The 121,896-nt window shown below is 33.8% G+C and overlaps 1 protein-coding gene across 3 annotated transcripts; it reads left to right on the top strand.

Annotated features, from left to right (window-relative positions):
* The first annotated feature begins 4,781 nt into the window (after positions 1-4,781).
* LOC123692641 (GATA-binding factor C-like) lies at positions 4,782-82,235 on the top strand. Of its 3 annotated transcripts, none has more exons than XM_045637409.1 (8): positions 4,782-5,122; positions 12,431-12,806; positions 33,632-34,006; positions 44,469-44,620; positions 65,033-65,167; positions 80,057-80,267; positions 80,522-80,661; positions 81,110-82,235. In XM_045637409.1, the coding sequence occupies exons 2-8, from the start codon at positions 12,563-12,565 to the stop codon at positions 81,134-81,136; spliced, it is 1,284 nt and encodes a 427-aa protein (XP_045493365.1). In that variant the 5' UTR covers positions 4,782-5,122; positions 12,431-12,562; the 3' UTR covers positions 81,137-82,235. The 3 variants fall into 3 exon arrangements, with proteins under 3 accessions (XP_045493365.1, XP_045493364.1, XP_045493363.1); XM_045637408.1 differs by having other exon boundaries at positions 33,632-34,162; positions 44,469-44,614; XM_045637407.1 differs by having other exon boundaries at positions 33,632-34,162.
* Positions 82,236-121,896: the final 39,661 nt, after the last annotated feature.

Raw genomic sequence — 121,896 nt, 5'->3', positions numbered from 1 at the left:
TAAAGCTTCAGTAGATAGGGGTGCAATAATTTTGACAATGACTAGCAGCCTTACCCGGGCGAGGCGTAGGCGCGGGGCGCGGGTAGCGGGGGGCAATCTGCGCACTAAATCACGCTACGAATAAAATTTATGGCGCCGAGATAAAAACTCGCAGCTTTTCTCTTTTACGTTCCTTCCCCCGTCCGTCCCGCGCGCCTCCCCTCCCGCGGAAAATCCATAGGGATTTTTCCAAGTGTTCCAGCGACGGCGTGTGTGGGGTCGAAACGATTTTGTTTTATGCTTATTGCCGGCTTGCGATGTTTTGTTTTCTAAGTTGCAAGATAAGGGATTGCTGGCGAGATTGTGTTCTTAGTCGGACTAGACCGAGGAGGTTTTCTGGTCGCGTTCTCGCTCATGTTAACATCTTATGAGTTAAGGGAGCGTACCCTTTACTTAGAAGTAGTTCGTAGCTACATATATATAGTACAATAATATTAAGTTTTTAAGTTTATAGATTTTAAAAAGATGATCCTAGTAGGTAGCAATTTGATAGCAACGTTCAAACAAACTTAGAACATTCTTAGACATACTAAACAAAACATGTCTGGGGATTAATGTTTTTCATTTAATAATGTTTCTCGTTCTTCGTTTTTGCATGTTATCTATACATACTATAAAATTAAGCAAAAATATTGAAAAGGTAATATTTTTGAATTTGACCTTTGCATTAAGACTTATAACTGGATATGCAGCTGCAGGCTTAGCGTCCTAAGCCGTATTTCTAAAACTACGGATTTAGACCACAGCAAAAAGCATCACATTCACGTCATTCCGATTGTCTTACTTATCAGTACTCAATCAGTGTTTACATTATTACAACGGCCTGATCTCCGTCAAAATAATGTCCCTATTAGACAACAAAACGTTTTCAAAGGAACTACAACAAAAAATGACAAAAATATCTACGCCAAGCGCAGAGATTACTCGAGAGCAAGGCCATCTGTGGATATTGAGACTATCTCACACGAGACGAGAGTTTATCAGCCGATCTCGGTACGATTTTGTGAAGAAAAAGCGAAAGAAAAGGCTCCCATTTATAGCTGAAGAACCATAGAGTACAGCGCGCACGCCACAATCGCATTAGGTCGGCGGCTGTCGAACGCGATGATGATTTGAATTTCCATTGTTTATGGTGGCAGACATGTGTCAAAGTTCGATCGGAATTTAAATTCGGCTCCTTTGTTGTGTGTTTTTTTGTGGAGTTGTAAACACGGCGCAGTGATGTTCCAATTTGGTTTGGGAGGTTGTATCTATGACTTTCTTGTTACTTTGGTAATACTTTTGACGTCGATATTCCGGATGAATAATTACGAATCATCCTCGTAAGGCCCCCGTTTCTTACTACATACTTGTGTTTTTATTTCAAACAAGATTCGTGTTAAATCCAGTTAGATGTCAGATACATTTCCTGCAGTCGGAACTTCAAAGCGAGCTAGCATCTGGTAAATTACCAAACTCGAAGCATGAGCGAGGGCACGACACAAAGCAGCGACCATTTTGTTCCGACACTTTTCAAAATTGGAACGTGACGGTTGCAAGCGCTGTCGACCAGAGACAATGATATGAAAAGGAAAAATGTAAACGGCCCTACGTTAAGCATAAGCATCGCTCAGTGCTATTTTATATGTGCCTCGTCGCACGTAGGCAATTATGACGTGTTCTGATTTTATTGTCAAGCGCATGAGGGTCGAGAGTGGCGTGTGTTTGAATAGACTGTTTTGCTGTTTTGGTATTCAGAGATGTTAATTTAAAAGTGCGTTCTTGAACCCTTTCAGAGGCATTGTATCTTTGTGTGCTTTGTACAGAGATGGTTTATCAGCGTCGCGGGGTACATAAGTACTGTTTTTTCATTCAGTAATGCTTTTACATTTCAAAGGGGTTAAATGTTATTCAGACTGGCTGCCCGCTTAGAAAACGTGTGGGTGTTTGGGGGATTGGAAAATACCTATTTAGTTTTGTTTGAGTGAACACACTGAATTTGGTTTGCGCTAATGTTCTTTATGTAGATAATGTGGTTAACATCCGTAACATAGAGGAAATTTAAAGTGTACCTAGTTAGTCAATTTAAATCCCTATGATCTTATTAAAGTACTACTGGGCATATAAAGAAGAATATAGTTGATTATAACTGGATTAAGTCAATAGGTATTGTCGCGTATTGGTATAACTTTTCTTGTGTCTCGTGTTAATATGTATAAGTATAAAAATAGCGGTCCGCCCCGGCTTCGCCCGTGGTACATATTTACCTTTTCTCTACATAAGAACCATCCTCGTACTTCAAGGAATATAATAAAAAAAGAATTATCGAAATCGGTCCACCCGTTCTCGAGTTATGCGCTTACCAACACATTTTGCGATTCATTTTTATATATAAGAAGATTATGTAGGTACAATAAAAACGAGCAGTTTCTTATGAAACGTATAATTTGTGTAAAAATATTTAAAAAAAATCCAAGCAATAGCGCAGACTAGCGGAGATTCACTTGATGGTAGGTGATCCGTGATAGTCGCCGCCGCGGGCCGCTGCCATTCGCAGATGTAGAAAAATTGCGCTCGTATTGCCGGCTAAAACTTTCGATTGTAAATATTTTCTATAATTATCGGATCGCAAGCTTTGATGATCTATAATAAAATGAATCAAACATAAATATTATGTAGAGTACCTATCTAATTTTACTTTGGAACTGAGTCAATTTAGATAGGTACCAAAATAAAAAAATTATCTACATTTAACAAGATAAATTCCTTAGGTATATATCTACCTATAGAGGCAACTTATTGAATAACACATGAGCTCGATAGGTTTTATAGGCAGAGTTAAAAAAGTAGAGCTTTGATAAAATAACCTCTGCAAAGTGCTAGTCGAGTCAAGTAAATTTATTGGTGTATTTTATATTAATTTAAAACAATACTTAAAAATAATTTAATAGAAGACGCAATACTCGTACTGACTCGTATTTTTACTATAAATATCTAATCATTTTCATTCATTTTGTCAATTAGGTAATAATAATTATTGTATGCTATGTAGTTATAGTAAAAACATGAATGTTCCTTAATTCTGATCTTAATATCTTTGTATGTACCATGTTTTTATGCAATAAATGATTTATTTATTTATTTATTTATAATATACCTACATAGGTATTATGACAGTATTTTACCTATCCTTACACATCCTACACTTATTGTAAATTAACTTTTGAATTTTTTACTTTGAACAAATTCTATAGGTACCTATCTATGTTGCGTCATTTTCTTAAATACCTATTAGTCCAAGATCCCAGAGCCGTAAGACACAACTTATTTTCTAAAGCATATAAGTTTAGGTTCACAGTAGTCGCTAGTGTACTTTTTAATATCTGAATGTATGTGGAGCTCACGGCTCTGGGATCTTACTCTATATTAATTTTAGATATCTCTATAGAGTAGGTAAATAGCTAGATAAAACTACTTACCTTATTAAAATTATCAAAATCAACATAAATTAAGTTTGGTATTATAGCTACGTAACTAATATGTATATATATGTATTTAAGGTCAGATAATTCACCCTTTTTTTTAATGAAATAAAGATTTTAACTAGGTACATAAATATACCTAGGTAGGTAGATATTTTTCCCGACACGAAATTAAAATTCTGGGATAGATAAACATGAGATTTATTCAAATTGGTAGCATAGGTATTAAAATTATATTTTATTATCTAGGTAGGTATATTTAAGTTTTAAATTACATGCTTTTATACTTTAGGTACGTAACTACCTAATTCTAAAGAACGTTTATAGAAAAACATACCTATTAAATTAAAACCCCACTTACAAAAATAACATCAAATACCCTTTATTTTTAAAACAAATAAAATATCTCTACATAACATACCTATCTAATAAATTAATTGTTAAATAATATAGGATATCTACTTTTAAATTTCGGTATTTTTGCAATAATAGCCTATCTTATCTATAGGTACGAAATAAAATTATACTTAAATTTATTCAATAACATAAAAAAAGCATATTAAAATATTTCTATTGAAATATAATTATAGATAGAACCATTAGGTAAATCTACAATAAAAATTTTATACCTAATATGACTTAGGTACCTATTTAAAGCTTATCCAATAATTATCTGTATAGACAATTATTGGATTATAACTTTCTTATTTTAACCCGTTAAGTAGGTATTTACTAGATACATATTATGTACCTAGAGTTGAGATACATAAAATATATTGTAGAGCTAATAAATAGATATATATTTGTGTAATGCAATACAATTTCAATTAATATAACGTTCTATATGATTTAATACATTTCGATTGAAGTTTATTTATTTATATTATGACGTAAGTATAATGAAATGAAATGAAATTTATTTGTATAGAACAACAAGTTAAAAACAACATGAAAGTTCTATAAAAGTAAAGCCAGGTGAAGTGTAAACATTTGAAAACATACATTCGTACAACATTAATTACACAATTATAACATTAGTGAATTATGGGCGATCAATCTCAACAAATTGCAATTGTAGAGTCAAATAATATGTGAAATGCAAAAAACGCCATCGCACTCCCGCCATCCATCAAAGCGCGAAAGCGACTGACGCTGCGCACACAGCGACAATCTCCCGCCCAAAAAGAGAAAAAGAAAATTTAAAAGTGTACACTCCCATCGGCCCGCCTTCGCCGGCCGCCTGTGAGCCGCAGCCAATCCTGAGCGGCTGCGCTCAAGCGTCGCTCGCCGCCGCCGACTCGCTCCGAGCGACTCCGACTCGCGCTCACAACAAAAAATCATACGACTGGTTTAGTGTCGGGTTGCGTCCCATCGATGCCGCTTCGCGTATCGCGCTCACTCGAATAACGGCACGCCTGCGCAATATGGACTAAATATCATCCAAAACATCGTTCACATCTCATTCCTAAATTAATTTACACTAGTGACCTGTGATATTGTATGAAAATGAACCTGCGGACGGAATGGAGCGCATTTCAGTGTTGTTTATCAGGCCAGCGTTATTTGTGATTAGTGATAGTGATCGACAATTAAGTGATACCCAGCTGATAGGGACATTTTAGGTATGTATTATAGTATTTATAGAATTCAATACAAACGGTATTTAGATTAGATTATACTATCTAGAGCTGGTAGAGATTGACAAGAAAAATAAAATCTCTACCCACTTAATAAATTGATACAAAGTTTATTAAAAGTGGTCAAAGTAGAGCAGTAAAAATTTTGTAATTTATATTAAATGATAATCAATAATATGTAAATGAATATTACAATAAAAGTAGAGTCGAAACAAGCAATAAATCTAAGGTAGAGCTACATACATTTATTGCTCTATTAGACATATTTTCTTATATGAATACTAAATACTACTAAATACAACACCATACCGGGTAAAGTAATAAAAAAATATTTTAATTATATAAATATCATAAAAAAAACATCATTATTATTAATGAAAATGATCATAAAATGATTTTACATTGCAAATTGTGGTAAATATCTCTATCCGACGGCACTTTAACGGTAGCATGTAAACAAACAGAATATTCATATTAATGTTACTCACATAAAAGCTAATTTATTTTCTATATAAATAAATTATTGAAATTATTTGATATCTTAATAGTCAGTTTAATTCCGTACATAATACCTACATATAAAGTTACCTATAGATAGGTACATGTGACTACTCATACCTATCATTTTGAATATTTCACATTGAATTTTAAAATGCTTAAATTTATTTTTAAAATTTAAATAGATTAATTAAATACATCATAGATAACCACCCAGTGTGTTTAACACTATGGGTGTTGTTTATAATATTTATCAAAAAAATTATTAAAAATTAAAATTTATATGTTTTTACTTTTTATCAACCTACAAGGTAGCTAGAGCAAGCTAAATATAAAATAACGATCATTAATTATTGGAAATAATAAAAACAAAAAAGGTACTTACAATGTAAATATATTACCTATCAGATAATTAATAATCTTAAAGTACTTATAGGAAAAATAAAATAATGAATTCATACCTAGACCTATAAATGCATAAATTGTCCAGTAAAAATTATAATTTATTGGAAATGAATATGTTTACGTAATTAAACAAAAATGATAATTTTATTGATTTGTTTTTTATTGTTTTTTTATTTTGTAGAACTTATAAAAATAAACAGGAATTACAGCTTCAGGTTCAGGCAATCATTTAAAATGTATCTAATCATAGCTAGATCAAATATATTCACACAGTATTTTAATTTACTAGGTAGGTAGGTAGGTATATGTGAGAAAAACTAAAATTTATTATACAATGACATTTACAATGTAGGTAGGTAATACATTAGCTGATGATTTTTTAACATTAATGTGCTAAATCTAATGAATAGAATATTAATAGATAGATTTATTTCTTGTTATATATTTTAATGAAAATAAGACAGATTTTATCGTTAGTAGATAATAATATTTAAATGAATTAAGATAAACATCTTGAGCTGAAGTTAAATAATATTTTTATGAATTCTAATGTTGTCAACACGTTATTGCTTATTTTCATAATTTATATGAATTGCATAAGCATCGCTAACATTTTTGGTATCTTTTCTTTATCTGAATAACTATTGATACATAGTAACAACGCAGTAGGTTTAAAAAACTTGCAATGCAAAAAATATAATGTGTAGGATTTAATGTAATGTAATGTAGGTAATAACAGTCTGAATTTCATTTGTAACACAGCACCCAAATAATATATTTTTTTACTTATGGTAATAGGTTTTTTAAGATATCATTGAGATGTTTTATAACAACATACCTATCAATATAATAATATGAAACACATGTAACAACAAAGATTATTGAACCTAAAAAAGCGTGTATGTAATGCATCGTTCGTGTACAGAGCAGGTTTGTAAACAAAAACTTATGTATTCCGACTATAATACGAATAAATACGAAAGCACAAATCAATGTCAATGTCGGATCACTGTTTTCGCTCTGAAGCCCTGCGTTTTCGGACGTTACGATTGGCCGCCATGACAGTTCGCGTTCGAAATTTGAATGCGGCCGATGCGCAAACGACGATTAGCATTCGATAAGATTACACATGTGTGCGTTACGTGTGTTGAGATTTCCGCTGGAGATACTTATGTAGTGGATATCCTGTAGGCTATTCTCAAATAATAGACTCATACATAAATATCTCCTCCATCGAACGTTACAATTTAAGAGGTAGGTATGTTGATAAAGCCATGAAAGGTGTAGGCAAAAAGCGCATACCTCGGTACATAGTTAACGGTGAAGTTACAATAAAAATACATTTAATTAGGTACCCTTTCTGCATTGTAACCTTGCCTTGGCTAGAACGTTTTACGAGTTCGCGCCTGCAGCAAATTATGATATTTATAGGTAACCTATTGCTATCTAAATGTTATAATGCTTCTGGCTGTTAAATGAGTTGAGCTAAACTGCGAAATATACACCTAAAATCATTTAATACTAAGCGATCAAATGTCGTACGAATCTATAAAAATAAGAAGGTATGATTATAATGGAGCCATGACAATAACATTTTATTTTCATATTATAAATTACAAAGGGATTCATTATCATATTTAATTTTATTCTTGTACCTACCTACGAAAATAACATAGGAAAGTATGCATCTATACCCATGCAAAAATAAAATAATATTATAAATCTTTAAATGTCAATAAAAATTAGGTTTTTGTCAACGTTGTATGTATTAATAATAAAATTTATAGGGTAATAATTTGGTTCATTTAAATAACGACTATTGACCGCCCGCGGTTGTACATGTACTAATTAATTGTTTATTAGTGTTATGACAGCACACAGCTTCCGATCTTCAAAGAAAACCTACCTATAAGAAACAAAAACGACATGATTTTTAACATAATTTGTTTTTTAGGAGAGTTTGAAGGAAGAATCTTGGGAAGAATAGTGACTTATTCTAGCCATACTAAAAATAGGTTATCCTTTTAAGTAAATAACTGATCCTTAAGACTAAAGGGGTTATTATACGAGTCAGTAGTTACATATTTTTTAAAAACATACCTTCAGTTTTTATAAATATGTGTTTGAAATAAAAAACCTATAATCTACTAGTGGTCCGCCCCGGCTTCGCCCGTGGTACCTACATGTTTACGTTTTTTTTCATAAAAACTATCCTATCTCTCAAGTTGGATCGAACTGCACATGGTGTGCGAATTTTATTATAATCGGTTAAGTAGTTTAGGAGTCCATTGAAGACAAACATTGTGACACGAGATTTATATAGAGTTGTATAAAACACTTATAAATATTTATATACCTTACCAAATAATTGCATTTTTTAAATTAGGTAATTGTAATTACATTCCAATTTGTAAAAATATTACGGTAACTACTTAACTCCAAAATTTATTACAATCTTGAATCTTACACAAATAAGATGCAATATTTACGTATTAGTGTTTTTGTGGTCTCATGGTCCATTTTGGTCGATTTAAGATTGTGGTAATCTTTATAGCTCTGTCAAACTGTTGTACACATGGGCCTAACAGGTCCAATCAATTTATTTAATTGGACACTCGATAATAAGCGGGCCCTTTGATAATGCTCCTATTAATTACTATTTGTTTGAACACTTTTTGACTGATGAACAGAAATATTTTTAAGAGTGAAGAGTTAATTTTTGAAAACGGTAGCAAAGGTATGATGGAACGGATGTTTTTATTATTTTTAATATTTTAAATTAATGCATTAGAATTTAGAATAATTCTAGTATTATCGAAGACTTTTTATATAATCTATATTTTCTGATAAGTAATTAGTTTATGTTATTTAAAGATATGTATTAGGTAAAGAAAATCCTCATTTATCCTTTCGCTTTTCTTTAAAATGTAGATAGAGCAGAGCGCAAATGTTACATTTTTTTTTTAATTTTTCGTTTATTTCTAATTGATTAAATGCACAAAAAATGATTTGCTTCAACAGTTAATAAATACAATATGAAAATAAATAAAGATGTGGCAATGTGATATGAAACCTTATCAGAGATATGGAGTTATGTTCTGTGATTTATAGCATAAATGTTCTTGATAGTGTTCAATTTGAGATTACGCTTATCTATCGTGTTTGTTAATTTTTTTTGGAACTTTATAGTTGAGTAATTTTTGTTGGCTAAAGTATTTTTAATTGTAGGTATATATTATGAGAAGTAATTTAATGAACCTACATATAGGTAGGTAGGTATCTACTGTTGCATTTTGACTGAGTTTTCAATCTAAGTATAATTTTATTTATTTTCTTTAAAGAAGTTTAATTTAGTGTTTTTGAAGAAAAGTAGAGTAGCTTAAAGTTTTAATTTATTTATAAAACACGGATATGTCGTAAAATAGGTAATCCAATATACTTACAAAATTAAAAAATTGAGGAAAATTTTTATTTTAGCCGTATTAAGTTTAAATTACCGAATATTTTATAGATTTATATACATATTCTAGTGAATTTAACACCCCCAAATCCGTGTCATAAATATTTATTCGTCTGGTTTTCACAGTACCTAATCAAAGATTTTTATTGTAGGTATATATCTGCAATTTTCTTGTTCATTAGTTATTTTATATTCTTGACATTTAAACAGAGCAATAATATGTTCGGGCGGTATTTTAAGATTTCTGAATACATTTTTGGCTGCAAAATGTAGGTTATATTTAGAATAAACCGGTAACGGTAAGATTAGCTATTAGCTAGAAAACTGAAACTGATTGTTATCAGAGCTCTTTCTATCCTTGTTTAATATCTATATACTATCTATACTAATATTATAAAGAGGAAAGGTTTGTATATAGATATGTATGGTTTTCGCGCATAAACAACTGAACCGATTATAATGAAATTTAGCACACATATAGAGGGTATCTGAGATTAACACATAGGATAGGTTTTATCCCCGAAATCCCACGGGAACAGGAACAATGCGGGTTTTCCTTTGAAAACGCGGGCGAAGACGCGGGCGAAAAGCTAGTTAATAATAAATAAATTAGCTATTTACACTTTCAGTTAGTGAATTAATGAAATAACACGTTCCCAACGTCTTATCATTTGTTATCGATATTATGAGGAAATCACACAAAATGGACGCAAATTGCGATAAATATGTGATTTCTTTTATTTTATCTTTAATCCTTTTTTCAGTCGATGGTCAGATAGCGGCTTTAGCGGTTGTGATAGAAAGAAGGGCTTAGTATCATCGGTTATGCCTGTATTAGTGGAGATTTCATCTTATCAGCGTAATTGGTAAGAGTTGGAATTATTATTGGCCTTGTGTTGAGATGCCGTTGCTTTGTGATTGATAGAATAGGTTGTAATATAAAAGTAATATAAGGGTTGCATAATAATTATATAATGGGTACTTAGTGTACACATATAAGTAGGTAGGGTTTTGGTTAGATTTTTAAATGTTTCTTAGTATGAATCTTCTTATTCTTTAAATACATAATATCTAATTCAAGCTGAAGCTGTAGAAAAACGTGCTATTACTTTAATTATGAACTTCTATAAGAGACATTTACAATAGGTATTTAAGCATTTTTTAAAACCTAGGACGTTATACCTTGTACCTTACTCCTATTTTTTGTTCTTAACAAGCTAATGCGTTGTTGAAGCCAAAATATTATTTATTTAGATGTTTTTTTTATAATTACATTTTTTAATAATGAAGTGCATTGACAATTACTAGCATTAAAAGAAAATCCTACTTCTGCCTGTGCTCTATATGTTTTATAACCTAAACGCCCACGTTTTTTTAATCTATAATAAGAATTATAGATAAAAAATAATGCATATCAATATTTAGAGGGGAGAAACTACTAAAAACTAAACCTACTGTAAACTAAATCAGCGCGTGATCACAGATTATACTATCTTATTGACACAAGTTAGTCAAATCCAGAGTTATCAATGATGCCGCTGTATTGACATTTGACATGCATTACGCATTTTGATTTAAAAAGTAAACCCTTGATAAGATTTTGTCTATGGTGTTTTTAATTTTGGAACATTTTTTGGATGTAGGTAAATTGTCTATGGCATTTTTTTCTTTTATAATTTAAACGTGCTGAGATCCATATATGTAATATAAACATGTGAGTGACTGATATATTTTGGCTTTTTTGTGGAGTTTCTCTCTACCATTTACATGTTACTCTACCTATGTTTGATTTGACTCTACTACTACGTTCATATTATGTTATTATTTGTATACAGTACCTACCTACCTATACCGATATAACAAGAGTATATTTTTACCAGATAATATTTAAAGAAATCACTCGTGTAGCGGAATTTCTTAGTGCTTTAATATGAATTATAATAACCATAATATTATAATCCAATTCTCAAATATCTCTGCTAATAATCAGACATGGGTATATAATTTTTATTCGATGTATTGAAAGTAAAATTGTAATGTATCACACCCAATAGTAATTAAGACATTGATAATGGTGAAACGATTTTATCTATGAGAACTGACATAATCTTATCATAATACAAATTAATTATTAATACGTAAGTGCTTATACGAGCATTAGTAATCACTGCATTAATACATTACATATTTATTGCTTATATTTTACGCACAATTGATATTGTGGGACAAAATGTGCCAAGCAGATTATTTCTTCAATTCAAGATAGAAAAAAGTACCTATATTTTACGTATTTATAGTGCAAGTTGTGTTACGATTTGGTAAGACTATTAATATTTACTTCTTAGATTTTTAAACAGCTACTGTTTTATATAGGTACGTATATTATTGTATATATCACCATAATAAATCATCAAATGAAGCAAATTCTTGGAGCATGTAAGTCAGTCCGATACATGCATAAATAAATAATTTATTCCCGACGCGTCCAAGACACCTCCATACTACAAGTTTCTTATATAGATTTAGACAAACTTGGCGTTTTCTATACATTCATGTCTTACACAAAATGTGAATGTCCACTTTGTTTATTAAATTCCTCTGAAAGATTTCGACATGCGGGTCGGTAGCGGCTTTAGTAATATTGCCGTCATCTAGATGCAGTATAGATAGGTATCTTCAGTTGGCTTAGCGGTAATAAAAATCACGACTCAGTTGGCTAACAACGCTTAATGCCCGGTAACTTATCGCTCGTATCGAGTGTTATTTGCGGTATATCAGTTAATCAAATTGGAAGCGCGTCGATATCGCGGACGTCTTTCGATAGCGCACCGGTTTATCTTAATTGATTGTCTCTTTTTGACATAATACCGATTTATTTAATCGTTTCATTTGCTTTGATGTGCGAATTACCGCTGCCCTTATTGTTTCAGATACGTGCGGCATGAGGCGGATCGATCCGGGACGGTTAACAATCAGCCGTTCGGGATAGAACGTTATATCGTATAGACTGAATTGAGATGATAGGAGTGCGGACTCATAGTGCGTGTGTATAAAAGCGATGCATGGTTTGTGAGATCGGATCAGCGGTCATGGACATGAGCGGTGAGGGTGGCGGAGCGGGGGCGGGCGCGTTGCAGCAGCGGTGGTACGACAGCCGCGTGAACGGCAGCCCGGCGGCCGGCGACGTCTCCGACACCAATGGGGACGGCTTCTTCCACTCGCCGCTTGAGGGCGGCCACCACAGCCGCGCCCGCTACTACCATCAGCAAATGCATGCCCCATATTCTACTGCTGTTGGATCTCATGGTGAGTTAAACATTTTTACTATATAACTTTTCTTGTTCTTAATCTTTTCTAATAGATAGATACCTACACTATATTATGTGTATTAGATGCTATCCTTGACCTTTATCATTAGACGTTAGAGACAAGTCTTTTCAGTCGTTATATTGTAGCCAAGGAAGTTATGCGAAGTTTGGCATTTAAAGTCGAAATGACTGTTATGTGTGTGTAATTTATAAGTATTAATTAAATTTACGAATGCTAAATATTTCGAAGATTCGCAATCGTAAATCACGACAATTTAAATTAAGTACGGAAAAGTTAGCAGAACCGAGAGCCGTGATAATTAAATATGTTAAGCGGGTAGTAATTCCGTGAGACTGTCAGTATTTAAAGCAAAACGCGGACGGTAGGCAGCCCCGAATCTTATCGCGCATCAGACGATATCTCTCCAAAACTCCACAATTAATTCAACAGAGCCGGGCCAGTCAAAATCGCCATTCTGTAAGGTGACAGCTTAGGTAAACACGATCTAAAATGGGCCTCGGACCGTAAAAGAAAAAAATCATTCCATACTTTTTGTTTTTGCTTTTTAAGGTTTAAATTTTATGGTCGCTATAAAGATTTTCGTGGGGACAGGTGGCTCTGTTTTATAATTTAACTACTCGTGGAAACGCACACAAAATTTAATATTGAAGCTCGTCCTTAAAGGCTAGATTGGCGTGCGGCGGACGTTTTTTAATTTATTAAGCGGTGCGTCGGTAGTGATGTGACACTCAAGAAACTGTGTCAGTTCTCGGAATCGGAACTGGGAATCGATTTCGTCGCGTTCACAGCAGTTATGTACTGTAGTTTATGTGTGTCCCATCCCTGTACGATTTTAGCCTGTTTGTAAACGAACTCTCATATCGTGTTATGTTCTCAGTCACGATGCGGCTTCTTGATGCTTTGATTATATCTAAATCTGGTAAATTCATTTGTCGACACACGGCAGTGGACGGCCAGATTAGCCACTAAAATTACTTAAAACATTGATTGTCATTTTATTTTATCATCGTACAATCAATGTTTGAAGCAATGAAATAAGGTGATTTGCTCAAAAATTATATTTGTTTATTTTATGTTACACAAGTTTGTTGTATGTTAATTTATCTTGTTCTTTATTATAATAACGTGCTTAAAAGTTAAATGAAAATAACGTTTGAGTAAATAAATGTTACTTAGGAATTTTCTTTGTACTCAAAAATGTTTAAAGAAGAAAAAAATGTATTGCATTTGAAATAACAAGGAGCAAAATATGTCTTTGCGTCTATAATAAGGTCATAGACCATACCTCACGTTTTTATCAGCGCACATGTCTTAGGAGAACGCAGAAGATATTTTTAGAGACTGTAACTCAAAAATTACATTAAATGTATAGTTTTCATCAACAATTTTACGAGGCAACCGCGCACTTGACCCCGACTGTCGCATAATTGTACTTATTTATTTTCATAAACTAAATGACATTTATTTTCATACAACATTTACCAACCCGCCAAACGACTACATCTTTACAGCAAAATTGCGGTTATGTTTTTTTATTTATTACCATTTAGAGCTTTTTACGTGGTAAAGATAGAAGAAAGATAATGTCGAATTTTTACTTGACAGATGGATTATCTTTACCTACAATTATTTCAAGTGATACCTACTACTTACTTAATTTAATATTTTATTTCGTTGGTTATTTTTAATGGTTTTATTTGCGTTTTGGGTGCAACTTGGGAGTAAGGCGCTTAAGTATAGTTAGGTATTTACCTACGTCAATAGTGCGAAATAAAAGCTCCAGGGGTAGTAGTATGTAGGTATGTACCTATAAATACGATAGAATTTAATTCGTGGAAAGAAGGCAACAACGATTTGTCTTACACAATGTACAGGTTGTTTCATTCATCAAGTCCCTTAACTCAAACAGGCCATTAAATAGCTAAAAGTGTATAAAACATAATCCTCAACCGACAACTAGAGTGTTTTTCGTTTTTTAAGGCTCTCGAGGTAGTAATGCAGTGTAATGTGATACCCGCCCGGCGATTTGACGCACCCGCTATAATTTATTTGATGCTGACACGATTGATGATATGGACGAAATTATTTATTTTATAACACCTCTGTTTCATTACCATATATCGAATTTTTGAAGTACGAAAAGCAATTTGTGCTTCAACCGCTTATTTCAGAAGATATGGTATGCGACGAGATTATGTTTCGATAAGGTCCCCAATAGATCACTATCTAATTGATTTTACACATGTTCTAGCCAATTTAAATAGAGTTATGACGCTTGGCAACCAATGTTGACATTTGCATGATTTTAAACTTTCTACGATGACCAATTTGTAGCGTGTTTTAAATTGCTAATGTATTAAAATGTAACTGTACCTATAATAGAGGATATATAGCCATCGTGGAATGTAGTACTAGGCTTAATGTCGGAGATACAGATACGTATGTGATGTACAAAACAATGAATTTGGTAGGCAATGCTTAGACCAGACACGGGCGTATTGTCATGTCGACGTTAGTGTGAAATGTGTAGGGCTTATAGGGTTTGAGTTTACGCGGTTCTGGGTTGTTAGTATAAATCTTACGGGTTTTTGTACCTATTTATGAAATAAAAGTTACAATTTATTAATAAAATTAACAATTAACAATTAAGTAATTTGTAATAAAATTTACAATTTAGTACAAACTATATATTACATATCGTCGTATATTGGTCCTAAAATACTTTATAATTTATAATCAATCATAAATGTACCTACCAATGAACCAAATTTTTATATGAATGAAGGTACCTAGGTACCTACACTTCTTAAAAATAATAGGTTCCTACCTAAGTTAGTTCGTGTAGTTACGAATAAAATCCAAAGAGCAAATATTTATATTATACAATTCATATTCTTTGATTGTGAACAGTGTAAGAATGAAGATGTGAAGCTTAAAAACAAGAAAGTATTAGGAATTAAAGCTGCATAAAATAGGCACAGAAATTCCGTCCCGTTAACTAAGCAATAAAATTAAAAAATATAAAGAAACGTAGATATCGTGTGTCCGGGAAAGTTAAATAAAACAAACATTGAAATTAATCTGTATCGGCGAATGATCGTCCATTTCACACATTTTGAAACAATAACGTCAAAGGTATTTGAGCTTTATAATTATGGCATAAAGACTGTAAGTCCCATGTAGCTATATAATATATATTAAATATCTATGTTAAAATTATGTTAACAACGTAATTTTATTATAAAGTCCCAAATGGCATAGCGACAAAGAAATGTAATATAAAGTTGCATTAGTGCATTATCCTAAAACGATGTCTTTAGATTTTATGTTACACAAACAGTAGAATAGTTAGTTATTTAGGTACAATAATAGAGTAGGCTAGAGTAGGTATGCTACAGAATTTTATGAACCATTTTTTATTTGTCATCAAATAATGAATTAATGACATGTTCACATTTAATTTACTTACTTTTTCGTCTCTATTAAAGCATTTTCCAATTACGCTTGCAAAATCTGCACTTAAAGTTGGGATGTAACAACTTCCCTATATGTAGGTACCTACCTAGGGAGGATATGTTGATAGGTAGGAACTTAAACGACTAGCTTTTCCATTCATGAAATATCAACTTTACCGTTTTTAATTTCCCGTCTCTTCATGTCATTCCTGGGTCAATTAGCACTGAAGCCATCACACTTTTATTTGTGTCTGGCTTTAAAGTGTTTGAAGTTTCAATTTTAATTAATATTCACCTTCGTTTTCTGCCAAAATCGTTAGTCACTTGGCATTTTTGGAGTCGCAAACATTTGTTGTTTTAACAAAGAAATGCCAGTTATGTTTAAGTGGCGTTTCTCGAATTTAAATGTATTATTTTGAGTGCCGTACGCCTGTTTTACAATCAAGTAGAAATCAAGAAGCGGAACTGTTCTAAAGTTTATTATTGCGCGTTGTAATAGTTGTTTAATGTACATGGCTTTGCAATTTAGAAAATGTTATTGTTATTAGAAGAAAGGTAGGTCGGTTAGTTTGCACTGAAAAATATACATATAAAGTTTATTCTTAAAACGATCCTAACATTGATTTAAGTGCTCATTAAGTTCTATTCAAATGAAAAGAAAACTCATGCAAGATTTTCCGATGCATCCAGACAATACAACTGCAACAGCCAATCGTCAAAACCGCCAACAATGTAACGATATATAAAAACGTATTCTAACGCAATACGAATTGTGCGTAGCGTTGCGTGCGTAAAAAACGTTGCGTTCAGATTGGCGCAATTAGTGCCGCGGGGCGGGGCCAGCGCGCGCGCAACGACATGTCCTCCTCACGCACACTACCGCAGCCGACGCTAAATAATGATGCCATGAAACTTTAATTATTTCCCCCGAACCAGACGCATTCCAAGCGAAACCTATGGGAACACTCGATCGCTATTCTAATCCCCATATCGACTTTATCTATTCGTAAACGCTACAAGTTTTTGCGGAGATAACGCGCGAATTAAATTCGCGTTATGATTTACAAAACATGGTGGCTAATTGTTTCGTAGATAACTTAACGCTAATTGAAATAGAAAGTCTGTGGTGTTATCGTGTTAAAATGTTGATTTTATCAAATTACATTAACTACGTTCTTGAATCAACTTTTTTTAGTGCATAATGACATATTTTATTGTCGGACGTTGAATTGTTTTGTTTCTTCCTTATTACTCTGTAATTTATTTTTTACTTTATTCTTTCAACAATGAAAATGAATTATAAAAAACACTTTGTTGCTTGATAAATTAAAACAAATCAATATTTGTTTGTAAAAGTTTTACTTATGAATAAGTTACCCAAACAGAAACAAACTGCCCTAACATTTTATTTTTAGCTCTTGTTATAAATTTAAAAACATTTTGAAATTTGAACTATTTTGTGCACAATAGGTTATTGAACGAAATATGAGGCTATACAAATATATAAGTAAATTAAAAGCGATATGTTCAGGAGCCGTGGGCGGCGGACTGGAAGCTTACTGCTAAACTTTCCAGACGATATTCTGTTCAGTTCACAAACCGAATGTATGGCGTATGTTTACTTTATAGAACGATTTTTTTGGAATGATAATACAGTTTTAGTCATTTTTTTTGAGAAATAAAGTTATTCCAAACTTTTGAAAAGCTTATAATTTTTGGTAGAGCATCATATACTGGATTTTTTATTGATACTTATTTTTATTTCTTTTTTGACGCTGTGTAGATATTTTTTGTTCAAGAATCGTAAGCCTTGTTAGTTTTTTAAGAAGTAAGAACGTAAAGGATACATATTCGAAAAGGGTTGGGACGTCATCTGAAGTTGCATCGCATTTAATCAGTCAAAAGTTTTGTACTAAGCTGTCGATTTAATTTATCCCTCATCAATATTCATAGCTTACATTTGTTATATACAAAACCGCTTCGAGCAAACGCAAACAAATGGAATTCACGTATGAAAAACATCAGTATATTCGATGTAACATCGAATGATAAATATTAAAGACCAAAATGAGGAATGAAATAATTTTTTGCACATAACCGTCTCAGATTAGACCGCGAGTTAGCATTTTAAAGGCTTTAATAAAAAACGGAAAGTCGCAGAAGCTTCACGATTAATTAAGTCAGTCCGTTATTCATCAGAGCGGGCGTTTATTGGCCGTCACAATTCATTTAACAGGCATTTGCTTGTTCAATATGACGCAATTGTAAATATATATTCGATAAAAATTAAGAAAGATAGTCTAGTAACAATTTTAATAGTAAACCCAGATAGAGAATTTTTGCTACACTTTGGAAAATTTACAAATAATTTTTTATCATAAAATTTTAATATGCCTATTAGCTTGCAAATGGTGAATCATATCGTACTATGTTGCTTGTGAGCTTACGATTTACTAGGAAAATATGGTTTTTATCTATTATATTGAAGATAAATATAAATAACAACATTAAAATAGAAAAATCATTATCATTCTAATCGCGAATCTGATAATTATTTGTGTTTTATTTGTATAATTCTATTTTTTTATTACCTATTCAAATTTTATGTTTATGTACCTATAGGTAGAGGTACTTACGATTTAAATTTTCGTTGGATTTTGGTATTTTAATAAAATATGGCCTATATTTCTCAATTAAATAAATATATATTTAATGAGATATATAAGCTGTAATTTATTCAAGCTAAAGGAACATTAAAAATGAACTATTAATTTTAGATTATTCTGAAGTGCAATAAATTCGTTTAAAGGTTAAAATTTAAAGAAAAATAAAACTTCTTAAGATTATCATTATACCTACATAGATAATTTTTTGCACATCCTTGACTAATACTGAAAATACTGTCATATTGATAACTAGCTTCCGCCCGCGACTCCGTCCGCGCGGATGTCGGTCTTCGCGTGGATGGTTTATTTCTCCATTTTGAGTAACTCTGAGTTCTGACAATGACATCTTATAAATTCTATTGGACCCAAATACGGCTAGGCCTATAATAATAGGTACGCAGCGTGTGTTCGCGGTTCTACAGAACAACGTGTATGGATAAAACTGAAAAATTAAGATTAATTTTTTCTACGTATTTTTCCAGGATAAAAAGTATCCTATTTTACGCCCAGGATAATAAGGTATAATTATACCAAGTTTCATCGAAATCGAACCGTTAGTTTTCACGTGATGCCTTCACATACAGACAGACAGACAGACAGACAGACAGACAGACAAAATTTTTTTTAATCACATATTTGGGTTTGGTATCGATCCAGTAACACCCCCTGCTATTTATTTTTTCAATATTTTCAATGTACAGAATTGACCCTTCTACAGATTTATTATATGTATAGATAATAAGTAGGCACTTGTGTTACCTAATCTTAGTATCTGTTTGATAAAGATTTTGTTTTCCGTCGGAGTTTTGGCGCAGATATATTTTGCTTTACACCTTCACACTCATTTCAATGTCGATCAATATCTAAATAGATAAGTACATGGCTTCTATCAATGAATTTATATCTACCCTAGCTTTCAACACGCGGCTTCGCCCGCGTTTCCAAAGAAATACCCGCATAGTTCCCAGTCTCGTGAGATTTCCGGGATAAAACCAAACCTATGAGTTAATCCAAGTTATCTTCTATACATGTGATAATTTTCATTATACTTAATATGTTTTGTAGTATTTGCGTAAAAGAGTAATGAACACACACACATCCTCACAAACTTTTGCATTTATAATATTAGTAGGATTAGGAGTAGGATTTTTAGTACCTAGGTAAATAATAGATACATTATACAGTTATAAAACAGAACACAAGGCCAAAATATTGAACTGTCATGGCTCGCATGTCCCATCAATGTAAACTACACTAGTTTTTAATAGAAAAATCGATTAGTTGCAAACAAATAGCTGGAATAGAAAACTGTGTTCACTTTAATTGGGCCCGCTGTTGAAAGTTTCCGATCGATATTGCTTCTAAGCACGGTACTAACCTAAATACGTTAGTTTTGTAGTTTGGTTTGTTTGTGAAAAACAGTGTTTGTTGTGGTTTGCCATGAAAGTCGGTCATAGTATAATGTACGAAAAGAAAGCAGCCCCGTGTGTCCCCTTTATATTCTGAACCGTGAAGCTTTTCATATCTTATCTAGGTAGGTTCCTTTACGTCCTAGAAGATCTTTGCTTCAATAACAAATTAAATTGAAAAAAAAAAATGGATTTAAAAAACATCTGTTCTACGAAAAACAACCATTTCAATGAATGAATATGAATGGCAAACTAAAATGAATAATCTATGCTTTACTCGTTTGATTGTCTTTTTTATTGTAAGCGGAACTTCCTGTTTATCTATGTAATCAGATTTTTCATGCTTATATTGGAATATTCGATATAAACAGACCGTGTAAGAATCGATCAAGAGAGCCACAAAAACTTTAATCAATATTAGCTCTCCGACCCCTCTTATTAAAAGGTAATTAACAAAGTTGCTTACGTCATGACAATATGCTTAATACACAACTCGCGAGTGAGTTTTTCTAATCCGTAATTATTGGGGTAAAAACGGACCCCAGCGCTCGGTTCGTTGAACAATCACCGGTCACTAAGACCTAAATGTATGCAAGCTTGTATATCTTTCGCGTGATTAACTTTGATTGATTGCATCCAAATAATGACGACTCACATTTGAATCACTAAGACTGTAATAATCAGAGACAAAACATATGCACTGTAAATAAGAAGAAGAGAGATAGCAATCGCATAAATTCCAGATGAGTTTTAGCAAATGCGACACGATGCAATCCGATGGTAAAAGTTGGTGTTGCCGACTTTATAGAACGCGAAAGAAAAAATATAGCACAATTTTATTATGCCAAAGGATCCGGTTCGGTGAGTGAGCGGTAACCTTTAAGTTTATAGCCGTAAGGTTCACGTTTTGTGTTACGTAATAAAGCGACGGGAACAACGCTGTCGGGGATTCGTTATCGATAACACTTTTAAATAAACAATATCGGGAATTAAGGATTTAATTAATAACATGAGAAGGTTTTATAAGATTGATAGTTGTGTTTACATTGTTATTTATCGGGTCCCTTCGTCCAATTTGGAGGCTGTTGCGGGTCCCGCTTGTTTCCGGTCGATTGCCGCGCTGAAGGTGATTCGCCGAGAGCTTGATGGATGAAGGTAGAGAAGGCATGCGGCCGACCCGACTCAATTCGTGTATTCATTTACCAAATTAATTCTACATCTCCTCGAGTCACCGTAGACACATATTGCGATGAATTAAGAGTCGAATTTCGATTGACTAAAAAGCTTCAGGCTCGGATATGTTTGTAAATGACTTAGTGTGGATGAGTCGGTGGTTATGTCACGATTTGTCATTGCCATGCGGTTTGGGATGAACTTTAAGCAGAAGCAATGATAAAAATGTCATGTTAATGAACTGAACGACTGAACTGAACTAACTGAGCAACTAGGTATCTAGTTGCGAATGAATAGAATTTTATTCGTACTGACTAGGTACATCTCAAGAGGAAAAACGTAACGTCAAAATTCTTTAAATATAATTACGATGTGAGCTTAATGCACTGAAAATATTTAAATTCTAAATAAAACATATAAGTGCTGGCGAACAATGCTCGGCATTTTAAGCATTCAGCGAGTGTACTGTGTCTCGCACCTTGCAGAAATCGCTCAGGCAAGAATCAAGATTAATGTTTTCATTACGCCATAATTTCTAGTTTAAAACATTTAGGGCAGAGGGCGTTAGCGTCGCACGAGTCGGTTCCGCCTGGAAGGCTATTTTCGCAGCACATTACTGAGGATGAATGATTTCCTGGCGAGCCATGATTTATATTCCGTTGTTACGTAGCTACCAGCTAGACTCTACGTAAACTCATTACCGACCGCTTGTAAAGAATGGAGGTGTCCATTCGTAGCTTTGTATAGAAACTATCGCATTTGTCTTTCTTTGTTAAGTTCGCCACGCGATCGCACTTCCACCGTGTATCGATTTACGTAAGCTCTATTGAGGGAATGATTAAAACGTTCGTTCGTGATATTTTATATTTGCAAATGGGATTTTCTTATGATTAAGCGTTATAATCAATTATATTCTCTTATCATGCATACGCAACCACAATGGTTGCGCGTAATAGCAATCAGGATACACTTTTAAATCCGCTTAAAATATTAAAAAGATAATAAAGGTAAGTAATTAAGGAACTAATTATATTCATTCACAATTAATAATTGTATTATTCCACTGAGGTAGGTATTGTTTAAATGTTCTCCATATTCCATGCTTACAAAACCAAGATAAACACGATGTATGTACAAGCACAGATAATATAATACTGTTACAAGGATCGATTGTTATTCCAGTGTTTGTTATAGATAATTTTTAGTGGTGATAATCTGTGGTTTGCGAACGCGTGCCCTCTCAATCACTATCATCAAGACCCTTGCTACGGGTGCATTTACTCTTACTGCTTGTCTCGAGTTTGTTTTCTAAATAACAGATAGGTAATTTTAGTATGAAATTACTTTAAAAATCCGAAAGTTTGCCTCTTTAACGCCGTTTAGGTTTATTTATATTTTATATAGGTACACATTAGCCAATTTTATGTCCTTTTGTTTCGTGTGAATTTTAATAAAAAAAATTATCCATACGTCTAGTGACGTCATTTGCATAATTCAATAATCCTCATTTAGTACGTATTGTGATATTGGAAATGATCTCTAAATAGCGCCAACAATGGCTGTAACATTGATTAATTTGCTGAGTAAGATATAATGTAACTCGATTTATCTATATCAATTACGTTTATGGAATTGTATTTAATTGTACCGCCGCAATCGCTTTTAAACGTAATTAATATAGATGACAAATTTTCTAGAAATGTAGTATTGACTGATTATAACACGCAAAATGTAACAATATGCAGCCTTTAAAACCTTGTACCTAATAAATACATTTTACATTTACGTAAAAATCGTATGACTGTTTTAAATTTATTTTAAATCAGATGGCGTAAGTAAACTGTGTTCTCGTTGATGTTTCTAAACACGTAATAAATATATATGGTAATTACTAATTACTGTAATAAGATAAGATATATTATAAGTTAATTTTAATACATGAAATCGTTAATTTGCATAACCAGTAAGGCGGTAACTATGATAGCTGTACGGAATTCGAGCAACAGTTAGTGCATTTTAATTTAGCCCGTTCACTGGTCTATTTATGAAATTGTAGCATATTGTCATTCAGCCGGGTACGTTGGTCGCGTATTTTTCTCGATACCGTAATGCGCAAGTCACGAGCGGTTATGTAATCGGGCTGCTGACCGGCGCCGTCATTATAGGCATTATTATAGGAACACCGGCCCTCTCGCCCGGCCATTGTCAAGATTGTGGGGTCAGAGAGACCCCGCGAACGTTAACCGACTACGTAATTTCGCTATTCCTATAACCTTATAAATCGTAGCTTGTAAAACAATTACTTGCTCGTTGAAAAGCCAAGATCACGTTTAATGATAGAAATCGTGATCGAGCTACGGTTATTAATTATGGAAATGATTATGACGACTCATATTCCACTCATGTCGTGCCTAATATTATATACTCCGATATTGTTATCATTGAAATCATATGGCAAGTGCCAAGGCTATGTTTTGTGACGAACGACGTTTGTTCTAAGGTCCCTCTTTGACGTGCGAATGCTACCTAGTAGCTGGAATAATAAATGTGCGTTGCAAAGATCAGGGTTTAGTCATGTTTTGTCTTCATTAGTTCCTGCGCTGCATAGACTGCATATTTTCAATCCGCATACCTGTTCTAATTTTAAACTTGTAACAAATGTAATGCTGTATAATTTAAATTAAAATAGAATTGTATCAGTGTTAAGCTACCAGCTCATCAAACCGTGGTCTGTCGTAGCAAGTGTAGTGGAAATTTTCTAGAGGCTGCGCGCACGCCGCCGGCATAGCAAGGAGCGGTGTGTTTGATGTGAATCATTAGCAGGGCTGTCACCTAATGACACGCTTGTATTTAGAGCATGGCTGATTATTTAGTTTTTAGCTACTAAGGTTTATGGCCCTTGATATTGTCTGAAATGAGGTAATGAAAGAAATGTTTTAACGTTTCATTTTCGATTAAAAGTTTTCCTGTTATTATGAATAGTTGACGTAAAATATACGTTCTTTTATATACGCTGGTTAATAAAAACGGTTACGGTACGGTATAAAAATGGTTTTGTAACATACAAGATTGCTAGGCTTGCTTATTTTTAAACGACCTGTCTGTCAAGAAACTCCATATTAAGAAAATTAAAAAGGTAGTTCTTTTGCAGCTGGCAGCCCTAATCACAAATGTACCGTGACATATCCGACTGCTCTGTGCTCGATAGATTTTTACGGATCTATTAACATGGTTGCCATCGCCGAACATTTTATTTGTAACATTAGCTGACTAACCGATTCTTTTCGTGGTTAAACACCGTTGTCTTTGAACTGACCACATTATAGTCGGATCATTAATGCGGAATGTAAATCCGAGCTCTATGAGTACACGGATTAAATTATAATTTAAATATAGCAATGATAAAAAATATGGAATATATTATCTATATACTAGGACAGAAATATATGCTTTGCCATACCTACAGGATACAAAAAGGACACGCTTAGAAACATAAACTCATAATAAAGTCCCAATAGTCCACTTAAACAATATTAATTTAACCTGTCGAATACCAGCTAAAACAAAATGCCGGCTACTTCCTTCCTTACTCGGAAACGAAAGAAAGCCATCGACAACGCATCGAACAATGAAAAATTTATTAAAATGCAATAACAATAAAATTCGTGTCCGGACATTAGTGATGTTAAGTTATTCTCCAAACGCCACTTAATGAGAAGTGATGGGTTCGTAAGAAAATAAAAATACAATGTCCCACCCCGGGTTTGGAACCGTCAGGCATTCATATGCAGGGCGCAAGTCTTGAAATTACATGCCTTGTATGCAAAGAAATACCACGGTGCAGCCGAATGTGTTGTCAAATTATCTAGCTTCGTGGTTAGTTTTTGGATTAGCGTAATAATTATATCTAATGCTTTATTGCATAATAACTCAATCTCATATCAATTAGCGTAATTTAAGGTTGTACATAATTCAAGTATCACACAGTGACATTAATAAAACATAATGATATTTAATGCGAATCGTAGAAATAAGTTGGAATTCAAAGTTTACAAGGAGGTTTTCTGTGTACCATAAATAACCATGCAGGTCTATTTAATAAGGTCATATTGTAAGCAAACGCGACATCGAATCGTATGGAACCTGTTTCTCGCCAATACAAAACAATCGCCACGCGGCCGCTGTTAGACCGTTCACAATTCATATTTATTAAGCACTGGTTATAGTTTTTATGGGAAGTTTATAAACGTTCTGATATGAGGCCATAAATCTCGGCGAGACACCCACGACGAGTTCGCTCTAATCCGAGATGGCTTAACGGCTGCTGTTTCGATAATTATATTGACGTGCTGGTTTGGTTACTCGAAGGATGTAAATCTACTACTTTTATTGTCATTACTCTATAAAAATAAAGATACGGTGAGCTAATGAAATTTATAGTAGGTATGTTTATACGTAGGTACGCTACTTACCTTTAATCTTTGAAGATTGTAACAGCTTGAACTTATAAAAATTTGAATCGCTATTTTGGCAACACTGAGCTTTTAAGTGTCATGCAATTTTTACCGCAGACAAAGTTTTATGTTTATTTTATGCTCAGCATTATTTTATTCTTTTATGACACTTTTACATCGATTCGTGCAGGTATATATTTTGTATGTATGAACTAGGTATGAACAGTGTCACCAAATCGATTATTACTAATTGTCCAAAGAATTCCAAATCACACCAGTCCGTTTAGCTCGTTGTTATTCCTCGTGTAGCCTCTCACGGTACAGTAGCTCGATAATAAGAAATGTAATATAAAAGTATTATAATCCAATCAGAGTGACGTGAGGTGACCGCCCGGGCTCACGATTTACCATTCGGGACGCGGATGGCTGGTCGTAAAACATTTTTTGGACGAACACTTATAAGAATTAGAAGGACATTGTATTGAATCGGCGCATAATGATTACGTAAATGTAAATGATAGCATCATGTGTGGCATGATGAATGCGGTGCTGCGTACTCTAGTAGGTAGTGGAAAATGCATTTCAAATGTTTTAGGTTACTTTATGCATTAGCAAATTATATTGTGTTGCTACCTAGATACAATCGAAAAAATAATGTGTTTCAATATAAAAATTGTGTCTATTTATACATATCGTTATGGTAGTATAAAAATTAGTATGATTATGTAAAACAGAATTTGACCATGAAATAGAACATTTAAATTAATCAAATTAAATACCTAGGGGGGACTTGTTTGTCAAAATCTGAAAACAATATCATTATGTTATCTTTAACATCGTCACCTTGGAGCCGACACATTATGTATACTTGATATTTACAAGATTATCAACATATTATGTGGGAATATTTTGTAATAAATTGAACACATTTATCAAAAAAAAAATCATCACCAATGTCTCAAATTGCATATTCCCACGCTGTAAACGTCTCATTTAAATAAATTATTCATATATATCGATTCGGAAACTGCTTTTATGAGTCGTCAATTTTGTACCTACTCCAAATATGGGCGGTCGGTTGGTTTGCATGCGAAACTAGCTGCAACTCGAATGGCATAATAAAAACGATTACATAACAATTTAGATGTATCGTATGCAATATATCGGTGGTTTAGGATCACATGTTTATAGTGGGTATCTTAAACACTCGATACGACGATCAATAAATTAAAATTAATTCGGCGTGCGAACGGCAAGATCCGATACGCGATATTGACGCCTACATTTATCATTCGCTAACACGTCGGACATTTCACAGGGATTCGGCTGTGGCAAAGTAATGTCTAAAACTAAGGACATAAGGACGACACGGGTTTCGATTATTGAGCACGTAATGATGGTGTGAGAACAAAGGATAACACGCCTAAACTCGATGTAGCTAAGGGATATGTTGCCGTGTGAGTTTATTAAGGCTGTTGATACGCGCGCCGGTACGCAGCTTGCATGCGGATAGGGTCGTACGATCAGCAAGCAAAGTCGACCATCAAACTACTTATATTAGTTTAATCTGAAGTATATGACAAAAACATTTCTATAAGTCAATCATTTCCAATATTAGAATGATATAACTCAAACACATAAACGAAACCCCAGGGATACTTCTATTTGATTAAAATTATAGGACTTTTTTGCTAGCTGTACTCGCAAATATATTGCGGTAGACTAAACGACGCTTTTGTGGCCTTGACGCCTACAACTCTCACCTTTCATTGCGGACAGTAAAGTATGAACTATGAAGTCCAAGTAGACACGTGTAACATGTTAAGCCATCGTTAGGACGTAAACGAGCTTCTACTATTCTTTTTGTATTTATATGTATATTCTATTTCAAATAGTGGTCGAGGGATTTGTGATTTAAAATGTTTTTGTATTCATTGGAAAATTCGTTAAAAAAGCTTATTGAGATAACTTTTTAAAAATGCATTATTGATTTGTGTGATTGTGTCTGATTGAAAATTTTTACCAAAAACCGTTACAAAAGTGGCGTCTCTGTAACAACACTTGCAATGCCCCGCGGCTCGGTCTGATAAGCATCTCTAGTTGCATCTGCCGAGCGGACACAGGCAGGGGTTGGGGTTCAATTCCGGTGCTTTGTTTGCTGTGAGAACCCGCTTTGATTGGTTTATGATTTGATTTCGTATTTACTTGTTTTGTTTGCTTAGATACTTTTCGCGGGATTATTTATTGGCGGAGTTTAAATGGATTTAAGCGTGCGATTCTGAATATGTAGTGCGTTGAGGTTTATACAGTTTGTTTAAAGAATACTCTAATGAAATAAAGCTTCGATTTTATGTAAGAATTAAATACCCAAATCATTCTACAATTGAAACTTTTACTGAAAAAAAAAAAACATGCAGAATAATAAAAAAAAAACAGCCTTCAATTTGGAAACTTTACATTAGAATGACGCCAAAATAGTAGCATAGCGAAATCATTTAACCCGGTACATTACGCACGGTTTTATTGAAACGTCGCTTTGATGGTACGTGGTGGGGGCAGGTAGGGCATGTGGCTAGATGGTGCGATAAGGGAAATTATTCATACACGCTATCGCTCGATCTGCTATTGTAAGGGGTGGCTCCCGTTGGCGCGGCCGCTGTCAAAACGTTGTTGTGTACGCGGCCTAATATTGTGCTATTCGTTATTTTCCGTGACTATGAGTGAATTAATTTTTAGTTATATTAGAGGCAGATTTTAGTAATCTCGATTGACTTTTGATGTATAAAATCGGATTTCAATCGCGATTATAATGTAAATTTGCTTATTGATACACGTTTGGGTAGTAAGCACATTTCATTAAATCAATTGCAAATTAAGTTGAACTCTGTACTGTAAAAATTACAAATTGTTTGATCATAATATAAAACAAAACTTTCATTACATCCGAGAAGCATCCGACGGAGACTTTTCATACCAGTTTTAAAGCCCCAATAAGAGCCCATCAAATCAATCCGTCCGATCAATATTGTAAACACACAATCACTAATGAATTTCGTGTGCCCACTTACCTCATGCTAGACACTACGGGTGCACGTTGATAACAATCTGGGACTTATCTCTCTGATCAACACCTGGGCAGGATCGATGCGGGCAAGGGTTAAAAAACTAGTTAAATTTGAGCTCCACTCTCATAATATATCGCTCGCTGGTTATATAAATTCTATAGTTTTCATGTTTACGACCTCATTAGATGTTCGTATAACCTACTTAGATATTTACTTTGATTTCTTATCTGATTCTCGTTAGGATTGTCCTTGTGAAAATGTAGCTACGGTGCATCTACGTTATTTAAATTTATTTTAATTATTTAAATGCTAGGATTTTTGAAAGAATGTTACGTCGTATAATTTCCTTAAAAATAGAGATGTGATTGTCTTGAAATCTTTTCAAGTGACAATGTTTTTGTATACGTATACTTTAATAACTAGCCGTAGAGATGGTTTCACGCTGGTAGTCGAAAGCGGCAATTTGTATTGTAAGCATGAACATTGAACATAGGTATATGAAGCGATTGAAAACTGTTAACATTTTCGAAGCCAATAATTAGCGGCCCGTAGCGCACCGCATGTTATTCCATTGTACACAACTCACAAGGGATGTACCCTACGAATAGTGAGCCAATAGTCACACAGTTATTAAAACACCCTTGCAAATGTACATATGTTCGAATTCTTTAAATAATTATCGTGAAATTGAAAGGGGAGTTAACTTACCTAAATTGTATTGGTACATATGGTTTCTATCAGCGTGTTTTATTGGTCTTTTGATTAATGCCGTTTCGCTGAATCATTGAATTGTTGGGCTTATACGATTATGTATGTGAATGATATTGTTTTATGCGTTTTTGGGTGTGTGAAATTATTTATTTAAAATTTAATATGTAGTAGATTCAGGACAAAGAACAGTATGTTGCAGCAATTTTATTTATTCGTTAGATTTACTTAAAAAATAAAAACATGTGGTATAATAAGAAAGGCAAATTTAAATACATATTAACAATTACGTAGGTAGGTACGTTCTTAATGAATAAATATCAGAATAGAAACTCAGAGATGAGAGAGATTTACACTTTCAGATAATTTAAAAAAACGTAAACAAATCACTACACTATATAATTATACTGACAGAGTAATTGTTAAATTAACAAAATTTCCATACAACCGGCTATTTTAATTAGTGATGCAACGGAACTGGCATAACGGAAGCAGAAACGGAAACAGATGTCAAAAGTAAATCTTAACGGAAGCGAAAACGGAAACGGAAGCGGAAACAGAAGCGTTAACACTATGAAAAAAAAGCACAATTGTACATTTAAAACTTTTTTTATTAAATTTGTATTTTAATTTTTAGTAATCAAAATTAAATAGCGGCAGGTTATATTTAATAAAAAGTAGCTTGGCCGCTTTTTCACCTTTCAGCCTATTTCGGTGCTCTTCATAAATTAAACCAGCTCCGCTAAATAATTGCTCGCTGGCTACACTGCTGGGGGGAGCTGATAGGTATTGGCGAACTATTGGCAAAATATGGGGGTATTTATGCGCATTTCCATTCCACCACATAAGGGGATCCTCATGAAGAGGTAGTCTTTTTTCTTTCTTGTACTCCCGAAGGTGTGACTGTATCTTTAAAAGTAAATTGTCACCATCGTCAGCTGTAGAAGAGTCCCCCTCCTGGTCTTCATTTACACTTAACATCGATTCCAATATTTGCAATGATGCTGATGATTTGGAAGTAGAAGGCTGCACTGCAATGTCTTCAATTGCAATTTGAGTTCGGCTTCTTTTGGGGGAAGGTTCGCAGTCATCATTTTGGATGGAATTGGATTGTCTGGTTCTAATAGTGTTAATCGTCATATTAAGTACTTTAGATTCAACCTGCTCTGCAATGACGCTGGTGAAAAAATGCGATTTGTATCGCGGATCCAAATACGTCGCAATAGTGTATTTGTCGTCTTCGACTAAGTTTCCAAATCTTACACTTGAATTCAATTCATCGCGTAATTTTGTAATAAAATTTATGAATTGTTCTGAAGTAGTTACTGTCTCTTCTTGTTGTAATGTCCTCAGAACAACTTGAACTAACGGTATGACCGATGAAATGCTACTACTAGAACTACTTAGATTTTTAGTTACTTCTTCAAATGGCTGCATTAATTGCACAAATTTTTTAATATTCATCCAGTCTTCGGGGGATATCATTGCGATTGGATTTGCGCTTAGGTACAAGACAAGCGAATCTTTAAGTTTTGAAAACCTTTCCATCATGTAGAATGTGCTGTTCCATCTGAAATCAAATAAAATCAAATCAATTTTACTTGCTAGAAATATGATCAATAAATAGATGGTCACAGAAAATAAAATGTTAGATATTTCACCTAATGATGGCTTGCAAAAATTTATACAAAATAAAATGTCAAAATATTAGTTCTTTTCAAAATATAAATCCAAATTCAATTACCTAATCTTAAAAATATATTTATTTATAAGTACAATCAAAAAACTCCTATAACTCATAAAAACATTTGCTTATTAGTAATTTATACTAGGTATTAATAGGTATTTATATTTACCTTGTAGGACAATCCTGAATGACAGAAAGAGGAGACTGATTAAGGCGTTCCTTTTGAATTTTTGTAAGCTCTGCCTGTGCGACCAAGGAATGATTGAAATGGGTGGCAATTTTTTTCAATTTAGCAATAAGTTGTAGGAGCCACTCTTGAGATTCAACACCTGCTCGTATGCACAGCTGAATTTGGTGTATTGCGCAACTGATATCTTCAAAGCCTGACAACTGCATTGCTCTAACCATGTTGGATCCACGATCACGAACCATGCAGTGAACTTTTTGGCGATCAATGCCCCATTCTTCAAGAATCGTTTGAAACTTTGTTGATATTATGGTGCCCGTATGACGGTCATCCATGACTTCACATTTCAAAATTATAGTCTTTTTGCGAAAATCTTTTGAGATCCCATGAGCAGTTAAACTAAGCAATGAAACAGCAGAATGAAGTTCCGACCATATGTCGCTTGTAAAAGATAACTTGTCAAATTCTTCAAGTAAATCTTTGGTTTTCTTTGCTAACTTATTGTACAAATTGTCGCACACGTAGGAAGAAAAAAAATCACGGCCTCTTAACTTGTACTTTGGAAGAGCAGCTTGCATTACTCTACGAAATCCTGTACCTTCAACAAAATGAAAGGGTAAGTTTTGGAGGGCGATCATTTCAGCAATCGTACGATCCATTTCTTGAGATTTGTGATGCGATGAATCCCAATAATCCTTTACTTGTAGACTTTGTTGTAATGTTAATTGTCTTTTAGCGTTTTCGGCTGGAGTTAACGTAACCTACAATTACAACAACATAAATTGGTTACGATTACTTCACGAAATAAAACACGTATCCATACTAATATTCGACCACTAGGCCACGCACGACCTCACTAAATCAAAGTTGGTAAAGTAAGTAATAAATAAATAAATATTAACTGACCATTTGTTTTTTCGTTTCCGATGAAAGTTTGACAGCATCATTTAACTTCTCAAACTCTGCAAACCGTTCGGCATGAATTGATTTTAGGTGACTCTTTAAAGCTGTAGTTGTGCGGCCTTTTCGCGAATACACTTTTCCACAAAGTTTGCATTTGGCACTCGAGTCGTCGATTTCATCAAAATAGTTCCAAATGGGACTTGTTTTTGGTTTCATAATTGCACTCTTATTGCACTAAATACAACTAGGTATCAAGCAAACAATAACAGAATAAAAAACAACTGAAAATGTCACTAGGTACTCAAAGTCACTGGGCGCGGAGATGCGGTTAGTGAACTAAAAAGTAAAAACAATAATTAAATAAACGAACGAACTCGTTGTGACTACGTTTGTCGTTTGTTAATTGTTTACCCCGCGCCCCTCCCTCCCAAAATATGCGGAAGGGATTCGGCAATTATCGGCAGCACGCGCGCCTGGACACTCGACGCTCGTGTCATTCGTCCACGCGCGGCCCACGCAACCTTGACGCAACCGCCCGCGCCGTGCCGACGTAGCGTCTGTCTCCTCATCGCTTTCTCCCCGCTTCCGTTCAGAGTTCTGTTATAAAGTTTGCGGAACCAGAAGCAGAAACGGAAGTGAAAAAACATGCGGAACTTCTGCAGTTGCGGAAGCGGAAGCAGAGTTCTGTTGCAACACTAATTTTAATTGCCCTTTGTTGCCACAGTTCGGAAAACTCCAGCCTTTGTTTTTACCGCGTCGTGACTTGACATATTGTGTACGAATTATCAAATAGCCATTATATTTATTTTTAATATAACGTTAATTCTAAACAATGAAGATGTCATGTGAAATAGTTCTATTATTAAGAAAATTTTATCTATACCATCTTAATAAAGTAATTAGGCTATTCATTTAGGCTTGCGATAGTCTGACGTCTGTTTACTATACAATATTTTTAAACGAATTAAATTTACTTTTTGCTTTCTTTTGGTTCTGTAGTTCATTCTCGTGTCGAATGCAGATACACGTGCGAGTTTATTTAAAAATAGACATCACAAGTGGTTTATTAATTAACGCAACTGTTTTCTTTCTAGGTCGAACGTTAAGTAGTGGTAGTGGTCAAGTGTGCAGGCCGCACTTCCACACGCCTTTGCATCCGTGGCTCGACTCCAAAGCGCTCGGCAGCGGCGCGTGGGGCAGCGGCTTCCAGCAGGACGGCGCGCCGGCGGACAAGCCCCTCTCCCCCGCGCAGCACCCGCACCCCCATCCCCTGTTCTCCTTCCCCCCGACCCCTCCCAAAGACTCCACGCCCGACTCGGTGGCGGCCGCCGCGCTCGGCCAGCAGGACTACCAGGCGGCCGTCGCGCACGCCACCGCCATGAGCGTCGCCTTCATGCAGCAGCAGCAAGAGCTGCCGTTGTGCGGCGACGTCAAACCGATGATGGGCGCGCCGTCGAAACAACGCGAAGGTGCGCAATCTGACTCGTGTCCTCAAGAGAGTCAGCCCTCTGGAGAATACAACGCGCAATACAACGCCGCCGGCGGCGACTACTACAACTACCAGGGGAAGGGATATAGCGCGCAGCAGCAAAAACCGCGTCCGAACAAGACGCGAACGAGCGCCGGTGAGTTCGCGCGAACGTCTACTGCACTCGCTCGCTCGCACTCACACCGAACGCTTATCCGATCATTCAGACCAATAATCTTATCACTATCAAGTGACAATCGACAAATTCAACCAATTCTATAATTTAGACAATATTTAACTAACTTTTTAAACCAATCGATCCGAGGAAACATTTTAATCATGAAAGTAGTTAGCTTGAGTCACAAATTCGTGACATGAAAGCGTTTCTAATAACTGAGACAGTTTAACAGTACAATATGGCTGTCAAGCTATAACAAGATCTGTCTAAATTAAAACCGGTAACGATCCGATATTGATAACTTCGTCTGGTCTAGATAATGATTTGATAAGCGTGTACTTGCACCGGGATAATCACGTGTTCACTTACATTCACTGGTGTTCTGGTGTCCCAATAACGCTTTACTAAAACGGTGGCGGCTAACTCATCATAGTTTTATTGGTGTTGGTGTTACTAATACAATTTGAAATAATACTTTAAATTACCGAATAACATTTTTCAGTTATGAAACAGACTTCTTCCCTTCGCTCGATAAAAGATTTTTATATTGGAAAAGCAAACTTTATTTGATGACATTACACGACGTGAATTAAATTAAATGTACAGACATTAAAATAAATACATATTTTTATCTTAGATACATAATTTAATGTCGCTAATGGACGGCAATATTGTAAGGGTTTTTAACAATACAGGCTATTTCGAATAGCAATAGAATTATACTAATCGGAAAGTAACGACCTAGCTCAAGACCTTAACGTCTAATTGATTAACGATTACGTCCGATACAATAATACAATATTTGCATTCATTACGGTAATAACCTAGCATTCAGATAAATAAATAGTGTTACATAAAATCGGTGAGTAAAAGCAATTAATTACGGTTTAATCTGTGGAACATTTTTGGTATATTTATTCGTCAGCTCATTGTTTAAGTGACATGTGAACAAGCTTCTAAGCAAGTTAAGTTTCACATTACCTAATTGCTGGGTGCTATTGTTTCTCGTGGGTTGCTTTTAATTTTCGGAACGATTTTTGAAATTATGCTGTGACGAAAGTATGTCAATCTTGTTTACTTAACGCTATTTCTATTGTAGATAATTTTCGGGTCGTAGGAAAAACACCGCACTTATTTATTTAAATGAAATTCATACCCTTTCTTATTGTTGTTTAAAGATTGAAAAAGTAGATTTTCGTTATTGTGTATAGAATTAATTTACAATAATTAATATTAATGGACTTCCCATTTACCCATACTTTTAATTAAACCTTAGTTAAAAGCTCAGTAGTAGAATTACAATACATAGCGAAATGCAAACACCCAAAAAGCAATATTTAAGACATTTGTCAGATTCGGAAAATGTTAAATGCAAAATCCAGGTTAATGAGTTTGAAATACAATTAAATAAAATTTTCAATTTGGCAATACAATAATTAAATCTTTAATATTATATATTGTTTCTCTGACCTTTAATGTTAATGCGACCATTGTTCCTAACAATTGTATGTGTAGTTTTCGTAATCAAGACCCCACAGTAATATGACGAATACCCTGTGTTACTGCGAATTACTCAACATTATTGTTCAACAAGAGCGCTTTATTTTATACATAAATATGTAATTATAACTCTCATAAAGCTTTGACAATGGTCGGGAACAAAAGGCAGTACTTATTGTCTCTTATAATGGTCGGAATATAACGGACGTTGATATTAAATAGAATTATGTTTATTGGATATTTAATATTGATCGTAATTTTGCTACTTTCATATAGCTTACGTTAATACAGCAATATTTATGTATGCGAGCTTTTAAACACGATTATTTGTAGGTTGAACGGAACGTTAAAGTTTGATATGAAAAACTAACTTATAGAGTTTAAAATCGTAAAATCTCTACTATAGATATAAATTCACACTTTCGCAATATCGTTATTAAATATTAAGTATAAGGGTCAATCAATTTTTAAAGGTCCCGATCATAATTTCCTCGTATTTTTTTTTTTACTTAATTTTCAGTATTTTACTATTTCATTTAGAAGATAATTCTTCGTAGATTAAGATTATATAAGCAGCAGTGATGTTGATTAAATACATTTGTGGATTTAACTTCACGAACCGATCTATTCACGGGAAATAATGTCCTTTGGACAACTTACACAATAGTACTTTTTTAAATGTTAAATTCCCTTAAGAATTAAAACAAATTCTTCTAATATTAAATAATAAATAATATTTTGATATTTGTTCTATTTACACCCAAAATACGAAATATTTTTATTAAAATTGAAACGAATGATGTCTTTTGAACAACCAAATAATGTTTCATATATAAAAAAGTTTCAGTAAAGCGGAAATAGTGATATTTTTTACAAAAAAACTATTAAGGCGAGGTTGTTACGTATCGTATTATTGATTTTACTTAATTAAAATGAACTGATTCTCGATAAAACTGAATGAATGAAGTATAATGTGATTTTCATATGGGGACATCTTAGTTGTAGTAGTAGCGTCTTGATTTTTGAAATATTAAAATTACAATTAAACTAGACATAAAATCGCGTAATAAAAATGTGTTCCCGAAACAGCCGAGTAATAAACAAAACATGAACTATTTAACTGTTAAAGTATAAGTTTTATATAATTATTGTCCTAGGGACAACCAAATTGTCCATGGTACAACCACTTTGGTTGACCAAGTGACTGGTTGTCCGCGGGACATTTTTTAAATTTTGAGCCGCCAAGCAAATACTATTGTTATTTTATATATTAATCTCAGCTCACACTAAAATATAGACGAAAGCGCATCTCGTGTAGTATAATTGATAACAATGCATCAAGTACTTACGTTTTAATCACAGTTGTCTGACGGACTGACAAAAAAGCCACCCCACACTCACCAACAACGCTCGGACGACTGTTGCCGTGATTTTATACAAATCAAAGTGGCGTTTGAGCCCGACAGTTAATTATTGTGTTTAGCTTGTTGTTTAGGAATCTACCGCGCCATATGTGTTTTGGTTTCATAACTAAATTACGGTTGTCTGTGAGACCTGTGTCATGTAGGTGATTTATGGGGACAAAAGTAAAATGCCTGAAAATCGTATTATATCCAATAAAAAAAAAATGGTTTGTATGTTTGGATGTCAATAATTATGTACTGAAACAAGGAGTGTATTTGGTATTTATGGTCGTGATAGTATGTGTTCGTGATGCGAAGTTTGTTAATGCATTGTGGCATGGGGACAAATGTGATAGTACTGGAAAATTGCATTTAGTCCCTCGACAACCATGAAACAACGCACAAATTAATAAAACAAGTAAAATATTGTTCGCAATAATGCTAGAAAATATTAAAAGGAATATAATTAAAACGAATTTAACTCTTTATGATTTCATGTTTATTAATTATCCTTCAGGGACATGATCCGTACACGTCGGACCAATAAAAGTTGATCGACCCATAAATATCCCACGGGGAGCGGATCTAATAGTTAGCGGAATTTCTCAAGGCAGTAATTGGCATCGTATTGAAAAAAGTCGCTCGTTAATTGTTGAAGAAAAACTGAACTATGAGGCAGGTTGTCAAAGCGTCATTAGATAAGGTGTGATAATAAGCACTGGCGGAAACGCAATGTTTTTATTTACTGTATTGACAATATTTATGAATGTTATATATGAGCTGTTCGAGTTAATTGTTTTATAAATAACACTTTTACAATAAGTGTTTAAAACTGATTTTCAAGTTTGTCGGAACGTATTTTTATCTGAAAGCTTTGCAGAAACAAACATAATTTAATCTTAATTAGCAATAAATATATAAATAACTTTAAAAAGTACAACAATAAATTATTTAACAACTACAATGTCAACCCAACAGCCCGTGTTCGTAACTCGTTGTAAAGTGTACAAAAAGTTCCACTAGGGGAGGTAATTGGAAATTGCCTCTCAATTTATTTATTTAATCGATAACTACTCTTTGCGATTATTTCATTTACTAAACGCTTAAAAAGTGGCTTTATATTTTTCATTGCAGCGTTGGTGGTACAAATGTGAAGGAATTATCTGAAAATCGAATAATAATACGGATTGAGGTTTCATAAATATTTTATGACTCTATAATTAACATTGCATTTCCATGTTTTTGCATACAAACTGTAAACTAGACCTTTTTGCTATGAAATTTAAATCCAATTGCAAACATTTTGACAATATTATAGCGGATAGGTACCTACTAATAATGTTTGTTTTTTTGCAAAGAACTTTATTGATATAAAAAAAAACAAAGCTCATTTCAAACTGTATAAATTTTTGTAATGGAATATTTATATTGTATTAAAAATTTTCAAAAACCCACGTTGGACCAACTTACATACCTACTCATAAATAAATAAAAAATAATAAGCAAAAAATGTGAACATTATTGTTTTCGTTTATTTTAATTAAAATAAAAATCCCACTAATAAGCTTAACACGGCCGGCAGCTTTTTACGCATAGATTAACGCGTTTTTTCTTTTAATTTTGAATGGGAAAATTCGAGAAATACTGTGTTATATACTAGATATTTACCCCGACTTCGCCCGGTTTAACCCGAAATAAAACAAGATAGCTTTCTAATGATAGAGCGGTGTTTAAAATCTATAAATTATTTATGGAGTTAAACCATAATATAAAAAAAACAAAATCCTTCATAACATTTAGAGGTAGAATAGTTGTATCAGTCTTTGTTTATTTTTCCGATAGGTATCGATAAAGTTTACTTAGAATTCCGAAGCCGACCTCAGGCTCGGTTCAAGGAGAACGTTCACCAAAGCCTTATCGCAGGATGTGGTGGTCTATTGCAGGTAGACTTGGCAATGACCCTGTCAGAATATATTGATATTTTATTGAATCTATAGTCAATAATCATAACTTGACAAACCAATGTACTTCATCAAGGCTTCAGTTTGGAATGTGAAAAAAAGGATCGGATGTCGGTAAATTGGTTAAAAATTTTACAATAATGCTCTATAATATTGTTTCGTATATTGTGCCCTGAATAGTGTAAAAGCGTTAGCCATAGATAACATGTTAACCAACATGATAACCATAGATAGATACATATTTTGTTTGAAATTTTAAAAAGAAAGAAAATTCATATTTAATTTTTTAATTTAATACGATGTAAATTCTACGAATAACGAACTTAATTAAGTTACCATGTCGGATTTGATTTAGTTTTTTAGTATGACTTGCTTAATAATAATTTAGTTAAGTACCTGTATATGCTCGGCATACTTAGACACATAAAAGTGTGTATAATATTATAGTGTCCTTTAATGAATTCGCCAACAATAGAACAGTAGTTCATCAGCGTCCGTGACCCGTTACCGAAATCAATAGCATTCATATACAGTTGCTGTAATTTATTAAAGATTTAAAAGCGTTAGTTTCATCTGAATCCGTTTGTTTAGCACGAGGTCACTTCGCACAATGGAATGGGCTACATCCGGGCACCGTACATTATCATAATATTGCTTCCATACTAAGGAATATTTTCACCTATGAATACAACCTACTTGTATCTAATTTATGCTGGGCATTACTGGATTGTTTACGCGATTACTGTTTGATATTGTGGTGAAATAAGATTAGAGAGATTATCCAAATAAAGGTTTGTTAACGTATTGGTAATAGAGACGTGATTTTTTGTATGCAATTATCTATTATATAGGTCTGTATTTACTATAAAGCTGTGTAGTACCTAGATAATGATTATGGAAATTACAATAACATATTATTAGTGAGCATGTTGCTACCGTGACATAGAAATAAGGTTAAAAATATATCAATAGGTACCTACAACGAGTAATATAATAAATAATACATCCAATTCATATTATGCTACTTTTTAATGTGTAACATATGAACAACTTAGTACCTACAATAAAAGATAAATGAAGTGAATTATAACTGCTTGAATCCAATACTATCAGTGATATTTGTAGAGTAAAGCAAATTGTACGAGTGTACTTTCTAAAACAATGCTTACGTTCACTAAAATGGCATTTAATTTAATCTACAATTCCAATGTTTCGACAGTAATTCAAATGCAATGTATCTCACGGAACTTAATGCACTTTTGAATGTTATGGCTTTAAACACAAGGCCCTATGAGTCATAATCGGCCAGACCATATCTTTTGAGAATTATAATATGCAGGGACATTTCTATTCAGCTCACGTAATGTTGCTAAGATGTTTCGAAGAAAGTTGCGCAACCAATTAGCGAACTCACCGACTAGGTACCAGATTCCAAACTAATATCTAAAAAATGCATTCGAAATCAACCACTGTCTCAAAGACATAAATGTCATATTAGTATGCAGCAATTTTAATATTTCTCATGTACATCCGCGCGCTACGGGCTGGCGGGCAGCAGGAATGAAGTGGTACTTATAATTGTAGAGCTATATCACTTTTTGTAGAAAACAATACTTTTTATGTTAGTGTTAAGAGCTATTTTGTAGTAGCTACATTTCTTTATCATAATTTCATTCAAAGAAATTATACAAAATGAACTTTATGTTATTCTGTAACGTAATAAAAAAAAAAAATGTTAGGGCCTTTAATTTCATACTTTGTATGAACCTACTATGTTCGCTAGCAAAGTGTCGGTTAATAAAAAATTCATCAAAACCACAACAAGTCGTTAAAGTTCAGTAAAAGTGAATTTGAAGTACATATTCCTAACAATCAGTCCTGCAGAAAAATCCTAACAAACAACAATAAATCTTCATTCGCAGGTTTCGATGCGTGACTCTAAGCCATATATAAGAGTCGATTTAGAAATTTGGAAATGTTCATTACACCATTGTTTTTAGCCTATTCACGTTTGGTAACCGGGCGTTAATGAATATTTTTGTAGCCGAGTATTGTGTACAGCGAGCGTCACGGTCTGCTGCCAACATTGTGGGATACAATTGCACTAACATTTGCATATGACTTCGACGGAAATTCATTGAATACTTTAATTAAAAAATTTAAATAAACATCTATGTTCAAATTTGTATACAACAGTTATATGCGGTGAAAACAGCAAATAGATTCCTGCCGTGTGTAATATGTGTGAGGCTTATTGAGCCCTTGTACGTATAATTACAGGGAGTTCATTGCAACTGTTCGTTGCTCCGCCGTCAAACGTAATTATCTGACCGCATGCTAATAACCAATGCAAATATGAATGGCCGCCCGCCAGTGCAGGCGCCGTGAAAAATGACTTCATTCCTTCACATAACATCGCACATCGCTCCTACTCTACATTATTATAATCGAAATTCACCTTCGATTTGTATCATAGCGTTAAATACCGACCGGTGAAAACCACGATCGAGATTGGCTTCCAGTTTCTATTTGCATACTTACATATAATTAAGGCGTAATAACAGCCTCTGTGGCGCAACAAAGAATAAGTTTTAAGCAATAAATTAATGGTTTGTATGCAAAATAGCCTCCGTTACGTGTTGATGGGCCGCTGCGCCGAGAGAGCGTCACGGTACACGAGAGAGAATTAGTCCTCCGTTTCCCATAGCTGCTTTAGTTCGTTCCACAGTTACATTGAAGTTTCGATCGGCGTGGAAGTGTTGGGGTTACACCTCTCGAGGATAACATTGTCAGTCAAATACGTGAATTCGATGGAGATCTGTTTTCCCCACGCATGAGGGGCGTGTGAAAAGTTTTGCGCTCTCGACGGGGCAGGAGTAGTCGCTGGAGAGTCTCGAAATATAAAAACCGCCCACTCGGCTACGTAAATATGGCAGATGAAAATCTTTTATCGCGGTCACGTAGCACCGCCGCGTCACGACCGCACGTCACTCCGGGCAATAAAGAGCGAGCCGCATTCTAATTTTGAACAAACACTGGAATTTTTCGCTCAAACTTCTGCAGCCTTTTAGGATAGGTTTATCTCAAACTGGACAGGCACCGTTACGTGCGCGGTGATATCTTTATTTCATGTCGAAATCACGTTCGGAGAGTTGAGCCGGTAGATCATTCGATAGCCGAAATATGAGGCATAGTTTTATCTTTTATACTACGATGCGTACGTTTACCCGCTCTGTTTTATTATGGAGTAATTAATCAAAACGCTAGTTTCTACGTTTAATAATACATGTGATTTCGGCTTAGAATAGGGGCAGGCGGCTGTAAATCTTGCGCTCGCCGCCGGCTGCTTCGACTTTCACAAACGTTTTACCAATATAGATGTTACTATTGAACGTAATCAATGTCTACGCGGGACAGTCTCATGATAACCCACGCTCCGTCTAATATCCTGTTATTTTTTTCTAATAATCACTATTGATATTTATTTATTAGAAACCTTGTAGCAAATTACAGGTTTTACCGGAGCAATATTAAAAAATAAAAGGGTTAATCCAAAAAGTGAGTTGTCGGTTCGATCGCAATAAGTTTTCGATAAGGCCCGGGAGATTTAATTGCCGGTTGTGATCTGGTTTTATATACAAAAAAAGATGAATGGCCCGAGTGCCTAAAGCATCGGGAACATTTTGTTTTTATCGGGATATTTTTTCTATGAGACATTGGGTCACTTTCACCTTCGATCGAAATCCTCGCGCGGCCATCATTATTTATTCAGCGCATCGTTGCGTATATCTGGGAACTCGGATAATCAGATCGAGATATGTGTTATTATGATATAGATATCTACCGATACACTCCGCAGATATTATCAGTAGGGCAATAAACTCGGTATATAAGACAGAATGTGGCCACTTTGCGAGCAGCAAAAAAGGTTCATTTGTTTATTCAATTCGAGCACTGAGAGCATAAATAAAAACCTCTAATTCAAATCGGTACTTAAAAAATATAAGTAATGGCACTAATTAAAGCAAAATTCTGTCAAATAAACCGCACTTTTAATAAGCTTGTAAGGTGGTATGCTATATTATCAAAGCATATTTTATCCAAAAATATTGTTCGAGATAAGGTTGGCCGAATGAATTAAACGGGTGTATTTTGTGGGAACTTTTTAAAAGGATACGAAGGTGTAACGAGATGAGATTTTATATTCGACCTCGGTAAATCATCGATATTGTAATCGAGTTTAGAGAGAAATTGTGGGCGGCGCGCGTGCATCCCATATGTGAGTGAACGCATCCTTCTTAACAACTTTTAGTAGCAAGTAATTACTCACCTTTTTCGAATTCCCAATAAACAGTCGCGAATTACGTTACATGTGATACCGAGTAATTGAATAAGTATTCTTCCAGAGGGCGGCTCGTCTTGAGGGTTTATAAACAATCTTTTCTTATTGGCATGCTTTGACAATAATCTTTCTTTTACAAAAGTATTTCGCCTTTATAATAACCATAGATTTTATTAAGCGTAGATTGCAAGTTTCTGTTCATATTTATGGTTGAGATGTGGTGCTTCGTAGAAATTGTTTTAAACGCGATTATAATACAATTACAAAGCGTATTAGCATGTGTATAGTAATTTAAACTTGTTCTGCTCTGATTCCATTTATTGCTCATAGCATTTTTTTGCAACAACATTTTTTCTATCTTACGTAGTAAAAATATTTGTATAGACAATAGTTACTTTTTATTTACGCAGTAATTACCCATTCAGTTTTGTAATAATTTACCTTTATCTGTTTAATATTTATTTAATTGTTGCATCATTCTGGAGTTATTATTATAATAAAAAATAAACATAAAATTTGTAAAGCCTTACTTTGCATGACCAGTAATAATATAATATCGTTAGGTATATCTAAATTTTCCTTGCGTGTAAAAAAATCTTGATGTATTTCAACGAGCGAAACTTGTCTTGCTTTCTCTTGTTAATTAATATAAAAAATTTATGGTAGTTATTATTATTAATTGGGGAGTTAATGGTTTGTAGTGTTTTGTGTTGCATGCTTAAGTAAATAGTTAAATTTGATTGGTGATTGTTTCTGAATGTGATTTTTCTCTCATCTTCCCCAGCCTGCCAGGAGACAGGTAATCAAATCATCCTTTTGCTAACTAATACATTAAAATATATCTCAACTAATTTAAAACGATTTATAATCCAGTATCCATATTCCTCTACCTATATTACTTCAAATCAAATCTCGTTCTTTACATTTTATATTTTGAACTTCATTAAACTTCCTTATATTAAATTAATCATATTGATAATAAAACATATTAATTAACTCGCTTATAAATTCAGTATTTTTCAATAATCCGATCGAACATTGCTATCTATACAACAACACTCACACATAATTTTCCACAGAGGGTCGAGAATGCGTGAACTGCGGCGCGACCAGCACGCCGCTCTGGAGACGCGACGGCACCGGCCACTACCTCTGCAATGCCTGTGGGCTCTACTACAAGATGAACGGACAGAACCGACCCCTCATCAAGCCTAAACGAAGATTGGTGAGTGTAAGAATCCGACCAATTTTGTTTTTTGTGTTCTAGCGTAGCGCGTAGGGCTGAAACCTTATCTGAAAACAATTATAAATGTTTTAGCGTCGCGTATAATTTGCTCAGAAGATCATTTGAATTCAGTTTTAATGTTTCATCAACATCACATCGAACAGAATATTAAAATTTAGGACACCCTTTAAACAGTCCATAAAACTCGTACTTTATTGAACCAAGCATTAAAGAATATAAGCTTAATATCCAAGACAAGCAGAATGGGTGTTGTTTACAGTTAAGGGGCAGCAATAAAAAGGCGGGGCATGCATATGAGCACGACATGACATTAAGCGCTCCCACAAATTGGCCCCTTAAGAAACCTGAGCGTTTCGACGAAAGACCACAGCGTCCCAAAACTAGCTTCTCTATGACCGCCATAAATCTTCCACTTAACGTTTAATCTAAGGCCGGGGACGCATAAAACTGAAACAATGCGACATTTTCGTCGAGACGTCACGTCGGAGCGGCATGTTCGCCTAACGAGTGGCCCGTGCCGGCAATTGTACAATTTACCATAATACCCTTACTGCGAACATAAACTAACTCGCATTTCTAGTCTTTTGTTAGCTAAATTACGTAACGTCCAAACATGATATAATCGGACTTGCAACGGATGTAAAACGACTTTACTCACTCTTTTCGTACCGAACGTTGATTTACATAAAGTTTTTGTAAAATATTTTAGTTTGCCGCTCGGCCGTGTCATGGTTTTTAAACCCGGATGTGTTAGTACGTAGTTTTAATAAAAGTCACTGTACTGTGGCATGATACCGTTAATGCAGTGGTTCAGGAGATTGAATTCTCACTTTTATTTTCGTTGTGGGAAATTATGAGACAATGCGTTCGTTTGTGCATACTGAGGAACACGCTTTTAAAATAATAATTTAGGTACTAGAAGGTTCAGGAAAGTAATTTAAAATAATTGCTCTTACATTAAGCACTATACCTTTCATGTAATTTTGCGCTTTAATAAAACGAATTGCGAGACAAAAGTTTCTACTTAAAACTTAGTTAGAATGCATAATTTATAAAAAAGTTGCACAATTTCGTAAAAAGCAAAAGTAGGGCACAGTAATTAAGGTAATCCATTAAGACACTGAGACCTTCTTCAAAATAAAGTGAATAATTGGACAGTAAATTAAAGAACTGCACAACAATGAATTACGGAATAAGTTCTGTTTTTTAAATATACCTATTATAATTTATAAAAATATTTAAATCACCGAAACGCACTTGACACTAATAAGAAATATGAATTGTAAGACAATATATTATGTAGGTATAATATGTTAGAACTTTGTTGTGCTATTATTTAAATTGCCTAATATATTAAAAACAATGGTTCACATAGTTAAGCATTACATATAACTTCGTAAATTTTTTATGGTTTAAAATTGTGATTAATTAAACTTTATTGAGGGTCAGTCTGTTTTATGTACAGTATTGTTTTAATATATTATTATATATACCTACGGAATAAAAAGGCAATATTTATTTATTAGTATTTAAATTTATTCCTGATCGACGCAATTATTTAATATATTTTATAGCAAATCAGAAAATGAATGCAGTATTTTTCACAAATCTTCGAGATTTCAACATTTTATTGCTGATAATAAACTTCAATACGAATACAAATTCAGTAATAACCTCATATTCAGTAGCAAAAGCGTTTTACTTTTTCTACAGGGACCTTTTTACTTTAGATTGGCCCGAGATAAAGTTTTATTGTTCAAGTTAAAATACTTGTTAAATTAAACATTATTTTATGTGGAAAATGCAAACAAAAATACGAAATTTAATATAAATTTTTATAAAAAAACGAATATAATATAATTTTTTATAAATTTAATAAAAAAACCTTAATTTATTTTTTACTTACGCATTCGCAATAAACTTTAACATTAAAATATATCTCTACAAATCATTTAGTTTATTACATTTAGTCCTACCGTTAAGAATCATAATTTAAATCTACATTATCATACATGCATTAGATGATAATTAAAACAACAATCTATGCAAGATATTATTTTATAAGAAAAGCACGAGACAAACTATAGAATACCTTATACGCACATAAAGAGTTTGCAAAGTTTGCTATGCACGGCACAACTGCAATTCATATAAATATTATTTAGAATTATGAAAACAAAAGGGCCGGCTACACGGGTCCCATGCACCTGCATAGACTCTATAGTTTATACGTAAGGCAATACAAGGTCTTTATGATTTATTAATTTTTCAGTTTAACATTCAACGTGAAGCTTTGGAACGTAAATAGTGGTAAATATTTGTTAAGCGATTAATTAGCTTGTGACAATGATTTTTCTGAAAATTAAAAAAAAATCAAACATAAGGGTTTTTTTCATTTTTTTTCACGGTAAGATTAATTCTCTTTAGAAATACATGAATATTATCTATGGAAAATAATAGATAGATTCTAATTCTTACTTCGACTCTACATTGCCAGTAAACAATAATTTTATTGCACAATAGTCTCTACAATTTTAATATTGCAACCCCAGCCTGAAGCTGGCAATAAAACAGTGAAGCCGTGTACCATAAAGAGTTATATACATTATGAGTGTTGCCAGGTTATATATTTAATCTGTTGCGACGTTACGCGGGAGCAACGCGTGCTAACGTTATATTATTCTCTTATTTTTATAGGATTTATATCACAAGCGATGAGATCTGTGAAAGCGTGATAAAATATGCATTTTATATAGCTTAGTTTACAAGTAGAAAACAATTGTATTGTGGTATGAAGAAGATTTGTTGATAGTTGATTGGCAGATATTTACGCGGATTTCGGATTGCGTTTAAACTAACAGATGTTTTAAAAGTATGGTAGTCGAAATAAGAAAGAATATATTATCTATCTATCAAATAAAAGAAAAGCTTTATCAGAATTTTTATAATCCGATAAAATATATAGATAATATTTCAGGGCTACTCATCCACATTTAAAATCTTAAGGTCGTTCAATCATAAAACACTTATTAACAATAAAGTTTAATTTAACTCTCGCGTTTAGATATTACATCAAGAGAACAACGCTATACTTCATAAACAAATGTAAATTGAACATAACCTTGCAAGATAATGGGCACAGAACAACCGCAATCACACCTGTTCGCTATCACATTCGCTACACTTTACTATTCAGCATACGTTCATTACTTACAACTCATTCATTAAGCTCCCAATAAAGTATCACCCACGCCATCTATCTCGCGACTAGAATGTCACATTATTAGGTACTATCGAGTTTTATCACATAGTATGATCGTTACATGCTCGCTCCGTGCATGAACAATTCAACAAGGCGGGCGGTCATAGAACTCGCCTATTTGGCATTCAAAAGCCCAACAAGTGCCAAATAAATATTACAATAAGAATTCTATGGGCTCACGCTTAAGTACGATTCGGTCCCACACTGTCTGCCTTATGTGAAATGTGACGTCATACGAGAATGAAGATTTATGTCGTTCCGAACTTCGTTATTGGTAACTCGTTTCGACTGTTTCATTTATAACTTTGGCAATTCGGCGCAACGCAATCGTGGCTTCATACATATAATAATCATAAAACGCAATATACTGATATAACGTAAATTATGAAGTGATTATAATTTATATTATATACTTACTTAATGCATTTGAATACTAATAAAAGAAGAGTTTCTCAATAAAAAAATACGAAAGCAACAGTAAACAAATCCGATCGAGTACCTATAATATGTGAATGGCAAATGAGGTTTTTAGTTATTACCCATTAAAGCTTGGTTTATAATGCAATAAATCTAAATAAAAATGAACCAGCGCTAATTAAATATAATGTTTCTATATTGGTTCGCGTTTTTATTGTTCGGTAGGTTGGTGGCGACCGCGCTACGGCCGCTCATCGATCACTGCGCGATGTCGAATAAATCCTGCTTATATTTGTGCCTCAAGTTATAAGCGGACAATTCATTATACATAATTTGAATAAACATTATTTGAACATTTAAACACGTAAACGTGGAATAAACCGTCGTGTACTCACTCCTTTATAATTAAATCAAATACGTTGGCAGTATCAAAGTATACTGCAAATCTATTTGCATTTGCAAGAAGTTCTGATGTCAAACTTCATATATAATTTAAAGCACAAACACTATTTTATTCTCATTTTTTCAGCAACTCAGAACAAAGAATGAATGCTTCTGCAATATCTTACTTCTCTTTTCACACAAAACCTTCGAGCTTATAATTCTAGATAACATAATAAAAAGGTTTATAATTGAAAGAGACGTTTATTTAATTAATGAAAATCTAAAATTTATACCTGCTATCTTTACACCATAAAAGTAGTGTGTATTTTTAAATAAAGCCGAAGTTTTAATATATTTTGACATTTTAATGAAATTATATTCAAAACACGCAAGTTTTACTTTGTGGCTAGTTAAGTTGCACGAATTAAGCTTATATTAATGAGTCATTCGTCAAGTTATGTGCTGGGTCGTTCACGTGTTGTGGTCAAATGGTTTACCGATATTCCGATTTGATATTAATTTGATATAACCGATTCGTATCGATCTAAATATAGATTGTGTGAATTATTCGGTTTCTTGTCATTGTGCTGTATGTATTCAAATTTATATATGTATTTTTGTTGTAAATTAGCGATCATTGTTTATTTATCGATATGTTAAAGATAGATTATCATTTAGATTAAGAATGATTTCCAAAACAAATGTAAGCAACAACCATAATACGTTTAGATAAGTTTTCCTCACTTTAAACAGCCGGAACCGGTTACTTGTTTTTTTTATTTAGTTTTGCTTGTTTAAAGCCTAATTCATTAAGATTTAGGAGGAGATTCGTACAATTTATATGTATAACATGTGTCTAGAATATCGTTGACTTAATTATACAGAAATGTATAATTTTATAATCAGATCGAGTACTCAAACGTGTATTTAACGAGCAGTATTTCAATGTATTTGATAACGATACAAGATTTATTTGCAAAGAACGTAATAAAATATTAATTAACATATAGATCACGTGTGTTTTTGAAAATGAAATAAACAAATGGTAATTTAATTCTATATTTTCGAAAAAAAGATACCTACCGGCCGAATTGATAACCTCCTCCTTTTTTGAAGTCGGTTAAATAGTACCTATCATTTTTAGAGAATTTAAGCTATAATATTTAAGCTATAATCAATACTAAGTCACAATTTAATAAAAGCTTCCGTTAAATTACTTATTTTATTAACTCGTTTTAATATTATTGAAGTTTATCATCAATAACCACACACAGTCGCAGTTAAGTGATAATCAATTAACCTGTTTATTTGTTTTATTTTATATCGGAAACAAGGCAATTCCTCGAAATTGTTCCCATCAGTTCCCAGGCAACACGGAGTTTTATACAATGAGTGACACCGGGCGCTGCTTGCGCTGCGGGGGGCACTTGCGTACAATTTTATTTCACTCTACCTGGTCACTTTTTACTCTATAGTAAAGAGGTACACAGGTCGGCTGGTTAGTGCAGGTTCGATTCTGAAGGTTGTAAAAAGGTTATAGTATTTTTTGGCGGGTTTTAATTTTGTTGTCATAATAAGCGTTTATTCATTTTCATGAAATGTATTAATTCTGGTCGAAAAACTTATTGCGTAAGAATGTGAGTAGATCTTTATTTTTTAATTTTAACATTTTATACACCGCTTTATTAAAAAAAAAAAATAGCAGAGCTTGTTAATTATAAGGCGACAATAAAATTAAAAGCGCGCGATCATAGCCAATAATCAATTATACGTATAAAGAATTTTTATTGTACCGGTGAAGCTATCGTGCGCCCGCGCAACGCTCGCGTCTCTTTTATTGCATTTCCATAAACACCGACCCTTTTTTTATCCCACGACCCGAGCACGAGGAAAAAATTCCACTTTTGTCAACGCCTTGATTGATATGGTAACCTTCCCTTGTTTTAGCAATAACCCAGACTTTTTTCTGTACGCCTCTTACATTTTTATTTGCTCCGTTCAACTGGTTTGACATATCACTAAATTTTGTAAGAAAAATTACAAGGCCTCTACCGGTGGCCCCGGTGAGGTGTTATAAATTTAAGAGTTTTTCTAAGCTTCAGAATGTTTTTACGTACGCAGTCTATGTACCTGCGTAAGGCGCCAGTTGTGACATTTATCGTCAGGATATTGGGAAGGTATTAATGTTGATATTAATAACGGGGAAGCAAGGTTAGGCCCATAAATTCGTATGATCGAGTGCGGTTGTTTTGTCTGTCACAATAACGTATGACATTTTTTTGTCATCTCCCCCGTCTTGGAAGCGATTGATTTTTTATCGACAATGTTACTTGAATTAATTTATAGTATTTTCCTCTTTGTTTATGGCCTGATTCTTTGGACTTCAAACAGTTTGTAGAAGATTTCTCCAGGAAAAGATATTTGTGATTTTATAAGTATGTCTAACGTTGCGTCGGTAGCTGAATAGCAAGGTTTGTAAAGGATTAGGGCTGTATACATAATCAGTCGATTAGAGATATCGGTTTAGAATGAAAGCGCGGTCGATTTCACGCGTCGGGCGAGGAGAATCGATTGCTCGCTACGTGTTCCCAATTGAGAACTCGAATTACTACGATAAAGCGGTTACCTGTGTCAATAAATAAAGGACGTTGGACATTCTGAATTTAATTAGTAACCAGGAATTAAAATCTCTTTTGAGAAGGAAGAAAAATAAGCTTTTCAAGCCCATTTTAAGCTTATATTATTCGAAGAAAAGTCGTGTCAAAGTTCAAGATAGTTGATAGTTCAAGAAAGTTAAGATATAATACCAATTTCTTTATAAAACACTTTTTATCTAATTTACCTATATCACATCTATCCATCTATTCGATACCCTGGTTGGCATAGATACTTACTCTCTTTTTTTGATCCATCTTCAATGATTTCTAGTACTCCCATAGCATTTAAAACCACCATCAACCTTCTGGATGTCGTTCACGTGTCGTACAATTAGGAGCAGTAATAACTCAATAAGAACGGTTCAGCGTGTACCACTAATCGGTTCGCGGCTCCACGCGTTATTTATCGGTAGCACAGGGACGTGATTTTGATTTAGAGCCTTAAATTGCACGCCTCGGTATTGTGGGATATTCTCGGTACACATCTACTTATTTGTAGGCTTACGTTGTAAGGCATGATGATGATGACATGGGAAGACGTCAACGGTCATAAATTTTCTTGAACAAACATTTTATAAGAACTTAAAAAAAATGGCCCTACACCTACAGCCATATCTCAGATTTTTAGAAAACTGTTCTAATGAAACTTAATGATGATCTTTATTATACATATTACATATACTATATCTTTCTTGAAATTTTACGATTCAGATTCTAACAAAATCGGTAGATACTTAAAATTGTTAGTTAGAAACATGTTTTCGTAATGAATCATCGATTTATACGATGTTTTATACTATTTTTAATGGTCCCAGCAAAAAATCACCTTTCGTACATTTCGACTTAGGCAATTAAAAGCATTAAGCAATCATTTGAATGACATCGAACTACCGTATTACGTTATAATCTGGCGTAAGCTCCGTCCGGACTGACAGGCAAGTAAGTAGCCACCGATCGTGACCAGCCAAAAATGTATGTATGCGACCATTGACTTCCTCGGCAATTAGCATAGCAGGAAGCGGCATCTGTCATTAGGCCGTCAGCGCCAACTGTTCTACCGAAATGCATTACAATCACAGTTTACACTTACCAGAGATATAATTAGTACAATGCGTATAAATAGAAATAAATAAAGTACGCGAGGTGGCAGGCTGCAATTTACTGATGCGTTCGGCCACTGGTCAAATTATTGGTTGCGCGCGGTGTCTCATTGACTAATGACGCGACTGGCCGACTGCTACAATGCTAACATGCTGTTATAAGCATATTTAATAAGCGCATTGTTTTATAATTTGTTTTAGAGTGCTAGTTTTTATAGGTAATAACATTTGTATATAACTTTAAAAGATTTAAGTAACAAAGTTCTAATTGAAAACTCATTTAATTTTGTAGTTGTCAAGCCAAAGCTTTTAATGCCGTGAAAATAGATTAAACTTGATTTCTTGACAACAACGAAAATATCCTGCAGTCAGTTCCGAATAGCACTAAGCAATAGATACTAATAAAGATATACACAAAGCAATCTCTATTAACACTTCAGTATCATTGTATCTATTTAACGGTATCTTTAAATGTTAACCCCTAAGTCGCACAGGCGATGTTCGGCCCACGCGGCCGTGGTACAAGCCACCGCCGCTCACTTCCGCGTCTACGCTTGTGGTCCAATTGGACCAACAGAAATGTCGAAACCTATCAGATGGCTACATTTTGCAGCACTTACGAACTGTACAACAAATGTTTTATACAATAGTCGAGTTTTGTCGACAATTCGATAAAATACTCAAATCATCAACAAGTTGCTCCGTGATATTTTTGTGAGCGATAAAAATGCTATGTTATAGAGTCTAAAAGGAAATAAGGAATGTGTTAGAAACGATCTATTGCCACCGTATGCTACTCGATTACACCGGTTACTCGATTTCCATCAGCTATCGATTGTCGCCAAATGTAAGGGTACGCATACAATACATTAGTATGTATCGCGTGATCGCGGCAGAAAAGACGCGTAATTGACGCAACGATATTATCCGCGCCTCAGGATCACACTCGAAGCGATAGCCTTACGAAAAATATTCAAAGCGAAATGCTTAATGATGCATACATTTATGTAATTGCTGTTTGTTTTTGTAATCACGCATAATGTGACGTTAAATCGTTTGATTGATTGCACTATAAACAAGTCAGGTAGAATAATTACATTTACAAATGCTGGCACTTGTGAATTATGAGTTTATAACTGTGTATGAATGCGTGGCAAGTTTGAAATCAATGGATCACGATGGTGGTTTATTATAATATGTTAAGTTCAAATTCCTTGTTAGGGTACATATGTAGGTATAGAGCGATCATTGTTCGAGCGTGTTAAAGACCGGTTGGATGCGGAGTAACGAGCATTTCGTATACAATAGACCTTTTAGCGTCATGTGGACGCACGTCAATCGCAAGTCGGCCGGTCACTCACTAGTGAGCCCTTGCCTTTATTATTTCGATGTGATATGCTTACCGCAGGCTATATTTGATGTAAATATATTGTAATTATTATAATAGTGGTGATAGTTGAATTTAGTTTAATTGGCGATTGTGGTTACGTTCTCATTTTAATTTTTTAATATAACTGGTTCACCCTAGTTTCGCTCCACTTGAAATATATTTCATTTATGCTATGAATTATATCTGTGTCAATTAGCATGCTCGCTGGTCAAATATCACTAAAATCTATCAATGCGTTTAGAGTGAGAAGCTACTACATATCTAAACATGCACAAACTTGCTAAATATTTCAAATTTATAACATTCGTATCTTATATTCTGATAGCGATTAGGACTAACAAAAATTTTAAAATATATGATCTGCAATAGCTATAAAGCAAAGTCTTTTTAAAATTCGCTGTAAACAATAAGACCAAAAGTGTAACTGAAGTTGACGATACTCGTATATTGCCACCACACACATCACAACAAACGGCTATAAAATTAATCATATACGCGACTCGGACAACTATTATAACAAAAAACAAGCAGAGTCAGTTCGATTCGGATGAAAATAAAACATATCCAGGGGACTGACGTGCGTCCGGCGTCACTTAGCAGCGCTGGAATGATGTGACGGCTCTTGCCGATCCGAATTCCTTTTTTATATTTAAAATTAAAAATAAAAACACTAGCTCTCTGAATCTGTTCCATTGTGTTCACGTTTTGGAAAAATTTAAATGACCGAGCGTTGGTCGCTTTTTTGAGAGTCGGAATGTCGAAATCGGCGTTTAAATACATAAAGATTCGCGGTTTAGCGCCATGTTTTTTCCATTTTCTGCGCATTCTTTCCCGTCGGATGTGAGGCGATGCGGTAGATTTTGTCCGAACCCCGCGGTGATAGAAATAAGTTGTTAGTGTTAACGAGTGCAAACTTTTGTAAGTCAACACGTCGGTGACTTATATAGGCCCGGCAATGCTTCGTATAGCTAGTAACACCTGTTTGATAATGACGAACCGGTCCGCGTACTTTATCGATTAATCTCTACATTTTACTTCACACCGAATGATAAAGTATGGCTTCAATTACTATTATTGGGATGGAAGAGGTTGTTCGCGAAACTGCTTCCATTGCAGATATTTAGAGTGGCAATATGAATGTATTTATTCAGGGCTCAGGGCGGCCTCTGCCTAACAATGCTACGCTTGTCGCTGCCACGCCGCTCTCATAGGGTTGTAGCAAACCGATTGTAATAATTGTTTTAAGAAAATTGTATATCCTATCTCATAAAAATATTTACACGGTCAAATTTAACTTTTTATTTCATCAACTTTTTTGCCATTGTGTCTCTATAATCTCAATGTATCATTATGTCTACTTCCTCTGAGTATACTTTTTCGTATTACTAATTCTTCAAATATTATCTTTACTTTTGGTTCACTCTAAATGAGATCTTCACTATAACTCCCAGAGCATTGCATTCCTTACAGCTCAAAATCAATCAAACTAAAGGCAATCGTCCACTACCCAACTGTCTCGTCACTGAAAATCTATCAAGCTCTACTTCTACGGGTATAATTTCCCATCAAAAACCTTTAGTTCCAACCCTGTTTCGAAGGTCGTGAATCAGGGCTGACATTGCCGCCCGGTGGTCCCCACGTCACCGCGCGTGCGCGCTACCTACCCTCCTTATTTACATAAACCTTTATATTGTTGCTAATACTTCATTACTATTGAAATTGTTCAACGTATTACATTGTGCGACAGATTTGCTTCTAGTGGATGCTGATGGAAAACAAGCTTAAATGTTAGTAAATTATATACCTTCTGTATTTACTATTTTATTTATCATACAAATACATTGTACAATGAATTGATCTCTTTTGAGGTTCTTCGATCTTCTTAGGTGGTTAAGTCGTGTACTTGCATATATGCATAGTAGAGATAGTTTACAAAATTGTCTATTTATTTACCGTTTATACACTTTTTTTCCGAGACACTAGAAAAAGTAATTTAAGCCTATCTTCCTTAAATTATTGTACACAATTTTATTACACGCAACAAATAATTAGTACACGCTTCTATTTCAGAAGCAAAATGGATAACATCGAAATTGTATGTAGCCAACATATTTGTTCTATTTGCTACAACTTGTTCAATAATGCATTATGACCTTAATATCTCAACGAATTCATTGCGAAAGCATGCAATGGAATCCCCATTACATTCGAACACAAGTTCAACAGTTTAAAATTATAGCTAGTTTATAACAGTGTTTCAAACAATAGTTAGTAAGTCAGCTCATATCTTAGCTTGTGCGAAGCCGGCGGCAAGCGTTCATTTTCATTCATACAGTTTTGTTCATTTTGCGTCGATTGTCATTGTGTTTACCGCGTTTACCATTGTTCGGGGCCCATATAAATTGGATCGCGTCGGTTTACAGCGGTGACAGGTATATTTGAGTGCTCGATTTTGGCCGATAATTAATCCGTATTGTTAAATGTGAGCCCACCCTTGTACGACGAGCGCCGTGCGGCGTGCTTCGCTCTTGTTTCGCTGTTCATTTGTTGCGTTTGTTTCTTACAAGCCCGCGCGCCGTTTAATTGTTCACTAGGTCAGTTTTGGACGCTGTTCCGACCTTCTTGTATGCATTCCTTCTCTTTTAGTCAAGGGTATGTAGAGAATTCATAACGTATACGATGATAATTGTCTCAATGAAAAAGAACATAATATCAACAATTGTTTGTAAGAATTTTCATAGCTGTTACAACTTACAACTGACACATTCCTAAAGTACTTCCATATAATAGTTAGCACGGGTGTATAAATTAATGCGAATAATTACAAAACAAGATAATGTTCAATTGAAACGAATTAAGTCATATATTCAACGTATTTAAATAAAAACATGGGTCGGAAATTGTTATTTATTATACGCGATAAATGTGCATTAACTAGTCGAATTTTACTATTTATAGTTTTTGTTGTAGTACCTATAAAATTATAAAGTGTTCGCTTACGTTCGATAAATATAGTCATTGTTTAACACCCCGTCAGTCACGATGTTATTATAAGAAAAGGTGAATTTAATGAACTTTAATTTTTAACGTTGTTAATCGAAGTATGCATTTTGTTTGCGTGTCGAGAAAAAAGTAGATTGCGACTATAAAGAAAAAAGTTCCTTACTTATTTCGAATGTCATTTCACGGTCACTTAAGGTTCTTAGAGGTTAATTATTTAATATATTGTGATTATAATGTGTTGATATTTAACACCTATTTGCGGAATAACTATTGTTTCTTAATTCTGTAACGTCAATGGGTATTATGTGAATGAATTTTGTTTATGCACATAATTTAAATTTATTTAATTAAAATAAATTCATTGTCATTTCAAATAATTACACTACAAACTCTTCACTGTATTAACGAATATAGAGGTGCACGGTAAATTTAAATTATTAAATTAAGTCAAATACCAACCTTAATAGAGACACCAAGTGTATTCGTGACTAATTTTTAAACGGCATATTAACAAAAAATTGCAATTCACACGTAGCTATATATTTGCAATTTTTAAGTTGCATACCAACTTTATGTGCATAACGTGTTTAGTTCAAATACATTAATGCGCTAAATGTCAAAAAATATGGATCAAAGTACTTAGTGAAGTGTATTAAAAGGAAATGCCAACCGCGTATGGGTGTAACACCTGCTTAAAGACATACGATTGATTGAACTATTATATTGATGGTACTTAACCTATGAATGCAATGGGCAAACTTTACCCGTTTTGTGTCTAACGTAATTGGCGTTATAAGAAGATGTTTAGCTTGTACAGTGACATCAAAAGTATTAGTTTTTGCTCTACAATATGCAATTCAATGTATACAATTACGTATTAATATATTTTAGATCCACGACTAACTTTCATATCCGTATCATACTGTCCTTCAAAACGGTACACTTGACGGAGGGTAATTAAACCATCAGATAGGTGGTCCGCTCCGTGTATCAACTTTTTATAACATAAAGCCTAGTTGCCACTCATTAGTTACGTTCGGTCTGTCACAGAGGAATTATTAAATGTGTACGAGGCATTACGTCTCTTCGTATATGAGCTGTCACGGAATGACGAGCGCTACTACCGCCAGAGTATCTACTGAGTAACGTATGTTGAAAATATTTGACCCCAAGGTTACTCTGTATCTACACAACGGTGATCCGTTTGACGTTACTGAGCTTTTAAAGTAGTACGCGGCTTATGTCATAATTGATTGCTTCTAAGTTTCGTAGCTTGACGAGTCTTGTGATGTGGCGTTCGTGGTTGAATAATAATTTTAAAATATGAGTTTGATAATATAAATGAACTTAATTAATTGATTAATTCTGGGAACTAAGAAAAAAAATTATGGAGAATTCTAGATCAGATTAAAATAATATAATAATAAAATACTAAAATATATCGTGAAACAAATACCAACCACCTTCAAGCTTTATAACTACATAACTCGAATTCAAGGTTGCCTTTTAAATTCATAATATTCATTAGAAACAAAATGCCACACGAAAATTTAGAATTATATATATGGGTTAGTGCACTTTAGACGTCACGGCATCAGTTGATACAAAGCACGTCAGCATTTGAACGACACTCATGTTTTATGCTTGTCAACTTTAACCGTACCTAATTTAACTCTCGCTTCAGTCAAATCACGTATGAGAATATATCTACCTTCAAAATAACTGAGCCTTTTCGCGAGTACGCCCCTCCTTATCATCCTTTAAAAATGATCCAATTAAGGGTAGCCATTACGTTCAATAAGTTACCAAAGTTAAAATCTCGCACACCCATTGTAATAACGCTCTCAATATTAAATTTTAACAAGGTATTAATTAAAAAAACTAAAGCGAATTCAAATTTTTCTCAGGGCGCACGAGACGCTCGTTGTTTTATTTTTAATTCATTTTATTCGGCGCTGGTCGAGCGGCGTGTTCCGCCCACCGGTGATTTAAAATTTTGATTTATCGGCGTATGCGCCGCGTTTGAGTCTAGCTCGCGGTAATTATAAATATGACGCGGTGTTAAACTGCGCCAACTGACCCCGCGACCCCACGGGCCTTGTTCACGCCATTTCTACACAAATAATAATACAACTTACAACAACCCACCCAAATACACTGCGTGATTCAAACGATGTTTGTCAAACTGTTGACACTAAACATTGTCGTTCCCACAGTCAATATAAAATGCCTTATCAGATATTTTGATTGAATATTTAACACTGCAATAAATTTAAATAATTATGTCCTAGGATATAGCAAATATTTCTAATTTATTTATTGCTGCTGATAAATCTAATTCAGTATTTATATCGATTATCTGGTTTTGCTTATTTAAGATAATTTAATGACAATATTGCAGTGGATATTAGATTACCTATTTTACATATTAAATTAAATTGTCAAATATTAAAGCCACCTTACCTTTACAATCAATTTTTGTAGAAAATTTTTAGTAGATCATATTTTTTATTCAGGAATTTATTTTTATCGAATAAAAACAATTAGCATTTTAATAGTTAGCACCTACAGTTTATATATCTATGCAAACAGAAAAACAAACCACATTCGTAAAAACATATCAGAAAGTCAAAGCAACTGACACAAGGGGGCCGCGGCTATATCAATTTGAATGTAAATTTAGCACATCAAAAATGGGCCCTAGAAAGCAAGTAAGTGTTATAAGCAGCTGTTTCGTATTTATGACTTCCCACTACGCAGCTTTCCTACGGGACCATCCACCTGTTCCTTTTGATTAATTAACCGACCCGTCATGTATGTGACATAACTGCGCTGTTCTTTAATATTTAGCGGCTTAGATGCGCAAATTATCAATTTTGCGTTTTAATTATACGGTTTAAACGTTTCGTTCTTATGTGGTAAAAACGGTACAATTAGCTGTAATGTATGTTATGGTCCTGTCGGACTTTTATAAGAATTTCTTGAAGTTTAAACAATCGAGTATCGTTAATTAACATAAGCACTGAATGAACACGCAAAAATCAATAATAAATATTAAATATCTAACTGAGATAGCATCTCTCTATTTTCGACATCTAAAAACATGTTTAGCCTTAGAAACTTTATATAAAAGCTCGATTTCTTAATAGCATTAATAGTGATCGTAAATTATATTCAAAATAGCATGGCAACACAACATACGTATGAAGGATTAACAATCGATACGCATTCGATAAAGCCATAGCTTTTCAATCAAGCGCTAAACAGTGTAACAACGATTAGCGAATTCCAGGGTTTATTCTACGCAGGCTCGAGTCCCGACATTGTGTACTTTGCCTCTGCTTGTATCCAATTTGATGAGCGCTCCCAGTGTCCTCTCCCATTCAATGCAAATTCACACGTTATAAGAAACGTTCAACGCGGAATTACCAACGTTTAGTCGCCTCTCGAACATAATTTTACGTTTGTTTCTTTGTAATATTGCCGCGCTATTGCCATTTCAATGAAACTGTTTTTTCCTCAAAATAAATTACAAACTATTAGATTACAAGCAGGTGTACGAAATAGGCTCAATAAAACGGAACAGCGTTTTATGTGATAGTAAATTATTGTCGTCTACGTTTTTATTTCTATGTACCTTTAACGCCGCTCTTTACTTGAATTGTTTTATGTATTTGTTGCAATTTGTTAGTTAATTTATTTAGTGCTTTAAATTAATGTTTTCGTTCAGTGCAATTGGTTGGTAGGTAATTTATTATCCACCTTATGATTTCTCGAACATGCGATGTCTATTAACATGTAGTTATTATGTGTTTTTAAGTATCATTTGTATATTATTATTAAAAGTATTAATTCAATGAAAAAACAAGTTTTGTATGACATTATTTGTAAAGTTTATTACCAGAAATATAATTCTGACAGGCTGTATGTGCTATATTTATTATGTAGATTTAGGAGACATCATAAAACTGTAATTTGCTTAATTTAAGCATACTAAAAATGTGTAGAATTTATTCTTAGAATATTTTTCAAGATTTAATAGTTTAAAGTTGAAGCTTTATTTAGTATCAAAATTAAATCATCTTTCCAGCTTGTATAAACCTCAGTGCTCAATTATATGTGTCATTTAATCGTTATAGAAGCCGAGAAATGATAAAGAAATAATTACAAAGTTCACGTTCGGAAATTCCGTGTCCACTATCTTAGCGAGGCTCTATTTACATTGTACACTAGCGCCATCTATCAATGTCTCTCTGAACTAATTATAGCGCATTCCCATTTATTGTTATTTGCATTCTTTATGAATATGCATCTGGTGAATATTTCACAAGTGGCATTACGAGTGATTTAATTCCGGTTTAAAATTTAAGTATTTTTACAGTTTACGAAAATGAAAAGGGTTTATTAGCTAACCCAATGACGATATTTAACGAATTGAAATTGTGAAAACAAGATATTTATTATTCTTATTGCGTTACACAACAACCACTGTTACCCACTGCTATAAAATATTTATTATACTTATTTACAAGCGCAGTAGAATGTAGGACCAGCGTGACGCTAGCGATTACGTTTCGTCGATAGTATCTCGCTTGATGTGTCAATCTGTTCTATCGCGATACTATTGCCTATTGAGTAACCGACAAGCTTTGTTAGTTTTGTTACCGTGATGGACAGAAATTCGAACCCCATTTCGAATACTTCAGATAGGCATCTCTAGCTTACGACCTATTAGCTCACTATGAGAGCTTCTATTTCTTAGAACGCAAACAAACTCCTGAAAATTCTTATACGCAGCTTATATCGCTCTTCTTTATAATGCTCCCAGGAAACTAGCTCAGAAGCCACTCCTTGCATCAAAGTTTTGTCGACCCTTGCTCTATTTGAAAACCACTTTACCTATAGATGTGTACGGGCCCCATTAATACCTACACAGCACACAACCACTATAAACTTGTACGAATTGAAAGCACCTTGGTGTGAGTGAACACGATGAAAATCTTTATTTTCACGCTCTATCTCTCTTTATCTAATCGCCTCAGTCAGATAAGGACGGAACGCCGGAAAAACTGGTGCGGGGCGAGGGGTAAAGGCTACATCGATTCCGCGCTTTCACTGCTAGGGGCCATGTAAACCTTTAAAAACAGCAGTGTTGCTATACGATTGTCATCTCTAAGTCGTTACTTATAGGAGAGAATTTTCAGTATAGAGCTATCACTGGTAAATGGATTGCCTCCCTCTTGGGGGTTCTCATAGTGGGATCTAGATGGCGTAGATATGCTGATATGCGGGTATGTGAGCGTGATGTGACTGAACGATGTTTGCATGTGTTGCTCCGAATATAGATTATAGGTATGTTTGAGTCGCTTCCGATGGGTTAAATTTTGCCTCTGTTTGCAAATATATGAGGGGTTGTAGGTGAGCGTCCCTTTTTGTAATATAATTTTATGTTTAAGTGTAGATAGGTGGATAGATTAGGGAAGACGGAGGCTGTGATTTGATTTGATTAGGAGGTGTTTGCAGTAGGGTCGGGAGATAAGGCTGATTGGATCGCGAGGAGGCGAGGAGGGCTGGGCTTTATGGAAATATGTTTTAATGTGGGTGGCTTATTGAATTAGCCAACTTTGAGTGAATTGGAGCGAGATTTATCTGTTTGATGTGTTTGGTGTTCATTAATTAATAACCGTTTTGCGTTTGTTAATTCATTTATTTAATTCGCGTGTATATTTTAAGCATAAAATAGGTAGATACATATGGATGAAGCGAACAGACGTTTGGAAATTAAATCGTTTGACTGAGTAAAGAATGTAATTATACGTGAAATTGTCCACTTCAAGGACAGTATTATGCTTTATAAATGCTAAGTTTTGTCCAAAACAACAACAAAAGGCATGTTTTTGTTCGCGTCGCAACACAAAGGAGGCCTGATGTTGTCACAGCGTGCTCTCCTTTGAGTTTACACTACACTGAAAATTAAAGTACCACCATTACAATATGTACTGAATTTTGTCTATTTATCCGAGTATGGCTCTTTATCTTTGTCGGCGTTTATCTCATGGTTGTTTTGGACGCTCGATATCGATCGCGGTGGAATGCTGTTGACAGTGAAATGGGTATAACAATTAATAAAACTCTTCCGTCGAAATGTACAAGTGTCCGCGTGCTTCACGTTTTTTAAGTGAAGAATTCAAGGATTTTTCTATTTTTTCGATCGTCGGTACGGCGAGTTATATATGAGCTGAATAAAAAATAATTGTGCTCGTAAAATTTACGACGCTTTCCAGCGGTATCGGTGTTTGAGGAGCGAAAGTAATTCGGTCATAAAATTACAAGTAAACAGTCATTTTTCGTTGGAAATAAAAGCGCCCCCACGGCCGGTTGACTTTTGTAATCGGCTTAGCGGCGACCCCTCCGAATTAACCAGCAGATTCCCCAGAGACGAACGTGATGCAGCGGACGATATAGTTTGATGAGAAACTCTTATCTCCAGCTTATAAAATCGGTTTCGCGTAATTGACTCGTAAAATTTAGGGCTAACTTTTCATCCTGTATGGATGACTAATTAATTGCGACCCGGGCGCAAGTTACGTTGTTTTAGTTAGCTATCGCAATTCGAGGACATAATATTTATTACAGGTATTATACTATCTAGTATCCTCTTTTTGGTATTTATCGTGATGAAAATACTGTTATCTTAAAAATCTAGTTTCGCTCAGACAAATATAATATTATGTAAATGCGTTTTGACAAAAACACGATTGAGCTCTACTGTTCCCAAGCAAAGAAAAAGCCTGGCTAATAAACCGAGCTCTAATCTAATAAAAAATATAATCTTATTCTGGCACAAAGGAGTCGCCATGACGCGGCGAATATCGACGCAAACCATTTAATATTTAGGTATTCCAATATGCAGCTTGAGGTACACGCGTGTGAAAATGCTATTAGTATTAAATTGCTTAATTTCCATTTTAATTTGTTAATTATTTATACGATTCAATAAGTAAAAAGTTGGAAAGTCAGAGATGTGACTACAAATTTTACAATTAACCTTGTAATTTTAAGTGCGAAAATAATATGATGGACAGAAAAATGTTGTCTACTCTATAGATAAAAATAATTCTTGTTCAATGTCTTTTTTGATGTATACCTTTATTTTTTATAAGTATTTAATAGCAGATTATTCTAAAAATTGGTTCAAATAAATAAACGAGAAAACAAGTGACACAGAGAAGTTTAACTGTTGCTAGGTTTCACATTGCAGAATATTCATAATATAATATCTTCTAGGTATCTCATAATTACCAGCTTCCTATAGTTATCACTGTAAACTGTTGTGTTCTCGACTGTACCTACCCAGAACCACACTTACGATATTACAGCGGACAATACACCGTTTCGGTCACGATAATCTTTGGTAGTATTCGATTCTAGTTACAGAGAATCGATCAGGATCGAACTTCGAATAGTTCGTAATACTTTACGACCTTTTTGTTCGATAAATGACATGACAAATTAATGGATTTATTATGAGTAGGATTGCGCGTTTCGTTTTATTTCTCGTGTCGGTTTAAGACGAATGCATTTTTAATTGAGTGAGGCACTTTTGTGGACTGTATAAACGGCCACCGGGTTGTTTTTTGTTTGATTGACGTGTAGTAATGGGCAGGTGCGTAGTCGATGGCTGCTTCGCTTTTCGATATTTTATGTCAATGTGCTTCTTGTATTTCCTTGGATTTTACTTTGGTTCTTTTTTATGACGGTGCACAATGTAGAGCAATATGCCAATAAAATATTTAATAAGTGAATTTTAAATTATCCTGACATTAAATCCATACTAATATTATAAATGCGAAAGTAACTCTGTCTGTCTGTCTGTTACTACAATCACGCCTAAACTACTGAACCAATTTGCATGAAATTTGGTATGGAGATATTTTGATACCCGAGAAAGGACATAGGCTACCTTTTATTGCGAAATATGTACCACGGGCGAAGCCGGGGCGGACCACTAGTGTATAATAAATCTCATCATAGATACTCAACAATACTACCTTATAGTTTGATTTTAACGATATATATCTACGTTAAAGATCCTTGCAAAATTAATCAGCCAAGTTCACAAGCAAATGCAATTACATATTATTTCCCTAACACTATAAACTAACAAATATTGTATTGTTATAGTCGCTACAGTCAGCGGCAAGGCGGGCGGGGACGTCGTGCGCCAATTGCAAGACAACCACCACCACGCTATGGCGACGAAACCAGAACGGCGAGCCTGTATGTAACGCGTGCGGACTGTACTACAAACTACATAATGTAAGTATTATAAAAATAGTTTTATAAATATGGTAAAAGAGGCTAAAGTGATGTAGGAACTAAATGGCTATAATAAATAGTCGATAGTTTAGATAGACATTTTTACACGCTTTTTATTTTTTATAACTGATCAAGCAGGCATTCGACCTGATGTAAAGTAGGTAGACGGTGATCTAGTTGGTGGCATGCCCGCTTGAAAGAAATCTATTCACTTTTACCTTGAAACGATCCCTGTCATAAGTTTTTGGAAATATATCACATTTGTAATATACAACTATATATTGAAACGTGATTGAAACATTAAATACGTAATCAATGAAAACAACTTTAATTACACCATTGACACAAATATTCGTGGTCCACGTAAATACAAATTAAAAATTAATGCCCAAAATCTTATCTCATGACATGATCATTGATCAATTCGTAAAATTGTAATTGTGACAGTAACATAATTAAGGTCATTTTTCATAAGGTACTTATTTTTAAACAATACATAACAACCTAACGTAATAATTTCCCTTTACAATATTAAAAAAAAAACTTCTTTACAATGTAAGTATTAGTCTACTGAACAGTGATTGCAGTTCGCACTCAATAAATAGCAGGGTAGAGACCAGTTATTCTGGCCGATTTAAAAGTCCCCTATAGCCCCCAGAGGCGGTATCCTCCCGGGATGAATTGACAGTATCTTAGCGACAACCGCTTTGGGATCTAATAGCCCACACCCTCAGTAATGTGTCATAATACTCGATGCGAATGAATAACGACTCAGTTGTGACGTTGCGATTCGATATTGGTGGACCAAATCGCATTTGAATGAGAAATTAATTAAAATGAAATAGGATTAGCTTCGGTTGTTATGGTTTATAATGTACCTGAGCAGAGAGAATGATTTGTTGTTCTTTATTTCTTTATTGTTAGGATTTCTGTTTAATATAAACGTTTATAGTTATTATTGTAGTAAAGTTGCAAAACAATGCTATAGACGCTTAAGTCTACATTTTTTTTATAGAAAGTGGAAGTAGTAACAATTGTGCCATTTATACAAAAGTTTCAAAACTCCATGACATCTAGTGCTTAAGATTAAGCATATAGCAAGAACTGGTAGCAATTCTCACGACTCTCACAGCCCCGTAGACGCAGCATAATAAACAAGTCCCTTACAGTAAGCGATACATTCGTAAAAGGAACAAACATAAGCGGGTAGGTTACAATAGCAAAATTAACTGCCGATACGACCCTTGGCGCACTCGAGATTTTTTGTTGAAATGTATACTTTATTGCCTTTAAAGTGCCCGAACAACAATGTTGTTTGGTCTAATTATTTGGAAGCAGCGACAAAGGGAAATGGGAGTGGATACTTGAACGTTGAAGGAATGATGGGTGCACAATACGGGAATAAAGCAGTAGCAATGACACGACGGATGGTACACCTTCTCATAAATATTTATAGAGTCCTTTTGGTATTTGCGACCGAATGCTGCCTACTGGTTACATTTTATTGTTATTGAAACGAATGTTTCAAGCTACTTTGTTCTTTTAGTTATTTTATATTTGAGATATTTAAAATTGTATTTATTGGTTATGTTAATATTTTCTCATTTATATGTATGGAGGTTATTTTTAAATAAATAAATAATTTAATTTAAAGAAACAACAAAGTTAAAATTTAATCTAAAGTTATTTACCGCTGTTTTATTATTTAAAATGCGATTGTTGCGCTCATTGTTATTATTTAAATTAGCTCAATCGTTTCAAGTCGCTACCATTCATAAGCTCTTGGTATAAGTGGCATTGTTTTATATAAAACATATTACATTACTTATTTTTGATTGATATGGGAAAGTTTATTTATAAAGACGATTGAAATTGATTCATAAAAGATTTCGCTTCGCCAAATAATACATTTAACCAATATAGAAACCGCATTATTCATTTTGATCGCATATACTCAATAGGATTAACTCCATAAAGTTTAAATAGAATCAATATTTGTGATAAGCTAATGTACTTCTTATTGCAACATGATAGATACTAAAATACAATTTACTTATATTTTTATTGAAAAGGTGGTTGTCTGCGTGGGTTTTTGTAAGTTTGTTTATTTAATTTATCACGCTCGTTTATTCGGTACTTCCTTAAGTTATACGCGATTAGGTTTTTGTGGTTTAGATTCCATTTTTTTGTGGATTTGAAACAGATCATTGGAATTAACTTTTTGCGATCGTCTGTTATTGGTTCACTTTATTGTTATTATATTTTATATTTACTTAGTTCTTATTATACGAACTTCCTTAGAAGATTCGCCCTTGAGCTTTCAATGGTCATCAAATTCAAATTAATATTGTTTGTACGAAATTATTCATTTGAGCATTGTATTTGTAACTAGTGATTTCTACTTACTGTATTATTACGATGCACTTCATACAAAAAGAGCTATTAGTATTTATGAAGTGATCAGTAGCTGAATGAATGTTAACACTAAAACAACTCGAAAGTGTTATAAAATAAAAAAGTACACGCATTGCTACATATCTTCGAAATAAGACAAAGCAATCCTTATTTGTTTCTTAATAAAACACTAAACAAATCATAAGCCAAGGCGCTTTGGACCATTCTAAACTAGATCGTTACGTTAAGTGCCTTCTATTCAAAAGTATTGGATTACCAGGTTGCATAGAATGTTAGAGAGAGAGCCACCATAATAACAGCTCAAATGATACATTTCGAATACAATGGGGCGATCAATTCAATTTTTGAATTGAGAACGCTCTCCTAGTTTTTTTTTCTTCGTCTAAAGTGCTGTTTTGTTCAGCCAACATCCGAGGGATTCTGACAGTCACTGTTTTTTCAACTATTTTTCTTTTACATTAGATTTTAATGTTGGGTTATTGATACAAAGTAAATCTTTGAAGTTTTCGTTGGTGCATTAACATTTCTACGCGATAATTACTGAAACTGCACGGCTATTTCGAGGAGCTTTTGGAGATAATGTAGGGCTTTAAATTTTAAAATAAAGGCTCGAATAGTACCAAACTGTTGAACCTAATCGCGCGTGAGATAAAAAAGTTAAATTTTCTCATTACACTACATTACACATGCACTGGCTGGTCGCCAAACTGCCGGTACGTTGGGCGAATGTTATAATGACATCAATTTGAATATTCAACTTTGAACAGCAATTTCATTAACATAGAGCTTGAACCTGCTGTTTCATTTTACCTCAAAATATTCAGCCGTCCTTGGATTATTCGTGAACCACCTTTAAAATTATAGCTCGCTGTGTACGGTGTCGCTTATCAATTTGGAACTTTCTAAAATAATTGTATCGTAGGGTGATAAAAAATATCGAGAAGTGCTGTCAAATCGAACGATCTAATTTCGCCAAAACGTGATCGTTTGTTTAAAATAAAAGAAATAAAGTGGGCGTTCGTGCAGTAGGCCGGAAAGATTTTATCTGTTGGCTATACAGAAAAAATGGCGCCCACCGGAAGTGTCCGAGCGCGGCGCGCGGCGTGTTACCATTTTTTTCTTTTTTTGTTTTAAATGGCTTTTTCCCGGCAGCGTTCGGCCGGAAATGTGTTTGCGTAGAACTGGCGAGCGATGCCCGCCAGTGGCTCGATAAACTTTATTAGCAATTTGGAAGCTCAATTCAGATTGTTAGAGTTTAATATCGTGTATCGGCTAGCGAAATAAAACCGTTTTGTTGGTCTGAAGACGGAGTGTTGCGCTAAATAGCATGTTTTTATTCATGAGGCTCTCATTCCGCTTAGCGAGCGATTCTCAGCTGATTTATTGTCTTTGTGTTTGGGAAACTGGGCTTCTTCAGGATATATTATAAAGTTGTATTAATGCGTTCCGTTCGAATTCTTTGCGTCTTTGATAACCGTAATTCTCAACATTAGGTCATAATCTTCTTACATACACTAAAATACCGTAGTTGAAATATTCCTATAAACACGTTTTTAACCATCTTTACTTATCCATAGTATACAGTTATTTCCGACGTTAAATATTTCTCGTTTTTTATATGAACCATAATTACTAAGATTCATCAACATGTAAAAATTTACATTATTTTGAAGGGGGCTTTAACAAAAGGCAGCTGCGCGACAGTTCGATCGTTCGATGCGATAAACGCGTGTCCTTTGCGCAATTATTGTTTTTTCTTCATAGAGATTAATGCTTTAAATAAAGCTAAATTATTTATTGAAGTTTCGAAATATAGTTCTTGAGTAACGTCGACTTATAATGAATATATACCTATATAGGTCTAATAGATAACGACGCTAGAAGGTCTAGGAATAGAAGGTCGCTCTAAATTGTTTATCAATGCTTACTATGTGTAATGTAAGTGTAAAGTGTATATGTGTGTGTTCTTAGCGTTTTTTAATTAAACAAATCGGACAAAATATTCCCTTATTACTGACCTAATTCACCTCCTACTCTAAACTAATAAAAATGAGAACATCCACGGCACTGGTATTCAAAACTAAATATTAAGATAAGATTACATCGAGATGTTAATTACAAGTGGATATTATAATCATCAGAGATGTGGCCGTGTGCCAACGTATCAACGACATCTAGCGTGATCTACGGGCAATGTATTCCAGCTTGATATCGACTGGGGTTTAAACTTCAGTTTATCTAATTATTCTAAGAAATTGTTGAATGTTGATTCGAAATTCTTGGGTGGAATGTCTTTGATTTATTGATGATGAATAGTGATCAAAATAGGGATCGTGTTTTGAAATTCACGAAACTAAAAACTGGTTTAATTAAATAGCGAATAGTATTAGGTATTCAGTGATTGGTTGCATTTAGAATTCTTAAATAAAAAAAATGTTGTGTGGTTTTATGAAACCACGGTAAAAGTGAAACTTTTTTTCACACTATAGACATTTATCTAAAAATTATCGTATTTGTACGATAATTATCGTACGTATCGTGCGTCACGCGACATGCGCTACACAGACCAAAAAGTTTGAGACGATGTAATAAAAGTTTCACTTTAATAAAAAAAAAAACAAATGTACCTACTTATATTTCCTAATACAATAATTTAAGTAGGATACATTTTATTGTTAATGTTACACTGAGAGAACATAGTAGAGAGTTCTATTTCTCGGTTTACTTACCACTCTTACACTAGTTCACTTCTCTCACATTGTGTCATGACCCTTTCGTACCTATAATAATTATGAACCGATAATTAGGCCTAACATTTTTTTAACCCGTTCAAAGTACATTCGGTAGAGCACAGTTAATTAACTTGTACATGAAGCATAGAGTACCGCTCGATTGCGCCCAACTTCGGCCCTACATCTGTAAACATCTCAGATAAACATCTGACGTTTGACACAAAGCGCGGTTGCTAGATAAGATCACAACTATCCGGATACCTCCTACACCCCACATCTAATTATATTTGTTTATCGGTACATCGATGTGCTCCACTGCGAAACTGCGTTTTCATAAGCACAAATTTAGAATTATCAACTAGGTGATCTAAACAGCGCGACGTCGAGACGCTCCGTTTTATTTTAATTTTATGTGAATAAATTACGAATGTCACGGCTTTCAAATTATATATTTGAAAAGGATAGCCGTAATTGAGTTGTATATGTGCTGTAACGAAATTAATAATTATAAGTTTTAATTCAGGCCAGTCAGCGGGATACAGCGGTTACTTTAAAATTACACAATTTAATGTAAATGACCACAAATAACTCTCGAAAGACCCAACACAAATTACAAATTGAATTTAAAATAATTGTTGCCCCGTTTTACACCGTTACCACGCGAGTTAACCGAACTTATAACGACAAAATAAAATTTATGACATCTTATTCGAACTCAAGGTGTAATTTGATTGAAAGCACCAAAAAAACTCTGATAATCATATAATAAGTCGTGGAATAATTACTGGGGTCTTAGGAGCAGGTGCGAAGCTCGGGCACGCGCTGCTTGCGGCCAAATCTAACCGACGAGACATTCCCGCACAACTAAAATATCGTCATACATTGGTCTGTCATTGGGATATAAGTCTTTATGATCTAAATAAAAGAAGCAATGTACTGTATATCGAATTAGGTAAGCTTTAACCTGCCGTGGTAGAGGTCGTCCTTCGCAATGACATCGGCAGATATAAAATTGTATAAAAATTAAGTATTTACCGTAAATTTGTCTGGTCTCGTGGCGTGGTGAGCTACAGCTGCCTTTATTTAAAGTTATTGCTATTGTTTTAATTTCGTTTTAGTTGGCCATTAAATAACATTTTGTGGTTATGAAGATGTCGCTGTCGTAATAATTTCGAAGTAATGAGTAATATGTGTTATAAATATAAAAAAATGGTGAGATGTGAATTAAGTTTTTTTACATTGAAAAGTTAATACGGCTGTGAGTATTTCGCTTCAAGCAATTGATGTTATACTTGACTGATAGTAAAATAGCTTCGTGTAAAAAATTACATCAAAGATGCCGTTTATTAGTTAATAATATGCTCAAGTAACTTATGAATGTGTAAATATGCGTGAAAAGTGCAGGCAGACATTACGCATAATGCAATTAACATTGTTTGTATTTTTTCTATTAGCTCGAGGTGCGAATTTGCATTTTCATTACGTAAAAAAGTATCCATTAATATAAAGGACTCAAGGAGCGTAGTGATGTGTGAGTCGATTATATTATATCGATGATCTCCGTGTCGACATTTAAAGCTGCTCCTTGGTGAATCTGTATGAATTAGTGTAGCGTGGTAGCCGTGTGAGATTTAGTGCGGACGTAACGGACATCTAATTGGACCGAGTTCAGTGCCACAGGCTGACCATAAATTTATTGTTTTCCATAATTGTTTTTGAGATATAGCCGTGCGAGGGTAACTTCATTTTGATTCTTGAGAATCAACTGCCGATTTATTTATATTACTCATTTTAATAATTTACGACCGCTTTATGATAATACATAGTAGGTAATTATTGTTTCAATGGAAGATTATTTATAAATATATTATACCTAATGAATTTAAAAATTTATGATGATTATTGTCTATCTGATGTACGTATTTGTCATTTTGTTATTATGTGGTATCGATACGTAGCTGTATATGGAAAATAATAGGCTTATAAAATAGTAATCAGTATTGAATGTTTGCTTCGTATGTAATTAATACCATATCCGATTTATATCATACTTCTGACGTAAACAAAAGAAATTACGTACATTATAGTAGTGTATTGGTCATATAGCATTGGATTCATTTCGATAGTATACACAAAAGGCAGCCCTTCTAAGGTCGTGAATATAATTATAGACATACTTGCGAGAAAGTCAGTGTTCGCTATAAATTGAGAATATCGATAAATTTGGCGCGGTATAAATCGTATTTTCAATTATCTTTTCGAGAAACAGCTGTCCGTTGCCGACTACTGCCCGGAGTATTTATTTTAATCGTACGCTCACTTCAAACAAGGAATGGTGTTTCATCGACATATCTTCGGGCACATCCTTAATTATGAAATATTGCTTACGTCGCAAAAAAGAGCAATCAACGATATGATGAATGATATTAAATGTACTCAGAGTTATTGGCGCACTTCGTGTTCGTGTGATTTTTTTAATCATAATTTTTAATGTTTTTATGAAATCTTTATGACACTATACCTAGTGGAAGGGAACGTATATTAAAAAGTAAAACATATACTCGATAAAAATATGAGTTAAATCTTAGAGTTAAACATAGACAATAAATATATATATATTTTTTTATCTGTAATTTATAATTTTATTATATAACTTCCCAATTAAAGTGCTGCTATATTAAATCATTCACAGCATCTACAAGTTCTATACAGTTTTGAATTTGTTGTTAATTAATTAATTATTTTCAGTTTTCATTAGAGGATTACTAAGGAGGATGAGGATGATTAAAAAAGTAAAATTTGATTGTTAGGTGCTATATGAAATAAATTTAAAAAATGTTTTCTAAAGACTATAGGCCATTATACATATTAATATACACAAATCGTAGCCACACAAACTAATAACCTTTTTGGTACAAGATGCGCAGGCGCCAAGCCGCCCGATTGCCGCGCGCTAACTACGCGGAACTAATTCTCCGTCACCAAAAGAGCCGCTCGCATTCAACCAAACACATTGCATTAAAAGTTTAAAACATAGAACCCCTTTCCTTGATGCAACGTTTGAGATGTATTGAGCGATGCAAATATGTGGCGCCACGGTAGAAAAACTATTTAAAAAACCAGGTGTAGACTGTATAGACACTGAAACGATGCATATTTTGGTAGGAAAGTTTATCAATGTGGTTACAAAATCTATTGAGTTAGTATTTTCGAATACATATAAACTAATGGAGTTTGACTGTATGAATATTGATATCTATATTTGACAAATCCGCATTTAAATATGATCATTTAAAGATATGTAGGTATAATGGTTGTATATTTTAATTTTCTAATCTAAATAAGCGCCGCAACTGGAATGATCTGAAGACTGTAAAAAGGCGTAGGGACAGAGTTTTTAACTTACCGTTTGTACACACCGCAGCTGCAAAACGTTTTCACGGTTACTTGGGTCCTTTTCTCTACAACAAAATCAATAAAGTTTTAAACACTCGTAATTTAACATTACCTGATCTGAAGAATAAACTAACAAACTTGTTACTTACCTTAACTTACGCAGAGACTGAGGATCTTATGAAAGCTTAAAGCCTTACATTTTAGAATTACCGCATATCAAATTTATATACACATATTCGTACATACGCACCCTGACACTCACACACACACACACACACACACACACACACACACACACACACACACACACAACACACACACACACAACACACACACACCGCCACGCTCACAATCTCATACTCATACATACATTGCATGCCTGATATTTTATTTCATACGTACCTTGTTTCTAATTCCGGCCTTTGTTTCTTTATGTTTTTTGTAATTTGTAATTTATAATATTTATTAATGTAGTTATTCATTTTTTGTGTAGTACTATACCGGCTATGTCTTATGTGGAAGGCGTCGGTCGCCTCTAGCACAGGTTTATACCTAGTTGAGGCGATCGTCGAGTTCAAGTTGTATTGTGTTATGTATTACTTAGTACTAAATAAACGATTTTTAATTGTAATAGATTTTGGTGTCCACTCTAGCTACAACATTTCTTCAAATCTCTGCCCTATAGAATGCCCCTATTACCAGTACTTTCAAAACATTTTTAAGTACTATGACTGCACAAACAGTAGCGTATTAATAAGACGTAGACGATTCCAACAACCCGCGTGTGGCCGGGTCGCGCACAATTGCATCTCTCGTTTATTTTGCTCCACGCTACATTTGCCTTGTCCTCGGGATATTTTAATTGCACGAAACACGTCTCTGATTGGATGGAGAGATTTTATAAATCTATCATCGGTTAAAAAAATTGTTAAGTTGTGTTTCTTAAATGTAGAGCGAATGTGATTTTTCATCTCGAACTAAAAAAGTAAAATAAATAAGAATATAAAAAATTCTTCTGGAAACGTATACTATATTACTTGATATTTAATTTTGGCTCAAAAAACCAACAATTTTAACACTAGGGAGTGTATTGAATACATACATATTCGCTAATGAATTATGTACCAATATAGGGTATGTAATTGCAATAGATATTTTGTAGTACCTACTTAAAATATATTCTAGGTACATTTACTACTCAATTACCTAACAAAACAAATACAAAACAAATAGTCAATAATTGTTAAAACAATGAGTTTGAATGATTTATAGAGCCTACAGTCACAACGATAGGAGCTACGTTTTGATTAATCAACTAAGATTTATGATGCATTTGTCTTATATAATTTATTCAACTACTATATTATACACTAGAGAACATAGGGACTTGGTAATTAGAATAATTAAAACAATTTGCATTTCAATTTGCTAAACAGTTAAGAAACTGCATAAAGATAGATTTAATTTTATTGTTTCTAGTTCTAATTTTCTAACACAAACATACAGAAAAGCTTGATAAAAAGATTTTTTTGTAATATTGTACAACGTATATGTCAATTTGTGTTGAAATGAGCAATCAAAAAAGACTAGAATAAGACTTGTAGATATCACAAAAAACCGTAGTCCGTAATGTAGAGCCCAACTCTTTTCTTATTATTTATATAAATGTGTATCACGTATGAACGTTGTTATTTATATGAATGTACTTACTAAATGATATATGTGCGTAAATGTATAAGAAATCGCAGTTGCATTGTCAGTTAAACGCCACTAAATACCGTATCAATCACCGGTGGCAAAAACAGAAGTCTCACGTAAGCTATCAGTTTCAATAGCGGCGAACATTGCTTTTTCTCGATAATGCCTCGTTTGTAACTTTATACGGTAATTGATCGCTAATTATTTAATTTTACTGCGAATTATGTTTGATTGTTTTGTGAAATTTATAACTCGTTTGAGAATTCAACTTTTTTCACATGTTGCGTTGAAGTTACGATGTCATAATTTGTAACAAACCGACTCTAGTTTTGCCTTCATTTAAAGATATATACGTTTTGAAATAAGAAATGTATAAGGTTAAAGGTTGTAAAACAATTTACTTTTGGTAATGTGGTTTGGTTCAACCATGATTAGAAGCAAATAATTAAGTTACAACAGTTACACCGAAACAATGAGACATTTGCATTATTGCCTTAATTATGTTTGTCTGTGAAGCTTTCTAGATGTCGGGAAAATTGCATTTCAGTACATTTTCCACGGCATTGTGATGTGAGCCTGTTATTTCCCCGACTGATTTTATATACCATTTGTGTTGTAGGCAGATGGGCACAGATATCGCTCAATCTAGAAACCTAACGTCATTATACACACGCATAGTCACATAATATAATTCAGTACACGCATATTCGCCGGCAATTTACATTTATTACACGTTCATTGCGTGAATCGTTTGACTTTTTTACTACTATTTTGCAATAAAAACTTCGATGGAAATCGTACATTGCGTTGAAGTCATTGTAATTAGTACACGGTATGTAACTCGTAAGTTACACTGTAGATAACAGATATTTATAACTATCATTCACATATAATTGAGAATGAAATTCTAGGCTTGTCATCGCGCGTTAAATAGTTCGTAATTAGTGTGATATGAAAGTATATTTTATGTCAATTATTAATTTTTTACGATTTTTACTATCAGTGTGATATTACGAAAAGAATTAAGTACCTACATTGATTATGCTCAAGTATTTTTATACAATACAAACAGTTGTTTTGAGTTATAAATTATTTTTCAGTTTTGAAATAATGTGACATGAATGCGTCGTATAATGGAACGTACAAGAAATTATACTCAATTCCGCATACTCCAGATAAGTTTAATGTTCTATACAAGTTTTCCATACGATTTAGGAATTCATATGAACAAATGTTATTTCCTCACGCTACACACCCTTAAAGGGGAGCTCTGTTTCATAATTGCTCACTGACTTCCAATGCCTGTATTCGAAAATACATTAAACATCATTATAATATTTTTCACTCATTGAATTTTATACTGATTAGATACAATCTGATATACTATCAGATTCGATGATAAGCTGAGGCTTATTGCGTTTTTACATGTATCGACTTCCTTTTTAGACACATTTCACCGTTTAAAGAGTAATTAAAAGATATATAAAAAGTTTAAGTATTTAATTATACAGATTAACGGTATATTTATTAAGTACTAGCGAGTAGCGGTCCGCCCCGACTTCGCCCGTGGTACATGTTTACGTTTTCTCTACATAAGATCCATTCTCGTACTTCAAGAAATATAATAAAAAAAGAATTATCGAAATCGGCTCAGCCGTTCTCGAGTTATGCGCTTACCAACACATTTTGCGATTCATTTTTATATATAAGAAGATTGTTTTCAAGCCTATTCTTATTACCATGACGTTGTCATATAGGTAGGACTGTATATTTTAAATAATTCACTGCACAGAAGTTATTTATTGCGGTAAAATAATAAAAAAAAAACTTTTAAAAGAAACTTGCTTTAATGAATATAGTTATTTACACAGTTCTAATTAAAGACAATTAAATGAAGAATTTACATTACCTACTTGTTATATTGATGTGAACAATTCACATAAACACAATTCACAATTTTATGTTGAAGATAAAGCTTTTAGTTCGGAAAGAAGTAGTATTCATTAAACAAAATGGAGTCTTAAACAACATACGATCAAACACGTACTAAACTTTAATTGATAATTAAGCAGCATCTACTCAACTATCATGACAATACATTAACCATTCGTAATATATATTTATCGAGAAAATTAATGTATGCAATATTGTGCCTTATTACTATTGTGTCAGTATCAACAATAACAGTAAACAATATCTACTCGCGCCGTTTCCCAATTATGATGCCCTACAAGGTGGAATTGCATGCAAAGTGCGTATATCGTTAGCGAAGTAGCGGATTCACTGCCACAACCAAGATATGTCTGTTCATAATTATGATCCTTCCCATTGAATGGGCGTCTTGCTTACTGCATATTATATTACGAATAAAATCTAGTTATTTTGTGGTATAACAAAACAGCTGGTTTGTTTTGTACACTAATTAAATGTACAAACTAACAATGAACAAGCAATGCTAAACTTTAGTCACCCCACTTCATACCATCCAAATATTGACATAACGTATCATAATTATAACACATATTAGGTTACATTGTTCGCACACAGGTATATATTATTATTGAGTATACAGAGCATATCGTCTCGGAGAGGGAACAGCAATGTAATTAACCTGACATAATGGCCAGTTATTAAGCAATTTCTGCACCAACATGGCGGATGTCTTAACTATATAACTGCTTGACGGGCGAAGTGAAGAATGCCAGTATTTCAATATGATGTACACCTTCCGCGACTCCGATTATGGAGCTATAAGCCTTAGAAGGAAGTATATTTCGCATGCAAACTACGTACGAATGACCATGTGAACCCGAGGACGTTTTCCTGGTTGGATTTTAATACCATTTTTATAAATTGTGCGCAGAATGCAAGGTGTCGTTATTTGAACGTTTCAAAAAAAATGTTTGTGGTTTAAAAGGCTCATAGCATATAAGAGAAGTAGATACACAAAGTATATGAATTATCAGATACAGAGTACCTACGATTGATGGTAATGTATGATTATGCCACCAATTTGGAAAGAACGTGAAGGCTTCTCAATGACCTAATTACGCTGCACTCGCAAATCTGCCGGCATATGCACTAATATTAATGCATTTTATATTGGTTCAATTGAAGGAGCGACGGCGCGGTATGCGGGCACGTTGTGTGGGCGATTCGCGGGAACATATTAGGGCCATTTGGAATTAGCACGCACTGTCCTGCAACATTTGCGGGGAATTTTTTCAAAATTAGCCTCTTAACCTAAATTAAGGACGCAATTGTCCAAGCCGTTCTTGCGTGTAGACACTTTAATAAACGCATTTTACATAAGTAATTTCTATTTAACTTACAAATTCAGGATGTGATATATCTGGCATATGAAATTAAAAATTCAGAACATATCGGAAATCTTTCGCTTACTTCTTATAAAGTGAAGAAATACTGTCAAAATCTGTCTTATTATCTGCGATGATTTTCACTTTTGTCACGAAGCATATGAATATCAATTAGAACATAGGTGTATAAGACATGGTATCCCAATATCCCAAAGTATAAATAAGATCGGGTCAGCCTGTCCCGGTGTTGGCGGCGAACATTGAAGCGTTTAGGGCCACATGCCGCCAAGTTCCAAGGAAGGCGATGAATAACTCATTGTCCATCCGTCCGTCCGACGTGACGCATGCTTCTCAGAACCACAGTGCAGAAAGTGACCGAGATAGTTTGACCTGCGAAATACACAAAAATTCTATTACCCTAAAAAGTCAATAGGAACTCTTATCCCTATCATATGATACATCACATATGTTTAATTCAAAGCACGTAATGGTACAGGGAAAATCAGAATACTCTTTTTACATATTTGTCATCAATTCGTAAAAATGTTTCACTCATACACCACAAATGATGATTGTTTCTCTATAAAATCATTTACATATGTACAGTCTACACGTTTGCTTTGATTTTTATACAAAACAATACAGCGCTATCGATCTTAATTACTTGAGTTAAACATTAAAATTCCATAATCTAATTTAAAACGGAATGCAAACGATCCGAAATGCCATAACTGTTTCAAGAAAGAATTCTCTAGCCCCGCAGTCTAGCTATGTGACTCCACAATTTGAAATGGCAAACCGCAGAACTATCGAAAGTGCTTCGAAGAACTTGTCCCCAATGACATCAACTCACATTTAAATGTGCGACCGGCAAGAGGAACTGAGAATCAGTTCCCGTCATTCCCACAAAACTAAAGAATACAGTCACAAAGTGCATCATTGCAATAATTAGGATGCAAGCAGTGTTCCCTTCACGCATGTCGGCATCGGTCACCAAACAACTAAATATTCGCACACGACTATTGTGATACCATTTTATGGTCCCGGCTGCTTTTATACCGCTTATTTAGCATTCAAAATTGGTATTGTAAATGTTTTTTCATACCGTTTTAATGTCATGTCATAGCAATAAAGAGGAAGGTACTGACTCAGTTGTTACGATTGTTAACCTCTTGCTATGTGAATTTGCAATTAATTGCTGTAGTTTTTATGTGTAGTTAGAGTGACTTTTTATTCAGATACTAATTGCAAAGGATGCAAGAAATAAAATGTAAATAATCAATGATTAAAGAGTTTCTGCATGTGTAAAGATGGTAATTTCTTTGCTGCAGGTAAACCGGCCACTGACAATGAAGAAAGAAGGTATCCAGACAAGAAATCGCAAGCTTAGTAGTAAGAGTAAAAAGAAGAAAGGCGGTATGGGGATGGGGGGAGGTGGGGCCTGTGCTCTCGCCTTGGGAGGGGTCATGGGAGACATGATCAAGCCACTTGGAGATGCTTCTAAGGGCTTTGGAGGGTCCTTCCCTTCAGCTATGGATTTCGGTACGTATTTTGTTAAATATATGAGTAGTTTTCTATGTTTCTTATAATATTACACTTTTAATTGTGAAAGTTTCTTAAAGTTAAATTCTACAATTACCAAAATAGTGTGGGTTTTAAAAAATTAAGTAATTAAGCCTGTATTCAGAAGATTTACACAATAACACAATCGCCTTAACAACTACTATCGAAAACCTTACCAATAGTTGATATATTTTCTTATTGAATATTATTAACCTATATTTCCTTGTCTCCAGGTCAGCACCAAGTGGGTCTGGTGCACCCGGCGGCTGCGCACATGTCACACTGGTATGGAGCGCCGCACCAGGGCTTCGCCCCTCCGCCCGCCTCGCACAATCCTTACCATCACCATCACCTTGCACAGCTTAACTCTATGGTAAGTTCCGGAAATTACGTTTAAAAAAAAAGAAATTATGTCCTTCATCTTTCCTTTCTTGTTATCTAGAAATAAACCTTAGTCTCGTAATTTGGCAAAGAGAAAGCAATTTTTAATTGCTTGACTTGAGTAAATAAAAATACATGTTGCTCTACATGGTCTTATGGCTCTTTCCTTTGTTCATCTCCATAAGAATCATATACGGAGTTGATCTCTATTTTAAATAGGTAGAAGGATATTAATGTAAGCTGGTAATGCATAAAATAAATCAATTAGAATGTTAATAGAGCTTTAATGTATAGATTTGAGCTAAATATCCAGTAAGACAACACAGTTGTAGCAAACAACTGGGTTGTCTTCGTAACGACGCTTATATGATCTGATTTTTATCAACTAAAAATACTATAAAGATCTTAATATTGTATCTAATAATGAATATTGTCCTCAGACTGGCTGGAGGAGCGAGTACACGTGATAAGCCTAGCGGCACCGAGAGAAACGTTTGCAAGTCGAGCCGCGGCCCGCGACACTCACAAATAGATTCTGTGATTTCACATAGCTGATGTACTGACATAGTTCGATATCACATCGTCACTTAATTCATAAGACTGTTACAGAATTGATGTTTGCGACACGTTTACAAACGTACACGCTGATTTGAATTTAACATATCCGATTCAAAATTAACCTTTACCCAGTTTCGACTCCAGTGTGAATTTTGATATTCCGCGATTTCCTACAAGTATTAATACTGAGTGTTTACAACAACTAGAGAAATTGTACAGTATTATAATTTAGATAAGTTCTTGACTATGTCCGCTTAGATGATTTATATAATTAAGTAGGTACCTACTGTTAAAATCATTGTGTATTTTGTAAATATATTAAGTTATATTCCGTTCCTGTATAGATTGTTTTATTTTAATTCGTATTTAATTTTGAACTGTTCGGTTCGCTCTGTAGGAATTGTGATGTGTTCAAATTTTTGACAATTCGTTTTTTTTGTAAATTTGATTTGAGTAGTATATTGAACGAAATGCAATAGTAATTTATATGAATAGTTATTAATCATATAATTTGTAAATAAAGCGGTTTTATTACCTATCAGAAGTATTGTTTACGTAACATAATCAGTTGCGAGGTCACATTATTTGGTTATTTATGTTAAATTGCCATTTCAGTTAATAGCGTTGTATTGAAACATTTGTATTACTGTATCATTTAAAAATTAAGAGATTGTGTGGCCATACATAAAGGGAGATACCATTTGTGGGTTCAGTATAGTTAATTAAACAAATTATATTATGTAATGTACGATTAGTTGTGATAAGGAATGTAAATACTGGTCTCACAAAAGGTATCCGAGACTCAAAATATATGTACATAATAAATTGTAAATGGAAATTTTCTAGAAGATAAAACAATATAAATTGTAAATTAGTGATCACTCACAGTGCAGAACGCCCATAATTATATCCCGTACCTAAATTTTTAGTTTTTAAAACAGAACATTGTGAAGTTGTGTATTTTAAATAAAATTGCGAATAAATTATCAATAATTATTGATATTTCAACACGGCTTTTATTTTCAACTTCTACAACATTTTATCTAAGCCCTAATACACATAACACTATTTCAAAGAAACACTATTGCATAAGGAACTATCAATTTTGTCTAAGATCTTAAAGTAATTCATTTTGACATCTATAACTATATCGAATTGGAAACACAAAATCAAGCATGGTATTACGATCCGATCTCCTTATTTTCCGGTCAAACAGCTCGAGCGATCTACGCATCCATTTGAAGTCGAAATTAAATTAGAAATCGATTCAATTGACCATCCTCTCCGTCTTCAGCCGCCATAAGTCACCGGATCAATTCCGCCATTCCGCAGAAAAAGTCCAAAAGTCGCGTTTATCTCGCGGCAAATTGAAAATGCACCGGTCCGTGAGATTGTGACGTAACGGGGCCGCTGCCTGCGACATATGGACCTATTCAATTTTAATCGCATTTCAGAAGAAAGGACATCGGATAAAGTACCTATAAAGCGTTCCCCGACCCGATATGCCTTAGTTAATTTTCGTTTTATTTGCGGTATCGCCGCGTCCGGATTTCGAGGGTGACATTGTTGAACACAATTAATGTTTGCAATTGATCTTTTTAAGTTCAGGATATCGTTAGTTTGTAAGAATTCCGCTTCGCTGACTCCTGTGGTATTGTGGTCGACTCTTAAGAAACTTACTCGCTCCGAAATAATCCAATGAATATAGTTTATTTTTTCGCATACAGGGATTATAAGGGATCGTAAATTGCATTACGATTTCGAATTAAATGTTGTAGTAGAAATCGTTTGGCGAATAAAACACGTCCCGTTCGTGCAACTTACAAGAATTATTAAGTGTTAAAAAAGGTAAGGAACGTTTTTCAAAAACGACACAGTTTATTTTAAACGAGTCTTGAGACAACGGCATAAGTCACTAGGAGCTGTGATATATGCGCTGTGGGCGCGGGAAAAAATGTCGCCCAACAAAAAGCACGCCATCACTCCCCACGATTTATTGAGTACGGCAACACCGTGGAATATTCGAGGCTTACAACACAGCAAATATCCTTACACCTACCAAGGAACGTGCGAGCCCCCTGATGCGACGAACTTCGCACTTTGCTAACTTACGGCTCGTGATTTCTTGCTGCGTGTAACATAAACAACAAAGTATTTGAGCATTGTAGCGTGCATTCATTACGGTTATTAGGCTACCTACGACACACAACATTTCTACTACTTTGTAAATATAGAGATATCATCAGTACGTTGACGATTACACTTTCGACCTATACCATACAGGGCATTGCATACAATTTCTATTACAACTTACAAGGCATAAATCAAACAAACTGGCGTAATACTTTACTCGCAAGTGTCGACTAAATCCTATAAGGAGTAAGTCGTAATAACCAGCGAGTCGAGAGAAAAGGATCGTCCACAGTCGACTGCATCGAGCCGTTTGATCCGGGAATCAATCTGGGACTTAGCTTATCTCCTTGACCCCGGTATCGCAACACCACGGCCACTATATATGAAAGGCAATGTTTATGAAACATTTATAGATTGCACTCTGTTACCTTTTTATTTTATGGATATGAATTTACCCCTATCATAAAGAACACATCTACTCTTATGATTTTTAGTGAACAATTTACAACCATGCATAGAATAAGTTAGTGATTTATTAAAGGTTAGAAAATTAGATTAATATGAGCAAAGTATGAGTTTTATGTAGAATTAAAGTTTACTATAATTAAAAATTATAATATGCTCTGACTTTAACTTTAACTCTATAATATTCTACGCAATATTAAAAGTTACGATTTCTGTTAAATCCTATAATTCACAAATCACAATGTCAAACGTGCCATCACTTATTTTAATATTTGAATCCCATAGAAAGCCAAAGATGATTTTCACCTGCCCGACTCCCTCGCATTAATATTATAATGTATACAGAAAGACGACCCTTAATGCAGTCGACAGAACTCCCGTAATTATTATTTGGTGTAAACGTATTGAGTCCGAGTATTCGGGCCAAATAATCTTTTTGTTGTAGTAAAAGTATGCTAATTAACGTAACGGACAGTGAGGGTCGGCAGGTGAGCTGATAAAAACTGACAGAACTTTGATAAAGTGACATAAAAAAATGTTAAAATAATTTAGCTACATTTCGGTCGCGAATTTTGAGACGTCAAATTTTACAAGTTGTTAATAAAAGGTAGCTATGACAGTACGATTTACGAAACCAGTCCGTCTTCTTGAATCAGGAGTTTAAAGTAATTTATTAATTGGGATGATGGAGTTAGTCTTCTGGATATAAGTTATCGGTCATTACTTCATTAGCCATAGGAAAGGTATCATATCCTAAAAATTTGTCCTGAAACGTGAATGCACATAAACCCTTGTTGATCGATCGTTTTTCATATTTAGGTAATTGATCAGCCAGAAGGCTAGCAAAGCATAGAAATGCTTTGCTAGTCTATATTTTTTGTCATTATCCAGGGTCCAATGAAGGATTGCCACGTTATATCACTCAAGGTTATCTATGATTCAAGTAGAATAATAGCCGAAAAGGCTTAGAAAGTCCTGTGACCGTTGTAAAAACTAAAAATATTTGTGTCTTTGTATTAGTGATTAATTTTTATTATTATAACTTCTATAAGGATAAAGAAATACTTAGTAAAGCGACACTTTTTGTAAAATATATTCGAACTATATTGGAAATCAAAGGAAAGTTATGTAGAGTCAAATTTCACATTCGATTTTTGCTATTCAACATTATTATTATCATAATTGGATCCTGAACGTAAGCTGAACGTTTTATTGGCATAGAATCGTAGAATTCAGAAACAAAAACAAAAGAACGTAATGCGTAGGTAATAATATACAAATACAGTCTTATAAAAGCTCATTTATTATGGTCATGTGTTACTCGAACGAAAGTAAAATCGCATCAGTGGTTTTGTTTCAAGCCGTTGTTTAATGAACATAAAGTATTAAAATCGAGGGCACCTGTAGGTAAAGCTGCGTTGGGGTCATTTATGGCCTCTGATTGCAAACCTGCCTTAACTTCCGACCAGGTTAACGGGTGTTTGGACACACACCTTTAATCTTTCAACGGCTTCACTAACTATAGGGTCTTTGACTTGTACGAATACGTAATTAGCATTTTTTCGTTTTTAGTCTTTTGTTGCTACACGAATAGGGAATATTAATATGTTAGTAATTTTTTGAATACAAAAAACTTATACGAATCATATGTTTTAGTAGTTACTAATAATTAGAATATAGTTCACATTGAAATAATAATCTTGTATGAACAAAAGGTAGCTCATAGTGTGCATATAGTTTATTTACGTCATCATCATCATCCAGTATGGCACTCATTTTATTTATAAAAAGAGCAAGAAATACCTGTAAAGCATCCAGAAATAACTAAACAAATTAGGAGGTGACTCTGGATAAATGGAATGGATTGGAATTTGGAACTTTGATTTAAAGGAAGATTTAATACTTACACAATGTCGTTGGTTTAAAGGTGCATGTATCTGCAGTTTCTAAACATTATGTCTTAAAGCTTAATCTAAGAATTTTGCACACTTAAATAAAAACAGCATACAAAGTGTGTCATATTTTATTTATTTCTCTTTCACACTCCACTGACCGATATTTTAAACAAATGAACTCTTGAAGCGTGGACATGAGCAATCACAATCAAACGAAACGCGATACTCTGCGGCTACAACCTCCGACAGGGGATATGCTGCGCACGCGTCGATTGCACCTGTCCTTGCTAAGTTCACTTAATCTTTTTGTTAGTGTCGCAGACTTTTTATGCTTTCTTTGAGACACTTAATACTTTTAAAATAAATATAATTTTTTTTAAACACACTGTATATCTTGTTACATACTGAGCTAATCATCAAAAGTACATGAAATCTAAACAACTGATTCACTTACTATACCAACAGGTATTATCTGTATAGATAATAATGCTGTTACAAGAATAATGTTTCCAAAAAACTTACTTGTACCTAATAGTAGAGATCGTATCCCAAGGGCCAGGATGCATCCCGCGTCGCCATTACATTGATTTTTTTAGGCACTGTTGCAATCTTATTCGTACATCCTTTATACTATGCTCTATCTCTTTCAGACTATAATATGATCTGATTTTCCAATTAGTATCTATTAAACTAGGAACTACTTAAACAGTCTAAACTTTTTAAACTAATAACTGGCTGTGCAGCCAATGCAGTGTTGTTGTAGCTTTCTTTTGGGACCGTTTGTACTTGTTCATTGATTTAATAAAATTATGATATACACCCTATTTACATTTTTCAAAATCAACGGAGGATTTTTGTACTGCAGATAACAAGTTAAGATTTGAAATTAATATCATATTATAATATCACACATATTAATTTTAAATGTTCTGATTTAATTTTTGGTTTTGAATTACAATTCCATGTAAAAATCAAAAGATCCTTGAATTTTATGTAACAGATATAATCTCTTTGAGGAAAAAGCGGGGTAAAAGGATATTTTATTTATTCATTTTGTTTTACTTATTGACACAATTCAATTTTATTCATTTCATTGTGTTCTCAATTAACATTCATATTAGCAACATTCACGTTTATGTTATTTGGACAAAAAATACCATCCATATTTCAACGCTAGTAATATAAAAGAAAAATTGATCGTTCATTTAACGATTGGACAATTCACATTAACTTTGCCATCAATAACTGTGATGCAATAGTAGCTGCTAAGTTTAGCGCATCTTTAAAAGGGATTATTAATTTTATGGGTCCCTTAAGACAGTTATAGAGCAGCCGAACAAATACACCTGATCAATTTAGCCTTGCACCTTGCTTCGACTGAGTGCTGGGTACACCTGTCCCTGTCTTACTCTTTTATTTTAATACTTGGGTGAAATCACTGGAATGGAAGTAAAGTAATCAGATAATCCTGGTTTGTTAAGATGTAAGGATCTACTATGGAATAATTAGGGCAAAGCCTAGAGTATGAGAGTTGGAAAGAACTTATTCGAATGGGGACATTTGCACTTCGGGAAGTAACAGCTTTATTATTATGTTAATTTAAGATGTAACATGTTATATTATGTATGCACTATGCAGTAGGTAGGTACCTATCTTCTATGAGTAAGATGATGGAAGGCTAATTTAAATTAGGAATAACGTACACTGTAATCACCTGTAATATAAATATGAATGAATGCGATAACATCCATATGGCTCAAGTATTGAAAATGATCTGAATATTGAATATGAAATAAAATAATATCTATTTTTTGAAATATCACACATAAAAAAGAGTGTGTGTATTTATGTACACGCGTTAGAAGTTATACTTCTTAGGCGTATCGAAAAAAAATACTAGAATATACAACTTGAACATAGTTATCAATTTTCATACCTCCTAGAACTAACTTCATGCTGTTAAATTTAGGTGTCGGTGTGCGCGCGCATCGTAAAAATTCACTCTCATCATTTTTCTCCATCGCGTCAAATGAAGTATATTTAGCTATGAATTCATTCATTTTTAAGAAGAGAGAAGTATCGATTATTTAAAAAAAATGGCAAATGCATTGTTGCATTTATGGATTAAATTATTTTAGCATCTCTCCTTTACACATGTTCACCAGATATTCAGATTATGTGGAATTCTATTCATTGTTAAACATCGATACGAGTGTACTCTCCTAACGGTATTTGGGCTGCATTTAAAGGAAACATTAGTTCATTTTCATCGATATAATATTACTATATTCAACACTTTCTCTAACAATAGTTCTATGATAACTAAATAAATACATTAGGTGTTGGATTTTGTACCTATTTGACGTGGTTATATTTTCTCGGTACAATATTTGACTTTTTTTTAACGATGTGTATTTTATGGGTAATAATATAAGCAGGTTTTGTGATGGATGTCCTGTTTATAAAATAAATCTCTGTATTAAAAGAAAGAGTAATACATTCGATACATTTGTGGCTTACATTACTTCACCTACTTTTTATTCCTTCCCGATACTGTTTTCATCTTTTTTATCACGCAAAATTTATGTCAGGGATTAAACTTTAATTCATACAGTTCCAAAAAATACAGTTCAAAACATTAAATATGTCACTGGGTTTTAGCATTATGTGAATTTCTTTATATCTATGCCCGAATAATATGCACTAAAAGTCTGTCAAATTCCACCGATCTTGTGCAAACGACCTAACAATGCGAGTGGAGTCAAGTCATTAAAATCAATAAAGATATTAGATTAAAACTAATTTAGCCGATAATGTAGATGATATTTTATTGCTAGACACACTTTCAGTAACTTCATGTTCTACTAAACACTCTTCAAATTTCGAAAGATGCGATAAAAGTTGTCTGTTCGAAAGATAAAAACTGTACATATTTGAAACTGCTCGCATTTGAGTTGTTTCACCTCATTACGTGCACGAATAGCGCTAAAGCTACTTCTCTTGTATCGACCAATGTTTAACTCAATTCCAACTCTATTCCTAAAAACACAAAAACCATTTGGCAATGGAACATAATCGATATTTGCATTCTACTGTTTGAATCTAATTTGCAACTATAGACTCAAAGGATATCTTGGGAAAGTTGGGTATTCTCTGTTTTATTAAATGAGGTAATTTATAAACGGTTTGTACTACAATTTGATCTTTATTTCTGTGGTTATAGAGGGCAAAATTGTTTCAACGATAATGTTGTTGGAAGGTGTGAAGACACGCGCAGGCTGTCTCGTGAATGCGACAATTTTGCTCATTGAAATACTGGAACTAGGACTAATGCCTACTATACTACTATCCTTTATGTCTCCAATTAAAATAATTCTCGACGTATAGAGGATATGTTTGTTGCAGCGAATTCCTGTCTGCGATTTGAATTTATATGCTATTATATTGTTATAAATAGATATATCGACTGATTGTGTTTGTTCACATGGATTATGGATAAGAAAAAAGCAGTATCTATTATTATTTTATCATTGATATACAATAGTAGATAAAAAGCTTGATTGTGTATTTTTACTTTAAGAAATATACTATATTTATTTTATTATGGGACACTATGTTAATATTCCATTATCTTTCATAATTTTTATTCGAGGCCTCCAAATACGATAGAGCTATGTATCAAGTTGTTGTGTATCTCTTCAACATTAATCTCAAAATCTTCTTGATTATGATCAATATGATTATTGATTTGAATTATTTTGTAATTAAAATTGAAGACTACATACTAGTATATTTTTGCTTTACTTATCAGAAAAGGCACAAAATAAAAGATTACGATGAATCTACGTAAATCGCATCATTATCATTACCCAAAGCAAGTGACGTCACTCTCTTAATTAATTGAGAAGTTTTCAGTGGACGCGTGTAAAATTTACATAAACAGAACATTCACTATCGCAAAACAAAAACATGATTTTGAACTCGGGGCGCACAACGAATAAATCGAATAAAAAATCGATTTTAAGCGTTCGATCTGCGTTGTGGATGCAATTAAAGGGTTCTGAGAATCGATGCCCGGGGATTGCATGGATCCCGCACGAATATAGAGCTATACCTTCAATTAGATTAAATTCAGACTTTCAGATACCACTACTTGTTTTGAGATTAGTTATTTGATGTGCATTGTTGGCTAATGTGAAATTTTGATACGATAAATACTAAAATATTGGGAGCTAGAGGAGAAGATAGAGTTCAACTTTACTTAGTTATTGATACCTTTTTGAAGTTAAGTATGAATGTAAGGCGTAGAAGAAATAGAAGATGGAAATTCTTAACTATTACTTTACCTCTATATAGGTATCCCTGTTATATATTTTATTTGGTTAAAATTAATATTCTTGTAGGTATATAAGTCTTAGTAAAAATTATTATCTAAAACATTACAATTATTTAAAGAAAATTACCATTTCTGACCGCCTCCTTGGTACAGTGGTTGTGCCTTGGTGCGTGAGCGTAGAACCGAGGGGTCCTGGGTTCGATTCCCGGTGGAGACGAAGAAAAAAAAAATGTCTCGGTCTGGTAGGACACAGAAGGCTGATCACCTACTTGTCCCTAAAGAAAAATCGATCAGTGAAACAGATGTATGCATAATGCATCTGCCCCTAACCCCACTACGGGGACATGGGACTTCACTTTTCACATTTAAAGAAAAATATGTTAACATATTATGGTTAGTATATTTTATGATGAATTTTAAAACTGCACTTGCTATATTTGGAAAAAGTATAAAAATCTTGTATCTCATAGTAATAAAGATCTGCAAAGATCTGTACTTCGAATTTAATTAATGTTTTTCAACTAAAAAGGATTCACCAATATTTAAGCTGAGATGCGCTCAACTTATCAAAGTTTCATCGCAATCGAACTAATGATTCGAACGCTTTTGGGACAAAGAAAGAAACCATTATCATCTTCTGTAAGATTTGGTATCGTGCCATTTCATTTTACTTTTTAATATTTGGTTGCATTGTTTTGCAAATTAATCACCTATCTATATCCATACTTATATAAAACATCTAAAGAGTTTGCTTGTTTGCTTGAATGTGCTCATCTCAGGTCTAGTCTAGTCTAGTCTAACACTAGTCCGATTTTCAAATCGGACTAGTGTTAGACTAGACTATCTTACAGTGTAACTCTGTAACATAGTTTCACTGTATGATAGCCTATCGCAAGGCTAAGGCTTATAATAATAGGAGCGGAGCAATGCAGGTAAAATCGGAGGGCATAGGTACTAGTATTGTACGATTCGCTTGCTTGGAATTTGAGTGAAAAATTGCTATTTTCTAATAAAGTTCGGTTTCTAACGAACCTTTTTGTCGACTTGTGTCATTGTACTTTACAAAAGAAGAAAGTAGTGAATGGTTGAAAACTGTCTTCGAATGTAGGTAATACTAGGGAACGTTGATTTTACTTTCAAGAAAGTTAGATTTTTTGCAAAGCTAATCAGAGATTTGTAACGTAATTGTAGGTAGGTACATCCTGGTTTCTTAGATCATTAATTAATTGTTAAAACTTAAAATATTAAGATAAATGGCGCAATGATTTTCCGATAAATTTGTGGTTTACTAAAGCATTATCTAGAATATATGATGTAATCTAGTTATATCTGAATAAAATAATAATTAAATCAAATCAAATAAATATAAACAGGAAAATTACGAACATTTTGAATTTAGTATCCGATTTCACAAAAAAAATGTCACTTGAATATTTTCCTGATTCCGTAGTCTGTTGTGTGGGAAATTTGTAAAGAATATAAATTATATTTGGCTTTTTAGTTTTTATGATTTAATGAAGGATTGATTATTAATTTTAAATTTATATTTTCTATAATCGCATATATATAATTTAAATAATAAAAATACAACAATTGTTTACTTTATACTATCTATCAACCATAACCACGGATGATATTGAACTTTTACACATGCCTACCTATCATCAAAATTAGGGATGTAACGATACATGATTTTGCCGATACGATACCGATACCGATATATGTAATCAAATATCGGCGATACCGATACCGATACCGATATCGATGGCTTGGTAGAAAAATAAATAGTGAATTATGCATAAACGTTACCAACATTTAACAGAGACTCAAATGTAAATCGTATTCTTTTAAATAACAATGCCAAATCAAAAAACCAGAAAACCATTTATTTTAGTATTATTATTTTGCAAAGTCAGTTAAACTTTAAGTTATACACATACAATCAGTTCCTAATAAAAGTTTACTACCAATATAAGTAGTCTACCAATGTAGAGTTTTTTCAAAAAACAAAGTGCGCACGCGCGGGCGGCCTCCCGCATCGTTCATTGGGCGCGGTTTTTTGAATTGTTTGATATCGGTATCGGTTGTTTTATAATCGGCGATACCGATATATCGGCTTGCCGATTATATCGGCCGATATATCGGTATCGGTATCGGTATCGTTACATCCCTAATCAAAATCAACAATCAATCATTATAATCAACCGCAGCATGCAACGCATTTAGAAATGGCAATTAAAATGAAAATTACAATTAGCTCATACGGTTCTAATTAATAACAAACCAAGCGATCGTTTATCGTTATCAGAAACAAAGCTCGGAGACGAGCGAACAAGGTGTTTACCATCCCGATTCCGATCGAAAAAAAACGTGACACAAAACAAAATCTTTAGCGAATAAATTATATAGTCTGTGGCTGGCCGTGTCGTCGCTTTAATTGGGCTATGTCGCTCGGACAACGAAAAACCTTACATTTGTTAGGTATTCCAAGAATTGTACACTTGTTGCTTTCGTCCATTGCTTTGCATAATGTACATAATGAGTATACGTGCAACGCGTTTATTGTTCCATTGTATGTATTTTATTGGATAATTACGTTTTATGTACCAAATGTACGCTGTAATAGGTACGTTTGAGTTATAATTTCATTTCTGCTATTGCATTCGTTATATGAAAATAATAGCTTGAATGAACATTAAGCGAACTCCCATTTTGCGAGCATAATTACTTTTATTACGTTTGAATTTGTTGAATTTTATTAAATGTGTAGGTATATGCTGTTTGTTTTTAATGAATTTAATGTTACCATTGTTAGTAAACTTTTTATTAACAAGGTCTATAAAACTCGTTTTATAGTTGAAATAATTAGACACGTACTTATCTTATATATAAAAATGAATCCCAAAATGTAAGCGCATAACTTGAGAACGGCTTAACCGATTTCGTTAATACTTTTTTTATAATATTCCTTGAAGTTCGAGGATGGTTCTTATGTAGAGAAAACGTGAATATGTACCACGGGCGAAGCCAGGGCGGACCGCTAGTAAGTAATAAAATTGGCAGTGAATTTTCAGTTTTAATTAATGTTTTTGATGCTCATTTACTTAGTAAAGTACCAAAAATTGAGAAAGATACTTGGCTCGTAATACATAGTGAATATATTATGTTTGTCTCTACAATTTTCATGGCTTCAGAGGCCGGACAGTTGCAAAACGCGTGGCTTTTTGTATCAGATCCAAAACGAAGTGTTTTCACTAGGTGGTTTGTATAATAAAACCTTATCGTATTCGCTCAAAACACGTTTAGATGTCATCTAAAACATAACATCTCTAGAAGAAAAATTCGAAAAAGTCTCAAGATAATTCCGTGAAAAAAGGATTTCGTGTAAAAATCTCAGATGGCTATACTAAAGTGTAATGACGCGGCGCGCGTGTCACTGAACGTAAATTGTTTATTATTTTTTATGGGATTTTCATGGGAGCGCTCAGCCAACGCATTAACGTACCTTCTATATTACTGTTTTATTATTTTTGCTTATGCCAATGAAAATTAGCTATTTTATTGCCGAAATTCTTGTGATAAGGTCAAGCAATTTAGGTGAAATACGAGTGTGAGTTGGCTGTGCTTTTTTTGGAAATTTATTTTTTGGTTGTTTTCGGCGTTGAGTAATTTTGTAATAATTTTGAGTTTAAAATATTGAATAAAAATAAACAATAGATAATAATAACATCAGAATACCTGTAAGACTATCTGTGACTGTTCCAATAAGGCTATTACATAAATGATAAAACACATTGATAATTACAATTGACTCTATTCTTATTCATTTCTTCACTATCTGAATTAACCTTTAGGTACTTATTGTACAAGACATGTCATTTGTAAAACTAATATTATATCCACTACTTATAATAATTTGAGATAGAAATGTACAGAACTACTTAAGTGTGTTTACCATCAAAAAGATTATAATAGGAATTGTAGAAATAGAGGGTTTGAAAAAAATATAAGGAATCCTTCGTGAGTGTTATAAAAATAAAATGTGTAATAAAAATATGTAGGTACTTTAATACAAAATATGTATTAACTAATCATAGTTTATCTATTATTTTCATATAAGTACCTAGGTATCTATGATATCTATCCCATATTAAAATATTTTCATAGACCACAAAACATTCTTAGTCTACAAAAAATCGTCATAACGCTAACATAACATCTCCCGAGGTAACTTAAAGCGGAGCTATAGGAGGGGGGACCGGGGAGTATTGTGTACAATTACCTCCCCCGGCAACAAATGGCACCTAAACGACCCATCGCTGGTGATTTGTTACCAATATGCTTCAAGATTTGGAACACGGAACCTCTTATACTTTTCAACGATATATCTTGTTTGAAATTAGGTTTACGGCTTTGCGAATCTTGTTAGAACTGTTTGTATATGGAAATGTATTAGCTTGGGATTATGTTCAAGTTTTATGTAATGTCATTGGAGAATTCTCTTGAAGATATTTCCTTTATTTCAATATTGCTCGGTAGTTATTAGGTAGTTTTAACATATCGTGAGCGATATTTATTTAAACAAGACAAATTCTTATATATGTGTTTCTATTGTTAAATAAGAAATATCTTTCAAACATTTTTCCTCTAGACAAATTGCATTTTGCACGATCGCATTCTTCAGTGTAAACCAAAACAAAACAAGCGTATTTATAGACAGCCCATTACTCATGGATGCCGTACCTACAATTTCCTAAGAAACCGCCAGTCCCACGTAACACTAAGGATCACACCTCATCAACATAACTAAAAAGGTGATTAGCATAAGCGATTTCAGTTATTCCAATCCAAATTGCGTACGTTGAATACGCCAGCCGTTAATCGTTTAGAACAAGACAGGCGCCTACGAGGGCGGGGCTCGCCTTCCTCCAACCGTATAAACAACTCAAGTACAACATTTAATTATCGCTCTTTATTAAACCACGCACCTATACGAAGAGCTGATACCAATCGCGGACGGATAAAACATCGTTTGGACGAGAGGATATTATATTTAACACCTTCTGACTTGTCCGTTTTGAGAGAGCATTGTGCTCTATTGTTCGGCATTAGATTGGATGTGTGTATAATCGATGGACCATGACGGTTCCTAATTTGATTTATTAGGAAACGTTCTGTTTAATGTAAATAGTAATACGTCATTCTATCATTTGTTTGGGAATCTTGTGTGAAATTTATAAAATAATTTTCCCTGAAAAATTTGTATGTATCCTTTGTAATTTACTTCCCTATTAAAACACTAAATTTTATATTGAAGAGCCACCACCATGTTTATTATTCGTATACTACTGCTCCTACTAACGTTCTCTTAACATTCTTACCCTATCTTTTACCAGCTTTAAATATCATATTGTAATTTCACAATTCATATTACCATTTCACAATAAATTAGCGGTGAAAATAGCTCATTATGTATAAAGATTGAAGTGCGCAAAACGGATCAAATGCTTGGGGCGCGAGTTCTGGCCGGTACATATTTTATCATGTGCGCTCACGCCTTGACCTGCCGGCAGTCTTGCCCGCCCTTTGCAGGCACGAACTGGAAGGATTTAGCCAAAAATTTCTGCATATAAAACATATTTTTTTTCTTCTTTTCATTCATACTTTTTAGAGCAAACATGTATTTTCCGACATCTGGAGGACACGAGTCGAACAATTGAAGACGCAAATATGCGTTATCGTCATATTCGTTTTTTTTTCCTTTTTGGAGAAATAAAGGGTTTCTGTGAGGATTAAGGCCATTACCAATAACGCTGGATAAGTTTGCATTGGTGATTGATAGGTCCACATTAAGTTCAGCGTTTTTTATTTTGAACATGCCAGTTTCCTCATGATGATTTACTCCATTACCTAGTTGTGGTGATTTGGATTATGTGTTTAGTATGAAAGTATGTAGTAGAAAGTATATTTAAAACGTCCACTCTGAGGGAATGAGAACTATTATAGTTCCTTTTTACATAGCATTGAATTTTTTGTTCTAATTATATATTTTTATCAATAATAACCTCGGCGTTTATCATAAAATAACTTCTAATATCAGTAAATTTATTCGCAAAAGCAATAAATCAAATCAAAATAGGATATTGCAAAGTGTTAATGAATAAAATCTGACTGATAAAGATGAAGAACCGATGATTATTATTTATGACCCACATCAAAGGCGATAATTTGCAGATATGCTGCATAAGAAAGTATTGCAACTCTCATTTGATAAACATCAGGGAGATATGATCTAATACATCCATGAGATATGAATCCGCGCAATGATATTGTTATTAACAAAAAATTAATATCAAACTTCCAATCATGATACGGTTTCGTCGTGTGCCATTCCAAACGTGGAGGTATTCTAAGAGTGCAGACTCTGGACGAAATATTCCTCATCACACGATCGAATTTGCTGCGAGTTGCGACCATATCGTCTCTTTTTGCTGATTACATCTCGTTTATGAATTCCTTCTTTGCATTCTGCAGTTCAGCCGACTATGGCATTTGACAGGTTTGATTTTTTTGAATGGGAGCAACATGCTGACGACGTGGCTAACTTTGTAATCAAAATGAAAGAAACTAATATCATTCGATCTGGAAAAAGGCAAAATTGTAAAAAAAAGTAAAACATAAAGAAGATGGCCTTAACTACAACAAGACTAAAACATAATTCGCTGAAACTAATCCTGTATAGAAACATGGACCGGGCCAGTTAGTTTTAAAAATTGTGAAGTTTATATTCCTTTTTCTATTATGGGCCGATTTTTCAATGCTTGGATAAAACTTATTCGTCGAATAATGTATAAAACTACCATTTTAAAAACGTATTCTAATTGCCCGTATTTGACAGTTTACGTGACATTTTAATATTATCGTGTAATACTTTATTGGACGGATAAGTTTTATCCAAGCATTGAAAAATCGGCCCTATATCAAATAACAATACGTCTATAATTGCAAGCATCTCGTATATTTATTCTATTTGTCAAATTCTATGTATTGCAAAATATTCAAAAATATCTTTCCATAAAAATTTCTAAGTTAGGAAGAACTCACTCCGTCCCTGCTTACGCCCAGCATATAGAAGGGCGCTTGAAACATTGCAAGCATAATCTTATTGCAAACCATCATAATGAGATGTTATTTATTGAGCAATTTCTTTATTAATCACCTTTAGGTCGATAACCGCTAAAAGGTTAATAAATTGCATTAAAAAAAAAGAATAAATTCGGAGATGGAAAGTGTTGGAACTGTGATGTAAATGAATTCATTGTTAGATTAAAGTTTAAATTTAAACTTTTTAAGTTGAAGATAAGGTTCATGCATGATGAATTAATATAATATCAAATGGTATGTGTACATATCTACTATTTTTTTTTTGAGTTTTTAGAGATACATTTCTGAGTTTTAATGAAAACTAGCTTTCCGCCTGCGGCTTCGCCCGCTTTGTCTAAAACCTAATAAATTATATAGTAAAACCTTCCTCTTGAATCACTCTACCTCTTGAAAAAAACTGCATCAAAATCCGTTGCGTAGTTATAAAGATTTAAATATACAAAGGGACATAGGAACAGAGAAAGCGACTTTGTTTTATACTATGTAGTGATGAAAAAGGATGTTTTAACAAAAATAACCTAAATAAAGCGTGTTATAAAAATTAGTACTTTCAGCATAACGAGAGCTAAAACATCATTTAGATATGGAATCTCATGCTAGGGTTCCGCACATTAACACTTAAGCCCTAGAATTTGTTAGACGCAATATTATTGGTATCAGCGGTCTCATGGACTAAGCCTATAATTTTCTTAACTAGCCTTACCATGTAGTTTCGCCTGCAGGTAAAGGGATATCGTTCATCTGTAGCACCTATTTATAATTTGTGTTCAATTTATTGAGCAATGTGACTGGCCGATGATTTTAAATCAAATGTTTATCTAGTGTAATGTTAATCTTTAATTAATGACATATAAAATAATAATATGTAAAATTCTAATTTCTATATTTAGTTATAGTTGTTGTATTATGTTTGTTCAAGTTGATCGTAACTCTTATAATTTTGTAAGTTATTATAATGAAAAGTTTTTGCGCACGTCTACACTATACTGGTATAAGAGTGTAGAGCATGATATAACCTTTTTACTCTGATATTGATTATTGACCTTCTGTACACACGTGCCAAAATACTTATGACCAAACCAACAAAATTATAATAGCATGGTGAAAACTGAACGGAAAAATGATGTAACGATTGCACTGTTTATTTTCAAAACATATAACAGTATATTAATACCAGCAAGTATACCAATAATGACTAACACAAAATAAATAATAGGTAGGTACTAGCAAGCTTTAATGACTCAAGTTATTAAACTATTATACGCTCCTCATTATTGTTATGAAAATAAATTATTAGAACACGATAAAATAACCACGTCACTGAAAAGGTAATGAGGATACATAAGAATTAAACTGAGGCAATTAAAAACAAAACAAAAAATGTTTAGCAAGCTGCATTGTGTTGTATCGATCGTGATAGAGGGTGTTCTTGGATCTTAAGATATATTTATTTATGTTCTACATATTGTATACAGAATATTCATGTAAGGTTTTAAAGGAATGTGGATGTCTCGTATGCTCGCGGTGTAGATTTTGTAAAGATGTTACGCGCTTGAATAAAACATATTCTGTTCTGCTTCGACTTTCAAATGTTAGAATACAATTTATTTTAGATTAGTTGCTCTGTATAGAACAAATTGATAGGCCGAAGTTACTTAACCTCTTGTCGTCGTGCACATCAGCGAAAGGGCTCTCCCAGTGTCCAACTACGAATACTGAAAAAGTCAATAATATTTTCATTAAGTTTTGTATCCAGTGAAAGTTGCGAAAAAAGTTGACTGTAAAGACTTCCCCATATTATCATAACCAGCAATGATTTTGACGAATTAAAGAATATCCTCATTCAGTTTATTCTTAAATCTTATACAAATCTACAATATTATAGCACCCTGTATGCCCTAGAGCTAGCCACAGTGACTCAGCACAACAACGTTCTCATGTGGTTCGCGGCTTACAAACAAATAGTCGGTATCACAGTTTGAGAACCTCAGTGCTGTGACGTCATCCGATTAGCTTGCTCAGCACAATAGGTACATGTGGTTCCGAGAAATACTTTCATACGTGTGTTTGATGTGATTGACATTGAAATCCATGAGGCTGATTGGAATGTGCTTTTTATGAAGCAAATTCTAGTATTAATAGAAGCATTGATGATGAAAAACTTGGTCTACATATTTGTTACCAATAGGTTGGGAAGTCGTAAGTCGAGTAGGATGGCAAATATGATGGCTCATAGAATAAAACATAGCAAGATACAACAAGTAACTAAAATAGCAAGCAAGATATAAAAATCCACCAGAGGACTGAGTCAAGATAAGTTTTCTGTACTATTTTGAATTATACAAAAATGCTGCTTCAATATCATCACAGTCTTCACGTCCATTAAATTAATTGAAATCGTGCAGAACCTAAAATCATGGGACAGGATTGAGTTATTTTAGTCGCCTCAGACAGCATCGACTTAACGAATTAGATTTAACTTAGAAATGTTTCTATTTTAAGATTTCTGTTTTTAATCAATTGCTATTTTTATGACATCAGGTTGCTTTGATGCTATTTCATACAAAATTATTGGATCTTGAAAAATCATCAGAACAATTCTTAACCTACTCCAACTGCCCCATCTACTGTTTCCTATATTTCCTTGTCGTTTTTCCAATCCAGCTTAACATAATGTACAATAACACAGGTTCCAGTTCTTCTCCACCTGGACCTTCCACCACTAATCGGTTCACACAGCCGTCACACTTTGTCTAACAGTCCAAAACAACAAATAGAGAGGCGATACCCATTCACAAAACCTATTATGTTAATTTAAAACACATCAGAGGCAGATAAGATCGCGGCTCGTTCACACCACACCTCCCGAAACAATAGTTAATAAGATGATTTATATCGATATCCAGATAGGTGAGTTCGACACGTCTTACATCGCTTTAGCATAATCTCGATTTGGGATCGAGTGCTCTATCGATTTGTGCTGAACAGAATCGGTGTATGATTCCCATCTGGGCGACCGTCTTCCGTGTTTCAACGAAATACTAGTCATAGCTTTCTGTATTGCTTAAGTTTCATTGAACTATTTACTTCATGGATATTTTTAAGATAGACACAAATGTAGGTATTTCTTCAAATATTACTAGCATTTTATAATAGAGTCTTCGTTTTATAGGTACAAAATTAATATAGAATTAGTATAGGATACCAGAATGTATTAACATATTGGAAAGGAAACAATAATTCTGAGCTGGTACCTTCATGTGTCCATTACATAAAAGAAAACATTATTTGTTCTTATATAACATTACATTGTACCTACGCCATTGGTACGCAGCGGAGTCCGCTCAGGGAGACAATAAATCATTAATTACTATTGTATCACGATTGCAGAAACCACAATGACCTAGTAGGAGTGACGTTACCGCCCAGAATGTGGCAATTAATTTGGTAAGAGTTGGTTATTTGGCGTACCGCAGCATGACGCGGAGGTTTGAACGCCCTCTATCTTACTTATTATAAAATAATGAAAGCCGCGCCGCCCGCTGCGCACTACAATTGCTCTCCTTAGGCGGGGAAGCCCGTTTAGCTATTTTAATTTTTAGTTTGTCTAATAACGGACTTGTTTCGTAAGCTGTCAATATCTGGAGGCAATCAACGGTCGCACGCTTCTCTTCGGTTTTTAATTGTTCGTTGTATTGCTTTGCTCTGATTAGATGTTGTCCTGGATATTCGTTTGATTATAATATTGAGGTCAACGAAAATACAATGCGCGTAGTAGGTATACGATAAAAATCCGTTCCAATTGAATTTTGTTCGCTTACAAAAATTTTCTTATACATCAAATATCAGATATGCACGTATTATATAAACACTAAATTTTATTTCCTTGGAAAAGCATTGAGATTTGTACAAGTTGAAAAAAGTTAAAGAGATTTTGATTTAACAACAACTTATATATAAGAAATCAAATATACAATAGAATCAACTAGATTTTAACATAAATTATACATAATATATAAATAAGTGCCTTATACGATACATAGGTAGGTACAACACAAATATAAAATTTGTAGTTATAGGCGTTGTTTGACCAATAGTGATTTGAACCGTGAACGATTCTTCAGCTATTTTGTATCGTTTTAGACGTTACCAATTTCCCAAATCCTCTATTAGAAAATGAAGAGTATTATCAATTTCCTAACCACACAGCCATTACAAGTATCACTTACACAAGGTGTTGCGTAAAGCCGGGCGCGTCATGTGGCCAGTCAGTTGGTATCGCGTAATCTTTACGCGTCGCTGCCCAGTGCCCGTACCTACCCCCCGATTTGCGTAGTAATTATTAGGGTTGTAACGGAGGCCTACTTAGCGGAGGCGGAGGCGGATGCGGAGGTGAAGAGGTTCGCCTCCGCGGATGCGGAGGTTAACGGAGGCGGAGGCGGAGGTGAAATTTGTTGGGAAAATATAAATAAATTTATGATTAATAGAGTCAGCAACATTTATTTATATCCATACTAATATTGTAAATGCGAAAGTAACTCAGTCTGTCTGTCTGTTACTCAATCACGCCTAAACTACTGATTACTGAACCAATTTGCATGGAATTTGGTATGGAGATATTTTGATACCCGAGAAAGGACATAGGCTACCTTTTATTGTGAAATATGTACCACGGGCGAAGCTGGGGTGGACGACTAGTTATATATAATGTGTACAATTGTACATACATGTTCATGATTCATCTTAGTAATCAAAATTGACAAGAGGCAAATTATATTTTACGAACAAAAGCTTTGCGGCTTTTTCGCCTTCTAAGCGGTTTCTCAAGGGTTCGTAAATTAAACCAGCAGCACTAAATAACTGTTCGCTTGGCACTGAACTTGGTGGCGCTGATAAGTAAATGCGAACTATGGGAGCAAAAACTTTATATTTAATGTTATATCTCCACCACAATAAGGGATCTTCCTTGACGAACGAACGCTTTGACAAGTTGATTCCTGTTATTCATTCACTCACACTCCCACCACCCGCTTGGCCATTTCACTTGAAAACACGCAGCCGAGCGGCCGTGTCACCTAGCGTCGCTCCTTGCACGTTGTTTGTGATCGTAAATGAACTTCCGATATGACTCCGCATAAATTTTGCGGAGGCGGATGCGGAGGCGGAGGTTAAATTCTTTGCGGAAGTTCCGCAGTAACGGAGGCGGAGGCGGAGTTCCGTTACAACCCTAGTAATTATTGATGCATGTATAACCTACATATTATTTCGAATAATTATTTGTGGGCTAGGTGTTAATGCTAATGGGCTTAACTCGTATGTTGTGGTCGTAGTCAGACCGATTTTATCTTGTGTTGCTCAATGTTCAAAGTTCTAGAAAATGTTTCAATATTTTTAATGCTGAATGTGTAGCTTAATAGAGAATTTTGCCTAATTAGAAAAGAGATGAACAAAGGTCCCTAAAATATTTGCTCTATATTTCCGAATCCTATTTTAAAGAAAAGGTAAAAGGCGAACGTAAGACCCGAAAACGTCAGAGCTTTTCCATACAAGTAGTTGGAAAAACTCGTCTTTACTATCTAAGCGGATATGGATGTGAAAGAAAAGAACATGAACAATGAATGTGGTATTGGTTACCTTTGTTATCATAGGCAGTAGTAGTTTCAGTAAAAGAAAGTATTCTTATTTTAATCAACACATTTACCTTTAAATGCACAGTTATTTTAAGCTTTTTATTTTGAATAAGTATGTACTCTAGGTACCTGTTTTACCCTGTATGGTGGCTATTCCTTCGAATTGTATCATATATTTCAATTTCATATCACCAAAACCTCGATCTCACTATTCATTATTCAATTATAAGCCTACAAAGCTTGTAATATACATTACCCAACACAACAACTACCTTTTCTATCACTGTTCAACACCGATATGTCTAGTTAAACAAAAGTTTTATAAAGAATTCATGCAATTCACAAATGGTGAAATAAGCATCGATCAAGTTGAGCTTAATCAATGAAGTTATGGCGGCCTCTTTGCGGTCTAACTAACCGAACAAATTCGGGAGGTATGATGAATGGAGGTTCTTTAAAATTGACAAACTTATCGTCCGTGAACGTTAGAATAAGAGTTTCTATGTCAAATGGGAATTTTGTAAGATACTTTTAAAGTTAGTTATTAGTTTGGTCATTAATGAAAGTTTCATGGCAATACCAAAAGATTTGAAATATAGTTACCTATTTGTATGTGTGACTGTTAGACAATTGCCTGGCTGTATTATATGAAGTTAGGTAAATTTCAAATTAATTTTAAATTTGATACCTACCAAACTGATAGATGATATAAAACTCATATTCTAAACAAAGACGGTGCAAGTGACCAGCATTTACAAATGTAGATACCTATATTTAGTGAAAACGATGACGCAAGTATACAATTGGTGCGTGTCTATAAATAACAAGTCCTAATTGTCACCATTTCTTAATTATTTTAAACCCCTTTACAAACGCAAGGTGTTCATTAACATATAGACCCTCATTTTATGACATATAAATCATATTATAAATTGCTGTTAATGAATCATTCGCTCTTACAATTTGCCTAGTTCGTTACTTGGTAATTAATTTATAGTGAGAGTAAATATATTTTTATTTTTTAATTACAGTAAGGTGCCCCGGGGCAAATGTAACTAGAAAAAATAAGGTTCCAACTTTGATTTTGCACAGTTTAATTTTTACTGTAAATTTTCTTAATTTGATTTATCTACACGATTAACAATTTCATTAATAATACATAGAACCTAGTTCTAAAAAGAAAGTTCTTAAGGAATCGAAATAATGAAACGATTTTCTACTTGTGATAGAAAAAGTTGCATTTACCCCCGACAAGGGGCAAATGCAACTAATGACAATTCGCATTGTATCTGTAGGTCTAAAAATTATTATAAAACCGAGTTTTTCAACGCAATGTGATAACGTAGGCGAATTTGAAACTTAAGTTCACGTATCTAAGCTCAGTTCGAGGTGAAATAAATATTTCCTCACTTCAGGGGCAATTGCAACTATTTCGTTAATAGTTAGTGTTGTGAATTTACTTTAAATTTAGTCGATAACGAATTTTATTGAATGTTTGATACGAGGAAAATAAAATAAAAGCAGAATATATGGCACAGTGTTTTAATAGGAAAGATCAAAGTAAAAAATCACACATAACATAAGAATTTCTTGTTCCTAGAAAATTAAGGAACATTTTAGTTAATATTAAGTACTAGCTTCCGCCCGCGACTCCGTCCGCGCGGATGTCGGTCTTCGCGTTGATGGTATATTTTTGAGTAACTCTGACAATGACATCTTATAAATATCTATTGGACCCATATACGGCTAGGCCTATAATAATACGCAACGTATGTTCGCGGTTCTACGGAACAACGTCTATGGATAAAACTGAAAAATTAAGATTAATTTTTTTTCTACGTATTTTTCCAGGATAAAAACTATCCTATTTTACGCCCAGGATAATAAGGTATAATTATACCAAGTTTCATCGAAATCGAACCGTTAGCTTTCACGTGATGTCTTCACATACAGACAGACAGACAGACAGACAGACAGACAGACAAAACATTTTTTAATCACATCACGCTTTGAAGGGGTACACAGATTTGTACAGTCTTGAATTATTTCAGTTTACTTGTACTCAACAACATCAACATCATTAGGAAAAGTTACCACTTCTTGTGAATTATTTTGGGTAGGGTTTGCGAGGCAAGTTATTATGTCACTTTTATCAATTATAGAAATGTCGTTTTCGATTATTTTGTACTCTCTCTTACTTTTCTGTGACTTAAATCCTTGAACAACAATTTTTTCCTCATTTATACTCTCGACCAAGCATACATATCTATAAGACTTTTTCCCCTTAGAAGATTGGAATTTCGCCAAAACAAATTCACCCACTTTTGGGTAAAGATTAGATGGATATTGTGTGATAGATGTTGATGGTTCAGAATCTATGAGTATTCGTTTATCTAAAAATCTTTTCGGTTTTGTTTTTTTTACATTTTTCTCTTGTTTTTTTTCCTTTTTAATAGTTGCAATATTACCGGTTTTGTTTTTTTCATTTACGTTTTCCTTATTTGAAAATATATTCTCTTTTTCTGCTCGGTTATTTATTTCTTTCTCGAATAAATTTTGCTCTTTTCGATTACCTATTCCATTTTGGTTATTAGTATCTGTTATAGTCAATGTGCCAAAACTTTCGTCTGCAGATTGTTCTTCTTCCAAAATATTTTGACGCCAGGAATCAATGTCTTCTAATTCTATAGAGCTGTTTGAAGTATACGAGCACACGCTCTCATTATCCGATATTTCACGTCTTGTCCTTTTTATGATATTTTTTTTGGTTTTCTTTGGTTTTCGTAGGTTCTTTTTGGGATTATTTGGATTGTTATTATGTTTAAGTTTTTTTTGTGCTTTTTTTATTTTCGCTTCTTTTTCTTCTTTCTCTCTCCGAATACGACTCATTACATCTTTAGAAGTTAATATTTCAGCACCATTAATGCGTTTCCTCGGTTTTTTTGGCGGATCATTGCGAGCTATTGTTTTCAAAACCAATTCTTCAAAACACACTCGTTCCTCCATACTCTTTTGGTTTTCGATTGGCTTAACTACTTTGCACTCCAGTATTTTTACTCCAGACGACCAAGCTGTATTAGTCTTGTTTGTGCAGCTTATTTTAGGCGGGAGTGTAAAAGCTTTAGGATCTTTAACAGTCCAGGACTTCACAGAAGGAGCTTCTACTATTTCTTCACAATTTTCTCGGTACCTTTGTTTAAAGTTGCTATCTTCTTCCTCTATTTCTGCTACTTCTTTATCATTGATTTGAATGCTACCAACAATTTGGTTATTTAATAATCTTATAACTAAACTTAAAAGGCTTGGCAATTGTGGTTCATAATAATTTCGGGTGACGACATTTGATATCTCTTCTTCTGGTAGCTCTTCTACTAGCTGTTCTACTCTATATAGTTCATTTGATATATGTTCTTCTGGTTGCTCTTCTACTCGATCTAATCCTAAAGACTGTTGCTGTAGATGAATTTCCCATTTGGACCATGACAACGCATCAAAATTTTCTTTCGAGATGGCGTTTGGGTTAGCCGGAAATGATCCAGTTTTAATAAAACCATTTTCGATAATTACTGGGTTTAAATTGTCCCATATGTTTGTAAGAATTCTTGCGAATTCTGGCTTGGGCAATTTAGCCCCTACATGAAGTCTTTGCCATTTGATTAGTTCACTATCCCAACGATCTTTCAAAGGTTTCATGGTACTGCAATCCAAAGGTTGTAGTATATGTGATGAGTGCGGTGGTAATTTGAGGATCGTTATCCCATTTGCTGCAGCAAGTTCTATTACACTTAGATCGCAATGTGTTGAATGCCCATCATATATGAGGAGAACTGGTCTTTCAGAGCCAATGGATGGAATGAAAACGTCTTTAATATACTTTTCAAATATAGAGGTTTCCATCCATCCTTTTTTGCTCACTGCATATGCTGTTTTGACTGTTTCATCCTGGTATACCCATTCACTCCAAAGATGTTTACCCTGAAAAATTATTAAGGGTGGAATCTTTCCACCAAGGGCATTAGCAGCCAAAAGGACGGTGATATTGTTTCTGCCAGGTGAGCTAGTAGTTCTTGTCGAACGGTATCCGACCTGTCCCATTACCTTAGTTTTAGAAGGATCATTACAAAAACTAGTCTCATCTAAGTTATATATATTTTGAGGTTTTGCAGTTAGTTCTAATTCTTGCAGCGTCTTTTGTAATAAATCGTAATAGTTATATACAATGAAAGGATTGCAAGCCTTTCGCCTTGCGGTCTCCACGGATTGTGGTTTTTTTAAAGAGAGATTATTTCTGCTCCTAAACCCCTTGCACCAGTCATCACCAGGGATGTCATTTTTAAACGGCGTAATAAAACCATTTCTTTTGATGTATTCGGATATCAAAACTTTGACTTCTTGCACCGTTAAAGGAAAACCAGTTTTTTCCATTACGTGGATATAGCCGGCTATTTTTGTTTCCGTGTCTTTGGTGAAAACAGTAGGCCTACCGCGACATGATTTTTTCACTCCTCGTGATCCGCGTAATCGGTGAACTAAAGTAGATCTCGGAATTCCGTAGACGTCAGCCGCTTGATAGGTGTTTAATTTATTGTTTCTAACATCTTCCAATGCTTTTAACAAATTGTCCTGAGAATATTTTATTTCAGTTTTTCGTTTATAATTCCGGACCATCTAAAACAAAGATCAGTGCAGCAGTTAAGTTGTGAAAGCATAGGTACTTAACATACAGTTAAAAATACACCTTTAAAAATATTGAAGATAAAAGAACCAGAAAGAAAGTAAAAGTATTTATTAGGACTCGCACAGGAATATGACAAACTAAAAATACTAATAAAACATACAAAATAAAAATAAACAAAACGAAAGTAAATGTACACAATATCAATAAAAAAATTTTTTCGCAGAAATAAAACATCGACATGGTACATCACTATTGTTTCATGGTTTCATACAAACCGACACGGGGGAAATGCAACTAACCTCAAAGTTACAATTACCCCAGTTTGTGTTATTATCAGGGAAAATGTAACTAAACACATATCTTGTTGTAGCTTTAACGAATCCTTATGCAAAATATATTAATAGCTACTTACGGTTGTCAACAATGTACTCCACTTGAAACACCAGCAATAAAACACTCTAAAACAATTTTTTAATAAATTAGTGTCACCACGTGCGTTCGTAAAAAATTGCTTCAAAATAGTGGTTTGACAGATCAACCTGTTTTACCATCATTTTTAGCTGCAGCGCTGCCACCTATTATTTTCATGTAACAATTTGGTTTGCTCAAAAATCTTATAGATGTCGTTATATTTAAAATCCAATAATTAGCGGAGATATTTAATTTAGTTACAATAGCCCCGTAGTTGCTTTAGCCCCGGGGCACCTTACATGCACCTTTCTTTGATGTTAAACAAGCACGTTTGAACTATATTTATATGTTAATTTTGAGAAAGCTTTTAAAATTGCACGGTTAGTTTGTAATTTGTCATCTTTATCGAATTAAATTGTGTACCTTATTATATCTATTATTTAATAAAAATTAAATATCAATAACAAAATATAAGAAAACAAATTTCGTATTTTTTTAACAAAAAGTCAGAAGCAGATTCGTATGCATTTGAATATAACTGATTAACAGAACAATTAAAGGTTTGCATACCTACAAATATTTTCTATAACAGTAACATTTTTAAACAAAATACTAGAAGATTTAAACCAAATTATCAATACAACGAACTATAAGATCAACTTCTAAGTTCTAACACAATTTTTTACTCTATTTACCGATATGCACCTTCATTCACATCGTACATCGGTGTCCTAGCGCGTCCAAGACTGCTGACTCAGCATCAACTCTTTAACTCTTCCAGCGATTGTTCGAGCATTGTCATGTCAATGCGCCTCCCACCGGTTAATTACTTTTCATTAGACAATACCGCTGTGTTTCCAATTGTTGGACGTTGTGAAATGTTTAATGTGTGTTAATTTTTCGGAGAGGTATGCAAATATCATCGAGATAAAAGCGAGTTCTGACCATGGCCTGACGTTGAATTGGTACTAAAGGTATGTATTTAAGTTCGTAGTTAAGGTAATCATAGATGTGTCTGTTAAATATACCTATTTGGTTTTGGTTAAGAAGTGTGATTCGAATCTGAATGTATTTGTAAATGAAATCACATAAATGTGAGATAATGCCTTAATGCATGATAAATTCATATAGGTACTAACTAACTATGCTTGAATTAATGACGAACGTCTCAAAAAGCCAATTTACCAACAACTATGAGAATTTATACAGAAACAAGAAACTGTTCTATGCATTATGTAATGATACACATTTTTTTATGTACATTCATGTTTAACTCTACCTAATTCTAACAAAATTCCATAAAATAAGATTCTGTGGTATTTTTGAACTGAGGTAAAAATCGTTATTTGCACATGTTCAATTCATAATCTGCATATCAAATCGCAATTCCAATTTGATTTCTATTTATAAATTAACTAATTGAATACACATACAAACTTTCATATTAACAATAGCATTCTTTCGAAAGTCAATTTTAGCTACTAGAGTCGCCATATATTAGCGGTTGTCACTGCTAAAGTATTGCTTACATGGGCCCTATTGGCATATTGAGTAATTACATGGATCTGAGTATTATAGTTGTGTAATTGATGCCTGGGACTATGATAAATGATGTTATCTATAAAGATATTATTTATTAATATCATTTTGAATACGGCAAGCTCTAATTGAAGGCATGATTATAGGAGTTGTGTGTTAATAACTTTTGGATGTTTAATGTTTATGTCAAGATAAAAATTATGAGTGTTCAATTAAATAATGTGCTCGCTGCGAATTTCAAAATGACGTTTTTAGATTTTTGTTACACACGCGAATTTTGTACTTTATTGTGACACGTAAATTGATCGACATATCTACCTACTTTCCTATAGATATATTTTTATATCTAAGATAGGTATCACACACAGTTTAAAAAAAATCCAAATTCTCCAATTACGTTTAATTTACTTATATGTTGAAGAAGGAATGTGTAATTACAGGCTAATGAATATTACCTAAGTTTTACCTTTTATATAACGTGGATGCCGCTCCTTACAGAAGGTTGGTGTGAAGCAATAACCCTGTGAATTAATACTCCTTTGTTTCGGTTGCGGTAGCGGAAATAAACTGAATAGGTATACCCATTCCATGCATTCATGTTTTATTGTTTATTGTAAGATGGCTACTTATTTTGATATATTTGTAGGTACTGAAACGTTTTACCCTAGCTAAGTTCTCAAATTTCTACAATATAAGGTAAAAACCATATTTTTAGTAAAAAAACATATTTTTAATATTTATTTCAGGTAAATTGTGATAGTACCTTCTTGTTCAAGATGTGACGTTTTTAATAAAGCGTAAATACTTTTTGTCTCTTGATTCAATAGGTCGAACACACAGTGCAATTATTTTTATTAAATCACCAACTATTCATTAGCAGTGTGGTCAAATACTATTCGATTTCTTGGTACTAGGTACTTATAAGATATATCCAAGTAAATACAGTTAATTCTAGTTATCACCATAATAAAAGCAGAATGAGTTACTATCGCACCTGATATATCAAGATCTAAAATAAATTTCAGGGTTTACTTGGATAAATTTAGTATAGTGGCGTCGTAAGCTACGCAAGTTAGATACAAAGGGTCAGGATGGTCGTGCCCGAAGGACATTCACTAGCGCATTTACATGCTAATAGCTAGAATGCGGTCAGCTTTAATTGCTACCCGACACCGTGAAGTACACAAAATTTAGTGTAAACCTGCCTACACACTATACCGTAAGGGAACCGTAATAGGCCCTTTACTTGATTTATACCCACTATTTTCAAACAATTTTTCTCGTGAAACACATCTAGTATAATGTGAACGCACCCTAAGAAAATTTGTATATAAAGGCCATAAAACGTGTTTAACTATTTGGAACATAAAATATGTTTATTGGGTTTTAACGGTGTTTAAGTTTTTGTGAGTAAATCGCCTTGTTTCGGGTTAGATCATCTTATCGCCGTAGTGACGCAATTTAATTTGAGTAATAAAAACTGATGATCCTTTCCGAGTAATGAAAAGCTGTATTCGTTTAAATTGAAAAATATTTGGGTACATTAGAATTATTTTATGTTTAAGCGTATACAGCTACACTTAGATAGGTACTTGGCTTTATCTAGATAACCAAAATTTGGTTGATCATTGCTTAGCAAAACAGATCTGCAAGTAGTCGTAATTGAAAATTATTTATTTTTAAAAAATAATATTTGACTAAGTATGTAAGAACTTGTACAGTTCTTGCAAGTTTTATAATCAGTAACTAGTTCAACAAAATCTATACATATAATAAATCTGTAGAAGGGTCAATTCTGTACATTGAAAATATTGAAAAAATAAATAGCAGGGGGTGTTACTGGATCGATATCAAACCCAAATATGTGATTAAAAAATTTTTTGTCTGTCTGTCTGTCTGTCTGTCTGTCTGTCTGTCTGTCTGTATGTGAAGGCATCACGTGAAAACTAGCGGTTCGATTTCGATGAAACTTGGTATAATTATACCTTATTATCCTGGGCGTAAAATAGGATACTTTTTATCCTGGAAAAATACGTAGAAAAAAAATTAATCTTAATTTTTCAGTTTTATCCATAGACGTAGTTCCGTAGAACCGCGAACACACGTTGCGTATTATTATAGGCCTAGCCGTATTTGGGAATTGGGTCCAATAGATATTTATAAGATTTTATTGTCAGAGGTACCTACTCAAAATGGAGAAATAAACCATCCACGCGAAGACCGACATCCGCGCGGACGGAGTCGCGGGCGGAAGCTAGTATTGAATATTTTCATGGAATACAACATACAGTACAGTAACTACATGTATCACCTCTAAAGTAGGTATAGTATTAAATAATATTTATACACAAAACTATATCTACAGCCATTACCGCTAACATAAGCGATAAAAGCTTTTAAACTTCGACTCCAAGAATTGGTGTGTATTTTATGATATCAACTAGGTTTCATGTTTTCCCGCCATTCGCGGGGCTCCGTCTTGACCTGGGTAATAACAATTAATTAAAATACAATGTAGGTGCCTGAACCACATCGCTACCACAAGGGCTACATGTCAAAATGTCAACTTGGCAAAATATATATACTTAAACGTAATACGACTAAGGGACTCTACCCATTACAACGTAGCATATTATGATAGTAGATAATAGGAACGTGTCAGGATCGGAAAGCAACACGATTTGCTTTATGCCCTATTACGAATCAAAGCTGTACATGTGGACGATTGTTGATGCTCCGTGCATGCCACGTGACGGTGCTGATCGGTGACGAAACGATCTAGAGGGCATAGTCTAATGGGCCCTCTTCACAAGGGGCATCCCTGGGCGAGTAGAGGCAATCAATATAGTGTACAGGGCTGAAATCTTCAAGCGTAGAGTGAACAATTAATTACCTTCTAGGGAAGCACGTTTTATCATTTTAGACCACATATTGTGGTCAAGCTCTTCCCTATCGACAATAAAAAAAAATGTCGGATGGGACGTCATTGTAGATGTTAATTCATAATTGGCATAATGGGGGCAAACATCGACGTTCATTTGTTGGGCCATCGCTGCTCATTGTGAAGAGGGCCTATTAGTTTTCAACACACAAATAATTTATTTCTTGATACCTTCCTTTTATAGGTCATAGTATGATACGTTATAGTGGGTAGAGTCCGTTATACGACCAAACTAAATATTGTGTTTATTGCAATTTGTTCACCTTGTTTGGGATGATTATAAATTGGCAGCGTAATGTTATGATAATGTTTGTAAAGGAATAAATAAGTTGTTTGTATATGTTTGAAATTGTTTATGATGGATATTTGTTTTTAATTTTACGAGTGTTGTTTGCTTGTTTGTGTAGTGCTTGGCGCTTGGCATACAACATTCACATGTTTAAAAAAAATATTATTGGTAAACCATAATGCATAATATTACACCTTACAGGTTACAAATTCGATGGCTGTTGAATAGTTAAGTTTCCTTTAACTGTGATGCATTTAAAATCAATACAAATAAAGGTATAGTTTATTTTTAAACTATCAAAAAAAGGCATAAAATGTATATAAGTCGGTAGGTTAATAACATAAGTACCTACATGTTAATAACCTACTACTAGCTACTAGCTTTAATTAACTCAGAAGTGTTTACTTATTAATAATCACATTTTAATAACAGAATAATAAGGTAGATATTTAAATCGTAACAAATAGGTACCGCTCACACGAAAAGAATCTGATAATTCATATCAATAATAATCAACAGCAATATCATAATTATCCTCCTTAGGAATAGATTTAGATTATTAGGTACCTACGTGATTTTTAATCAAAACAAAATAGACACCTGTGTATAGTAATCCATACTAGTAATATAAATGCGAAAGTAACTGTGTCTGTGTCTGTTACTCAATCACGCTGCACGCATAAACTACTGAACCAATTTTCATGAAATTTGGTATCAAAATATCACCCGAGAAAGGACATAGGCTACTTTTTATCCCGGGAAAATGACGCAATCATGGAAATCCCACGGGAACGGGAACTATGCGGGCTTTTCTTTGACTGCGCGGGCGAAGCCGCGGGCGGAAACCTAGTATTATATTAAAAAGTACGTAAGGTATATTTTTGATCCATATTGAAATGTTTTTTGCTGGACCACGATTTTATCTCAGTAGCCAATGTTCAGTGAGTGCGAATTGAATGATAAATGTGGACGAAAAAACAGAAAAGTTATTTTAACCAAGTTTTTTGTAACTAAATTGTAAAATTTTAAGTAGATAGATATTGTATCCGTATCCTTACACATTTATTATTATCTACTTATACTAATATTTTTTAGACTTTGTTTGTTTGTTTGAATGCGCTAATCCCAGGAACTACTGGTCCGATTTGAAAAAAAAATTTCGGTGTGAGATAGATTATTTATCGAGGAAGGCATCATATTATCATCACGCTAACACCAACAGGACTGGAGCGGGGAGCTTATTGATAAAAAATGATTTTCATAGAAATCTACTAAACCGAACTTTTTATTGCTCTTCTCTTCTATCTTTGACGCTCATGTTTCGCTTCATGTTTCTTCACGAAGTTTTCATGAATAAGGAATATATAAATTTAAAAGAAGGTAATATTTCCTTAATTTTGAAATTAAAAATTAATTCTAGTTAGTTATACGAATCGCAATTGAAAACAATAGTAAGATAATTGCAGACCACCTGGTTGCAAAAGGAGCGGCAATACGTACTAACCTTTCAAATAAGATTGTGATTTTGATTTTGATCTGAGCTAAATGCCGAAACAATATCTACCGCAATGCCTTTATCACTGTTTTAACTGTTTTGATAATATATTCTATTATCAGAATTTATTAAATAATTCCATATTCTTTTTAAGTTTCATTTGCGTTTATAATAACTGAATCTTCTATAAGTACTTGTATACAGGTTGTGTCATGTGTGTTGAAATTTAATGAGGTTAGGATTTAGGTTAATAACATTAAGTACCTACCTCCTTATTTTTATTCATTGTCTGTCAGGATTTATTAATAAAATTGATCGAAGCAATAAGTTTTCTTTTTTATTTCCAGACAAAAATGAAGAGTATCCCTTTTAAACATGTATTTAAAAGAACGGCTTCAGTTGTAAAACCCAACAAAAACACAACCAAGACGACGCTTTAAATAATTTTATTAATTCCCTCCACTTTTGTCAGTCTATAATAATTTCACGAGCGAAGTACGGAGCGAGGGCTGAATGGCTGCTATCAGAAACAACAATGACTTTCTGACTCACTGCTCATCTGAAGTAATTCGCATTTTTCACGGAAGAGCCGACGCGGCAGACTAGTGCTTGAGATAGCTAAGTTTTTTGTAAATAAATGTTATGTGGTTTGAGATTTTGGTCTGATAAGATTGGTAGAAATATTTGAGGTTTAATTAGTGTATAGTTTCGTAATTCATAACTGGCAAGGTATCTTTAAGAATATGTAGAATCTCTCTTAGTCTTGTCTTATAGTATTAAAGTGGATTATTAAAAAAAAAACAACGTAAACCATTAACACTTCAATTATGTTATCAAAAGTATAAATAACTTTCTGTTTATTTTCTTGCTGATTTCACATTGAAATTTTGAATTTGAATTAAAGATGCATCTTCAATTACCAAGTTTTTTATCATAAAAAATAGTGTAGAGTGTCAAAATTGCAGAAATTCTGTCCAATGATATCGGGCTCCGGACACGAGGCCAACAGCTGACTCTATTACCAAAATATACAGTACATGCTTGATTTATAGATAAATACTAACTATGAATTTTGTCGGAAAATTTTACTATCGCAATTGTTAGAAAAAAAAATGTTTAGAAGTTTTAATATAAGCACACTTAAGATATATTTTATATCGGGTTTTACATTGTGAAATATTAAACTGAAACTTTTTTCCATAATTACAATACTTTTTATACCTACGTCCATTTACTTTTTTCTACATTTGCAAAACAAATATTTAATTAGGTATATTTAATTATATATATAATTATATATTATTTAAAAATACCTCGAATTAATAATATTTTGTATACACCTCTATCAATCTAAGTCTATATGTTTGTCTGACACTATTAGTATACTTTCTGGTATTGGTACCTACAATCTACGTTCTTTATGTAAGTAGCATAATATAATCTCCACTTTAGAATGCGTAATCTGTTTTTCCAGCATATAGGTACTCGCGGCTCGTCATCACCACGGTCCACGTGCGCAGCGCCCGTTAATTGACTTCGGCTCCAAGTTCCAGTATTGCCAGTCATCCTAGTTTTGTATTTTTGGCGCCTATTCCCCTCCTAACAGCCCTATATTTTTTACATACCAGATCAATTATGATTTCGAATTGGTTTGATGAATCTGAATATATTCCATTTCTGTTGTTTAATTGCCTTGTTGCCTGTTTGAAAAATGATTTAATCAACACAATAGAATATCGCTTTGTTGTAGTATTTTATTATTAAGTTATGGTATCTGTTGTTTGCGTTTTTTGTGTTTGAAAAACTAATCACCTTTTAAACATGGTTCGAAGTTCATAATTTTGAATTCGTGTTTTCCCAATACGTTACAATGGAAGGAGCGTCTTCAAGTACTTACGGCTGCATTAAATACAAAACCAATTAAATTCGTATTAAACGAATTATATATGCGTTATAAGCATGCGTGTACGCATCGGTCGCATTGTACTCGTAAAAATTGAATTTCAATGCAAATGACGTCGAAAATGAGTCAAAACGACCGTTCCGAGTCCGATCGAATCGGGTAATTGCCGCATATCCGTGAAGCAAAAAGCTAGCGTCGCATCCCGATGCGTGTGCTATCGGAGAAAGAGATCTGTGATATGATTTTGATAAATAACGACTGGGACGCAACAAATTGTGGTGCGAAAGTTACAAGGTTCGAGGCGACGCGACGCAATCTGGTCACGCGAGCGGCGTGTACCTACAGTAGGCAGTAACTAACTGTCTATATATTTTAAAGTGTCACTCGGCGATCGCTTGGCTATTTAGAATTTAGATCAACAAGGACACTGGTTATAGTCTAGCTGGTGTTTTAGGAATATTTAATAACAAGCTAGTCTAGTATATAAATAGAAAGAAATACAATATACATTGTGTTACGTGGAAATTAGAATGAATTGTTCCGTTGCGTCAATAATTAGATCATAGATTTCTAATTTTATCAAGCGATATAAAAACGTTGTTTAGAGAAAATATATTTGACGGTTCTACTTTAGGGAAGTTTTAACCTTTATCCCTACTGGATTAATCTTATACCTACCTACCAGTTCCAAACTTCTTACAAGAAGCTAACTTAATCTTATGTTAGTGAGAAGTCATTAAATTATTATTAGAAATAGGTACGTGAATAAATTCATGTTTAAAATATTGTCTTACAAAATTATTAATTTAACAACACAACTAAGTAATTGTAGTGTAGGTATTTATTCACGTACTAACAACATATGAAATCGAGGAAGTAAGTAATTTATAAATAAAACACGTTTTCATATTTGAAAACCTACCTAGAAATTGTTTGTGCCTTTATTAATTAACTTTATGAGGGCAATTATTTAATCATCGTCAATAACGTAATTGTTTCCTACGCATTTCTGTAAGCCGAGTTACGTAAAAAATTAGAAATCTATGAACAATGAAAGCTACACATGTCGCCTGCTTTTTGTGCGCTAACTGTGAAACGTAAAATAAGCTGTCAAGTTAAACAAAGTTATCTTTGAATAGTATCGCATTATATTATAAAAGCATTAGGTATTTCATTTTCCCATAATTAGGTTGGCAAGTATACATGCGAATTCATTAGCGTAGGAGCGGAGTAGGAACGTCGCAGGGGCGCGAGGCAGACGATGCAATCGCTCAAATGTACGGTCTGCAAAATATAGCATTCTAATAATTATATGGGTTGGAGTTTTTTTCATTTACTAGGTTCATAATATTATAGGTAGGTAGTAAGAATTCGCTTTTTAATAATATTACTGCATTAATTGTCGTCGTCGTAACTGATTTTTTCTTGAAGCAATGGTAGATTATGTTTGTGGGTGTAGCAACTACAAACTTTTATTGTATATCGGTTTCGAAAATACATATTATTGCATTATAAATTATTTTATAATATTTCAATTACTCGTAATTATGCCATTATATTATCTGTAACAAAATGGTTGATCCTGGATTTACATTTACAGCAATTTGTATTTGTAAATTGTGTGATATTCGTATAAAATAAATTATTCTTATGAATACCTAATTAAATACTGATTAAAAAAATATTGTCTACATTCCATTAATTTATCGTTAATTAATAGAAGTGCTTCTAATAAATCTGCAAGATTGTTAATTTTTATGTCATCAGTACACAAATGTAGCAAAAAGGCTGGCAAGTTCTGATGGTATCGGGCGCACACGTAACTATGTTTCATGATTAATTAAAAACAATAATAAATATAATTAGTTGTCGGCGTATCGAAGAATGCAGTGTCGCTAATCATTGCTTGATAAAATTCATCGGACATTTTTGTCATCTATAACTAGGTCCCTTGTGACTAATATTATTTCATTTCTTCACTTATTACATATAAATATGAGTTTTATGTCTCAATTTCTTAGTTAGTAGATGTCATCGATTAATGCAAGAAATATATCAAATGAATAGGAATGTAACTAGGTATATAGATTTTGAAGTTATCAGCCGTTTAAATCTGAAGGACTTAATTAAATAATTATTCTAGGCATTCGAGATATCTTGAGCGGGTATGTGCATAAGTTTATGAAGGGATTGCTATAATAAAGTTTAACGGTTAATCTCGAGTGTCGCATTTATGTATTTCTATTATTGTGTTATAGGTACTTAATCAATTAGCGGTATTTAATCATAGGTACATACTATGGATGTCGACAGAATTAATTCTGATATATTAGTATTAGGCACTAGCCCTAAGAATTAACACTGGAAGTTGTCAAACCAGGGCCGGACCGTGAACTTGTGGGGCCCTGGGCTGAAACTACTCGGGGGCCTTTTTTTGGAAATTTTCATATTAGTTTCATACTTACTTTCGCAATTTTGTTATTTTAACATAATCAAATTTTATTTTAAATCGTTTCATTAGTTCAGTACTCTATCGCGGACAAACAAAGTGACACGTATTTTTTTATCTATACATATAATAAATCTGTAGAAGGGTCAATTCTGTTTTTTTTTTTTTTTTTTGTAAGGTGTTTCTCAATGTTAGCCAGAAGGGCTTCTACATTTTAAGGTTCACCCTGGTAGCGACATGCACAAGGGCGTCCCCCCTTGACGGGGACCACGAACCTCGGCTTGAGCTGTCGCTTGAGTGGAGGAGGCCAGAAGGGCCCTAATCGGACGGGCGCTCACCCGGGTGTCAATTCTGTACTGGATCGATACCAAACCCAAATATGTGATTAAAAAAATTTTTGTCTGTCTGTCGGTATGTGAAGACATCACGTGAAAACTAACGGTTCGATTTCGATGAAACTTGGTATAATTGTACCTTATTATCCTGGGCGTAAAATAGGATACTTTTTATCCTGGAAAAATATGTAGAAAAAAATCTTAATTTTTCAAGCTAGTACCTAATATAGAGATAATAAAAAGATAATAAAATAATGTTATTAATTTATTATAAATTAGTAAAAGAATCTGACAGATTATTTCTGTGACAGTTATTTTATTTAAAATAATAATAATAATAATTAATGGTACGGGAGCTAGTAACGTTTTAAAAAAAGTCATTCTAGTATAGTTGGGATTTTGATATACTGTTTCTCTTGCTATTTCGGTTAGAGTCCGGGCTGTCTGGCTGGCGGTAGTGGTTGCGTTTATATGAGCGCATCTTATCTGCACAGGAAGATATACTTAACTTTAGTCATTTTTTAACGCGTAATTTTTAATCTTTTGCCTTTAGATAAATCCATCAGACATATTTTTTTTTATTGCAAGACGTTTTATTCGTTGTTAAATGGGTGCCATACGCAATTTTTTATTTAAAATAATTAAAATGTCATCGAAATAAGTGAAATTACATCGAAATGAGTCCGCTTAAAAGATAAACGTAACTAATAACTTTATTACTTATTATTTATTTATTTATTTATTTACTCTTTATTGTACTTACAAAAGTCTTATAAAATAAAAATACAACAAAACCATTCAAAATGTACAAATGGCGGCCTTATGGCTCAAAGCCATCTCTGCCAGGCAACCTTCAGGCAAAGGACAAATCAAAACTTTAGGTACCTAGCCAATTAGTAATTTTGCATTTGACAACAAAAATAAAAAATAAAATAAAACTATATTTAAATAAAATAAAGCATAATACACAAAACACTATGTTTACATAAATACAATACATATATACATAAACATACTAAATAAATATTCATATATGTACATAGATACATTTTAAATATATTATATACATAAACAACAAACATACTATACATAGACAGTACTTATATAGATAGATAGTAGTCTTTCAGCATCTTTTTAAACGATCGTAACGTCTGGGCGCGTCGAATCGTTTCCGGAAGGGCATTCCATAAACGGATTGCTGACACCGTAAACGATGTACCGTATAATTTAGTGCCATGCACAGGGAAACGAAGAAGAAAGTTATTAGAGGATCGTAGGGTATAGGACTCGGAAGCAAGGTAATGGAAATTGGATTTCAAGTAGCTAGGAGTATGTGGATTAAAAAGAATGGAATAGAGGAGGTGGAGAGTGTGAGCATTCCGACGCAATCGGATTGGTAACCACTTGAGTTTCTTGCGAAACTCAGACACATGATCAAATTTGCGAAGGCCAAATATAAACCTGATGCAGAAATTTTGCAATCGCTCAAGTCTATTGAGTTGGTCTTCGCTCAGGTTCGTGTAACAAGAGTCCGCGTAGTCTAATAGGGGAAGGAGAAGGGATTGAGCAAGCATAACCTTAGTGGGTATAGGCAAGAAGTGACTTAACCGCTTTAAAGAGCTTGCAGCTCCGAACACTCTTTTGCTAACAGTTTTAACATGTGGCACCCAAGAAAGAACCTCATCAAAAGTTATGCCAAGATTTTTTACATTTGAACTATAAGGTATGACAATTCCATCCAATTTGTACGGGGGGTAAATCGGACCAGCTAATTTTTGAGCGATGATGCGGGCTTCCAATTATAATAACCTGGCTTTTATTAGGGTTGATCTGTAGGCCAAAAAGTGTACTCCAATTACTTATTGAAGCTAAATCAGCATTTGTCACTCTTATAGCCTCCGGTAGAGACCCTGCATCTGAATGGGTGTAAATTTGAAGATCATCTGCATACATATGGTAGAGAGACGTTATATGAGGAGTCAAGGAATTTATAAAAATGGCAAAGAGAAGTGGGGACAACACGCCACCCTGAGGTACTCCAGCAACGATATTACACCACGATGAAAATTTATCATCATACATAACACGCTGCCGACGACCAGTCAGGTAACTACGAAACCAATCAATTGCCGTAGGAGAGATATTAATAGACTTGAGCAGACTCAGCAGGATTTTAAAGTCAACAGAGTTAAAAGCATGACTGAAGTCCAATAAAGTTAATACAGTGAGTTGCTGCTTGTCCATACTTAAGCGAATATCGTCGGCGACTTTGACTAAGGCAGTTACCGTGCTATGACCAGTTACTATAGTATTATTATAGTATCCTTTTATTAAATAATACTTATATTAAATAATTAGTAAACTAATATTTTTAATAGATAGTTTCATATTTATTACACTTTTGGGTATTAATATGAATTTGATGATACATAATATTTGGTTTTTATCAAATTTACATTTATCGTCCTATTTTTAGGTTCGTTGATAAAGGCACCATGGTAGATTGTTGCAAAAAAATTGTTAATAGTAAAATGAATATTATATATCGTATAAGTAACACAGTGATTACTTATTCTTTCGATGGTGGTAGCCATCATCATCATCATCATCACGCTAAGACCAACAGGATCGGAGCCACGTGGGTGAAATCGCGGGGCAGCTAATTATTATTATGTATATGTCGTGGCCATATCGTAGATTTGCTCACTTCATGAAATGATTGATCATTTCACGAAATGTCGCATTTCATGATATGGCTTACATAGTTTGACCAAATCGTTGAATCGTCAACGTTTCACGATTTTGTCATCCACATTTTGCCAGATCGTATAAAATATAGGGAGTCCATAAAATATTAAAAGAATATTTAATAATATTATTTCGAATATTTTAAAAACTGATTTATTGTCTTTCTAGCTAGTGCCCTGGCGGCAGCCGGCGAGTGCCAGAAGCGAATCGTTTTTGTAATAGGAAATAGTTAGGTTAGGTTAGACTTTGTTAAAACAA

The sequence above is a fragment of the Colias croceus genome, chromosome 6 (assembly GCF_905220415.1).
Source record: "Colias croceus chromosome 6, ilColCroc2.1".
Taxonomy (NCBI): domain Eukaryota; kingdom Metazoa; phylum Arthropoda; class Insecta; order Lepidoptera; family Pieridae; genus Colias; species Colias croceus.
The sequence above is the reverse complement of the archived record's forward strand: the minus strand, read 5'-3'. Positions and strand labels throughout refer to the sequence as shown.

Coding starts and splice junctions, on each gene's coding strand:
- LOC123692641 (XM_045637407.1), top strand. CDS start 12,563: ATGGTTTGTGAGATCGGATCAGCGGTCATGGACATGAGCGGTGAGGGT. Junction 80,268..80,521: donor CCCTTCAGCTATGGATTTCG/GTACGTATTTTG, acceptor CCTTGTCTCCAG/GTCAGCACCAAGTGGGTCTG. Junction 80,662..81,109: donor TTGCACAGCTTAACTCTATG/GTAAGTTCCGGA, acceptor TATTGTCCTCAG/ACTGGCTGGAGGAGCGAGTA.